This window comes from Nerophis ophidion, linkage group LG10 (assembly GCF_033978795.1).
Source record: "Nerophis ophidion isolate RoL-2023_Sa linkage group LG10, RoL_Noph_v1.0, whole genome shotgun sequence".
Classification (NCBI taxonomy): Eukaryota; Metazoa; Chordata; class Actinopteri; order Syngnathiformes; family Syngnathidae; genus Nerophis; species Nerophis ophidion.
The window spans coordinates 37,583,132-37,721,857 of record NC_084620.1 but is presented as its reverse complement, the minus strand read 5'-3'; the positions used below and the strand labels follow the sequence as shown (position 1 = coordinate 37,721,857).

The 138,726-nt window shown below is 40.8% G+C and overlaps 5 protein-coding genes and 1 long non-coding RNA gene across 9 annotated transcripts in view; 4 read left to right on the top strand and 2 right to left on the bottom strand.

Moving 5' to 3' along the window:
- Positions 1–32,539: 32,539 nt before the first annotated feature.
- Positions 32,540–69,581, bottom strand: tesk1b (testis associated actin remodelling kinase 1b). Of its 3 annotated transcripts, none has more exons than XM_061913647.1 (12): positions 68,950–69,581; positions 68,812–68,844; positions 68,362–68,739; positions 60,562–60,683; positions 60,431–60,479; positions 53,280–53,426; positions 52,688–52,770; positions 47,968–48,058; positions 45,161–45,244; positions 40,371–40,457; positions 40,155–40,239; positions 32,540–34,147 (listed from the first exon to the last, which is right to left on the bottom strand). In XM_061913647.1, exons 3-12 carry the CDS (start codon positions 68,542–68,544, stop codon positions 33,117–33,119), a joined length of 1,962 nt encoding a protein of 653 aa, XP_061769631.1. In that variant the 5' UTR covers positions 68,545–68,739; positions 68,812–68,844; positions 68,950–69,581; the 3' UTR covers positions 32,540–33,116. The 3 variants fall into 3 exon arrangements, with proteins under 3 accessions (XP_061769631.1, XP_061769630.1, XP_061769629.1); XM_061913646.1 differs by having other exon boundaries at positions 69,205–69,581; XM_061913645.1 differs by having other exon boundaries at positions 68,812–69,581.
- LOC133560767 (uncharacterized) lies at positions 40,357–45,769 on the top strand. The gene is made up of 3 exons (XR_009808516.1): positions 40,357–40,481; positions 43,722–43,823; positions 43,926–45,769. It is a non-coding gene; the product is annotated as an uncharacterized LOC133560767 (long non-coding RNA).
- Positions 69,582–89,115: 19,534 nt separating the features above from the next.
- Positions 89,116–97,088, top strand: faah2b (fatty acid amide hydrolase 2b). Its single transcript, XM_061913636.1, has 11 exons — positions 89,116–89,365; positions 90,196–90,278; positions 91,823–91,959; positions 93,586–93,795; positions 93,859–93,978; positions 94,034–94,169; positions 94,228–94,345; positions 95,889–96,008; positions 96,070–96,181; positions 96,250–96,438; positions 96,507–97,088. The coding sequence occupies exons 1-11, from the start codon at positions 89,177–89,179 to the stop codon at positions 96,680–96,682; spliced, it is 1,590 nt and encodes a 529-aa protein (XP_061769620.1). The 5' UTR covers positions 89,116–89,176; the 3' UTR covers positions 96,683–97,088.
- Positions 97,089–97,140: 52 nt separating this feature from the next.
- Positions 97,141–111,228, bottom strand: nelfa (negative elongation factor complex member A). The gene is made up of 11 exons (XM_061913635.1): positions 110,983–111,228; positions 106,894–107,065; positions 103,952–104,113; positions 103,767–103,856; positions 99,045–99,172; positions 98,888–98,957; positions 98,731–98,819; positions 98,553–98,661; positions 98,154–98,485; positions 97,766–97,865; positions 97,141–97,655 (listed from the first exon to the last, which is right to left on the bottom strand). The coding sequence occupies exons 1-11, from the start codon at positions 111,190–111,192 to the stop codon at positions 97,471–97,473; spliced, it is 1,647 nt and encodes a 548-aa protein (XP_061769619.1). The 5' UTR covers positions 111,193–111,228; the 3' UTR covers positions 97,141–97,470.
- A 4,603-nt stretch (positions 111,229–115,831) lies between these two features.
- nicol1 (NELL2 interacting cell ontogeny regulator 1) lies at positions 115,832–126,221 on the top strand. The gene is made up of 4 exons (XM_061913634.1): positions 115,832–115,912; positions 116,082–116,195; positions 116,338–116,426; positions 125,660–126,221. The coding sequence occupies exons 2-4, from the start codon at positions 116,093–116,095 to the stop codon at positions 125,726–125,728; spliced, it is 261 nt and encodes an 86-aa protein (XP_061769618.1). The 5' UTR covers positions 115,832–115,912; positions 116,082–116,092; the 3' UTR covers positions 125,729–126,221.
- Positions 126,222–138,176: 11,955 nt separating this feature from the next.
- Positions 138,177–138,726, top strand: part of nat8l (N-acetyltransferase 8-like) — a 28,274-nt gene continuing 27,724 nt past the window's right edge. The window contains exon 1 of one of the 2 annotated variants that reach the window (XM_061913633.1): positions 138,177–138,726. This exon is cut by the window's right edge and continues 119 nt beyond it. In XM_061913633.1, the coding sequence (XP_061769617.1) occupies positions 138,551–138,726 (176 nt within the window). In that variant the 5' untranslated portion in view covers positions 138,177–138,550. The other variant, XM_061913632.1, reaches the window with a different exon arrangement.

Sequence of the window (138,726 nt, the reverse complement as noted above, 5' to 3'; positions counted from 1 at the left end):
ATAGTGAAATCCCTAAATTCCTTGCTATTGCTCGTTGAGAAATGTTGTTCTTAAACTGTTGGACAATTTGCTCACGCATTTTCTCACAAAGTGGTGACCCTCGCTCCATCCTTTTTTTAAATGACTGAGCATTCCATGGAATCTGTTTTTATACCCAATCATGGCACCCACCTGTTCCCAATTAGTCTGTTCACTTGTGGGATGTGCCAAATAAGTGTTTGATGAGCATTCCTAAACTTTGTCAGCCTTGTTTGCCACTTTTGCAAGCTTTTTTGAAACCTGTTGCAGGCATCAAATACCAAATGAGCTAATATTTGCAAAAAATAGCCAAGTTTACTAGTTCGAACATTAGGTATCTTGTCCATCCATCCATCATCTTCCGCTTATCCGAGGTCGGGTCGCGGGGGCAACAGCCTAAGCAGGGAAACCCAGACTTCCCTCTCCCCAGCCACTCCGTCTAGCTCTTCCCGGGGGATCCCGAGGCGTTCCCAGGCCAGCCGGGAGACATAGTCTTCCCAACGTGTCCTGGGTCTTCCCCGTGGCCTCCTACCGGTCGGACGTGCCCTAAACACCTCCCTAGGGAGGCGTTCGGGTGGCATCCTGACCAGATGCCCGAACCACCTCATCTGGCTCCTCTCGATGTGAAGGAGCAGCGGCTTTACTTTGAGTTCCTCCCGGATGGCAGAGCTTCTCACCCTATCTCTAAGGGAGAGCCCCGCCACACGGCGGAGGAAACTCATTTCGGCCGCTTGTACCCGTGATCTTATCCTTTCGGTCATGACCCAAAGCTCATGACCATAGGTGAGGATGGGAACGTAGATCGACCGGTAAATTGAGAGCTTTGCCTTCCGGCTCAGCTCCTTCTTCACCACAACGGATCGGTACAACGTCCGCATTACTGAAGACGCCGCACCGATCCGCCTGTCGATCTCACGATCCACTCTTCCCTCACTCGTGAACAAGACTTCTAGGTCCTTTAACTCCTCCACTTGGGGCAAGGTCTCCTCCCCAACCCGGAGATGGGATTCCACCCTTTTCCGGGCGAGAACCATGGACTCGGACTTGGAGGTGCTGATTCTCATTCCGGTCACTTCACACTCTGCTGCGAACCGATCCAGCGAGAGCTGAAGATCCCGGTCAGATGAAGCCATCAGGACCACATCATCTGCAAAAAGCAGAGACCTAATCCTGCAGTTACCAAACCGGAACCCCTCAACGCCTTGACTGCGCCTAGAAATTCTGTCCATAAAAGTTATGAACAGAATCGGTGACAAAGGACAGCCTTGGCGGAGTCCAACCCTCACTGGAAATGTGTTCTACTTACTGCCGGCAATGCGGACCAAGCTCTGGCACTGATCGTACAGGGAGCGGACCGCCACAATAAGACAGTCCGATACCCCATACTCTCTGAGCACTCCCCACAGGACTTCCCGAGGGACACGGTCGAATGCCTTCTCCAAGTCCACAAAGCACATGTAGACTGGTTGGGCAAACTCCCATGCACGCTCAAGAACCCTGCCGAGAGTATAGAGCTGGTCCACAGTTCCACGACCAGGACGAAAACCACACTGTTCCTCCTGAATCCGAGGTTCGACTATCCGGCGTAGCCTCCTCTCCAGTACACCTGAATAAACCTTACCGGGAAGGCTGAGGAGTGTGATCCCACGATAGTTGGAACACACCCTCCGGTCCCCCTTCTTAAAGAGAGGAACCACCACCCCGGTCTGCCAATCCAGAGGTACCGCCCCCGATAAATAAATGATAAATGGGTTGTACTTGTATAGCGCTTTTCTACCTTCAAGGTACTCAAAGCGCTTTGACACTACTTCCACATTTACCCATTCACACACACATTCACACACTGATGGAGGGAGCTGCCATGCAAGGCGCCAACCAGCACCCATCAGGAGCAAGGGTGAAGTGTCTTGCTCAGGACACAACGGACGTGACGAGGTTGGTTTTAGGTGGGATTTGAACCAGTGCCCCTCGCGTTGCGCACGGCCACTCTCCCACTGCGCCACGATGTCCACGCAATGCTGCAAAGTCTTGTCAACCAAGACATCCCCACAGCATCCAGAGCCTTAAAGAACTCCGGGCGGGTCTCGTCCACCCCTGGGGCCTTGCCACCGAGGAGCTTTTTAACTACCTCAGTGACCTCAGCCCCAGAAATAGCAGAGTCCACCACAGATTCCCCAGGCACTGCTTCCTCATAGGAAGACGTGTTGGTGGGATTGAGGAGGTCTTCGAAGTACTCCTTCCACCTATCCACAACATCCGCAGTTGAGGTCAGCAGAACACCATCCGCACCATACACGGTGTTGATAGTGCACTGCTTCCCCTTCCTGAGGCGGCGGACGGTGGTCCAGAATCGCTTCGAAGCCATCCGGAAGTCGTTTTCCATGGCTTCCCCGAACTCCTCCCATTTCCGAGTTTTTGCCTCCGCGACCGCTGAAGCTGCACACCGCTTGGCCTGTCGGTACCTGTCCACTGCCTCCGGAGTCCTATGAGCCAAAAGGACCCGATAGGACTCCTTCTTCAGCTTGACAGCATCCCTCACCGCTGGTGTCCACCAAGGGGTTTTAGCAAAGCCGCCCCGACAGGCACCAAATTCCTTGCGGCCACAGCTGCGATCTGCCGCCTCGACAATAGAGGTGCGGAACATGGTCCACTCGGACTCAATGTCCAGCACCTCCTTCGTGACATGTTCAAAGTTCTTCCGGAGGTGGGAATTGAAACTTTGTCTGACAGGAGACTCTGCCAGACGTTCCCAGCAGACCCTCACAATGCGTTTGGGCCTCCCAGGTCTGTCCGGCATCCTCCCCCACCATCGCAGCCAACTCACCACCAGGTGGTGATCGGTAGAAAGCTCCGCCCCTCTCTTCAGCCGAGTGTCCAAAACATAAGGCCGCAAATCCGATGACACAACTACAAAGTCGATCATGGAACTGCGGCCTAGGGTGTCCTGGTGCCAAGTGCACATATGGACACCCTTATGTTTGAACATGGTGTTTGTTATGGACAAACTGTGAAGAGCACAAAAGTCCAATAACAAAACACTACTCGGGTTCAGATCCAGGCGGCAATTCTTCACAATCACGCCTCTCCAGGTTTCACTGTCCTTGCCAACGTGAGCGTTGAAGTCTCCCAGTAGGACAAGGGAATCACCCGGGGGAGCACTTTCTAGTACTCCCTCGAGTGTTCCCAAAAAGGGTGGGTACTCTGAACTGCTGTTTGGTGCGTAAGCACAAACAACAGTCAGGACCCGTCTCCCCACCCGAAGGCGGAGGGAGGCTACCCTTTCGTCCACCGGGTTGAACTCCAACGTACAGGCTTTGAGCCGGGGGGAAACAAAAATTGCCACCCCAGCCCGTCGCCTCTCACTGCCGGCAACGCCAGAGTGGAAGAGGGTCCAATCCCTCTCGAGAGAAGTGGTTCCAGAGCCCTTGCTGTGCGTCGAAGTGAGTCCGACTATATCCAGCCGGAATTTCTCACATTGCACCCGACCTCTATGGCCCCTGCTATGGGTGGTGAGCCCATTGGAGGGGTGACCCACGTTGCCTCTTCGGGCTGTGCCCGGCCGGGCCCCATGGGAACAGGCCCGGCCACCAGGCGCTCGCCATCGTGCCCCACCTCCGGGCCTGGCTCCAGAGGGGGGCCCCGGTGACCCGCGTCCGGGCGAGGGAAATCTGGGTCCATGCTTTTTCTTCTTCATAAAGGTCTTCGAGCTGCTCTTTGTCTGATCCCTCACCTAGAACCTGTTTGCCTTGGGAGACCCTACCAGGGAGTTTTATGCCCCCGGACAACATAGCTCCTAGGATTATTGGGACACGCAAACTCCTCTACCACGATAAGGTTGCAGCTCAGAGAGGAGAAGTATCTTGTCTTTGCGGTTTATTCAATTGAATATAGGTTGAAAAAGATTTGCAAATCATTGTATTCTGTTTTTATTTACCATTTACACAACGTCTCCCCCCCACCCACCCACCCACGACCCTGAAAGGGACAAGCGGTAGAAAATGGATATCGTTCCAACTCCCCCTAGCCAGAATGCAAACCCCGCAATAAGAAGCATCCAAAACTGCATGCCCTCTCGCGCCAAAATGCATGAAAATCATGATTTGATGTCTGGCATTGTTTAACACAAGTATCTAACATAATAACAAAATTCATACGTCAGAAAAGACCAAATTCATCTTAGGTCCAGTTTTTGAAAAGGTACATAACTTAACAACACAATACAACTGAACTATTTCTAATAACTATCACGCCCATACAGTAGACTTCATTTGTCACATCTTTTCTGACCAAGTCTAAGAGCCTGAATTTGAATGATTGCCCTCAGAAAATATCAATAGTTTTTTTTATCGATAATTATCTCAGACTGATTGAAGAGTAGAATAATATTTATCATCTGAAAACTACACACATAAACATGACATGACAAAGTCTTACCTGCACTGTTTTTTAAAACATTCCCTTACATTGCTAAATTCAAATATCATAAAGGTACAATATTGTCATCAAGGATGGAAATGATATTTTTTAGGTTCTTTATCGGTTCTATTATTTATTCTTATTTGGGGAAAAAAGATAAAAAAAAGTTTGAGTATAGTTTGAGTTTATTTCGAACATGCAAGCATACAACATGATACGTCACAATTTCCAGTTTCTCTTTTCAACATGTTCGAAAAGGAGTAGGAAGAAGCAGAGCTTATTCATCCTACCCCTTTTCTTTTAGTTGCAAAAACTTTTGTTCACTTACTGTTCTCAATGTATTCACAATATACTCCTTAAGTAATCACAATAAAAATAAATAAATACATAATTGGTGAAGTATGTTATATTCCATACGATGAGATAAATAAGTTGATCCGCCTCCGCTTGGGATGTTTTCTTGCTGGCTCCGCTGTGAACGGGACTCTCGCTGCTGTGTTGGATCCGCTTTGGACTGGACTCTTGCGACTGTGTTGGATCCATTATGGATTGAACTTTCACAGTATCATGTTAGACCCGCTCGACATCCATTGCTTTCCTCCTCTCCAAGGTTCTCATAGTTATCATTGTCACCGACGTCCCACTGGTTGTGAGTTTTCCTTGCCCTTATGTGGGCCTACCGAGGATGTCGTAGTGGTTTGTGCAGCCCTTTGAGACACTAGTGATTTAGGGCTATATAAGTAAACATTGATTGATTGATTGATTTGAGAATGACAAAATGAATGGATGAATAAATTCAGAATGTTCATCATGGTTCTTCTTCTTTGTTCTTTGTCAACACTTTAAGTTTGAAGAGTTTCTTGAAGTGAATCATATTAGTAAATTGTTTAATTGCTTTGCTCAGTCCATTCCATAATTTAATTCCACATACTGATATACTGAAGGTCCTAAGTGTTGTACGTGCATACAAATCTTTTAAATTACATTTTTCTCTAAGATTATATTTCTCCTCTTTTGTTGAGAAGAATTGTTGTATATTCTTGGGAAGCAGGTTATAGTTTGCTTTGTGTATAATTTTAGCTGCTTGCAATTTCACTATGTCGTGGAATTTCAGTATCTTTGATTCAATAAATAAAGGGTTTGTATGTTCTCTATACCCAACATTATGTATTATTCTAACTGATCTTCTTTGTAACACTGTTAGTGAATGAAGTGTACTTTTGTCATTATTTCCCAATATTTCTACACAGTAACTCAGATATGTAACACTAGTGAGCAGTAGAGAATATAAAGTGATTTTTGATCTAGAACATGTTTTGCTTTATTCATTATTGACGTGTTTCTTGCTATTTTATGTTGTATATTTTTTACATGAGATTTCCAGTTCAATTTATCATCAATCATTATACCTAGAAATGTGGTTTCATTTACTCATTCAATTTCTATTCCGTCTTTGTATTTGTGTTTGACTTTCTCTTCTACTGTTACCAAATAGCATTATTTTAAGTTTACTGAGATTCAACGATCGTCTGTTTTTGTCAAACCGTTTTTTAATTCTTTTTTATTTCTTCTGTTATTATTTGTATTATCCTCTGTGTGCTCTCTCCTGGACAAAACGCTGTTGTATCATCCGCTAATAATACTAACTTTAAATCTCTTGTAACTTTACAAATGTCATTTATATAGAGATTGAATAGTTTAGGTCCTAGTATTGATCCCTGAGGTACACCACAGGATATATTTAGCGTTGTAGAAGTGTGTTCGCCTAGCTTCACGTATTGTTTCCTGTTCGTTAGATAACTTCTTATCCAGTTTAAGACTAACCCTCTGATGCCGTATCGTTGTAGTTTTTTTGATTAAAATATTGTGATTAATTTTGTCAAATGCTTTAGTTAGATCCATAAACACTGCTGCCGCACATTTTTTACCATCTATTGCATTGGTAATTTCTTCTGTAATTTCAATTAAAGCCATTGAAGTTGAAACATTAGTAGGGGTGTGGGAAAAATTGATTCGAATTTGAATCGCGATTCTCACTTTGTGCGATTCAGAATCGATTCTCATTTTTAAAAAATCGTTGTTGTTTTTTCTTTTTATCAATCCAACAAAACAATACACAGCAATACCATAACAATGTAATCCAATTCCAAAACCAAACCTGACCCAGCAACACTCAGAACTGAAATAAACAGAGCAATTGAGAGAAGCCACAAAAACGACACAGAACAAACTAAAAGTAGTGAAACAAAAATGAATATTATCAACATTATCAATATTAGTTATAATTTCAGCATCGTGACAATAGTGTCACAGTGGCATACACTGGCATTGCATCTAATAAGCTTGACAACACACTGTTCAATATTTTCACAAAGATAAAATAAGTCATATTTTTGGTTCGTTTAATAGTAAAACAAATTTACATTATTGCATTCAGTTTATTAAACATTGTCCTTTACAATTATAAAAGCTTTTTACAAAAATCTACTACTCTGCTTGCATGTCAGCAGACTGGGGCTAGATCCTGCTGAAATCCTATGTACTGAATGAATAGATAAATCCTTTTAAATCGGGAAAAAAATCGTTTTTGAATCGAGAATCATGTTGAATTGAACAAAAAAATCGATTTTGAATTGAATCGTGACCTCAAGAAATGATATTGAATCGAATCGTGGGAAACCCAAAGATTCGCAGCCCTAAACATTAGCTCTGTATCCATATTGGTTCTCTTCGAGTATTATATTTTTATCTATAAAACTCTCTAATCTGTTATTGAGCAGTTTTTCAATGATATTAGAAAATTGTGGAAGTAAAGAAACAGGTCTATAATTTGTAAATATATGTTTGTCTCCAGTCTTATAAATTGGTGCAACTTTAGCTATTTTAATTTTGTTTGGAAATGTACCTGTTTGAAATGATAGGTTACTAATATACATTATTGGTCCTGAGAGCTCATCAATAAAATGTTTTATCGTTTCCATATCAATTCCGTTACAATCAGTTGAAGTCTTAGATTTACATTTTTTCACGATTATAACTATTTTTTCATGTGTCACATTTCTGAGGAACAAGGAGTTGGGATTTCGCTCTATGGCAGGGGTAGGGAACCTATGCCTCTAGAGCCAGATGTGGCTCTTCTGATGGATGCATCTGGCTCTCAGATTAATCTTAGCTGACATTGCTTAACACGATAAGAAATTAATATTTTCACTGGTAATCAGAGTTAAAAATAACGTTCAAAATATAAAACATTCTCATGCATTTTAATCCATCCATCCGCTTCTACCGCATCTGTTCAAGAAGTCACATTAATGGTAAGAAGTATTTTATTTATTATTGGTTAGCTTCAGAATAACAATGTTATCAAAAAGAATACAAGACTTATTATACGCAAAACATGTTGGTGTTATTTAAAAATGCACACATTTAGTTGTATTCAGTGTTAAAAAAATATTATATGGCTCTCACGGAAATACATTTTAAAATATTTGGCTTTCATGGCTCTCTCAGCCATAAAGGTTCCCGACCCCTGCTCTATGGTATCATTATAGTCCTCAATTGAAACTGGGTCTGGAATCCTTTCTTCCAATTGTGGTCCAATATTTACAATGTAGTTATTAAAGCTTTCAACTGCTTCATTTATGTTGTCATTATGTTTATTTCAGTCCAAGAAGTATTGGGGTAATCCCTCTTAGTGCCATTTTTAATAATGCTATTGAGAATGCCCCATGTGGCTCATATTATTTTTGTTCCTGTCAAATAATTCACTGTAATAATCTTTTCTATATGACCATAGTATTTTTGTCAACTTGTTTTTATACTTAGTTTCTGCCTCTGTAGTTCTTTGTACTATACATTTTCTATATAGTGTATTCTTCTTACAAGCATTTTTTAATCCTTTTTTCATCCATGGTTGATTATTCTTTCTCTGTTTACTACTGAGTTGTCTCCATGCACAATGTTTGTCATAAAGTATTATGAACTTGTTTAAGAAATGTTCATATGCTTCATCAACCTCTTTTTCATTGTACACATTGTCCCAATCTTGCTTTTGTAGCTCCATTTTGAAAGCAATCATCCTCTTCTCTGTGCACAGTCTTCAAAATGGCCTTTTGTCTTCCATGTTCTTTTTGCAGTTTCCATCACATATTGTAAAAACTGGCAGATGATCACTAACGTCGGTTATAAGTAGACCACTTGTAGTGTTATCAAAATCATTGGTAAAAATATTATCAATAAGCGCGGCACAGTGTCCTGTGATTCTGCTTGGCTTTGTGATTTTAGGATATAAACTGATGATGTACATTGTATCAATGAAGTCATCAATAGATTTTTGCTTGTTAGGGTTCAATAAGTCAATATTAAAGTCACCGCATCAGAAAATAATTTTTTTATCATTGTCCATGTAAGTTGCCTTGATCCAGTCTTCAAATGTTTCTATACTTGTCTTAGGTGATCGGTATATACAACTGATTACTATGTTTTTGCTATTTTTCCTAACATTTCAATGGTAATACATTCTAAGATATTATCTATAGCAAATGACATTTTTTTTACCACTTTGTAGTTCAGGTTCTTCATCACATACGCAGCTACTCCTCCTCCATTTTTGTTGGTTCTGTTGATGTAGTTTAGTTCATACCCTTCCAGATCAAAATCTATTCCTTTTTTTTATCATAAATCCATGTTTCTGTGACGGCGATCACTTTGAAGGGTTCGTTGATGTGTTCCAAAAAGTTCTTCATGTTGTTGTAGTTTGCATACAAGCTTCTGCTGTTAAAATGAATAATTGACAATTTGTTATCACATTTGATGTTGCTATTGTATTGCTCATCAGTGTAATAAAAACAATTATTACTGATGTGGGAGAAACAATTTGTATCTGGATCTATGTCGTTTTCCAAATCCTGGTTTTTGTGATCTTTGTTGCAGAAGTTTTTTAGTTCCATATTTTCTCGTTCAACAATCTCTGATGTTGTTTCAATAATCTCTATAAGTGTAAGTGGATGCAATCCTGAATCTAAGTCTTCTTTTTTATTCGTCCCTTGCAGCGTAATAGTGTTGATGTTGAATTTAGGTGCTTGTTTTCTGTCAGAGTCCATCATCATCGTTGTTGTGGAAGCTGTGTAAAATTTAAAAATTGTCCAGGTCTTTGATGTCATTGACAACAAGTACTCTTGCTTCTGGACCTCCATTCAGCTTGATGTAGATTTTACAGTTGGCGCTCCAAGTTCCCTGGATTTTTCCCTGCTTTCTCAAGTCGCGTGCTTTCTTGGCGATTCCAGCATTACGTTTATTGAGATGCTCATTCATGTACACATTTGTTCCCTTCAGCTTCTTTCCCTGTCTCAGCAATGCCATTTTAGATTTTTTGTTTACGAGTTTCACGAGCACGACTGGAGTGGCGTTGTTGTTTCTTCTGTTCAGTGGGATGCATGTTTCGATAGAATTAATGTCGATTTCAATTTCCTTTGACTGCAGAAAGTTGTCCACCTGCTGTTCTGCTGAGACAAGATCCATTTCATCTGTTTCACCTTCATTATTCACAGCTTTTGCATAGGATCTTGGTTTAATTTGGTGCCCTGTCACGATGATATCATTCATTCGTTTATCCTGCTCCATTTTACCTATGATATTCCACAGCATGTAGTTGTCTTCTTGAAGGGTCTTCATTTGTTGGCGCATATGAGGCCCTCTACAAGAAGGGACAGAGCCGCCTCTACTTCCTCAGGAGGCTAGGATCCTTCAACGTCTGTACAAAGATGCTGAAGATGTTCTACGAGTCGGTGGTGGCGGGCGCCTTCTTGTATGCCGGGGCTTGCTGGGGCTGCGGGCTGAGAGCGAGGGACACAAACAGACTGGACAAGTTGGTAGAGAAGGCCAGTAACATGGTGGGAGTGGAGCTGGACTCTCTGGCGGTGGTGTCAGAGAGGAGAAGTCTAGCAAAACTCCCAGCCATTATGGACAACACCTCCCACCCACTACATTCGGACCTTGCGGAGAGAATGAGCACGTTCAGTGGAAGGTTCAGACTCCCAAAATGCAACACGGAACGACACAGGAGGTCCTTCATACCGACAGCCATCAGACTGTAGAAGCATTTAAGTCTCACCTTAAAACTCATTTGTATACTCTAGCCTTTAAATAGACTCCCTTTTTAGACCAGTTGATCTGCCGTTTCTTTTCTTTTTCTTCTATGTCCCACTCTCCCGTGTGGAGGGGGTCCAGTCCGATCCAGTGGCCATGTACTGCTCGCCTGTGTATCGGCTGGGGACATCTCTGCGCTGCTGGTCCGCCTACGCTTGGGATGGTTTCCTGCTGGCTCCGCTGTGAACGGGACTCTCGCTGCTGTGTCTTGGATCCTCTTTGGACTGGACTCCCGCGACTGTGTTGTATCCATTGTGGATTGAACTTTCACAGCATCATGTTAGACCCGCTCGACATCCATTGCTTTCCTCCTCTCTAAGGTTCTCCTAGTCATCATTGTCACCGACGTCCCACTGGGTCATTATTGTCACCAATGTCCCACTGGGTGTGAGTTTTCCTTGCCCTTATGTGGGCCTACCGAGGATGTCGTGGTGGTTTGTGCAGCCCTTTGAGACACTAGTGATTTAGGGCTATATAAGTAAACATTGATTGATTGATTGATTGACTGTTTAATGCATATGTTCCTTCTTGACTGCACTTAAATGTAGAATATATTTAGAATATATTTACATTATTCATATATTATATATGTTATATATTATTATTTATTATTGTTGTCTATTGTGAGCGAACTGTGTTGCTGAATTACCCCCAGGGATCAATAAAGTACTTTCTATTCTGTTCTATTCTATTTCTTCTTGAAAGGTCTTTATTTGTTGGCACATATCAGACACTTCATTTTTTCTGGTAATGATTTGAGATTGCAGACTTTCTATATTTTGCTGCAGGCTTTTCACATCTTGTTTGTGTTCTGTTGTTGCTTTTCTCAGATCTTTTTTAATTTCTTCTTTCACTTCTTTCATTTCTTCTCTCATTTCTTTAAATTAATGTAATATATTTTGTAGTATCCCTTCTTGATTCCCATCATGTTCTGTGTCCAGCCTCAAATCTTGTTCCCACTTGTTTTCTGTGTCTGCTGACACGGAACATTTCGGAATTTCACTCTTTCCTTTAGCTTTTGGCATCGCGGCAGTCGCTGACGTCAGTGCCTCTTGCGTGTTAAACGGCAGTTGCTCCTTTAGCGACTTGGAACACTTTTAAGTTGTTTTTTGAACAGTTTCGTACCTTTCGCTATCCAAAGATCAATTTTCAGGTGTTAGCAAGTTAAGTTTTTTCACTCTGCAACTTCGGAACTACTTTAAAACAGCTTTAACAAAAAGGTGTATTTGCATAAATTGTGTGTAATTTAGAGCTAAAATGACCTTACGAAGCCTACCGTGGGGCATTAAGAGGTACATAACATGGAAAAATAAATATATATATATACATATATTTTTTTGTAGGATTTAAAATCAAAAGTGGAAATTATGCAGGGATGTGACATTTGTAAAACTTTTAAGAATATTTCATCTGCCTAGAAAATATACAGTGCAAAAGTTTTAGATCTACAAGGTGAAACTACTATAATGACATAAGCTCACAACATGCAACACAAGATATTTCAAGCCTTGTTTTGATATAATGTTGTTTTTAACTTACATCTTATGAAAGCATTAAATATAAAATCTCAAAAACTGTAATCCAATAGATTTATATGAAATAAAGGCTTGACATAAAATATCTCGCATGTAATGTGTTTAATGTGAGTGTGAATGTTGTCTGTCTACCTCTGCTGGCACGGCCATGGGGAGGCCACTTGTCAATCAATCAAAGTTTACTCATATAGCCCGAAATCACAAGTGTCTCAAAGGGCTGCACAAGCCACAATGACATCCTCGGCTGAGATCCCACATCAGGGCAAGAAAAAACTCAACCCAATGGGATGACAATGAGAAACCTTGGAAATGACCGCAGATGTGCAGTTATTCTAAAATTAATTGGTCATATTTGCTAATAACCATTTTTTTAAAAGTGAGATGTGTTAACTATTTTTATTTTATTATCTAATTTATTTATTTTTTATTCTCTCATATTGCAAATTATTATCCAATTTCAATCATTTATGTTTTTAATGATCCAATTAGCAATTAGTAATTCCGTTTGGAATTCATGTGTCTTTCATTGTATACCTTTTTTCTTTTTCTTTTGATTTTTCATTATCCAATTAGAATTGTTTGTCTTTCCCAGACCGAGGAGAGCTAATTGGTCAACGCTCATCAATGTATTATGTATTAATTATTCATGTTCCTATTCCCACCCATCCCAGCCAGGAATTACTGATAGTACACTTACCAACTTCAGCCTCGGCACACAGGAGGAGTTAACCCTCGAGGTTACCCTTAACTTTTGGACTATAGACTATTTGTTATTATTACCCATACTTACCTTTTTAACCATAAGGTAATTAACCAACTACCACTTAGCTTTACTCAGATTGAACCCAGTCCCCTATGAATTGGAATTAGCTGTTTAACCGTTCAGCTATCCTTGGTCTCTTTAGGGACAGATTTCGGGCCCCAATGACATATTTAATTGAGAATCTGTCTCAGTAAACTATGATATAAAACATTAACTACTCCAGCTGGAGCTTTCCTTGTTACCACTTGACCAGACTGGGTTTTGAACCCAGTACCCTATGATTGGGAACTTACTGCTTTAACCTCTCAGCTACCCTCGGTCTTATTGAGGGGTGATTTTGGGCTCCAAAGACATATTTAATCGTGAACTTTGGATCGCGATACAATAAAAGACTAAGTCTTCTGACTGGAGTTTTGTAAGTTACCTATCAGGGCTGACTGATATTCGAACCCAGTAGCGCGTGTTAGTGAAATAATTGTTTTAACCACTCAGCTATTCGACATCTGGCTGAGGAGAGATTTGTGGCCCAAATGACAAATTTATTCGTGAACCTGTCTCAGTAAACTACAAAGGAGGTGAAACAAAACACTGACTCTTTTGGCTGGAGTGTTGTAACCTGATCAGGATTTTAACCCAGTACACCACGTTTAATAGTTAATGGTGTTAACCACTCAGCTATCCTGGGGAGGTCCTTGAGAGCAGATTTTGGGTTCCCATGACATTTTAAACCCAGAACCTAGCGCACAAACACCGAAGCTTTGTTTTTATCACCGACCCGATAGGGATTCAAACTCAGTGCTAATCGTTGGGAGCTAACGGTTTGAAAAACTAAGCTCTCCTTAATCTTCTTTTCTGGACAAATGACGAATGTAATCAACGACCCCTGTCTTAGTTAAACTACAATGGAGGTGAAACAAAACTGAGTACCAATTGATCAAACTGGGATTCAAACCCTGATCCAACAATTGAGCGTGTGTAGTGTTAACCACTGTGCTATCCTCAGTCCTAAGGTCATCTTATTCCAAAAATGCATATATATATTTTTTTAAATAACGATAGCAGTGACACCAAACAGTAAGTTTACATACATATACACACTTAATATATATTTACATACATACACATACTGTACACATACAGGCCTCAGTTTTTTTTAAGTCAAGGCAAGTGTTGCCTTAAATGAAGGCTCATAATTTAGGGTACCAAGGCAAACATTATTTTCTTTCAAGGCAGAGGCTCCAAAGCATGCATATACAGTGAGGTCCACAAGTATTTACACAGGGAGTGGTGTGAAATGTTCATCATAGATGTATTTCCACTGTTAGAGACATCGTCTAAAAAGAAAAATCCGGAAATCACATTTTAATGATTTTTGATGATTTATTTGTATGTTACTGGGTTCATACATATTTGCACACATGAGAATCAGCAAGAATTATGACTCTCAAAGAGCTGTCAGTTTACCTTAAAAAAGTCCACCTTGACCTCACAACTAATCACCCACCCAACACCCCTTAGAGCAGGGGTAGGGAACCTATGGCTCTAGAGCCAGATGTGGCTCTTTTGATGACTGCATCTGGCTCTCAGATAAATCTTAGCTGACGTTGTTTAACACGATAAGTAATTAATAAATCCGCTGGTAATCACAGTTTTAAAAATAAAGTTCAAAATATAAAACATTCTCATGCATTTTAATCCATCCATCAGTTTTCAATGGCACCTGTTCAAGAAGTCGCATTAATGGTCAAAAGTATTTTATTTATTATTGGTTACCTTCAGAATAACAATGTTATTAAAAACAATAAGAGATGCACACATTTAGTTGTTGTAACCAGGGAAAGTCCAAATAAAAGAGGAGGCGTAGAATTCTCTTGTCAGAGCGTGGGACGACACTGTACAAGAGTACAGGTCTACACGTTTCTTCTCATTGAGCTAAATTGAATCCTGTCTCTGTTTAATTCCTTGCTTCTTGTCTGTTTAATAGTGTTATAAATAATTTATAGCTCTCACTGAAATACATTTTAAAATATTTGGCTTTCAAGGCTCTCTCAGCCAAAAAGGTTCCCGACCCCTGCCTTAGAGCTCATTAAAGTCACCTGTGCAGCCCACAGTCTGTCAAGGTCCAACTCCTACCGAGGCAGGCCTGGGCAATTAGGAACACTACTACAAAACCTCACAATAATGTCTGATTGAATTGTAAAAACGTTATGACAGACCGCCTTAAAAACGTATAGGAATTTTATTTTTCTCTATGAAGGATAAAACATCATGTCATGAACCCAAAGGACTTTGAGTTTGGAGTGACAGGGTGTTATCCGGCGGTGTAGCGGACTGCTTTGACCGGAGCGGCTAATGCTAGCGGCTAGCCGACACATGGAGCGATGCTAGTTAGCCGGTGCTGCTAACGTGTCGCCCTGCAGCACACACGAGGGAAGGAGCCACGGAAAGCGTGGGAGTCTCCGGCGTTGGCGCCTGTAAGCTGACGAGGACCCGGCTTTGACGACCACCAGGAGCTACCGGAGAGGCCCGCTGTTCCCGTGCATCCTTTTATCTCCGGGTGACGGCAGTGGGACAGAAGGGGAGAGACCCGGCCACCAGCCAGCAGCAGCGGCACCACCACCTCGCGGCGGTGAGTGACGGCAGCGGCACGGCGAGGGAGAGGCCCGGCTAACGGCTGGCAGCAGCAGGACCAACTAGCGGCGACGAGACCGGCAGGTGACGGAGGCGAGGCCCAAAAGAGGAGAGAGGCTAGCCCGAGGCTTGCCAGGCAGGACGGGACCCCGTCGAAAGATCGGTGTCTTGGGCGTCAGACAACATCCACTTGGACCGGGCAGCAGCCAGGATCAACATGGGACCAAAGAAGGTGCTCTCTCCTGATGAAGGTGAGGAAATAAGGAGATCGCTCGAATTTTTGACAGCAGACGTATCAGCTATCAAGCAGTACCAACAGACAGAGGTGGGACCAAGTCATTGTTTTGCAAGTCACAAGTAAGTCTCAAGTCTTTGCCCTCGAGTCTCGAGTCAAGTCCCAAGTCAAGACAGGCAAGTCCCGAGTCAAGACAGGCAAGTCCCGAGTCAAGTCCAAAGTCAAGACTGGAAAGTCTCAAGTCAAGTCCCAAGTCCTGCATTTTGAGTTTCGAGTCATTTCAAGTCCTTTTAACCACAGACTAATATATTTACACAGATTGTGTATGCTTTTAAAACGCTGTATGTATTTATTATTAAAAAAAAAAAGTGCTGACATTGCAGTGCATAATAGCACTATTAACCAGTTATTTTAAACGTTTAACTCATTCCTTTACAGAATGAACACATTTGAAAAAAACAAGTGCAACTGTACTTATTTGCAAAAAGGTGTTAACATTGTATTTCCATGGCATTTTGCATTGTAACTAGTTCCACAGCAGTTTCTATCCTGTTCTTACCTTATCTCATTGATAAATGATAAATAAATAAATGGGTTGTACTTGTATAGCGCTTTTCTACCTTCAAGGTACTCAAAGCGCTTTGACACTACTTCCACATTCACCCATTCACACACACATTCACACACTGATGGAAGGAGCTGCCATGCAAGGTGCTAACCAGCACGCATCAGGAGCAAGGGTGAAGTGTCTTGCTCAGGACACAACGGACGTGACGAGGTTGGTACTAGGTGGGGATTGAACCAGGAACCCTCCGGTTGCGCACGGCCACTCTACCATTGTGCCACGCCGTCCCTTGATTGATCTCATCTCATACTGTATGTGTGTTGATGTGTGCGTACACATGAAAAACATAAATACATGAAAATAACAAGGAACAGAGTTGTACTTTTTAGATTTCACGGCCCTATGGAATATGTACACATATTCTTAATATAGTATACATTTTAACTGACCTTTATTTGACTATGTTTGTCTTTTTGTAGGTGGCTAAAATATGCGGTGCTGCTGACCACCGTATAACGTTACGTTACCGTGTGTGATACAATGACTAACGTAACATTATGTGTAGGTACCTCATGCAACCCTGCTTAAAAAAAATCACTTGACAAAAAGTATGAATAAGGTAGCGAACTGCAGTGGACGCAACAGATTGCCGTGTTTGCAATGACGTTATAACCATAGACATATTATAAGTAGACGCAGCATTGGCTGCTGTGACGTGAGCAATTTGGCCGCCATCTTGAAGTGGTGATGAGGAGCCAGCAAGCAGCCTAAACTGACAGTTGACAAGTAGCAAACAAAGATGCTGGGCTGATGTTCAGTGTTTTCCTGCTCAAATGAGCGGACTGTTGAAAATAGGAATCGTGGGATTACTTTTCACAAGTAAGATTGAACATTAACATGGTTGTATTTTGTGAAAAGAATATTACCACCAAGTTGAGAAGGAGCAAAGATCTTCCATTTGTATGTGAAAATCAAAAAGAAATCTTCTGGGGGAGGATGACCCCCCTACAGGTATTTGGTTTACAAACTTTCAGCCCCACCTAAAACAAAATTCACCAGCCGCTACTGATTATGATGCATTCTCATTTTAGGCAAAGTATAAGACAATACTTTCTTAACAGTATATTTGTAACCAGGAATAAGTCTTCAAATAACAATATTCAAATACTAACATTGTTGGTTAAGACAGAATCTGCTTTCATTCTGAATCCAGTGAAAAAGATTTGTGGTTTTAGCTGATATAAAAACTTTCAGGACTTTATATATGTTTATGTTTAAGTATTTTGCAGACGCTTTTATCCGAAGCAACATACATGAAAAATACATATAAAACAATCACTGTAAAGATGATCATTTAATGGAAGAATGTAATACAAAATATTAATACAAAGTGTCAAGGCAGAATAAACTCTCTGCTGTTGCAGCAACAGAGATACAGTCTATAAGATATATAGATATCTAATGCATTTATACATTGTTTATGTAGGATATATGCATGTATATATAACCTAATCATATTGTTTCTTCACTTTAAAAATAGCTGACTGTTTTTTTCCCCTTTTTTGGGATTATTATTCCCAGTTTTGATCTTGGACGTCTGTTCACTTATGGCATATAAGAATATTTCACTACTGTCAAGCAAACAATGAACACGCCAAAAAATGTGTCTTTTATCATAGTTACACGAATGGAAAAAAAAGCGCGTGAATAACAGTGGTATTCGGTGAGGTAAAATTAATTAAATGCGCTGACAGTTCATTGCTCCTGCCAAATGTATTGCACTGAGCGGAGGGGATCACCACTCCAAGATTGCGGCCCCGCGTCACGTCAGCGCCAGTAGCGCTCGAAGCTGCGTCTACTTATAAGATGTCTATTTTCATAACGATAGCAGTGAGTTTACAGCCTCACTGATTTAACTAAACAGCAAATAAAAGTTACGTTACTCAGCCAGTAAATGTTAACTGACATTCAAAACTCACCCTTTGTGCATCTTCAAATGTCGAACGAAGTTGGAAGTTGTTGCGTCTCTGTCTGTAATCTTCGAACGAACCGCATGCTTTGCATACTGGAATTCGTTTTTTGTTGACCAAGTCGTAGTTTTAATACCCGAACGAAACAATTTTTGGCATCATTTTTCCTCATTAGCGTGTTGTATGAGAACTCTTCTTCGTTGGTTTTCATGCAATTTGATTGGCTGAATACTGTGTGACGAAAATAACGTGGATGTAATTTGATTGGCTGTTGTTCTGACAGGTAGCGCGCACACTGTCATCGCACACACGCTGACAGACACGGACAGATACGGAGCGCTCCTGAATAACTTTTTAATCGTTGGGTTTTGGGGAAAGTAGCGAGTCATGTCAAGTCAAAAGGCTCAAGTCCAAGTCAAGTCACAAGTCCATCCATCCATCCATCCATCATCTTCCGCTTATCCGAGGTCGGGTCGCGGGGGCAGCAGCCTAAGCAGGGAAGCCCAGACTTCCCTATCTCCAGCCACTTCGTCTAGCTCTTCCCGGGGGATCCCGAGGCGTTCCCAGGCCAGCCGGGAGACATAGTCTTTCCAACGTGTCCTGGGTCTTCCCCGTGGCCTCCTACCAGCTGGACGTGCCCTAAACACATCCCTAGGGAGGCGTTCGGGTGGCATCCTGACCAGATGCCCGAACCACCTCATCTGGCTCCTCTCGATGTGGAGGAGCAGCGGCTTTACGTTGAGCTCCTCCCGGATGGCAGAGCTTCTCACCCTATCTCTAAGGGAGAGCCCCGCCACCCGGCGGAGGAAACTCATTTCGGCCGCTTGTACCCGTGATCTTATCCTTTCGGTCATGACCCAAAGCTCATGACCATAGGTGAGGATGGGAACGTATATCGACCGGTAAATTGAGAGCTTTGCCTTCCGGCTCAGCTCCTTCTTCACCACAACGGATCGATACAACGTCCGCATTACTGAAGACGCCGCACCGATCCGCCTGTCGATCTCACGATCCACTCTTCCCCCACTCGTGAACAAGACTCCTAGGTACTTGAACTCCTCCACTTGGGGCAGGGTCTCCTCCCCAACCCGGAGATGGCACTCCACCCTTTTCCGGGCGAGAACCATGGACTCGGACTTGGAGGTGCTGATTCTCATTCCGGTCGCTTCACACTCGGCTGCGAACCGATCCAGTGAGAGCTGAAGATCCCGGCCAGATGAAGCCATCAGGACCACATCATCTGCAAAAAGCAAAGACTTAATCCTGCGGTCACCAAACCGGAACCCCTCAACGCCTTGACTGCGCCTAGAAATTCTGTCCATAAAAGTTATGAACAGAATCGGTGACAAAGGACAGCCTTGGCGGAGTCCAACCTTCACTGGAAACGTGTCCGACTTACTGCCGGCAATGCGGACCAAGCTCTGACACTGATCATACAGGGAGCGGACTGCCACAATAAGACATTCCGATACCCCATACTCTCTGAGCACTCCCCACAGGACTTCCCGAGGGACACGGTCGAATGCCTTCTCCAAGTCCACAAAGCACATGTAGACTGGTTGGGCAAACTCCCATGCACCCTCAAGAACCCTGCCGAGAGTATAGAGCTGGTCCACAGTTCCACGACCAGGACGAAAACCACACTGTTCCTCCTGAATCCGAGGTTCGACTATCCGGCGAAGCCTCCTCTCCAGTACACCTGAATAAACCTTACCGGGAAGGCTGAGGAGTGTGATCCCACGATAGTTGGAACACACCCTCCGGTCCCCCTTCTTAAAGAGAGGGACCACCACCCCGGTCTGCCAATCCAGAGGTACCGCCCCCGATGTCCACGCGATGCTGCAGAGTCTTGTCAACCAAGACAGCCCCACAGCATCCAGAGCCTTAAGGAACTCCGGGCGGATCTCATCCACCCCCGGGGCCTTGCCGCCGAGGAGCTTTTTAACTACCTCAGCGACCTCAGCCCCAGAAATAGGAGAGTCCGCTACAGATTCCCCAGGCACCGCTTCCTCAAAGAAAGACGTGTTGGTGGGATTGAGGAGGTCTTCGAAGTATTCCCTCCACCTATCCACAACATCCGCAGTCGAAGTCAGCAGAACACCATCCGCACCATACACGGTGTTGATAGTGCACTGCTTCCCCTTCCTGAGGCGCCGTATGGTGGTCCAGAATCGCTTCGAAGCCGTCCGGAAGTCGTTTTCCATGGCTTCCCCGAACTCTTCCCATGTCCGAGTTTTTGCTTGCGCGACCGCTGAAGCTGCACACCGCTTGGCCCGTCGGTACCCGTCCACTGCCTCCGGAGTCCTATGAGCCAAAAGAACCCGATAGGACTCCTTCTTCAGCTTGACGGCATCCCTCACTGCTGGTGTCCACCAACGGGTTCTGGGATTACCGCCACGACAGGCACCAACAACCTTGCGGCCACAGCTCCAATCAGCCGCCTCGACAATAGAGGTTCGGAACATGGTCCACTCGGACTCAATGTCCCGCACCTCCCTCGTGACATGTTCAAAGTTCTCCCGGAGGTGTGAATTGAAACTCTCTCTGACAGGAGACTCTGCCAGACGTTCCCAGCAGACCCTCACAATGCGCTTGGGCCTGCCAGGTCTGTCCGGCATCCTCCCCCACCATCGCAGCCAACTCACCACCAGGTGGTGATCGGTAGAAAGCTCCGCCCCTCTCTTCACCCGAGTGTCCAAAACATAAGGCCGCAAATCCGATGACACAACTACAAAGTCGATCATGGAACTGCGGCCTAGGGTGTCCTGGTGCCAAGTGCACATATGGACACCCTTATGTTTGAACATGGTGTTTGTTATCGACAAACTGTGACGAGCACAAAAGTCCAATAACAAAACACCACTCGGGTTTAGATCCGGGCGACCATTCTTCCCAATCACGCCTCTCCAGGTTTCACTGTCGTTGCCAACATGAGCGTTGAAGTCTCCCAGTAGGACAAGGGAATCACCCGGAGGAGCACTTTCCAGTACTCCCTCGAGTGTACCCAAAAAGGGTGGGTATTCTGAACTGCTGTTTGGTGCGTAAGCACAAACAACAGTCAGGACCCGTCCCCCCACCCGAAGGCGAAGGGAAGCTACCCTCTCGTCCACTGGGTTGAACTCAAACGTGCAGGCTTTGAGCCGGGGGGCAACCAGAATTGCCACCCCAGCCCGTCGCCTCTCACTGCCGGCAACGCCAGAGTGGAAGAGGGTCCAGTCCCTCTCGAGAGAACTGGTTCCAGAGCCCTTGCTGTGCGTCGAGGTGAGTCCGACTATATCCAGCCGGAACTTCTCTACCTCGCGCACTAGCTCAGGCTCCTTCCCCCCCAGTGAGGTGACGTTCCACGTCCCAAGAGCAAGCTTCTGTAGCCGAGGATCGGACCGCCAAGTGCCCTGCCTTCGGCTGCCGCCCAGCTCACAATGCACCCGACCTCTATGGCCCCTCCTATGAGTGGTGAGCCCATTGGAGGGGTGACCCACGTTGCCTCTTCGGGCTGTGCCCGGCCGGGCCCCATGGGAACAGGCCCGACCACCAGGCGCTCGCCATCGTGCCCCAACTCCGGGCCTGGCTCCAGAGCGGGGCCCCGGTGACCCACGTCCGGGCGAGGGAAATCTGGGTTCATTTCGTTGTAATTCCATAGAAGTCTTTGAGCTGCTCTTTGTCTGATCACTCACCTAGGACCTGTTTGTCTTGGGAGACCCTACCAGGGGGCATGAAAACCCCCAGACAACATAGCTCCTAGGATCATTGGGACACGCAAACTCCTCTACCACGGTAAGGTAGCAGCTCAGAGAGGAGAAGTCACAAGTCATTGATGTTAAAGTCTAAGTCGAGTTGCAAGTCTTTTTACGACTTGACAGTCTGTTTACGTATTTTTGTAAGTATATTTGTTGTGTAGTAACAGGAACATTCATAATAACGTGTAATATTTACGTATTTGTGTAAGTATGTATTTCATGTTGTAACAGGCACATTCATAACTTGTAATATTTACGTATTTGTGTAAGTATATACGTTGTGTAGTAACAAGCACACTCATAACGTGTAATATTTACGTATTTTTGTAAGTATATATGTCATGTAGTAACAGACCCACTCATAATAACGTGTAATATTGACGTATTTTTGTAAGTATATATGTCATGTAGTAAAAGGGCACACTCATAATAACGAGTAATATTGACGTATTTTTGTAAGTATATATGTCATGTAGTAACAGGCACACTCATAATAACGTGTAATATTGACGTATTTTTGTAAGTATATATGTTGTGTAGTAACAGGCACACTCATAACGTGTAATAATTATGTATTTTTGTAAGTATATTTGTTGTGTAGTAACAGGCACATTCAAGTCAAGTCGAGTCTAAAGTCATCAAATTCATGACTTGAGTCTGACTCGAGTCCAAGTCATGTGACTCGAGTCCACACCTCTGCCAACAGACAATAATGCAGCTGGTGGAGGAGGTAAAAATTTTACGCGTTGAAAATGACGCCAAACACCTACAAATAGAACAATTAACGGACCGAGTGGACGAGCTAGAACAGTACACAAGAATCATCATCAGCCGTTGTCAGTCCACTGCTGGACGAAAGCCTCAGCATGTTTCTGGCATAGTGAACACTCTCTAGCTGCTCCCGGCCACTGCACTGTTCCCCAATATTTGTCTATTTCATCTCGCCATCTCACTCTCTGTCTTCCTCTATTTCTGCTCCCATCCATGGGTCTCAATGATGTCATTAGGGAAGTCCATCTATTATCTGTTCTCCTACTGATATGTCCAGCCCACTTCCACTTACTTCATTTGATAGTTCTCATAATGTCTTGGACTTGCGTTTGTTTTCTCACGCATTCATTTGTTTTTCTGTCTTTATATGTGATTCCGAGCATATTTCTTTCAATGTTGTGTTGTGCCGCTGCTATTTTCTTTTCCATTTTATTTGACAATGCCCAGGTTTCAGCTCCATATGTCATGGTTGGTAACACGCATTGATTAAAGACCTTTCTTTTTAGGCTTAACGGTATTTCTCCTCTCATGACGTTGCTTAGTTTTCCATATTGGCACCAGCCCAATCTGATTCTCCTCCCTATCTCCTGTTCTTGACTCTTTTCTTTCAGGCTAAATCTCTGCCCCAGATAGATACATTCATTAACTTCATCAATTTAATTTCCATTAACAGTCACAGGTCCATCAGGTACCATGGAATTTGCCATAACTTTTGTTTTCTTCAGATTCATTTTCAATCCACAACATTTGCTGGCATTTGCAAGGTCTTTAAGCATTTCTTCCACTTCACTGAATTGCTCTCCCAAGACAACAATGTCATTTGCAAACCTCAGATGATTAAATTTGTCTCCGTTGATATCAACTCCTTTATCCTCCCACTCCAGAGAGCGAAATATGCCTTCCAAACAAGCTGTAAACAGTTTAGGCGAAATTGTATCGCCTTGTCGGACACCCTTCTTTATGTGGATTTTCTTGCTTGGTTTGTGCATCGTAACAATGGTTGTGCAGTTTGTGTAGATGTCCTTGAGTAAGTTAATGTACTTATGATGAATTCCTTGATCTTGCAGAGCTTTTAGAACCGACTGTGTCTCCACCGAATCAAATGCCTTTTCATAGTCTATGAAGGCCCTACAAAGTGGTTTTGTTTTATTCTTGGCATTTTCCTTTGATCTGATTCAATGTATGAATATGGTCCATGGTAGAAAAAACACTCCTAAACCCTGCTTGTTCTCTGGATTGGTGGCTATTAAGTGTATTTTCCATGCGATTTGTCAGGATTCGTATAAACAACTTGTATGTTTGAAAGAAGGCTAATAAGTCTGTAGTTCTTGAGGTCCCTCTTGTCCCCTTTCTTGAAAAGGATGATCATGTTAGCTTCTTTCCACTTCTCTGGCACTTTCCCCTGATGTAAGCAAGCTGTGTATAGCTTCGCCAGCTCCTTATCAATGATATCCTCCCCCTCTTTAATTGTGTCTATTAAAATATTATCTGGTCCTGGTGCTTTCCCTCCCTCGTTTCATGTTTTTGACACAAGAATAAATGACGTTATTCTGACCGGGCTTAATATAAAGCCCCGTTCATATGCTCGGGCGGTGACCGCCAATGGTGGAGAGGAGCCCGGGATTTCTGACATATCCACAGAGCATGGGCGTAGAATTGGGTAGGGACGCTAGGGACACGTCCCTACCAATATCCAGCCGCTACTGTGTAGTCACTATCAATACAAGCGCTGCCCGTAATGTTTAGTCAATGATTATGGCACAGAAAGGGTTAAATGTCCGTCTCTGCTAGAAGTCCCGCCTCTAACCTAAATATTGCTCCCTGATTGGTTGCCGGTTTCGTGCTAACTTACGTGTGATTGGCTGTCCCCGCTGTCACTCCTTCTGCTTGTAAAAGCTAGTCTACATGCTAGTTGATAGCGAGCGGACAAGAGGCGGTGCAACTGTCAGTATAAGTTGTCAACATGTTCGGCATTTGTTGTTCCTGTCACACGGTAGCTAGATGGATTTTAATATCAGTGCTGTGATTTACATTGTGTTTGTGTCTGTTATGTGCGTGTGTGCTGTAGGTTTTGAAGGATGTCAATGAAAATAAAACTGGATATAAGAGACTTCTTTAGGAGTCAATCTGTAAGTTACTTCGAGGGTGTATAGAGGCTCAACAATATTGAATAATTCAACAATATCTCACTCCAGTCACACCCCTTAGAGTGCTATAATGAGCATATACCATGGACTGGAGTGATATATTGCTTTTATAAAACTGTTACCAATAAAGACAATATGAAATAGGAATACTCAATCAATTTAATGTAGATTTATTCAACCAGAAATACATACTATCAAATAAAATAGCCTCACTGTGGAAAAAATAGTCCCACCTATCCAGATGTTTGCTCCAAATTAGCACTGCATCTCGTCTTTTTCTCCGCTTTTTTTCAGGTGAAAGTCAATGTTCAGTCCCCTTTACCATTGTTAACCCTCCCCGGAGCTGAAAGTTAACCTTGAACATGTGAATTCAACTACTTTAGTCCGTTTTTTAATATCGTAAAAACATCAGCTGTCTTTTACTAGGGACTGCAACAGTCCGTTGTCATGGATACATGACAACAACTTCCATTCATACCAGTCATGCGTGCCTGAGGCGGAGTGATAGCCTGCGCTGTGATAAGGCTTTAGAATATTTAAACCACGGTTAACAGCCAATCAGATCACCGAATTTCACCTTTCCGTTTTATTATTTGAATTATTTTTTAGTTTCATGTATTTGTGTAGAAGTGAGCAACGGTTTGAAAATACCAATTAACAAAACTTTGTGGTGAAATACAATAAAACCTCACTAAATTATCATTTTTAAGGAGACTTAAAACATGGCTTAGAACCACCATGACACAAGTAAGACTGAACAATCTTGCTGTGTGCCATGTCCATCAGGGAAAACTGGACAATACTGACCTGAGAGAAATCTGCCAGCAGTTAATTTCTGTTACAGACCGGCGGAGGCATGTGTTTGGCTCTTTCAAATAGGAACAACCAGTGGACACTAATCTGCTTGTATTTGAGTATTAGTGACAAACATATTTACAGTACAAAAGCAGCAATAGAAAGAAGTAGATGAAGGGAACAATTGTGAGTGATTTAAACACAAGTTGGGGGAAAGATTATTACAGTTCATTTATGTTTATTTACAATGTTGTATTGCATGAATGTATTTCTGATGTTGTTGATGGACAGTAGGCTATGTTCATTGACAGTATGATGCACAGTTGCACTACACTACACTAAAGATTAAAGATGAGAACTCTTCGAAGTTGTCACCTTTGCTTTCATTTTAGTTGCTTTACCCTATAACATCTGCATGACGTGAAATTATGATTGCTAAAGTTAAAAAAAAAAAAGTAAACTTTCAGAGTGCTGCCTTGGAGCTCTTTTGTGTCCCCACCAATCTCAAAATCAAACCTACTCCCTTGCCACAGAGAGACAAGTAGCAACGTTCATGGAGTCCAAGGGTATACTCATGGACATTGCAAATGTAGAAGCTGCCACCCACTCCATAAGAAGAAGGATGGATCGGCACCAGCAATAATAATGAGGTTCGCCAATAGAAAATATAAAACTGCATTACTAAAACAAGGGAGGAAGTTCAAAGGAACAGATGTGTACATAAATGAACATTTAACAAAGAAAAACGCAGACATAGCCAGAAAAATACACGTAGTTTAAGAAAACAAGGCAAAATGATGGCGTCACATTAGTGCCCAAAATCCAAGCGCATAAAAATTTATCGCGCGCTGATACTCCACTTCGTGCGCGCGCGAGACACCCTTTTACGCGCGTGTGGTGACTATGTGCGCGCGCGCCGTCTTCGTTTTGGCACTTTGTGGGTGGTTATTCTTACACGGCCCCTTCTTTCTGATTGGTCAGGCGAAAATAGCTGAGGGCCAATCAGAAGTATAGCAGGGCAGGTCAACGACAATACGTATCAAGAAGATAAAGCTCCTGTCGACAAACACATTCTAAAAAGTCCAAATTTAGAGGAGTTGTGGAAATCGCCAATTGAATTTGATCGAAAAAGTCTTTGAAGAAGGTAATGTCTCATCTGTTGAGAGAACATCACATACTTAATGAAGTTTTAAGATCAATATCTCTCTTTTCATACACATACAACCAGTCCACAGATGTCAGTCAATGATCCATCCATCCATCCATCCATCATCTTCCGCTTATCCGAGGTCGGGTCGCGGGGGCAGCAGCCTAAGCAGGGAAGCCCAGACTTCCCTATCTCCAGCCACTTCGTCTAGCTCTTCCCGGGGGATCCCGAGGCGTTCCCAGGCCAGCCGGGAGACATAGTCTTCCCAACGTGTCCTGGGTCTTCCCCGTGGCCTCCTACCAGCTGGACGTGCCCTAAACACATCCCTAGGGAGGCGTTCGGGTGGCATCCTGACCAGATGCCCGAACCACCTCATCTGGCTCCTCTCGATGTGGAGGAGCAGCGGCTTTACGTTGAGCTCCTCCCGGATGGCAGAGCTTCTCACCCTATCTCTAAGGGAGAACCCCGCCACCCGGCGGAGGAAACTCATTTCGGCCGCTTGTACCCGTGATCTTATCCTTTCGGTCATGACCCAAAGCTCATGACCATAGGTGAGGATGGGAACGTAGATCGACCGGTAAATTGAGAGCTTTGCCTTCCGGCTCAGCTCCTTCTTCACCACAACGGATCGATACAACGTCCGCATTACTGAAGACGCCGCACCAGTCAGTCAATGATGGAAATGATATTTTCAAATATGTTTTCTTTCCTCGCTTGTCTGTTTTAAAAAATATTTTTATTTATTTAATAATTGTGTATGTAAATATTGAATGTATGCCACAAAGTGGGACTTTTATTTTCTTTCCTCCTTTCGATTTGTTATAAATGTCAGAGTATTGTATGTATGTGTATATTTAAATAGTACATGTACCATTGACATCAATAAAATGATGGGGACCAGCTGTCCGAGGTAAGATGGAGAAACATGGAGTGTTTATTCATATCTATGATGAAAGGTTCATGGCTGTTCCCTGGGATTAAAAAGAAAGGAAATCACGTTTTCATAGGGCTATCATGGCTGAACAAGTAAGTCTTACACTATTATCTCTCAGATTTAATTTGCCTAATGTATAGAGCTAGCTTTTTTTGTTGTTTTTTTAAATACATATTTTTAATTCTGCCATCTATACTGATATCTCATTTTTCATAGTTTGAGATGTTTGCATGAACGTAAATACTTTTTATAGTAATATTAAAACCATATTCATTAATTGTAGTGATAACCTGTCATTCATTCTACTTAAATAGTAATTGCAATCATAACATCAATAATTAGGCCCATATGCTAATCATGTGGTCCTGATATGAAGTACGCATAGATAAGTGGGTTCGGGTCAGGGGCGTCACTAGACCTAATACTGTACTGGGGCACACCTGGGGCACAAAAATTTCATGTGAGCGTGCAAAGCGCGCAAGCAAAAACATTTTTAGCACTTATTTATCATAAAAAATACATAAATAGTGCTTTAAACTATGAAATCATATCAGATTATGTTGTATGGATCTTTGATTAACCACCTGAAATTAACTAATGCATTTGACCTACTTGTGCACTTTTTTACTCCAGACTTCTAAACTGCTACTGGTTAAAGCAAAAAGGAAGAGCTATGAATGTTTTTGAAATATATATTGCAGTAATCATCAGCAAATTTAACATCTACAAAAGTAAAACAAAAAATAAAGCACCCCTACATCTCTGGGTTCTTTTATATTATTTAACTTCCATTTATGGCAATGTGGCGAATCCTATTTCAGATACACAAAACTATAAAATATACACAAAACAATAAAGCCACAGTAGTAAAATAAATGAACAACTGTTGTGTGTCTGTTCAGGGTATCATTTTCTGAGAAGTAAACTGTAACGTCTCCTTTTCATTTTTGCAAAGTGGTCAATCACTCTGGACAGACATGGAAATATTACAGTAACTGTTATACAGTTGACCAGGGGTTCCCCAACTGGTGGGTCGTGACATAAAAGTGGATTATGTGTCATTTTCAGTGAGTCGCACTCACATGTGTGCATGAAAAAAAAAAAAGTTTAGGGAGCAAAAAATAAAATTGTGGCAACAAAACCAGATTATTCTAGCCTTTTTTCTAGTGACTATTAGTGAGTATTTTAGCAAAAGGCAAACCGACTAACAAGTTGGAGGAGGACTCAGGACAGACATGGAAATATATTATTTTAAAAATCTAAATGGGGCAACAAAACCCAATATTTTTAGCCATCTTTCTGAAAACAAATACAGAAATGTTACTATTTTTTCTGGAAACAAAACCAGATGCTTTAGCTGTAGCTATTTTTCTGGTGACAAAACAAGATTATTTTAGTCAAATTCACACCGATTAACAAGACAAGTCTACTGTGCTATTTTTCTGTGAAATAAACTTGAATGATTTAAACATTTGGCTCACGACTTGATGATATGGAAAAATGTTTTTCTTCCAGAAGATAAAGCATTTGAGAAGCACTAAACTCACACATGCTTACTCCAAATCATCATTGATGCAGAACCAGCAGACAATAACCAACATTATGTTTCATGTTGATTGGAAATTCCCCCGACAGCTCGTACAGCAAATGAATATGTTTGTTTTCATACAAGGAATAACGTTAGCTAACTTAGCATCAACTTAAGACAATGACTTTGCCTAGCTAGCTAGGACTTCTTACATCTCTCATTCCTGCTGCGGGCGAATAACTTTGATATCCATCTAGGAGTTACAGTTTGAGTCAAATGAAAATCAAAATATTGTAATTAACAAATTGTTGTTGGCTAACGTCACCTACCTCACGCAGTGATTCGCAGCCCCTCTCTCAACCGAAGTCTCGATCCACACGTGAATAAATTACCATATTAATTAGCCATGTGCTCATTGTTAATGGAGTGAATACAGTAGCAATCAATTCCCATACTAAGTAGTATCAGAAGTGGGTAGAGTAGCCAGAAATTGTACTCAAGTAAGAGTACTGTTACTTTAGAGATGTATTACTCAAGTAAAAGTAAGAAGTAGTCACCCAAATATTTACTTAAGTAAAAGTAAAAAGTATGTTGGGAAAAAACTACTCAAGTACTGAGTAACTGATGAGTAACCTGTTTGTTTAATGATTACGGCAACAAATGCACAAAAACATAAAAATAGCAATGAGCAAATTCACAGCCAGGAATATCTCTTAAGCAACTCTAACAATATTATATATTAAATAATAATACATTAAAATAAAATAAAAATTAAGGCAAATTGAGCCACAGTAACTTAACAGCACCATAGGCTCAGTAGGCATTGATTGATTGATTGAAACTTGTATTAGTAGATTGCACAGTACAGTACATATTCCGTACAATTGACCACTAAATGGTAACACCCCAATAAGTTTTTCAACGTTTATCAATTACTTAATAAATGACCAAGTCGAGGTGATCTACCTCATATATACATATACATACACACATATCATATATACACATACCTTTATATATACAGTATATAATTTATATTTATTTATTTTGCCGTTTTTGTTCACATGGTAAAGGTGTTTTAATGAATATACATGCATGTTTAACATATAAATTCCTATCTTTAATGAAGACAAAAATATAAGTTGGTGTATTACCTGACAGTAGTGCTGATAACGTCCCGGTTTTCAAATGGAGGAGAAAAAAAGTTCCTCCTTCCTGTCTAATACCACATGAAAGTCGTTGGTTTTTGGCATCTTATTTGTCCAGCTTCCATATTCGTTTTTATACACTTTACAAAAAATACATTGCCGGCCAACTCCGTAGCTTGCTAGCTTGTTTGCTCTGGCTTTCGGAGACTCTTATTTTGTTGGCGCAGGCGCGATGGAGCGGCGCTTTTATTGTGAAGACAGGAACTGTGCGATCAGTTTTTGGCTTAGAGTTGGAAGTATGGTTGAAATAAAAAGTGTCTTTTTTCGTTTACACTTTTGATTGATTCATTGATAGATTGAAACTTTTATTAGTAGATTGCACAGTACAGTACATATTCCGCCGTACAGTTGACCACTAAATGGTAACACCCCAATAAGTTTTTCAACATGTCGGGTTCTACTTGTGACTGTCACGTGACCACCTGGCTCTGTTTGATTGGTCCAACGTCACCAGTGACTGCATGTGATTGGTGAAACGCAGGCATGCGTAGTTCCTACTTTGAATGCGTGTCTGACAAAATCAAAACAAACAAAGCGTGCATTAACAGATCGATTAAAAAAAGTAGCGTGTAGCGACCTGATTGCAGATAAATGGAGCGGAGTAAAAGTAGCGTTTCTTCTCTATAAATATACTCAAGTAAAAGTAAAAGTATGTTGCATAAAAACTACTCTTAGAAGTACAATTTATACCAAAAGTTACTCAAGTAGATGTAACGGAGTAAATGTAGCGCGTTACTACCCACCTCTGAGTAGTATGTGCGCTGTTGTCTATGTTATGTAGACTAAAACTCTGAAGCGTTTTTTTTTTTTATTGGTGAAATTCTTACTGGGGCACTGCAGATCAACAGTGGGGCACGTGCCCCAGTGAAATATGTCTGGCTACGCCCCTGGTTCGGGTAGACTCTGGTGTAAACTTAAAGTAGATAGAGGAAAGAAAATCAATAGTCCAGGCCGTACTCATAGCCGCAGCAGGTCTCCAAGGCAGTGAGCAGTTTATACCAAAATGGATACATGGATGATACAGCAGAGGATTGGGAGAATGTCATGTGGTCAGATGAAACCAAAAAAGAACTTTTTGGTATAAACTCAACTCGTCGTGTTTGGAGGAAGAAGAATACTGAGTTGCATCCCAAGAACACCATAACTACTATGAAGCATGGGGGTGGAAACATCATGCTTTGGGGTTGTTTTTCTGCTAAGGGGAGAGGACGATTGATCCATGTTAAGGAAAGATTGAAAGGGGTCACGTATCGAGAGATTTTGAGCCAAAACCTCCTTCCATCAGTGAAAGCTTTGAATGGTTGACCAAATACTTATTTTCCACCATAATTTACAAATATATTCTTTAAAATTCCTATAATGTGAATTCCTGGATTTTTTTTCCACATTCTGTCTCTCACAGTTGAAGTGTACCTATGATGAAAATTACAGACCTCTGTCATCATTTTAAGTGGGAGAACTTGCACAATCGGTGGCTGACTAAATACTTTTTTGCCCCACTGTATATGTCATTCAAAAGAACTTGGGAGGGATCAGCTTGTTTTTTATTCCCGGAGAGGAAGGCTGGTCGAGCGCAACGCTAACCGTCTGGAATTTCATCACGAATTATAATTATACCGTTTACCATTACAGCCCTCGTCCATTAACAAGTAAAAAGTCTAGGGCGGTCACAGCATGTTCTTGCCACAGATGTTGGTCAATTTTTTTAGGGCATTATGGCAAGTGTCGTAGTTGCCGTGGTTAAATTCGAGCCCTGTATATACAAATTTTACACACACATATTATTTAACAAATAATATGGCATTTAATATTGTGGTTGGGAGTGAAGCTAAATACAGTAAACAACACATTAGCCTAATTTTCAGTGCTTTGTGTAGTGGCTAAAACAATAATATCCTCCATTCTGTTAAAGAATATAGTAAAAGCTTGATCCAAAACACTCTCCATGATTAAATCGCATTTGCCTTTTGACTCAACCTATGAATAAAAAAATTTTGCATTTCATCATTTATTCAGTTTTAATAATAATGCAAACAACTCTTAATCATATTTTGGACATCCATTGCCAAAACAACAAGTTTCAATAACAGTTGAAGTGCTTTTAAGTGGCACCCAAAGGGGGTCCAACAAAACAAAAAACAGCAACAAAAATGCCAAATGAACAGTAGAGACACACACACACACCCTCAGTGGTGCACTAACAACTCTTGAATATTTTTGAAGACAAAGTTCAACAGCACCATACATTCCAAAGAAAAAACATTTCAACAGTAATAATACTAAGCTTAACATTCCTCATCGGAGCATCAGTCAGCGGTCACGTGGCAGGAAGCCAACATGTTTACATGCGAGATTGGATGCTGCATATTCTCATCCACGCAGGGAAGGCACCCTCAGCCCAGCAGAGGGCGCTGTACAAACCAAAGCCAAGCTATCAGGCGTTGGAGGCCACAACGTGTTTAGGTAATCAAAACACGCATTTATATTACTGCATTAAAATATGTGCAAATTATCACATGACCCACGAGTTGCGGGAATTTTTGGGGCCATTTTACCGACAAGAGCAAATTTAGGTGTGCGCTTTCGGCAAACCGAGTGCCGGCTCCAAGCTGGTGGTGGTCGGCGTGGGAGAGGGCGGTAGACCCTTGGGTCCAGGACTGAGCAGCCCACGGGAGGCTGTGTGGTCCCCGTTCAGGTTCTTGTAGGCGTTCCTCCTCGATGGCGCCCTGAGGCACACGGACGGGAAGCGAAGGCCTGCCAGGCAGCATCCAGGGCAGGAGATGACCTCCTCCTGGTCCAGAGACTGACCGCTGCCGGAGCCAAAACGCGACAAAGCGGCGGTCTCGCCGGACGGGGAGTGGTAGCTGTTGTTGTTGGACAAGGTGCTGCTCCAACTCAGAGGTCCGTTCACCACCACTTTGCTGTTGTCCAAATGAGGCAGGGGGGTCCGGCGGGAGGAGATGGTCGACACCCAGCCGTTTGAGAAAGGGGTGGAGGAGTGGGAAGGAGGGGAGGAGAGCTTGGAGTACGACGAGGAGGAGTCTTGTGTCTCTGGAGAGCTGGTGCAGTCCATAGGCTCGTCCTCATGCTTCTCTTTGTCCAATGAGATGGGGTCAAGAGACGGTGGAATGCCGGAATCATCCAGCAAGCCAGAAGCCCCGCCCCCTTCCAGTGCGTCCTTTCCCCCCCTCAGCAGTCTCTGGTCTTCACAGTTCACAGCGCCACACAGCCACGTCTCCTCGGGGAAGACCCGGCTCCAGGCGGCACTGAAGTGGGAGGGGGGCATGCACGGCAGAGAGTGGCAGCGCCGGTGCCTCCGACACGGGTCGGCCTCCGGGGGGCCGCCACAGGGTTCGGGTGGCGGCGGCAGCGTGAAGGTGAGGGAGATGACCGACTTGCTGGGCGTGTCGTACAACTTGATCTTGCCGCCTTTCAGGTCCTCCCGCTGGGAGAAGGGGTTGATGCGGGCGGGGTGTGAGGGGCTGACAGACGGGGTGGCGTCCAGGCTGTGGAGCATGTCCGATTTGCTGCGGGAGAGGCGGGGGTCTGACGGCAGGCCGAGGGACCGCCTCCTTAGGGGGCCGGCTGCTGGGGAAACTTCTGGAAGGACAGAGCAAAAATATACAGGAAATGCCATCATGATAACATGCACTTTTATTTTGCTAAAGCGCAAATACGACCTCAGTAGGAAGCAGCCGATAATTAGAAAGCTCAAAACAATAATACATTCTAGTAAGGGTTTGGAGGGCACGAGAAAGTGGAGAAGAAAACCCTTTAACTGTACATGGTCATTTATTAACTAGAATGTTGTAGAACCAATATCAAAATAATTACATTACATCACAGAACAGGTATCAAAATAATTACATAGCACCACAGAACAAGTATCATAATAATTACATTGCACCACAGAACAAGTATCAAAATAATTACATTGCACCACAGAACCAGTATCATAATGATTACATTACACCCCAGAACAAGTATCAAAATAATTACATTGCACCACAGAACCAGTATCATAATGATTACCTTGGACCAGAAAAAAAACAGTATCATAATCACATTGATCCGCAGAACCAGTATCGTAATAATTACATTGCACCACAGAACCGTATCATAATGATTACATTGCACTACAGAACCAGTATCGTTAATACATTGCACCACAGAACCAGTATCATAATTATATTGAACCAGAGAACCAGTATCGTATTAAATTGCACCACAGAACTCGTATCGTAATAATTACATTGCACCACAGAACCAGTATCATAATTACATTGAACCACAGAACCAGTATCGTATTAAATTGCACCACAGAACTAGTATCGTTAATACATTGCACCACAGAACCAGTATCCTAATAATTACATTGCACCACAGAACCAGTATCCTAATAATTTCATTGCACCACAGAACCAGTATCCTAATGATTACATTGCACCACAGAACCAGTATCATAATGATTACTTTGCACCACAGAACCAGTATCATAATGATTACTTTGCACCACAGAACTAGTATCATGATTACTTTGCACCACAGAACCCGTATCATAACTACATTGCACCACAGAACCAGTATCCAAATGATTACTTTGCACCACAAAACCAGTATCATAACTACATTGCACCACAGAACCAGTATCATAATGATTACATTGCACCACAAAACCAGTATCATAATAATTACATTGCACCACAGAACCAGTATCATAACTACATTGCACCACAGAACCAGTATTATAACTACATTGCACCACAGAACCAGTATCATAATGATTACATTGCATCACAGAACCAGTATCATATTGATTACATTGCATCACAGAACCAGTATCATAATGATTACATTGCATCACAGAACCAGTATCATAATAATTACATTGCACCACAGAACCAGTATCATAACTAAATTGCACCACAGAACCAGTATCCTAATAATTTCATTGCACCACAGAACCAGTATCCTAATAATTTCATTGCACCACAGAACTAGTATCCTAATGATTACTTTGCACCACAGAACTAGTATCATAATGATTACTTTGCACCACAGAACTAGTATCATAATGATTACATTGCATCACAGAACCAGTATCATAATAATTACATTGCACCACAGAACCAGTATCATAACTAAACTGCACCACAGAACCAGTATCCTAATAATTTCATTGCACCACAGAACCAGTATCATAATGATTACTTTGCACCACAGAACTAGTATCATAATGATTACTTTGCACCACAGAACCAGTATCATAATGATTACTTTGCACCACAGAACTAGTATCATAATGATTACTTTGCACCACAGAACCCGTATCATAACTACATTGCACCACAGAACCAGTATCCTAATGATTACTTTGCACCACAGAACCAGTATCATAACTACATTGCACCACAGAACCAGTATCATAATGATTACATTGCACCACAAAACCAGTATCATAATAATTACATTGCACCACAGAACCAGTATCATAACTACATTGCACCACAGAACCAGTATCATGATTACATTGCATCACAGAACCAGTATCATATTGATTACATTGCATCACAGAACCAGTATCATATTGATTACATTGCATCACAGAACCAGTATCATAATGATTACATTGCATCACAGAACCAGTATCATAATAATTACATTGCACCACAGAACCAGTATCATAATGATTACATTGCATCACAGAACCAGTATCATATTGATTACATTGCATCACAGAACCAGTATCATAATGATTACATTGCATCACAGAACCAGTATCATAACTACATTGCACCACAGAACCAGTATCATAATAATTACATTGCACCACAGAACCAGTATCATAATGATTACATTGCATCACAGAACCAGTATCATATTGATTACATTGCATCACAGAACCAGTATCATAATGATTACATTGCACCACAGAACCAGTATCATAACTACATTGCACCACAGAACCAGTATCATAATGATTACATTGCATCACAGAACCAGTATCATATTGATTACACTGCATCACAGAACCAGTATCATAATGATTACATTGCATCACAGAACCAGTATCATAATAATTACATTGCACCACAGAACCAGTACCATAACTAAATTGCACCACAGAACCAGTATCATAATGATTACATTGCATCACAGAACCAGTATCATATTGATTACATTGCATCACAGAACCAGTATCATAATGATTACATTGCATCACAGAACCAGTATCATAATGATTACATTGCATCACAGAACCAGTATCATAATAATTACATTGCACCACAGAACCAGTATCATAACTAAATTGCACCACAGAACCAGTATCATAACTACGTTGCACCACAGAACCAGTATCATAATGATTACATTGCATCACAGAACCAGTATCATATTGATTACATTGCACCTCAGGACCAGTATCATAATAATTACATTGCACCACAGGACCAGTATCATAATAATTACATTGCACCACAGGACCAGTATCGTAATAATTACATTGCACCACAGGACCAGTATCGTAATAATTACATTGCACCACAGAACCAGTATCATGATTACATTGCACCACAGGACCAGTATCGTAATAATTACATTGCACCACAGGACCAGTATCGTTATAATTACATTGCACCACAGGACCAGTATCGTAATGATTACTTTGCACCACAGAACCAGTATCATAACTACATTGCACCACAGAACCAGTATCATAATGATTACATTGGTCCACAGAACCAGTATCCTAATAATTACTTCGCACCACAGAACCAGTATCATAACTACATTACACCAAATAACCAGTGTCATAATGATTACATTGCACCACTGAACCAGTATCATGATTACATTGCGCCACAAAACCAGTATCATAATTACATTGCACCACAGAACCAGTATCATAATGATTACATTGCACCACAGAACCAGTATCATAATGATTACATTGCATCACAGAACCAGTATCATAATGATTACATTGCATCACAGAACCAGTATCATGATTATATTGCACCACAGAACCAGTATCATGATTGCATTGCACCACAGAACCAGTATCATAATAAATTACATTGCACCACAGGACCAGTATCGAAATAATTACATTGCACCACAGGACCAGTATCGTAATAATTACATTGCACCACAGGACCAATATCGTAATAATTACATTGCACAACAGAACCAGTATCATAATAATTACATTGCACCACAGAACCAGTATCAAAATAATTAGATTGCACCACACAACCAGTATCATAATGATTACATTGCACTACAGATCCAGTATCATATTGATTACATTGCATCACAGAACCAGTATCATATTGATTACATTGCATCACAGAACCAGTATCATAATGATTACATTGCACCACAGAACCAGTATCATAATAATTACATTGCACCACAGAACCAGTATCATAATGATTACATTGCATCACAGAACCAGTATCATATTGATTACATTGCATCACAGAACCAGTATCATAATGATTACATTGCATCACAGATCCAGTATCATAACTACATTGCACCACAGAACCAGTATCATAGTGATTACATTGCATCACAGAACCAGTATCATAATAATTACATTGCACCACAGAACCAGTATCATAATGATTACATTGCATCACAGAACCAGTATCATAATGATTACATTGCACCACAGAACCAGTATCATAACTACATTGCACCACAGAACCAGTATCATAATGATTACATTGCATCACAGAACCAGTATCATATTGATTACATTGCATCACAGAACCAGTATCATGATTACATTGCATCACAGAACCAGTATCATAATAATTACATTGCACCACAGAACCAGTACCATAACTAAATTGCACCACAGAACCAGCATCATAATGATTACATTGCATCACAGAACCAGTATCATATTGATTACATTGCATCACAGAACCAGTATCATAATGATTACATTGCATCACAGAACCAGTATCATAATGATTACATTGCATCACAGAACCAGTATCATAATAATTACATTGCACCACAGAACCAGTATCATAACTAAATTGCACCACAGAACCAGTATCATAACTACGTTGCACCACAGAACCAGTATCATAATGATTACATTGCATCACGGAACCAGTATCATATTAATTACATTGCACCACAGGACCAGTATCATAATAATTACATTGCACCACAGGACCAGTATCATAATAATTACATTGCACCACAGGACCAGTATCGTAATAATTACATTGCACCACAGGACCAGTATCGTAATAATTACATTGCACCACAGAACCAGTATCATGATTACATTGCACCACAGGACCAGTATCGTAATAATTACATTGCACCACAGGACCAGTATCGTTATAATTACATTGCACCACAGGACCAGTATCGTAATGATTACTTTGCACCACAGAACCAGTATCATAACTACATTGCACCACAGAACCAGTATCATAATGATTACATTGGTCCACAGAACCAGTATCCTAATAATTACTTCGCACCACAGAACCAGTATCATAACTACATTACACCAAATAACCAGTGTCATAATGATTACATTGCACCACTGAACCAGTATCATGATTACATTGCGCCACAAAACCAGTATCATAATGATTAAATTGCACCACAGAATCAGTATCATAATTACATTGCACCACAGAACCAGTATCATAATGATTACATTGCACCACAGAACCAGTATCATAATGATTACATTGCATCACAGAACCAGTATCATAATGATTACATTGCATCACAGAACCAGTATCATGATTATATTGCACCAGAGAACCAGTATCGTAATAATTACATTGCACCACAGAACCAGTATCGTAATAATTACATTGAACCACAGAACCAATATCATAATAATTACATTGCACCACAGAACCAGTATCATAATTACTTTGCACCACAGAACCAGTACCATGATTGCATTGCACCACAGAACCAGTATCATAATAAATTACATTGCACCACAGGACCAGTATCGTAATAATTACATTGCACCACAGGACCAGTATCGTAATAATTACATTGCACCACAGAACCAGTATCATAATAATTACATTGCACCACAGAACCAGTATCATAACAATTCCATTGCACCACAGAACCAGTATCAAAATAATTAGATTGCACCACACAACCAGTATCATAATGATTACATTGCACCACAGAACCAGTATCGTAGTTATTGAAAGCCCATTCAGATGTCGATGAAGCCACTTGTGATACCTCAATACTGCTACTACCTTAAAGTCACTACAAACAATCGGGAGGCAAAGTATTTTCGCTAACTAAAGTCCAGCTGTTACTTAAGAGTAGAAACATGTTCCATTGTCCAAACGTTCTCCACTGAGGACCACATACTGAACAATGCTGGATTGATTATGCACATTAAAGACCAGTCCAGTGTGATCAACACTCAACATCAGAACAAACATCTCAGCTTTGTATTAGCGATAACTAAGCAGATTAGTGTGATATCATCCCATTAATAAAGAATTAATTCTAGTTTTACTATGTGCTAACCCCCCCCCCCCAAAAAAAAAACAAAAAAACAAGAGTTAGAGACCCTAAAGAAAGTCACCTGACACTGTGAGCTCCACCCTCTGCCTCCTCTTCTCCAGATCCACCACGATGTGAGAGAAAGATGGACGCCACCTGGCGCTCAGCTGGCAGGAAACACAGCAAACATCAATCAATCAATGTTTATTTATACAGCCCTAAGTCACGAGTGTCTCAAAGGGCTGCACAAGCCACTCATTCATGTCTTGCAACTTGAAGTCCATGAAAGCCTTCTTACGTTACAGCAGAGGACAGCCAGGTCCAGGAAGTCTGTGGGACAGTCTCCCACCATCTGGGTGAAGGTGACCACGTCCAGACCAAAGTCCTGCACACACAAACAGCAAAGGAGGTAAGGGCCAGCTACAGTACCACAAACTGACACAAGGAGACTGCAAACATCGCTTCCATCCATGTGTGACAGAATGGGCCCTTTTAACTCAATTATTCCTTTACCATTGTTCATAGTGTAATTTGCACATCATTTCAAAGCACACCTTAAACATTACTTCAGCACTTACCTAACAGATACTTTATTGGTCTGGTGCATAAAATGTATTTCTTATAGCAGCTACATTAAAAGATGACTCAAAATGACAAAAATCCAAAAAGTAGTCTAAAATAAAACAGAAAAACCCTCAATGTATTACTTGGTATGAATGTTATGCAATCATCAGAGTCAATGTTCAGGGTTTGGTTGGAATAAACATGCAAATATTTACTGTAATTCCAATACAGATATAATAATATGCTCAAATTAAAACAAGCAATATCTTTATACCAATCCAAGATCGTGTAATTAACAGGTCTGCTGTTTCTAAGGCCCTACTGAAAATAATGCGAGTCACAGATTCTGTTTGGAAGACAAGAACACTGGTGTGTTTAAGGACCGGCTGGAATAAATGCAATGTTCTAAATCCGTGATCCAAAAAAGGGGTCACAGGTAGGGATGGATACCTTTCACATTTGAATCGCTACGGTGCCAAATCGCCGGTACATGGGAATCAATACCAGTGCTTAATGGTACTCTAGTATGAACATTAATTGATAATTACTGATGAATTGTGTAACAATACAATGTTGTCATGAGCTGATAACTGTGCTGTTTTCTTGCTCTATCTTCTTTTCTTATTCCATTTCGGAGTCTCATTTGCAGGTAATACAATGCCGACTTTGCATGCAGTTGCAATTGCAAAACATTAGATGGCAGCAGTGTATTGTCTATTGCCAGTCAATGCTTGAAAATTTGTCCCACGGGGGGGGGGGTGGGTTGTGCGGTTTTTTGTTGTTTTTTTTCATAAAGAAATACAATCATGTGTGCTCACGGCCTGTATCCCTGCAGACTGTATTGATCTATATTGATATATAATGTATATATTGTGTTTTTAATGTTGATTTATTAAAAAAAAACACAAAAAAAAATTTTTTTTTTCTTGTGTGGTACCGATCGGTCCGCGGACCGGTACCGGGCTGCAGCACAGTGGTTGGGGACCACTGGTCTGTTGCCATGCAAGGAAGTTGAATGTGCCAGTCTTATCTTTTGTTGAGACTTAGTATTTATACTTTAAGTTTTGTATTTACAGTGGGTATGAAAAGTGTTCAGACCCCTTTAAATGTTTCACACCGTTTCATTGCAGCCATTTGCTAAAATCAAAAAGTTAATTTTTTTTTATTAATGTACACTTCTTAGCACCCCATCTCGACAGAAAAAAAATCAAATGTAGACATTTTTGCTAATGTATTAAATATAACAAACCGTGGCATCAATTACAGCCTCAAGTCCTTTTAAATCCGATGCCACAATCTTGGCACACCTACCTTGGACAGTTTCGCCTATTTCTTTTTGTAACACCTCTCAAGCTACATTAGGTTGGATGGGTAGCACTGGTTCACATTTGAGGTGTCTCTGCATATTGCTGCATTCACTTTTCCCTCTATCCTGACTTGTCTCCCAGTTCCTGCCGCTGATCCGCACAGCATGCTGCTGCCACCACCTCAATTCACTGTAGGGATGGTATTGGCCTGGTGTTTCCTCCAAACATGACGCCTGACATTTACGCCAAATAATTCTATCTTTGTCTCATCAGACTAGAGAATTTACCTTCTCATGGTCAGAGTCTTTCAGGTGCATTTTAATAAACTTATACTAAGCAATGGCTTCCGTCTGGCCACACTATCATACAGGCCTGCTTGGTGGATTGCAGCAGAGATGGTGGTCCTTCTGGAAGGTTCTTCTCACCACAGAGGAATGTTGTAGCTCTGACAGAGTAATCATCGGGTTCTTGTCACCTCTTGTTCTTGTTTTAATAAATTTGCTAAGATGTCTACATTTGTTTTTTTTTTGTCAAGATGGGGTGCTGTGTATTCATTGAGAAATAAAAATAACTTGATTTTAGCAAATTACTAAAATTAAACAAAGTGAAAATTTAACAGACCTGAATATTTTCTGTACTGTACTACACTGATTGTTGAAATCGCCATGTAAAATTGCCAATGCTAATCAGTAGCATGTATACGGAAAAGCCAATGTAATGTTTTGAAAAGTGCTTCAAAGTGAAGAGTACCACTGAAAGTCACACACACACTAGGTGTTTTAAAAATACCCTCTGCATTTGACCCATCCCCTTGTTCCACCCCCTGGGAGGTTAGGGGAGCAGTGAGCATCAGCAGTGGCCGCGCTTGGGCATCATTTTGGTGATTTAACCCCCAATTCCAACCCCTTGATGCTGAGTGCCGAGCAGGGATGTAATGGGCCCCATTTTTATAGTCTTTGTTATGACTCGGCCAGGGTTTGAACTCACGACCTACCGATTTTAGGGCGGACACTAACCACAAGGCCACTGAGCATTACATCAGAGTGCTTTCTTTTAAGTATACTTGCTTTGTATTTATGAAAAATTGTAATATTAACTAGAAGCAGTTTGGCCAAGTCTGTTCTGAGTGCTGCTTCAGTACTTCTTTCCCTGCCGAGTGTTTAGTCTGCAACTGGATGTGACGTCAAGAGCAACAAAGGTATTGAAATATTGCACTGTTTGATTTTACATGAAACAATACCGAATACCAAAATCAATACCGAATTTGAACCATCTCTCGTGCAGCTTGTGCAAGAAAAAAATAAAATCGTACGAAAATCATGTAGCGACCCAATGTCCGTTACAGTGAGTGCACCTGGCGCTTATGTCTGTGCCATTTGCCTACTACCCCACCATGAGGTGGGTGCCATATGTCTGGGCAACTTTGTCAAGCTTGAGCGGGAGGGAAAGGACATGGTGTGCGTATTCAACGGGTCATCTGTGGCTCAGGAAATGGTGGGATGCTGTTAGCAAGAAAAAGGGACATGCCGGCAGGAGAAGGTGCCCTTAAAAGAAACGGCGTCTAATGTCTACAGCTCAGTCTCGTGTGGGGGAATTCACACTCATGTCATGTTCTTCCCTCCAATGCTAGGAAAAACAAAATTAGGACGATCTGAAGCTATAAACTAATGCTAGCGGGTAAGACTAGATGTTTTGGTCGGATATTGCAGGGTTCCCTGAGACTTTTACTGAACCAACTAATGGCGGCTATGCTTGTAACTTAAATTTTTGCCCAACAGATAACACTGAAGATGGGGCACTCTTGAGCAATGAGGTGGTGTGATGGCTGGGAGGCCTTTCATGGCCAATCTAAACTAATGGGCCAGCCAGGCTGGGAGACGGTAATCAGAAAAAACAGCAACCCCTGTTTTTAAACAGAGTTAACCGGAAGAAAAGTTCAATTCAGAGTTATCCATCCATCTTCTACCGCTTGTACCATTCAGGGTCCCGGGGGGTGCTGGAGCCTATCTGAGCTGCATTTGGGCAGATGGAGTTGTACACCCTGGACAAATCGCCACCTCATCACAGGGCCAACACAGATAGACAACATTAAACACTCACATTCACACATTGGGGCCAATTTAGTGTTGCCAATCAACCTATCCCCAGGTGCATGTCTTTGGAAGTGGGAGAAAGACGGAGTACCCGGAGGGAACCCACGCAGTCACAGGGAGAACATGCAAACTCCACACAGAAATATCCCGAGCCCGGGATTGAATCCAGGACTACTCAGGACCTTCGTATTGTGAAGCACACGCACTAACCCCTCTTCCACCATGCTACCCCAAATTTGAGATTGTACCTTTTAAAAAATTTGGCTACATATACCACATTTCATAACCAGTATATGTCAAACCCAATTTCAAATATTTTATAAAACCTGAAAATTTTGGATAAACTGCAGAATTATTAAACTGGTTGGTCACAGAGAGGTGTCTATTCTAGGAGGAAAAGTTCTTAGCAAAATGGAAAGTACTTATTCTATGTTAGCTACATCTCTTTGTTTATAATGTATATTTTCTGCTGGATCTACTCTCTATTTTATGCTGCCTTCTTCTTTATTGCTGCACCTTTTACATATACCGTAAAATTGTACATGGTTATTGAGATGTGTTATGTATTGTATGTAAACTCTAAACAAAAAGATCCAAAAAGATTTGTATTGTGAGGCACACGCACTAACCATTGTTCCACCGTGCTGCCTTTCTTATGAAGTTAGTCTTTTTAAAATGCACTTTGTTCATCTGAAGAGCTGCAATCAAGCAACTACTCGTTTTTTTTTGTGTTTGTTGTTTAAGAAGTTTCCCCTCTCATCAAGGTCCAAGTTATCAGATAAACAAGCATTAAAGACACTTTCTTCAAATATTTTTTAACTTAATGTTCATTACACTACCTTAAAATCTGCACAGTTGTGTCTTGTCATTAAATAATAAAAATGGATTTTATTTGTATTGCACTTAACATTTGAATACAAATATAAAATATAAAAAAGGTATTTCGTTCTATTCGCCACATACCAATAAGTGGTGATGCCACAGTTAATCTAGTTGGGAAGCATTACAGTGCTCTGCTGTTTTTAGGCACCTACTTCAAAAATGTTGATGTCATTCAAAGCCACAACACAAAGGCTGAAAGTAAATGACGCTATGATATTAAGCATTAAACATAATTAGGGTACCTCAGTGCGTGGCAGGACGTCAGGGTCAGCCTGTATCCTTGCGATTATTTCACACAGGATGATGCCGTATGCGAACACATCCACCTGCACACAGTAAGAAAGACATGATAGAAAACTCCAGAATGGCTTACAAAAAAAGTAAACAGCTATGTTCACACTGCAGGTCAATTCAGATTTATTTTGCCCTTATGTGACCTGTATTACATTTTTTATTGTTATATATATATTTTAAATCAAACATAAGCCTCTGAGTTCTTATGTGGCTATAAGTCAGATATGTATCATACCCACGGGACTGCAATGTGAACGATTGATCACCCAACCTATTAAGTCCTCCAAAGGTAACAATCTCCCAAATTATTTGCCAGAACAGACAAATTGAAAATAAATGGTGGACTAAGGAGCAGGAAAGTGTCAGTGGCGAAACGATGAGTTCTTAGACGTGATAAAGAACATAGGAGTTACATCAAGGTGCCATCGCTCTGTCTTTCTGTGCAGAAGCTCCCCGCATATTCTCGCCTCTTGAGAATTGGTGAAAAAACAAATATTAACTGCAGTTGCACAAACTCCTGGAAAATGCCATAAATAGAATATACATATTTATTCCAGGGTAGGGAAAATATGTGGTTGCAGTGAAGATTCAAAAACTCCACAAAAAAGTAACAAAAGTGCCACTGCTCGTTGTGCAAGTGGGTTCAAACTGAAAAGGTAAACCACATGTAAAAGAGGGAAGCATGAAATAACACAAAGGAGGACAAACGAGCACAGAGCTGCTACAAACTGCAGCCACTTCAGCAGCGCCATTTTTCCTTACAGCAACAAAAGTCAAACAATGAAAAACTAGAAATGTGTAATAAATAGTGTACACATATGACCGCACCATGCATAGATAAACGCGCCAGGACTGACACCAACACGAATGGGGGCCATGTTGTGGGCACATGTACCTCAGTTGACGAACACTTTCGACCAGGGGTCTCAAACTCAATTTACTTGGGGGCCACTGGATGAGGCTGGGGCGCAAGGAAAAATTTCTTTAAAAAATCTATCATTCACTTTTTAGTGAATTCACCTTCTTTGAATGGCTTTCTCGCCCTAGCAACATGCTTGCCCACTCTCGCGATCTTTCCGTGAAACACCTGAATATCAGTGCCCCTCCCGACAATCTCCCGGGGCAATCATTCTCCCGGTTTTCACCGGACAACAATATTAAGGGCGTGCCGTGATGACATTGCCTTTAGCGTCCTCTACAACCTGCCGTCTCGTCCGCTTTTCCACCATACAGTGTGGCCCAGTCACATATTGTATGAGGCTTCTGCAGACCCACGGAAGTGACTGCAAGACATAGTTGATCAACAGCCATACAAGTCACACTGAGGGTGGCCGTATAAACAACTTTGTCACTGTTACAAATATGCGCCACAATGTGAACCCACACCAAACAAGATTGACAAACACATTTTGGAAGAACATCCGCACCGTAACACAACATAAACACAACAGAACAAATACCCAGAATCCAATGCAGCCATAACTTTTCCGGGCTACAATAGGGGTCGGGGTTTGGGGGTGTATATTGTAGCCCGGAAAAGTTAGTGCTGCATGGGATTCTGGGTATTTGTTCTGTTGTGTTTATGTTGTGTTACGGTGCGGTTGTTGTCCCAAAATTGGTCCGCGTGTTTGAGACCCCTGCTTTAAACAAAGGGTCGGTAACCTTTTTGGCTGAGAGAGCCATAAAAGCCTAACATTTTAAAATGTATTTCCGTGAGAGCCATGTAATGTTTTTAAACATTGAATACCACTAAATGCCTGCATTTTTAAGTAAGGTCAACATTTTTAGAGTATAATAAGTCTCTTTTTAATAACATTGTTATTCTGAAGCTAACCAATAATAAATAAAATACTTCTTACCATTAAACAACTTCATGAACAGGAATGTTTTATATTTTGAACGTTATTTTTAACACTGACTACCAGCGGAGTTATTCATTACTTATTGTGTTAGGCAATGTCAGCTAAGATTTATCTGAAAGCCAGATGCAGTCATCAAGAGCAGCTTCTGGCTCTAGAGCCATAGGTTATCCACCCCTGCTTTAGACAAACATAAAAGTCGCACATTCATTTAGTATAGTGAACTCCTGCTTTAAAAAAATTTGATTTTACAAGACATTAAAATTTGGCATCATACCCTTTAGCGTGAATGTAGCCAATGAGTGTATTTGTTGCATAACTAAACTACCCATTTGGCTTTAACGTAATGACACATAAAGGGTGTGGGGAAAAAATCAATTCGAATTTGAATCGCGATTCTCACGTTGTGCGATTCAGAATCGATTCCCATTTAAAAAAAAAAAAAAAAAAAAGACTTTTTTTTTTTTTTACATAATTTTTGGTTCTTTTAATAGTTAAAACAAAGTTGTATTATTGCAATCAGTTGATAAAACATTGTGCTTTAAAATGATAAAAGCTTTTTTAAAAAAAATCTACTACTCTGCTTGCATGTCAACAGACTGGGGTAGATCCTGCTGAAATCCTATGTATTGAATGAATACAGAATCGTTTTGAATCGGAAAAATATCGTTTTTGAATACAGAATCACGTTGAATAGAAAAAAAATCAATTTATAATCAAATCGCGACCCCAAGAATAGAAATTGAATCGAATCGTGGGACATCCAAAGATTCGCAGCCCTACAGATAACATGTATATTGTTTCACTTTCTGAATGTGCCTCCATCACACCCACCATGGACCTTGACCGACCCTCCAACAATCACACAGTGAGTCAAACCACAAGTATGTAAGCACCTTCTCATTGTACACTTCGCCGCGCAGCACTTCCGGAGCCATCCAGTAGGGGGACCCCACAACAGCCAGAGGCTCCTGGTTTACATCATCACTGTAGAGAAACAGACAAAAGATGGTGAAAGATGACGAATAAACACTTACATTCCGAAACATTTCCGCACATATTTTAATCTTTTTTTTTGAATAAACCTTGTCTTTCTAATCCTGAGGAAGATTGATTACATTTTATGTATTCAACAGACTTGCTATAAAGAGTGAAATGTGTTATGTGGTGAGAAATTGTGCAACTTAACTGAATAATAAAAAAAAAAAAGGAACTAGAAAGTGTTTGTGAGGACAAGCACATGCACACACACGTGCACGCACACGCACACACACACACACACACACACACACACACACACACACACACACACACACACACACACACACACACACACAGCTGGCAGACACTTCCTCTCTGTGCTATTTCTATCAGTTAATGCAGGCTATGATACTGCAGAAAAGTGATGGCAGCGAAGCCACGGTTTCCAGTGTCAACATCATTTGGAGAAGTGGGGACGGGAAAGGAAGAGGAAGAACACTTGGAGTTTAAAAACCAAGTCAATGATGAGTGACTTACTGGGCTCGGGCGAGAAGCACCAAGCAGTCGAAAGAGGCAGACTGGAATAGTTTGACCTTATTTGGAGGACTTTTTCCCCCAAAGTCCGCCCACCCCGCCCCTGCCGTCCTCCCCCGCCATGCCACAAACACAAACGCTGTGGTTGTGTCACTCCAACACAAACATGCGAGGCAGGTTGTCAACAATCTGCAGATAGCACTCGCCTAGAGGAAACAAGGGTGTTGGACTAGAAAAGAAATGACGAAAGTAAAACGCTTTATTAACATAAATGTACTGTTATGGACTTGGCACAACTATCTTGGGCACAAGCACAAATTATGCCACCCGGGGTCACCAAGGCAGTGACAAAAAGCTTTTTTTTCTTAAAAAAAAATAATCAATTGAATAAAAAATGAAAAAATTCCGCTTTTACGCAAAAGTGACTTTGTATTGACATTCTAACAGTTATGGTGTCCCTAGAGCCTGCTTATGAGCACCAGATGTAAAAAACATCCACCAACTCCCTTAGTTGTTTGCTGCACTTTTGAGAAAAGCGGTTACAAAAGAGTAGGCCTCGCTGCACATCTTAAAATAATTCTTTGCCAGGTATCAGTCCTACACAGATGTTGGAGCTCTAAGTTTGATAATTTTGGATTTGCGAATAGGCTAAAACGAGCATGAAGTAGCCGTTAACATGAACATGTAATGTTAGCATTGCATTTCACATACATTCAGTGCTTCACTTCTTCCACATTTTGTTACATTACAACCTCATTCCAAAATGGGAAAAAATAATAATTTTGTCCTTAAAATTCTACACACGATACCCCACAATGACAAGGTTTTTAAAAAAATTCTGAAACATTGGCAAATTTGTTAAAACTTAATGACAAAAACAAAATATATATGTATCCAGACCCGTTGCTCAATACTTTAATGCAGCTTTGGCAGCAATTACAGCTTCCAAGTGTTTTTGAATCCGATCCCACAAGCTTGGCACACCTATCTTTGGGCAGTTTCACCCATTTCTCTTTGCAGCACCTCTCAAGCTCCATCAGGTTGTATGAGAAGTGTCAGTTTTCATCCAGGATGTCTCTGTACATTGGTGCATTCATTTTGGTCTAGTCAGGGAGGTGACCAGGAACCCGATGGTCACTCTCTGAGCTACAGCATTCCTCTGTGGAGAGATGAGAACCTTCTAGAAGTACAACTATCTCTGCATCAATCCACCAATCAGGCCTGTATGATAGAGTGGCCAGACGAAAGCCAATTCTTAATAAAGCTTGCCAACCTGCACCTGAAATCAATTATCAGGTCTGAAGAGACGAAGATTGAAGTCTTTGGCGTGAATGCCTGGCGTCATATTTTAAGGAAACCAGGCACCGCTCATCACCAGGCCAATACAATCCCTACAGTGAAGCTTGCTGGTGGCAACATCATGCTGTGGGGATGTTTTTCAGCAGCAGGAACTGGGAGACTAGTCAGGATATAGGGAAGAATGAATGCAGCAAAATACAGAGACATCCTGGATGAAAACCAACACTTCTCATCCAACCCGATGGAGCTTGAGAGGTGCTGCAAAGAAGAATAGGCGAAACTGCCCAAAGATAAGTGTGCAAAGCTTATGACATTGTATTCAAAGACTTGAGGCTGTAACTGCTACTAAAGGTGCATGAACACTAAATGCAGCCTTATTCAATGCAGGCTAATAGGGGTGTCAAAAGAAAAATATTTTCAAATTAACTGGGATTCTTAAATGATTCATAAAAAAATATTAAAAACAAAAATAAATACTTCTACCAATACTTATCTTGATGCCATATGTGCATTTCACTATCAAATGTTTGGGCAGAATTTTATTAAAGAAAACCAGTTGTCTTTTAAGTAAAATAGAAATTTATCAGAGCTATTATCTATTTTATGGAGGAATATGTCAGAATCAATGATTGAACTGGCACCCAATGTTATTAAAAAGTATCTATTTTTAATCAAAAATCGTTTGGAATGGAGAATTGATTCCAATTCGAATGGAATCCAATCATGTGGTGCCCAAAGATTCGCTGCCTTCCATGCTAATACATCGTTCTACCAAGGTTTGGCTGGCTAAGATGTATGACGGAACATCGGCATTATGTTATAGCTGTCAACAGTCTCCAGCTAACTTAATTGTGCTAAATTATAAGGCTGCAGCGCCTCCCTGCCACGCCTGACATAGAACGGTCCTGTGAAGTTTCAGGAAGTATGCAGTGGTTTCCTAAAATATGCAAGAGACTTTTCCTTAATTTAACTCTGATGGAGTAGTAATTGAAAGTAGATAATTGATTAGCCTTTGTCTGCTTTTGTGTATTGCTGCAATGTGTTGGGGACACTCAGGAGTGCAATTGTATGTGGTTACATGTCAATATTTGACTGTACTTATTTGGCTGATGCATGTTTGTTTTATCTATCTATTTCGTTGGACAAGTGCAGAGTTACAGTGTTCATGTCAAAAGTGCACGATAGTGCTTTGTAGGAGGGACGCAAACACGGACATTAGCAATAAAGCTAGACACACAAAACTGTGTTCCCCCAGTACGACGTACCAAAAATACTTTTAACAGTTTACATTGCAGGGTCCCGACCAAGTATTTGAGGAACACTGGCTTGGTCTACATTTTCAATTACTTACATATAATTGATGTACATTCATATTTATTGATGTAGTTATTTGATTTTGTATTCAATACATCCATTTATGATTGAAATTTACCTATCCATGAAAACTTTTTAGTAAGCCATCTATCAATTGTTGCACTGAATTTTATTTCTTTCCTGATTAGAAAAAAACAGGAAGTGAAGAAACATCAGTAAATCGCTGACACATGGAGAAAAAGGGGGGAATCAAATCAGCTTTGTTCTTCCTACTCGTTTTCCAAAATGTTGAGTTTATTTGGAACATGCATGCATACAACATGATAAATCACAATTTCCCGTTTCTCTATACAACATGTTTGAAAATGCGTTCACTTACTGTTCTCAATTTATTCACAAAAACTCCTTAAGTAATAACATTAAAAATAAATACATAATAATTAGTGAAGTAAGTTATATTTCATAAGGTGAGATAAGTAGGATTATCTAGAAAATTACTAGATGGATGGAATAAATTCAGAATGTTTATCATAGTTTTGTAAACACTTCAGTTTGAAGAGCCTCTTGAATTGGATCATATTAGTACATTGATTTCTTTGCTTAACCAATTCCATTATTTAATTCCACATACTGATATGTTAAAGGTCTTAAGTGTTGTACGTGCATACAAATGTTTTAAAATTACATATTTCTCTGAGGTTATATTTGTACATGTTGAATTGTGAAAGGTAAACCATGTGATGTAACTTGTTTGACACAAATAAAGCACTAGCAAACACTATTGTTGAACCTTTGATGAAAAGCTGTAATATGGAACCTTTAAAACTTAAAAAGGAGCGGTTTGCAACTTTTTCCAAATCAAAAATTACATTAAGAACCCCACCAGCTATCTTATATTTGAAATAGTGATTTGGGAGAGCAGATTTATTAAATACATGTCTATATTTCTCACAATTGTAAGTCAAGCTTCTGCATGGACCGAATAAAATGTTGCCAATATTTTTCCTCGGGCGTGCCCTGATGTTTGGACGAGGTAGAGGGCGGGCCACAATGATCGAACGCGAGCATCTACCTAAGCGGGACATAGCAGCTTTAACTGCTCTTCCACAGTTTATTCATCTCAGTCAGAAAGTATTTTAACCAAGTTCCTTGTCAGCCTTGCAGCGTGGAACTGTGCTTCTGCAGGACCATTTATAGTCGCAATAAAATATTCCACATAAATGCCGGTGGGCAAGAAAACCTGGCAACGAGTCAAAAATACTCAACAGGGGCAGTTTAAATATTGACACTTCTCAGTTTCAACAAAAGTTTCACAAAAAGGGTGCGACAGGAGCACATCTCACTTGGAAAGGGAGCGGACAATAAAGCAGGTGAGATATGGCAGGAAGTTCCGATAAGAGGGGAGTGACGGAATGTGCTTTCATGACTTATCGCTGCGCATGGACTGACGCTGAAAGGGCCACACCACACACACACACACACACACACCTGTAATCCGGGATTTTCTCTGCCAAGCCAAAGTCTCCCACCACGGCTGAGCAGACTCCGCCTTCCCAGCGCACCAGGCAGTTCTGCACAGAGGGTCAGAGTTCGTCACACATAATCACTTTTACTGCCGCTGTTAAAGATTTGTCACTGCACTCGGCATTTTCATTTTGACATGCTTGACAAGGTTGCTATAGAACCTCTATTTTTGACCCACCTCCTTAAAATGTCTGCCTTACAGCTAACTCTCTTTCCTCTAAAGCTCCCCTCGAAGTGTAAAGTGCAGCTAATGCCATCAAACAAAAATAATGAACCCTTTCAACATGAAATAAACATTGTGTAACTATTTTAGAACTAGAAGCACAAGAGGAGCACCATGGGAAATTCCTCAGTGGCTAAGCAGCATTACCAACAAGAGGGATTCAGGACAAGCTGGATTTATTACAAGCAGGTTTCTGTTAGCATATGACTGACACCATTTACAGTAAATCCTATATCACACAGTGGTCTCCGCTTAGCGTGCACTTATGTGCGCCTAACACGCATGTATCGACACCGCCAGTAGCCCCTGTACACAAATGCGTGCGCTGCTCACCTTGGATGTGAGGTCCCTGTGGAAGATGCCCTTAGAGTGCAGGTAGCGCAGGCCACGGGCGATGTCCAGCGCCAGGCCAATGCGCACATTCCATGACAGGAAAATGTCGCTGTGCAACAGCTGCTCCAAGTTACCACCGTTGATGTACTAAACCATCAAAACACATTCCATTAAAAAATAAAAATACTCATATCCTTCAAATAAAATAATCTTGAAAGTAAATTAATATCTTAAGAGTAGTCCGTATAGATTTACAATTCAGTGAGAATGAAGTCAACACAGCCAATATTGACTCAAAAACTGACTACCCAAGACCAGCAAGATGTGTGTCTTGCCTGTCAAGCATGGTGGTTTTAGTGTCGAGGTCAAGGGTTGCACCATTGAGAGAAAACGTGAATTCTAACATGTATTGTGACAGAGTAAAGCAGAAACTGCATCACTTGCCAGTTTTCCAACATAAGTAAACCAAGTACACTTCCAAGAGCTCCAGTTACTAAAACACATGCAAACGTGATTGCACATATTTAGTCGATCAGCTTTGCTCGTGCTAAGTGGATTGCGTCTCTGAAGTAAACAGAATAAGGCTACCAATCCATTATGCGTATGTGTCTTAGTATGCAAAATATATGCTGATCATCAAAACGGTCAGAACAATATTTAGCACACGTAATGTGATTTATCAACACTCATCACGTTTTTTGTGAACACTATTGTTGCGTTTTATTTAGCTCACAGTTCCACACACAGCTACAGGATCAGTGCTGAGGCAATAGATAAGAACCCTCTATCCTAAGTGCGTGTTTGTGTCAACATATTGGACAGTCAGAAATAATTACCGTATTTTTCGGACTATAAGTCGCAGTTTTTTTTCATAGTTTGGCCAGAGGTGCGACTTATACTCAGGAGCGACTTATGTGTGAAATTATTAACACATTACTGTAAAATATCAAATAATATTATTTAGCTCATTCACGTAACAGACTAGACGTATAAGATTTCATGGGATTTAGCGATCAGGAATGACAGATTGTTTGGTAAAAGTATAGCGTGTTGTATATGTTGTAGTTATTTGAATGACTTACCATAATATGTTACGTTAACATACCAGGCACGTTCTCAGTTGGTTATTTATGCGCCATATAACGTACACTTATTCAGCCTGTTGTTCACTATTCTTTATTTTAAATTGCCTTTCAAATGTCTATTCTTGGTGTTGGGTTTTACCAAATAAATTTCCCCAAAAAATGCAACTTATACTCCAGTACGACTTATACGTTTTTTTCCTTCTTTATTATGCCTTTTTGGCAGGTGCGACTTATCCATCCATCCATCTTCTTCCGCTTATCCAAGGTCGGGTCGCAGGGGCAACAACCTAAGCAGGGAAACCCAGACTTCCCTTTCCCCAGCCACTTCGTCTAGCTCTTCCCGGGGGATCCCGAGGCGTTCCCAGGCCAGCCGGTAGACATAGTCTTCCCAACGTGTCCTGGGTCTTCCCCGTGGCCTCCTACCGGTTGGACATGCCCTAAACACCTCCCGAGGGAGGCGTTCGAGTGGCATCCTGACCAGATGCCCGAACCACCTCATCTGGCTCCTCTCGATGTGAAGGAGCAGCGGCTTTACTTTGAGTTCCTCCCGGATGGCAGAGCTTCTCACCCAATCTCTAAGGGAGAGCCCCGCCACCCGGCGGAGGAAACTCATTTCGGCCGCTTGTACCCGTGATCTTATCCTTTCGGTCATGACCCAAAGCTCATGACCATAGGTGAGGATGGGAACGTAGATCGACCGGTAAATTGAGAGCTTTGCCTTCCGGCTCAGCTCCTTCTTCACCACAACGGATCGGTACAACGTCCGCATTACTGAAGACGCCGCACCGATCCGCCTGTCGATCTCACGGTCCACTCTTCCCTCACTCGTGAACAAGACTCCTAGGTACTTGAACTCCTCCACTTGGGGCAGTGTCTCCTCCAAACCGGAACCCCTCAACGCCTTGACTGCGCCTAGAAATTCTGTCCATAAAAGTTGTGAACAGAATCGGTGACAAAGGACAGCCTTGGCGGAGTCCAACTCTCACTGGAAATGTGTTCGACTTACTGCCGGCAATGTGGACCAAGCTCTGGCACTGATTGTACAGGGAGCGGACCGCCACAATAAGACAGTCCGATACCCCATACTCTCTGAGCACTCCCCACAGGACTTCCCGAGGGACAAGGTCGAATGCCTTCTCCAAGTCCACAAAGCACATGTAGACTAGTTGGGCAAACTCCCATGCACCCTCAAGAACCATGCCGAGAGTATAGAGCTGGTCCACAGTTCCACGACCAGGACGAAAACCACACTGTTCCTCCTGAATCCGAGGTTCGACTATCCGGCGTAGCCTCCTCTCCAGTACACCTGAATAAACCTTACCGGGAAGGCTGAGGAGTGTGATCCCACGATAGTTGGAACACACCCTCCGGTCCCCCTTCTTAAAGAGAGGAACCACCACCCCGGTCTGCCAATCCAGAGGTACTGCCCCCGATGTCCACGCGATGCTGCAGAGTCTTGTCAACCAAGACAGCCCCACAGCATCCAGAGCCTTAAGGAACTCCAGGCGGGTCTCGTCCACCCCCGGGGCCTTGCCGCCGAGGAGCTTTTTAACTACCTCAGCGACCTCAGCCCCAGAAATAGGAGAGTCCACCACAGATCCCCCCGGCACTGCTTCCTCATAGGAAGACGTGTTGGTGGGATTGAGGAGGTCTTCGAAGTATTCCTTCCACCTATCCACAACATCCGCAGTTGAGGTCAGCAGAACACCATCCGCACCATACACGGTGTTGATAGTGCACTGCTTCCCCTTCCTGAGGCGGCGGACGGTGGTCCAGAATCGCTTCGAAGCCGTCCGGAAGTCGTTTTCCATGGCTTCCCCGAACTCCTCCCATGTCCGAGTTTTTGCCTCAGCGACCGCTGAAGCCGCACACCGCTTGGCCTGTCGGTACCTGTCCACTGCCTCCGGAGTCCTATGAGCCAAAAGGACCCGATAGGACTCCTTCTTCAGCTTGACGGCATCCCTCACCGCTGGTGTCCACCAAGGGGTTTTAGGATTTCCGCCTCGACAGGCACCAACTACCTTGCGGCCACAGCTCCGATCAGCCGCCTCGACAATAGAGATGCGGAACATGCTCCACTCGGACTCAATGTCCAGCACCTCTCTCGTGACATGTTCGAAGTTCTTCCGGAGGTGGGAATTGAAACTTTCTCTGACAGGAGACTCTGCCAGACGTTCCCAGCAGACCCTCACAATGCGTTTGGGCCTGCCAGGTCTGTCCGGCATCCTCCCCCACCATGGCAGCCAACTCACCACCAGGTGATGATCGGTAGAAAGCTCCGCCCCTCTCTTCACCTGAGTGTCCAAAACATAAGGCCGCAAATCCGATGACACAACTACAAAGTCGATCATGGAACTACGGCCTAGGGTGTCCTGGTGCCAAGTGCACATATGGACACCCTTATGTTTGAACATGGTGTTTGTAATGGACAAACTGTGACGAGCACAAAAGTCCAATAACAAAACACCACTCGGGTTCAGATCCGGGCGGCCATTCTTCCCAATCATGTCTCTCCAGGTTTCACTGTCGTTGCCAACATGAGCGTTGAAGTCCCCCAGTAGGACAAGGGAATCACCCGGGGGAGCACTTTCCAGTACTCCCTCGAGTGTACCCAAAAAGGGTGGGTACTCTGAACTGCTGTTTGGTGCGTAAGCACAAACAACAGTCATGACCCATCCCCCCACCCGAAGGCGGAGGGAGGCTACCCTTTCGTCCACTGGGTTGAACTCCAACGTGCAGGCTTTAAGCCGGGGGGAAACCAGAATTGCCCCCCCAGCCCGTCGCCTCTCACTGTCGGCAACGCCAGAGTGGAAGAGGGTCCAGTCCCTCTCGAGAGAAGTGGTTCCAGAGCCCTTGCTGTGCGTCGAAGTGAGTCCGACTATATCCAGCCGGAACTTCTCCACTTCGCGCACTAGCTCAGGCTCTTTCCCCCCCAGTGAGGTGACGTTCCACGTCCAAGAGCTAGCTTCTGTAGCCGAGGATCGGACCGCCAAGTGCCCTGCCTTCGGCTGCCGCCCAGCTCACATTGCACCCGACCTCTATGGCCCCTGCTATGGGTGGTGAGCCCATTGGAGGGGTGACCCACGTTGCCTCTTCGGGCTGTGCCCGGCCGGACCCCATGGGAACAGGCCCGGCCACCAGGCGCTCGCCATCGTGCCCCACCTCCGGGCCTGGCTCCAGAAGGGGGCCCCGGTGACCCGCGTCCGGGCGAGGGAAATCTGGGTCCATGTTTTGTCTTCTTCATGGAGGTCTTCGAGCGACTTAATACTCCGAAAAATACGGTATACATAGTCTATTCAGCAATATCATTTTATAGAATGGCTGATTAAAAGAAATTCAATTGCTGTGTTTTCATTCCGGTGTTTTATTTTTGTTTTTTTCAATGAAGTTTGTTTTTTTCCACAGAATATATATTATCAAAATATTTTTAATATAATTTGCGTCTCTAGAATGAGCGAACCTTCAGCTGTTAAGAAAATTTATATATATATATATTTTTTTTCTTGTTTTAAAGTTGATTGTAGATGCACTTCAGGACTACTTTTAAATGGCCATAAAACATTGGTAAATGTCTGCTGCATGTTTTAAAATACATATTAAAATGCCATATGTAGGAACATGGTAACATGAATGTGCTTAAATGAGTGTCTATGTAATGATGCCCCATATAGTACATGCAAAATCCTCATTTAATAAACAAGGCGGTCTGCACCACTTTTCAAAAAATGCACACACATTCATATTAAATCGCATGCAACACGCCCACTATAGTAGTATACAATAGTGTGTACTGTTGTACACACTATTTTATGGATTGCACACACAGTTTAGCACAAGGTATTTAGATATTAGTGAATCGGGCTACAAGTGTCTTGTAGAAAAACAGGAAGATGATAAAGTGGACAAGTAAGTCTCCTCCAGAACTAAACCTATTCAGCACCTTTATGACATCCTCATGCAGAGGGAATGCAAGGTCTCTAACATCCACCAATGACAAGGAAAAACGGTAGGCAGGAAGTCTATCTAGTGTCACTTTTCTATATTGATCATTCTTGTCATGTTGCCAAAAACATGGCAACACACCCTTTCTCCAACCAATCACAAAATTGCGGCTTCACAATAATAGTGCAAGGCGTCACATCACATCTGATAACTGAAGTAAAAAACAGAAAAATTGTCTTACATTACAATCGTGCTTTTTCAAAGATGTTTTGTAATGTTATCTGTGATATTTCTACCTAAATAAATGATAGTACATCAACTGAAGAATACAGAGAGGGACATTGTTTGGCAAAATGAAATAAAGTGTATACTCTTTTCTAACACGTTCTGGTGGATGGTCCTCAATGACAATATGTTGAGCAAGCTGAATATGACAACAAATGAAGAAAGTTAAATGCCAAAAAAAGCATTTTATTGAAAGCAAATTAATTGTCTAGTCAGGGTATTTAAAAATTGAAAATGATCCGTCTAGGGCAGTGGTTCTTAACCTTTTTTTTAGCAATGTACCCCCTGTGAACATTGTTTTAATTCAAGTACCCCCTAATGAGAGAAAAGCATTTTTGGTTGAAAAACAGAGATAAAGAAGTAAAATACAGCACTATGTCATCAGTTTCTGATTTATTAAATTGTATAAGAGTGCAAAATATTGCTCATTTGTAGTGGCCTTTCTTGAACTATTTGGAAAAAAAGATATAAAAATAACTAAAAACTTGTTGAAAAATAAACAAGTGATTCAATTATAAATAAAGATTTCTACACATAGAAGTAATCATCAACTTAAAGTGCCCTCTTTGGGGATTGTAATGGCGATCCATCTGGATTCATAAACTTAATTATATACATTTCTTCACAAAAAAAGAAATCTTTAGCATTAATATTTAGCTGTCAACACTGAATATTGCATTGTTGTATTTTTTTTAACAGTTTATGAACTTACATCCATATTTTGTTGAAGTATTATTCAATAAATATATTTATAAAGGATTTTTTAATTGTTGCTATTTTTAGAATATTTCTAAAAAAATCTCACATACCCCTTGGCATACCTTCAAGTACCCCCAGGGGTACGCGTACCCCCATTAAGAACCACTGGTCTAGGGTACACTTATTAATGATAAAAAATTATATCTGCGATTATCATGATTATTTTGAGTTAACTGTACACAAAATGCAATTAATCAGCCAAAATCGTAATACAACAATGTATTGTACGATTAAATTCTCTATTTTTTATATGGTCATTTGATGTAACTGCACCAATGATGCTACTTTGCGGTAGCATTTTAGTATCACTTGAAAGCACCTTACTGCGAGAGTGATTAAGGCCTATACAAAAACTGAGAGCCCGCAGGGCAGAGATGTCAACACCGCATTGACGGAGACCACAATGGATGCTGAACCAACAAAACTCAGAGCAATTTGTGGTAAAAAAAGAAAAAAAGAACATCTTTGTTTGGATTAAAAAGTCAGACACCAACCAATTGTAGGCTAATCTGCAAAACATGCCGCCAAGAAGTCATTTCTAGTGCTTTGGACATGTCTATTCTGACCTATCACTTCAAGACACGGCGTGAGGAACAGTATATACACCGTTTTATAACGCAACAGAATACTAATGTTACCTCAAAAACCAAGAAGTGATGAAAAAAAAAAGTAAAAGAAAAAAAAGGAGCCTGTCAGTCCCACAGACACTGACAAATGAGATACCATCTCTAAACTGATGTGTACACATGATTTTATAATACCCACTGTCGAAAGGCAGGACTGGTACTAAAAATAATTGTTTCATACATAACTTGTCCTTTCACGCGCACACAATTTTAAGAAAAAAATACTATACCGTGACATAACAATTACCTAAATCGGGAAAAAAATTTTAGGGGTCACATTAAACAAAGACACAGTTGGGACATGTTCACTGTGAGGAGGTGTTGCCAGCTATTAACACTATAACGTCTGTGTTTTAACTCATTTTCAGTAGATAGTAAATCTGACTGTGCTAAAGTATTTACATGATATACCTTGTATAGTAGTACCATAGCAAAGGCTGCATAAGTATCCTACCTCCGTAAGCGCATGAAGCTGCCCTTCATGGACGCACACACCTATGAACCTGGAGGCAGAACACACAGACCCTCAACACAACGAATACACAAAGAAGGGAAATGAAGTAAATTGAGAACTGCTTTGTTTACCTGAGGATGTTGGGATGTGACAGTCTGTTCATTAGTTGGACCTCCCTGAGCATGTTGGCCCGGTTACTGGCCAGGATGTTCATCTTCAGCGCCATCACCTGGCCCGACACGCGATGCTGCACCTGATTCATACATGCAGAATAATGTGAGTGCTCAGGCAATAACCATGGCGACGGGACAGCAGGATTTGAAAGGGTAATCCGGCCTGATCAAAAAGGTGTTTTGAGTGGCCATGTCTTCTAAAAAAAAAAAAAAAGGGGCCTCCATTAATGGGTCAAGAACACAACATTCACTGCAGCAGAGATACTGAAGGTGACGGAAGGGACCCAATTTCAACACTCGATTTAAAAAAAAAAGAAAAAAAAGAAATTAATTTGTTTTTAAAAAGACAAATTCAATGAATCCGAGTTTACATGACTAGTATGTATCTGCTAAAGAAAAGTAGTTCGATTTCACCACTAATAGATGTCTATTACCTGACCGCTTCTATGTTAGCTATCTCTCTTTGTTTATCTTGTATATTTTCTGCTGGATCTATTCTCTATTCCAGGGGTCGGGAACCTTTCTGGCTGAGGGAGCCATACAAGCCAAATATTTTTAAAAGTATTTCCGTGAGAGCCATTTTATTTATTTTTTTAAACACTGAATACAACTATATGTGTGCATTTTTACAAAAGACCAACATTTTTAGAGTATAATAAGTTTCTTATTCTTTTTAATAACATTGTTATTCTGAGGCTAACCAAAAATTTTAAAAATACTTCTTACCATTAATGCAACTTCTTGAACAGGTGCGGTAGAAACGGGATGGATGGATGGAAATGCATGAGAATGTTTTATATTTTGAACGATATTTTTGACACTGTGATTACCTGCGGAATTATTCATTACTTATCGTGTTAAGCAATGTCAGCTAAGATTTATCTGAGAGCCAGGTGCAGTCATCAAAAGAGCCACATCTGGCTCTAGAGCCATAGGTTCCCTACCTTTGCTCTATTCTATGCTGCAACTGTTACATACACTGTAATATTGTACATGGTAATTGGGATTTGTTAAATATAAACTATAATATCAGTATATATTATATGTAAATATTACATATGTTGGTTAACTGGACATCTTTATGTGCTCGACGCCTCAATCATTGGTATGTTTTCATTTACAAAACCACTTTGTATCACTCCATCTTATCTATCTTGTCTTTTAACAAAAAAACAGTGAAGTCACAATCTGCGTTCAATGAATGTTCTTCAATTTGTCGTCCCCAAAGTAAGTACTGAACTGGGCAAGAAAGCGTTTAGGATTTCAGCAACGAAGGTTTGGAATAACCTACAATCCAATATTCAACTTCAAACCCTTGTTACATTGAATGAGTTTAAAGCTTCTGTGAAAGGATTGCAGTCTACCTTGTCTGTATGCACATGTGTCATATGAGCAAGTTTTAATGTTGTAAATGTGATGTTTTATGTTTTGTTTACTATGTTTATTGTAACCTTGCTGCTGCCCTCTTGGCCAGGTCTCCCTTGGAAAAGAGATCTTTGATCTCAATGGGATTATTACCTGGTTAAATAAAGGCTAAATAAAAATATGTTATAATGCAACTATGGTACATTTTTAGTCTACAAACCCCAAACCAGTGAAGTTGGCACATTGTTTAAATCATACATAAAAAACAAAAAAATGATTTTCAAATCCTTCTCAACCTATATTCAATTGAATAGACTGCAAAGACAAGATACTTAACATTTGCACTGGTAAACTGTTATTTTTTTCCAAATATTAGCTCATTTGGAATTTGATGCCTGCAACGTGTTTCAAAAAAGCTGGCACAAGTGACCAAAAAGACTGAGAAAGTTGAGGAATGCACATCAAGCACTTATTTGGAAAAGCCCAGAGGTGAACAGGCTAATTGGGAACAGGTGGGTGGCATATTTGGGTATAAAAGCAGATTCCATGAAATACTCAGTCATTAAAAACAAGGATAGGGTGAGGGTCACCACTTTGTGAACAAATTATTGAGCAAATTGTCCAACAGGTTAACAACAACATTTCTCAACAAGCTATTGCAAAGAATTTAGGAATTTCACCATCTACGGTCTGTAATATCATCAAAAGGTTCAGAGAATCTGGAGAAATCACTGCACGTAAGCGATGATTTTACGGACCTTCAATCCCTCAGGTAGTACTGCATCAAAACGTGACAGTGAGTAAAGTATATCACCACATGGGCTCAGGAACACTTCAGAAAACCACTGTCAGTAACTACTGTTTGTTGCTACATCTCTAAGTGCAAGTTAAAACTCTACTATGCAAGGCAAAGGCAAGTTATCAACAACACCCAGAAACGCTGCCGGCTTTGCTGGGCTCGAGCTCATCTAAAATGGACTGATGGAAATTGAAAAGTGTTCTTTGGTCTGACGAGTCCACGTTTTCAAAGTGTTTTTGGAAACTGTGGACGTTGTGTCCTCCGGACCAAAGAGGAAAAGAACCATCCTGATTATTATAAGCGCAAAGTTCAAAAGCCAGATTCTGTGATGGTATGGGGGTGTATTAGTGCCCAAGGCATGGGTTACACATCTGTGAAGGCACCATTAATACTGAAAGGTACATACAGGTTTTGGAGCAACATATATTCCCATCCAAACAACGTTATCATGGACGCCCTTGCTTATTTCAGCAAGATAATGCAAAGCCATATGTTACAACAGAGTGGCTTCATAGTAAAAGAGTGCGGCTACCAGACTGGCCTGCCTGTAGTCCACACCTGTCTCCCGTTGAAAACATGTGGAGCATTATAAAGCCTAAAATACCCTAACGGAGACCCCAGACTGTTGAACAACTTAAGCTGTACATCAAGCAAGAATGGGAAAGAATTCCACCTGAAAAGCTCCAAAAATTGGTCTCCTCAGTTCCCAAACCTTTACAAAAAGTGTTGTTAAAAGGAAAGGCCATGTAACACTGGTAAAAATGCCTCTGTGTCAACTTTTTTGCAATGTGTTGCTGCCATTAAATTCTAAGTTAATGATTATTTGCAAAAAAAATGTTGCTTCTCAGTTCAAACATTAAATATTTTGTTTTGCAGTCTATTCAAATGAATACAAGTTGAAAATAATTTGCAAATCATTGTATTCTGTTTTTATTTATGAACTACACAACATACCAACTTCACTGGTTTTGGCTTTTGTACTTTATACCTTTTGTTTTCGCCCTCTTTTTTTGCCCTTGTGTGTGCGCATTATCCTTTGCATCCTTATCCTTTGTACCTGAGCTACAATGTGAAACAATTTCCCTTGTGGATCATTAAAGTTTGTCTAAGTCTAAATCGTGCCTTCTATTCTAGAAAGCAAGCAAACAAGCTTCTATTCTAAAAAGGTGAGTAGCTAACACCCAGCAGTGTCAACACATACCCTTCTAGCTTAATGTCGGATCCAGTCGAGATGTTCGGAGTAATAAACATTACAAGTGAAGGCACGTTCTGCATTTTTTTCTACTGGTTGAAGTTGTGTCCTTCAAACAATGCATTTTCCAGCACTGAGATGATTCTTAGCAAAGAAAAGTTCAGATCTCAACATGCCCTCACAGGAAAACTCACACATTTTCTTTTCTGCAAGGCACTGCAAACGCATCATTGTCATTTTTGTCATTAAATCTTACTCTAAGAGCAGCATTTGGAAAGCCATTAGTGACATCCCCTGCAAATGACATGCGCATGGGATCACTTGTGTATGTGATGAATAATAACCATTAAAAAGTACAGTGTGACAAGCACTTGTAACAGTTTAGTGAGACGTGTTGAAATACATTTGTTTAATTGCCTGGAGGCCCTCAGGTATTGTCAGACTAGTTTTAGGAAAGGGAGGGGAAACAAACAAGTGCGTTACTTTGAACCAAATTAAAAAAGCAATCCCAAAAAATGTCTTTACCCACCTATTTTCGCCCCCTCCTTCCTCTGCACAATGCCATACCATAAATATGGATTACTTTCATTGATCTCCCCTTAAAGAGAGTGTTTTACCCTAAATCATGTCAGCGTGTCTTTGACACCATCAAAAGGCTACGGCCATCTTCAAGTGGCAACTTGACAAGGCAGCAGTAAACGTGCTGACATTTGCCTGCTCGTTTGCTATTCAAAAGGCCAACTTGGCTGAAGGGGGGGGGGGGGGGGGGGGGGGGGCAGCCAATTAAAGAAAAAAATAAAAAAGGGGTGCACGTGTGCCCTATACGTTATAATAACCGTGTAAATAAGAATAGATTAATGTAGTGCAGCGTGACAAAGTACATTTTGGTTAACTTTTGTTACATTCTGTGGTGCTGATTGGATAAGCTTGCATACTAAAACAAACACACGGCCTCATCAAGTGAAGATTTGTGAGAGACGTTTCCTGCTCATGATGGGGTTAAAAAAAAAATTAAAATACAGCTCAACCAATTCACTAAATGTAGGGTGTTTAGCCGCATCTCTGTACAAGTTAGTGGCACATTTATGTGTGTAACATGTAAGCAAGATTGGTTAGGAAGCATGGCTGCCATCAAGTAAAACATCTAATTGACCTTTTGATGTACTATCATTTTAGGATGTATGTGTGGAAGCATGGCTTTCAAAGCATATTTTGTAATCAATTCACTCATCCATCCTTTTTTTACTACATGTCCCTCAGACAATTTTGTCACAGGACTCCTAGTGGTCAGTGTTTGGGTGGTAACAATAGCCACCCCTTTCTCCTCAGCAGTGTTTCTCAAACGTTTTCACAAAGTACCCAGAAAACACTCCGCTCTCCAAGTACCACCATGACCAACATTAAAATACAGTAGCATAGTAGGCCAAAGTATTAAAATGGGTTATGCTTGTATAGCGCTTTTCAACCTTTAAGGTACTCAAAGCGCTTCGACACTATTTCCACATTCACCCATTCACACATTGAAGGCGGGAGCTGGCATGCAAGGCCCTAACCACGACCCTTTAGGAGCAAGGGTGAAGTGTCTTGCTTAACGACACAACGGACGTGACGAGATTGGTAGAAGGTGGGGATTGAACCAGGAACCCTCAGGTTGCTAGCACGGCCACTCTTTCAATTGCGCCGCGCCATCCCCAATGCAGAGGTTTTTATTTAACAAGTATATTTATATTTTTGGCCACTGTAACATTACACAGTTTGGACAGTAACATTGTTTAAAATATAGGAAAATAAAACATTACTTTAATCAAGTTATTTTCCGTCGGTCACGTTCCCAGCCATGAGGAACTATCTTGTGCTCCAGACATCATTTTACACGACAGAACAGATGAAAACTCGGAAAAAAGCATGGCGGACTACAACTTGTGTGTGGCTGCAAGCAAATCGGTATCTAGACTCTTCCGGATAAATCATGCATCATTTTCGCTCAAGTAAGGTTGCATTTCATGAGTTAACCTCGCGTCTACAGCCATGTTTGATGCTCTATTACGAGTGCGGGTTTTCACCATCATTCTCAAAATACAACTATACAGATGTCAACATTATGTATGTGCAGAAAGATTCATTTATGATTGTTGCCTTTGTGAAAACTTAACTCTTAAGTTTCGCTCATTTCTTTATTCTTTTTAAGACTCGCCGAGTTTGTGCTTGCAAAACACTCGTAGCAAAAATGCCTTTTGAGAACTTCAAAATAAGATAATTAAACAACACAAGACAATTTTCCACCTCGGCAAAAAATAAAGAATTACTATTTTCAATTGAAAAAAATCAAGATAATACTTAAATTGAAAATATTAAATTTTAAAAGTATAATTAAAAAAAACTTAGACTCTGCTTGCTCCCTTGGACTGGAGTGCGAGCAATTTTTGTCATTGTTTTTCGTAAAGTCGTGACATTTTTCGCCCTTCTTGATTACCTCTTGGGTAACTCTTATCCTTTTGAAAGGTTCCAACAGCCTAAACCAGGGGTGCCCACACTTTCTGCAGGCAAGATACTTTAATTGACCAAGTTGAAGAGATCTACCTCATTCATATATATACATTTGTATTTATTTATGAAGAGACATTTTTGTCAACAAGTTAATGGTGTTAAGCACATATAGATTCATTTCTTTCATGAAGACAAGAATATAGGTTGGTGTATTACCTGGTTCTGATTACTTGCATTGATTGGAATCAGACAGTAGTGCTGATAAAGTCCGCATTTTCAAATGGAGGAGAAAAAAAGTCCTCCTTTCTGCTCAATACTACATGAAAGTGGTTGGTTTTGGCATCTTGTTTGTCCATCTTCCATAGTCATTTTATACACTTTAAAAGAAATATATTAGCGGCAAACTCCGTAGCTTGCTAGCTTGTGCACGCCAGCTTTCTGAGACTCTTATTTTGTTAGCGCTGGCAGGATAGAGCAGAGATTTTATTGTGAAGACAAGAACTGTGCAGTCGGGCTTTAGAGTTTTGACAGTGGTACGAAGTGAGAGTCAAATAAAAAAAGTGTTTCTCACGCTCCTCTCTGTCATGCTTTTTTAATAATGAGCTCGCGGCAGCCAGCGTCATCTCACAAGACCCTCGGGTGCCGTGAATGTAAATTAAGTGACATCTTAGTGAAGATTGATGATCGCTATATTTAGGTCTATTTTTTTTAATGCCTGGCTGGCGATCGACTGACACACCCTCCACGATCGACCAGTAGCTCACGATCGACGTAATGGGCACCCCCGGCCTAAAACAATGCAAACATGGGGCATTTTTCGTTGAGAAAGGCACAATGCCGCCCAGAACAGACACTCCCTGGCCCACCACTTGGAGCCGGGCGTGAATACAACTTATATAGAGTATGGTCAACTCCATTTTAGAGCAGGTCTCAAACATGGCGCCCTGTATTCAGGTGAGGGGCTTTTGACCAATCATTCAGGAGATTGTCTGGCCAAACTCTGCTGGGTCAAAACTAGAGATGTGCGATAATGGCTTTTTTGCCAATATCCGATATTCCGATATTGTCCAACTCTTAATTACCGATTCCGATATCAACTGATACCGATATATACAGTCGTGGATTTAACACATTATTATGCATATTTTTGTTGTGATGCTTGATGCATTAAACAATGTAACAAGGTTTTCCAAAATAAATCGACTCAAGTTATGGAAAAAAATGCCAACATGGTACTGCCATATTTATTATTGAAGTTAAAAAGTGAATTACTTTTTTTAACATGCCTCAAAACAGCAGCTTGGAATTTGGGCCATGCGCTCCCTGATAGAGCATGAGGAGGTTGAGGTGGGCGGGGTGTATATTGTAGCATCCCGGAAGAGTTAGTGCTGCGAGGGGTTCTGGGTATTTGTTCTGTTGTGTTTATGTTGTGTTACGGTGCAGATGTTCTCCTGAAATGTGTTTGTCATTGTTGTTTGGTGTGGGTTCACAGTGTGGCACATATTTGTAACAGTGTTAAAGTTGTTTATACGGCCACCCTCAGTGTGACCTGTAAGGCAGTTGACCAAGTAAGCCTTGCTTTCACGTGTATGTGTGTGTGAAAAGCTGTAGATATTATGTGACTGGGCCAGCACGCAAAGGCAGTGCCTTTAAGGTTTGTTGGCGCTCTGTACTTCTCCCTACGTCCGTGTACAGAGCGGCGTTTTAAAAAGTAATGAATTTTAATTTTTGAAACCAATACAGATAATTTCCAATATTACATTTTAAAGCATTATCGGCCTGCCAATATTATCGCACATCCCTAGTCAAAACACCTCTCACGTGACTTTAGAGCGCAATGTTCTGGACCAAGTCCGAGAGCAAGTTTGCCATGACGAGTGGTACCGCAGTTTGGACGCGCTTCCCGACCGCTCACCTTAAACACCTCAGAGAAGAACCCGGCTCCTATCTTTTCGCAGCTGAAGTCGTCCAAGCGGGCCAGGCTGGACACGGCGCTGCGCAGGGCCCGGTAGGACGACGGCCGAGTCCGGTTGGCTCCGTGTACGCTGTGCATGGGCGCCTCGGCCTCCCTCTCCTGCTCCGGTTCCAGCCTCTCCATCTCGGGAGGTTGGAGCTTCTTTAAAATCCAGCTTGGGCCACGTCAGAGTGTCCCATGTTGGCTCCGGAGGCCGCGGGTTGACTTTTTTTGACAGATGTGGTGGGGGTCACGGCGCAGCCCGCTCTTTCAAGGTGAGCTGCGGCGTAGCATCCTGCAGGGGGAGGGGGAATGCAGGCCAGCACCTTCCTCTTGGCTCTGAATGGAGAAGAAGTATATCACATCATCTGTGGGTATGAAAGTCAATGGATGACTCAGCAAACTTCTTACTTGAAGTTTGCCCTCCTCTTGGTTTTGCAGGACCTACAAAATGCAGAAGACATGCGAAAGTCACTGTGCCGCCTGCACGCAGGAACTGTTATCTGCTCTCAGCTGATAGCGCCTCTCATTGTTAGCCAATTTACACACGCTGTAAAATTGATCCAATCAGTCGGCGTTGAAGCTCCATGCACTCCCGCTCGCGGGGGGAGGGGGGGTTGCTGTTTCGAAGCCCCGCTGCAAGCTAGCTAGCTGCGTGCTCGCCTCGGCTCGTCAATTATGGATGCCAGAACCGAGCTGTCGATCACGCACGTACGCGATGATGCGCACGGAAATGGCTGAAGTCATCAAGGCGACGCACGCATGTCGCTCGAGCAGGGGGACGTCACGCGCCCACGCACTTACCTGCCAAACCACGTCCCGCTATATGTCCTCTGCCTGCTGCCGCGGCGTCCGTCTAACAATCAATCATCCCCGGAGCGAGCGTCCCTCCTCCTCCTTTTCCTTCTCCTCCTCCTCCTCCTCCTCCTCCTCCTCCGCGGTGTCGCGTTACTTCACCACTCAGCCCCGCTTGTGGCGTCTTATAGCGAGCTTTATTGGGGGGGTGAGGCTTATTCTATCACCCTCGCCGCAAATAAAAAAGGAGGCACATGTGCAGGCGTCAAGTTTACGTCGAAATAAATTATAGGCGAAGGTTGTGAGAAGGCAGCGTTACAGTTACTAGCTCCGCCATAACGCTCTCGGCTCCTTCGGCGTCGTCGGTTTGTTTATGTGGACTTCCGGGGGCGGAGCCAACGGGCACGCGAGCCGCTTAAACACGTGATTTGGCTGTCACGTTTAAGCTAACGAACGCATCAAAATGATTTTTTTATATAACATTTTATGTTGTGCTCCGTTGTCATTTTGCCAAGTTTTCTTTGGGGCGGTATAGCTCGGTTGGTAGAGCGGCCGCTTCCACCATCCTATAGTCACTGCCGTTGTGTCCTTGGGCAAGACAATTTACCCACCTGCTCCCAGTGCCACCCACACTGGTTTAAAGGCCTACTGAAACCCACTACTACCAGGGGCGTCACTAGACCTAATACTGTACTGGGGCACACCTGGGGCACAAATAATTCATGTAAGCATGCAAAGCGCGCAAGCAAAAACATTTTTAGCACTTATTTATCATAAAAAATACATAAATAGTGCTTTAAACTATGAAATCATATCAGATTATGTTGTACGGATCTTTGATTAACCACCTGAAATTAACTAATGCATTTGACCTACTAGTGCACTTTTTTTACTCCAGACTTCTAAACTGCTACTGGTTAAAGCAAAAAGGAAGAGCAATTAATCTTTTTCAAATATATATTGCAGTAATCATCTGCAAATTTAACATCTACAAAAGTAAAACAAAAAATAAAGCACCCTTACATCTCTGAGTTCTTTTATATTATTTAATTTCCATTTATGGCAATGTGGCTAATCCTATTTCAGATACACAAAACTATAAAATATACACAAAACAATAAAGCCACAGTAGTAGAATAAATGAACAACTGTTGTGTGTCTGTTCAGGGAATCATTTTCTGAGAAGTAAACTGTAACGTCTCCTTTTCATTTTTGCAAAGTGGTCAATCACTCTGGACAGACATGGAAATATTACAGTAACTGTTATACAGTTGACCAGGGGTTCCCAACTGCTGGGTCGTGACATAAAAGTGGATTGTGTGTCATTTTCAGTGAGTCGCAGTCAGATATGTGCATGAAAAAAAAAAGTTTAGGGAGAAAAAAATCAAATTGTGGCAACAAAACCAGATATTTTTAGCCATTTTTGTAGTGGCTATTAGTGAGTATTTTAGCAAAAGGCAAACCGACTAACAAGTTGGAGGAGGACTCAGGACAGACATGGAAATATATATTTTTTTAATCTAAATGGGGCAACAAAACCCGATATTTTCAGCCATCTTTCTGAAAACAAATACAGAAATGTTACTATTTTTTCTGGAAACAAAACCAGATGCTTTAGCTGTAGCCATTTTTCTGGTGACAAAACAAGATTATTTTAGTCAAAGTCACACCGATTAACAAGACAAGTCTACTGTGCTATTTTTCTGTGAAATAAACTTGAATGATTTAAAAATTTGGCTCACGACTTGATGATATGGAAAAATGTTTTTCTTCCTGAAGATAAACCATTTGAGAAGCACTTAACTCACACATGCTTACTCCAAATCATCATTGATGCAGAACCAGCAGACAATAACCAACATTGTTTCGTGTTCATTGGAAATTCCCCCGACAGCTCATACAGCAAATGAATATGTTTGTCTTGATACAAGGAATAACGTTAGCTAACTTAGCATCAACTTAAGACAATGATGTTGCCTAGCTAGCTAGGATTTCACTTACATCTCTCATTCTTCGCTGATTCTTCCCTGCTGCGGGCGAATAAATTTCTTAAATCCATCTGGGAGTTACAGTTTGAGTCAAATCAAAATCAAAATAATGTAATGAACAAATTGTTGTTGGCTAACGTTACCTACCTCAGCAGTGATTCGCATCCTCTCTCTCTCTCTCTCTCTCTCTCTCTCTCTCTATCTCTCTCTCTCAACTGAAGTCTCAATCCACACGTGAATAAATTACCATATTAATTAGCCATGTGCTCATTGTTACGTGGAGTGAATACAGTAGCAATCAATTACCATACTAAGTAGTACGTGCGCTGTTGTCTATGTTATGTAGACTTAAAACTCTGAAGCGTTTTTTTTTATTGGTGAAATTTGTACTGGGGCACTGCGGATCAACAGTGGGGCACGTGCCCCAGTGAAATCTGTCTGGCTACGCCCCTGACTACTACCCACCACGCAGTCTGATAGTTAATATATCAATGATGAAATATTAACGTTGTAACACATGCCAATACGGCCTTTTTAGTTTACTAAATTACAATTTTAAATTTGAAAACGTTGTGTAATGATGACGTGTAAGCAAGACGTCACGGGTTTTACGGAAATATGAGCGCTGCACACACACACAGCTAAAAGTCGTCTGCTTTAACGACATAATTACACATTATTTGGAGATCTGTGTTGCTGAATCTTTTGCAATTTGTTCAATTAATAATGGAGAAGTCACTGTAGAAAGATGGTGTTGGGAAGCTTTAGCCTTTAGCCACACAAACACACAGTGATTCCTTGTTTAAAATTCCTGGAGGTGAAACTTTCCTATGGATCAGAGCGCGGTCTAGCCAACCTGGATCCTACCGAATGTCAACCAGCAGTTTTCGGTGAGAAAATTATAGTTAAAAAGTCGCTTCTTACCGGAGAAAAGCAAAGCTTGTGCCGTCCATAGCTGCCGTCGACTCCCCTGAGACACAGCGCATCAAGACACCCGTGGAGACACCCTTCCGACTATCAGGTAATATTTAACTCACTAAAACACTATCAACACAATAGAAAGACAAGGAATTTCCCAGAATTATCCTAGTAAATGTTTCTAAAAACATCGGAATCTGTCCCAATGCAATCGTGTTTTTTTTTTTACTTATTTTTTTTAATGAATTTTTTTTTTCTAGTCCGTCGCTATCAATATCCTCAAACACAAATCTTTCATCCTCGCTCAAATTAATGGGGAAATTGTTGTTTTCTTGGTCCGAATAGTACTTTTTGTTGGAGGCTCCCATTAAAAACAATGTGAATATGTGAGGAGCCATCACACATGTGACGTCATCGTCTGCGACTTCCGGTAGAGGTTCTCTTAACACCGAAAGTTGCGAACTTTATCGTGGATGTTCTCTACTAAATCCTTTCAGCAAAAATATGGCAATATCGCAAAATGATCAATTATGACACATAGAATGGACCTGCTATCCCCGTTTAAATAAGAGAATCTCATTTCAGTAGGCCTTTAAATGCGAAAATTAGATATTGGGTTTCACTATGTAAAGCGCTTTGAGTCACTGGAGAAAAAGTGCAATATAAATATAATTCACTTTTTAATTTTTTTATTGAACAACAAACATACATTAATAATGCACACAAAGGTCAAGGCACTTTCAACATCAGCGAAACATGTCAAGGAAAAATTATTTGCCAAGGTTTTTGCGCTTTGGTTAGTTCTTTCGGGGAGGGCGGGGCTACGGGTTACGTTTTTTACGTCACGGCCCGATTTACTGAGCTACCCATCCATCCATTCATCCATTTCTACCGCTTGTCCATTTTGGGGTCGCGGGAGGTGCTGGAGCCTATCTCAGCTGGATTCCGATCAAACAAAGGTCTTAACTCATTCTCTTTCTATGCCACATCAATGTGGAATGCACTCCCAACAGGTGTAAAAGTGAGTGCATCTCTGTATTCCTTGAAAACAGCTCTAAAACAACACCTCGAGGCAACTTAAACCCTTTACTAATAACCTCCACCATTCACATCCCATCTCCCCGGATTATAAATAACCTAATGTAAATAATGAAATGTACTTCTAATGTATTTACTTGTTCTTATGCTATCTGAACTCACTTTGTTCTCTGCTGGCTGTACATATCTTACTAAGTCAGACCTACACTGTTTCAATGTCCATTTCTCTGTTGATGCAATTGTTGATGACTGAAGTGTTGATATCAACCAAACCCTCCTCATCCCACCCCCCGGATTATAAATAATGTAAATAATTCAATGTATATACTATGATGATAAACCTGTGATGAATGTATTATGCTGATAGTATATATTTATACCATGAATTGATTAACGTGGACACCGACTTAAACAAGTTGAAAAATTTATTCGGGTGTTACCATTTAGTGGTCAATTGTACGGAATATGTACTGAACTGTGCAATCTACTAATAAAAGCATCAATCAATCAATCATTCGGGCGGAAGGCGGCGTACACCCTGGACAAGTCGCCACCTCATCACAGGGCCAACACAGATAGACAGACAACATTCACACTCACATTCACACACTAGGGCCAATTTAGTGTGGCCAATCAACCTATCCCCAGGTGCATGTCTTTGGAGGTGGGCCGATTCACCCAATTACTAAACTGTACATTCATCCATTTTCTACCGCTTATTCCCTTTGGGGGCCTAGGGGGCGCTGGTGCCTATCTCAGTTACAATCGGGCGGAAGGCGGTGTACACCCTGGACAAGTCGCCACCCCATCGCAGGGCCAACACAGATAGACAGACAACATTCACACTCACATTCACACACTAGGGCCAATTTAGTGTTACCAATCAACCTATCCGGGCTTCACGGTGGCAGAGGGGTTAGTGCGTCTGCCTCACAATACAAAGTTCCTGTAGTCCTGGGTTCAAATCCAGGCTCGGGATCTTTCTGTGTGGAGTTTGCATGTTCTCCCCGTGAATGCGTGGGTTCCCTCCGGGTACTCCGGCTTTCTCCCACTTCCAAAGACATGCACCTGGGGATAGGTTGATTGGCAACACTAAATTGGCCCTAGTGTGTGAATGTGAGTGTGAATGTTGTCTGTCTATCTGTGTCGGCCCTGCGATGAGGTAGCGACTTGTCCAGGGTGTACCCCGCCTTCCGCCCGATTGAAGCTGAGATAGGCGCCAGCGCCCCCCGCGACCCCGTAAGGGACAAGCGGTAGGAAATGGATGGATGGAATCAACCTATCCCCAGGTGCATGTCTTTGGAAGTGGGAGGAAGCCGGAGTACTACACCGTATGACATTTTTTTTTTTTAAATGAACCTATCCACAGGTGCATGTCTTTGGAGGTGGGTCGATTTACCCAAGTACTACACTTTATGAAAAAAAAATTAAAATGAATATTACCTTTGCAACCTCATTATACTGTTGGTAAAGTTTTAGAATAGAATAGAATAGAATAGAATGGACTTTATTGTCATTATATTTGCATATAACGAGATTAAAGACTCCAACTTAAGGTGCGGTAGTGGGAACAAATATGGGGTTAAATAAATAACACAAGAGGTAATAAAGGAAAAAACTAACAATTGAAATAAACAGACTACCATCCAATAAGAATAATAAGCAATCCTGTACAATATACAAAACACTATAGAAATACACTATAGAAATTATATTCATCAATGGAAGTTTCTCAATATCCAACCTGTTTTTTGTGCCCTTAAAAAAGAATTAGAACTTTACTTTAAAACGCTTTCTAACTTTAACAACCAAAAAGCTGTGAAAACTATGATGCTGTGCTCCAAATTTGGATTATTTATGGAACTTGTGTGAGCCTATGGCTTTACATTTTTTTTTACATATATATATATATATATATATATATATTGCTGGTTAAACTAACACATGTATAATAAAACATGTTTTACGTGTTATAAATGCATTTACTGTGTGTTTATGTTTTGCTAACATGGTAGAATTAAATGATATGGCAGTTTGTATAATGCTTTATTGTCACCTTGAGCAAATGCCATGAAGATGACAATATAATGTAAGTTGGACAATTTTATATATATATACATATATATATATATATATATATATATATATATATATATATATATATATATATATATATATATATATATTGCATTCTATTTTAGTTACTTTATTGAGTTTACATCACCCTGGCGCTGTTTTGTTCTGTTTTTGTACTGTTTCTGTACTTTTTTTAATTTTACTTACAATCAAAGAATTAATAAATATTGCATATTATAAATAAAGGTTCATATAAAAAAAAAGGAAAAAAAAGTTTCACCCAAATCCTTAAAATTGTTAAAAATTTCTACAAAAACTAAATTGTAACAAATTTGAGATTGTACCTTTTAAACATATACCGCATTTTGAATCCAGTTTCAAATATTTTATAGAACCTGAATATTTGGGATAAACTGCAGAGAAATTGGTCTATTCTTGGAAGAAAAGTTCTTAGCAAAATGGAAAGTACTTCTTCTATTTTGTTCTATGTTATGTATATTTTATGCTGTCCTTTTTTTTTTTATTGCTGCACCTTTTACATATACTGTAATATTGTACATGGTAATTGAGATGTGTTAGATATTGTATACATCATATAAAAATATAAAATAATATACTAATATAATAAATCAGTGTATATATTATGTACATAATATGTAAATATTACATATAAGTTATATTGCTACTATGGTACATTTTTAGTCTACTTTATACCTTTTGTTTTCACTCTTATTGTGCTTTATCCTTTCCATCCTTACCCTTTCCATTCTTTGTAACTGAGCTACTGTGTGGACCAATTTCCCTTGTGGATCAATCAAGTTTGTCTATGTCCAAGGCTTTTAATTTTCCTGAAGGAACTCTCCTGAGGGAATCAATAACGTACTATCTATCTATCTATCTATCTATTTGCGGATTACACCACTTTATATAATTTTATTCAGGAGAAAATATAAATTACCCTCTACAAACTGTAGAAAATGTATTACAGAAAAAAATTATGTGGTTTTATGGCAAAAAAATTGTTGTTATATATTAGAAAATTATATTTATGTTTTTTTTGTAACAAAAAGGAAAAACGTTGACACGTCATTAGTTATTAATGGATTAGAAATTGAAAGGGCACATGAGATTAAGTTTGTAGGTATTATGATTGACGAACACTTGACATGGAAATCACATATTGATCATGTCAAAGTAATGGTATCCCAGATCATAGCTGTTCTGTATAAAGTTAACAATTCTCTAAATAAGAGTGCATTGTATTTGTTGTATAACTCATTGATTGTTCCATATGAGACCTACTGCATTGGAGGATGGGGAAGTGCCTGCAAAACATGCATCAATCCATTTTTTCTTTGACAGAAAAGAGTGATTAGTCGTCAGTGGAAGTAGACACGAAGAGCTAACCAATCCTCTATTTATACAATTACAAACACTGACATTTAGTGAATTAGTAGAGTATAACCTTCTAAAAAACATATATATGAACTAAAGGTTTTTACAAAACCAGTTTCAGTCATCTGTAGAGGAAATATGTGTCTCAAAGGAGTCGGTCTGTGGAATAGTCTTGATTGTACAATCAAAACTTCTGAGGCCATGTTTTTGTTTAAGAAGAATGTCAAATGATTAATACAACAAAAATATATACCGCGGAGTCGTAGATCAATTTTATTAAGGTATTTTGATGTTCTGTATCAAGCTCAAATGAACTGAAACTGTATATGCCTTTGTGTTGATATAGGGCAAATATTATACGTTGTACTTCTTTCAGCTCCTCTTTGTTCACGCTAAATGCTGTTGTTGCATTAGTTTTTAAATGAATAAATAAAATAAAAATGCAATGAAGCTTATAGAAGACCTGGCAACAATTATTGATTAGATTAGATAGTACTTTATTTATTCCGTCAGGAGAGTTCCTTCAGGAAAATTTAAATTTTCCGCACAATCCCATTCAAGATCAGACAAACATTACAGGGAGACAGAACAGGATCGCTGACAGGTCTGCCGGCTTCCAGCGCCCCTTACAAAAAAAATGAGATACAGGTAAACAGGGGGGGGGGGGAAATGGGAGAAAAAAATCGAAGATTAAAATAAAATTTAAAAAAATCGGTTTTAGCCTAGGCCCTGGAGAGGGGGTGCAGACTGAGGCCAAGGGAAAAAAACAACTCATTGCCATAGTACACATCCCTCTTCCATGTGTGTAAGAGGGAAACATCAAACATCAAAGAACGCAGAGGACATTAAAGACATTAAAGCAGCAGATACAACCAGACACTTCTACATACAGCTATTAATAAAAAGTAAAAGAAAAATATCCACTGTGGTGGCCTCTCGGTGTTCCACGCAGTCGTGGAGGGAGCATGGCCAGAGACAGGAGCAGACCCAACAAAGCAACCAAGACAGCCGACTCCACTCTCGGATGAGCAAGGATACGTCCAAGGTGACTAAGGTGTCCGACACCTGCTCACCCAGCCAAGACACCGCGAAGCCTCTCCGTCCCAGCGCTCAGTGCTAGCTCCGCAGCCCTGTCCCCTCATCCGCACCTCCTCCAGTCCCTCCAAACCGACTCTGGTGTGGCAGAGACCCAGCAGCTGGTCTCCATGACCAAAAGGCTCCCGGGAGGCAGATCCAGAAGTCCACAAAAAAGCACCAGAGAGGTCACGAAAGTGCCACCCCTTGTCACACAGTCCCAAAGGGTCCTGGACCAAAAGGCATAAAAATATAATAACACATGAAAACAAGAGGGAAACACAAAAGGGTGACACAAGAGCACAGAGCTCCTGCCAACAGCAACCACTACAGCAGCGCCATCTTGGAAAAAAAAAAATATGAATGAATGAATCACCAGACTTGGAAGATGTTCAATGACTTATTTCATTTTGTAGTTATAAGGCAGATAACAAACATGACACAAAACCATGGTCATTTAAAATGTCCTTAAGAAACACTTCAATAATTGATGAATATAAAATGAGGAAGTCAGTAAGAGATCTAACAGAGTTAAAACTTTGGAATCACTCAATTTGAGAAAAATGAGTATGGAGTTTTGAAAAAAACAACAAACAAAACAACACTTGAACACACCCCCTCCAGCTTTTATAACAGCCTGCATGGACTTAACCACTGACAAACATCAACCTCGCTCCAGCTTTCTCTGATTGCCCTTGTCAGATCAGCTGTGCAAGTTGGAGTCTCGTCGTGGAACATTTTTTCCAATTTCCAGCACACATTTTGGATTGGATTGAGATCCGGACCTCATTACCACCAGGTGTGTGTGTGTGTGTGTGTGTGTGTGTGTGTGTGTGTGTGTGTGTGTGTGTGTGTGCGTGCGTGTGTGTGTGTGTGTGGGACCTCATTACCACCAGGTGTGTGTGTGTGTGGGACCTCATAACCACCAGGTGTGTGTGTGTGTGTGTGTGTCACCTCATTACCACCAGGTGGCCTTTCATCAATCAATCAATCAATGTTTATTTATATAGCCCTAAATCACAAATGTCTCAAAGGACTGTACAAACCACTACGACTACGACATCCTCGGAAGAACCCACATAAGGGCAAGGAAAACTCACTAGTGGGCAAGGAGAACTCACACCCTCCTGACTTTAGGCTACCACTTGGGGTCACTGTATAATTAATTGGGAGGGTTCCTTCCATATTTCTGGCATTGTGTCACACCCACTTCTTTATGATGTCAAATCCTCTCCCTTGCACCAAAGGCATGTAGTAGTGGCACCATGGTGGTCAGGTGAATCCTTGTGAGGCCATCCATCCATCCATCCATTTTCTACCGCTTATTCCCTTTCGAGGTCGTGGGGGGCGCTGGCGCCTATCTCGTGAGGCCTTCATTGCCAATTGGTCAGAGAGTTTCGGCACAAGACACCACCTGCTGGTCAAATGAATAATGACAATGAGCTATATTTTAACCACAGAATGTGTGATGCATTGAATTGTTGCGTCTGTGCTGGCTCTTGGAAATGACAGTGACTAACAATAATTGTTTGACCGAATGGTCTTGCTGGTTAAACTAACACAAGTATAATAAAACATGTTTTACGTGTTATAAATGCATTTACTGTGTGTTTATATTTTGCCAACATGGTAGAATTAAATAATATGGCACTACTCAGTGGCCTAGTGGTTAGAGTATCCGCCCTGAGATCGGTAGGTTGTGAGTTCAAACCCCGGCCGAGTCATACCAAAGACTATAAAAATGGGATCCATTGCCTCCCTGCTTGGCACTCAGCATCAAGGGTTGGAATTGGGGGTTAAATCACCAAAAATGATTCCCGGGCGCGGCACCGCTGCTGCCCACTGCTCCCCTCACCTCCAAGGGGGTGATCAAGGGGATGGATCAAATGCAGAGGACAAATTTCACCACACCTAGTGTGTGTGTGACAATCATTGGTACTTTGACTTTATAATGCTTCATTGTCACCTTGAGCAAATGCCATGAAGATGACAATATAATGTAAGTTGGACAATTTTTTGTATATATATATATATATATATATATATATATATACATTTTCTACCGCTTATTCCCTTTGGGTCGCGGGGGTTGCTGGTGCCTATCTCAGCTACAATCGGGCGGGAGGCGGCGTACACCCTGGACAAGTCGCCACCACATCGCATTCATATATATATATATATATATATATATATATATATATATATATATATATATATATATATATATAAACTGTCGTAATGGAGAATGATGTCGGCCCAAATGAAACTGGAGAGCAGCCGACCATTGAAGAGGCCCTGCAGATTATTCACAATGAAAATATATATATATAGATATATATATATATATATGATACATATTCTATATATATCATATATTATATATAAATATATATACAAATATATATATATAGAATATGCATATATACAGTATATTATATATATATATATATATATATATATATATATATATATGCATATTCTATATTATTACATATATATTCTATAATATTACTACAGTAGTATAAGCCACTGGATGAGACCAAACTAATGATTGCTCGCTGTTCAGTATCATGGCCAGTTGGCCACTGATTGGCTAAGCTTCAGGCAGCATTACTATATTAGATTAAAAGAGTGTAAATGAGAATAAAGTGTGTTATTTCATATCTATGGGGCTCTCATAAGGTTGGACAACTTATTTAGTTTTTTTTATATATATATAGTTTGTCTACAAAAAAATAGAATTTATAACTGATTTATACTTGGTGGAAATTAATTTATTGCAGGCATGTCTGGAACCAATTAATAGCAATAAAAGAGGGATGACTGTATTGGAATTAAAAACACAAATTTTTTCGGGATTATGAAACAGAGGATACGATGTAGATTTCCTTTGTGCATGCACTTGTCTTGCCGGTAAAATGGGGAAGTGGATATATTGCCTGTTCTGACAATACCACACATTGGAATTGTACTTGGCAATGACGCCACATTTGATGTACTGCATATAAATGGTAAATGGTAAGTGGTTTGTACTTGTATAGCGCTTTTTTACCCCGTTTTAAGGAGCCCAAAGCGCTTTTTTACCCCGTTTTAAGGAGCCCAAAGCGCTTTGACAGTATTTCCACATTCGCCCATTCACACACACACACACACACACACACACACACACACACACACACACACACACACACACACACACACACACACATATATATATACAGTACATACATACATACATACATACATACATACATACATATATATATATATATATATATATATACATATATATACACATATATATGTATATATCCATCCATCCATTTTCTACCGCTTATTCCCTTTTTGGGTCGCTGGCGCCTATCTCAGCTACAACCGGGCGTAAGGCGGGGTACACCCTGGACAAGTCGCCACCTCATCGCAGGGCCAACACAGATAAACAGACAACATTCACACTCACATTCACACACTAGGGCCATATATATATATATATATATATATATATATATATATATATAAACATATATATATATATATATATATATATATATAATATATGTGTATATATATACATACATATATATATACGTATATATATATATATATATATATATATATATATATTCACATATACATACGTACACACGCACACACACACACGCACACACGCACGCACACACACTTCTGTTTAAATTTAATCATAAATATATTTTACATTTTATCATGAAAACAAATCTAAAAAAAATGTTAAGCAGTATTTTTAGAAAATTGAAATTTAGGAGTCATTGGGGACAAGTACTTCTCAGTAGAATGTACCCTATAAAATAGGATTTTGTGTTTATTTATCATATCACTATCTCAATTGATGCCCTGAGTTTAAACAAGTCCTAATATAAATCAAAATGCATTTTTGAATACTTAATTGTTTTACTAAACCCTTTTTTTGGTTAAGGGACAACACTTTGCTTTAATTCAGTAGAGTACCCCACATAAATATGTTTATGTGTGTGTGTGTGTGTGTTTACATATTATAATAATATAATGGATATACAATTGATAGTTATTATAATTGAATATTAAGAATTTGTGGAAGTTTCTCTCCTACCTCGTTTACTTCCATGACAACCTCTTTAAAGCTTTGTAATCAATCAGAAATATCAAGCAGTTAAAGTCAAACATGGATCAGTGAGGAGAGAGTGCTTTGCATTTTTCCCATCATGCCTTGCAATGGATTAAAATGGGTGTAATGGGTGTCCCTCCATCTGTGGTCCCCTCCAAGGTTTCTCATTGTAGCCCATTGGGTTGAGTTTTTCCTTGCCCTGATGTGGGATCTGAGCTGAGGATGTCGTTGTGGCTTGTGCAGCCCTTTGAGACACTCGTTAATTAGGGCTATATAAGAAAACTTTGATTGATTTTCTTGATTGATTGATACTTAGTTTTGCACGCCAGCCAGGCAAAGTCCAGTGGTACGGCCTTTGGTGTGCACTACCGATTTCTAGGAGGCATAAGCGAGAGATTTGTGTGGTTCTGAGAGACCAGCGCTCTTGTCCACAACCATCTCGATGGGGAGGTGCGGCTGACAAGTTTAGAAAAAGGTACTACTCTTCAGCAACCACATTTCATGGCCTACAATCTAACAGAACACAATTGTGCACCATTGGTGTGTGACCTCCCTCGCTCGCCTCACAGCCAACACATTCTGCCGCAAGAGTGTGAGCTGCTACATTATTCAGCAGTCCATTTATCACTTCTCTATCGGAAAAGGTCAAAACACTTGCGTCACAGCATTGTTGCAGAAAATAATATCCGCACTTGCATTATTTAGGAGTTGCTGACCACCTATTCATCAATGTTGCTTTGCTACTTCCTACTTCTTTTCAGATGTGCTGAATGCTGCCAACGTGACAACATGATGACCTTAATGTAACTTGAAAAAACTGTCAGAAATAAAAATATAATTAAGTGATTATTGTGTTGCAAGATTGTGTGTTTTTGGTATGGGGAGCTGTGGTTTCCTGCTGAACTTCTAGGCCTGTATGATGGTGCAGTTCTATACAAACTGCACACAGCATTATTGTTTTAACAAAAGCAAAAATCTATAGTATTGGATCCCAGAATGAGCAGGTGCCTCAAATCAATATCTTACAAAAATATTTGAATAAGGATCTTTTTCTTTAGAAATGTGACTGTCCCATCTGGAAGGCAATCAATAACACAAGCCTGCTGCCTCCGCAGGACGGATCAATCCTGTCGGCATTCGAATGCTTGATGCTCTTTGGTGAAAACCAGCGAGAAGCTTTACATCTCAAATGATTCCTGCACCTCTCCATGCACTCAATATATGCAAATAAGATGTCCTGGGGTTTTGATATTAGGTTTCGGGGAACACACCAGCTGCCACATGCCTCTCCATCCCCAAACATTGAGGCCAATTGAATTAAACGCGATTTTAATAATAGTGGAAGGAGGTCATTTTATCTGTTTATGTCTAGAGGCTCCCATGTTGACAATGGGGGAGATAATGAAAGTGGTCTTACAAACAACCCAAGGGACACACATATCAGCCCCAATGGGTCTCCAGGGTGGATGGAGGTGCTGGAGAGTGGATCAGCGCATCATGCTGCTTCATCCATTTTGTAAATTACAGTCCACTTCAATGTCAACAACCGGATGGGTTTTACCTCAAAAAATGGTGCAATGGTCAATGTTTTTATTTCAGCACATTGTGCTGTGGGGATACTGGGGTGGATGATGGCATGGTGGCAGCAGCAAAGGCAGGAAATGAGACAGAAATCAGTACAAAAGTTTAATCTCCCTGTTGTTGAGCGTGAGAGAGTATCATTTTATCCACAAGGCCTCGATGTTCACAAAAGGGTTTTAAAAAAACATGCATTATTTATACATTGGCTCTGCTGAAATACTAAATGGGCAAATTAAAGTGGCCATGTTTGTTTGCTTCTCGCAGCAGAATACAACTGTACACAAACATTGTGTATTTCTTGTCCTCTTTTGTCCCGGCTGGTCTCTACTTGCCTTGTGTGGGTTCAGGTTTCATCTTACAGGTAAGGAGCTGTTCTTTGTATCCATCCCCACTCAACTGGGATAGGTTTGTGTTGTGCATCGCCGCAAGGGAGAAGCTATCTTTTAACTTCAAGATGCTTTGTTCGCAGGTATTAGCCGCAAAAAAATGTTGATATTTGACTTCAAAGTGATCTGATCCTCCATGGTTTTGGGTCCTATCTATCGGTTGGATCAATAGCTCAAAATTGCATAATTCTGGGGATTTCACAAGTATGACAAACATAATCAATGCATGCATGAAGCTCAAATGTGGATGTACAAAACAGCATTGAGAATGCAGCCTAAATGTGGTTGAGTTGAGGCAATACCAACAAGCCATGAATTCTAAGGTCAGAATAAGTTCAATAAACAGCGCAACAAGGAGCCGTTCTGGGATTTTCTTGAACCAATATGGTAAATTAAATCAATGCATTGTGCTCAAATGTGGTTGTAGACCAAGTGTTGCACTTTTAGAACACAAGCTAATTGTGTAAAAGCAGACAGAACACAAGAGTCACACAATGTCAAGTAGCCCACTGACCTGTTTCAATGGAGTTACTGTCTTCTGGGGTCAATGGCGTCCTCTAGTGCTTACTTGGGTCACTGCAACCGGGAGTCCACTTCAGAAGTCAAGTCTTTTCTGGAGAATAATTACAATTTCACGAGTAAATTTAATGATATAATGGAAAAAAAACAAAAAACAAAAAAAAACGAAGTCAGATCAAATCAATCTTCAATAGTAAAAACGTGAACCCCGACTTAAATAAGTTGAAAAACTTATTCGGGTGTTACAGAATATGTACTGAACTGTGCAATCTACTAATTAAAGTCTCAATCAATCAGTCAATCAAAAATGATGTGACAGGTGTGTGTGTGCGTGTGTGCGTGTGTGCGTGTGTGCGTGTGTGTAAGTGTTGCTCAAAAGCCTTGTTCTTTATTAAGTCGATTTAAAATTTATGAAAAAAAACATTTACTTTGGAATCGGGGAATATTTTGTTGCTGTCAAGGTTAAACTAGTTTTTGTTCAAACAAAAAACTTATTTGTAATTGTGAGTTTAAAGGTAGTTTTAAAGCTATATTTAATTGTACATACAGGAAGAGGTTGAATTGTACACCCGATCAATCAAGTGAATTTGTTATTGTTGTTGTTGTCTTATTAGAGCAGGCCTGGGCAATTATTTTATCGGGGGGCCAGATTTAAGTGTGTCTGGGGCCGGTATATCTATTTTTAGGAACACTAATACAAAACCTCACAATGATAATTGAAAGTTAAAAACGTTATGACAGACCGTCTTAAAAAACAGAATGGAATTTGAATTTTTTTTTTACTGAATGAGACACCCAGAATGTACATGGAAATAAAGAATGTGGGATTTACAATGTTAACTATAAATGATAAAACACTGAATATTGACAACATATTTTACAATCAACCGAAACACAACCAAAATGCAACAAACAGTATAAAAAACCACACCTACAATCTGAGATATCTCATAGTGACCATTGTAAGTAATTAAATGAGCAGAGTAACTAATTAGATGAGCAGAGGAAATAGTACATCCTACAGATTCCAAACATTGAAAGACTTAGTATAGTTGAATACTTCCGGTCATTAGAAAACATGACTGCACATCATAATGGCAGCTACACTTTCCATCTTAAACGTCTACAACAAGTATTTGGGAATGTCCGACGGGCCAGATTGAAAAGCTCAACGGGCCGCATGTGGCCCCCGGGCCTTAATTTGCCCAGGCCTGTCTTAGAGTGTTTTATATAGGTTGTTTTAAAAGCACTGATCTGGATTGCTGTTCAATTTCATTGTTTGCAATGACAATAAAGGTATTTTGATCCTGATAGTGCACACTATTTAATTTTACATTGATAAAAAACACTGCTAAACTTATATCGACATTGAACAGTTATCCATCCATCCATCCCTTTTCTACCGCTTATTCCCTTTAGGGTCGCAGGGGGCGCTGGTGCCTATCCCAGCTATACACCATGGACAAGTCGCCACCTCATCGCAGCCATATATATATATATATATATATATATATATATATATATATATATATATATATATATATACATATATATATACATACATATGTATATATATATATATACATACATATGTATATATATATATATATATATATATATATATATATATATATACATAGGTATGTAGGGATATATATATACATATATATATACATATGTATATATATATATATATATATATACATACATATGTATGTATATATATATACATATATATATATATATATATATATATTTATATATATATATATATATATATATTTATATATATATATATATATATATATATATATATATATATATATATATATATATATATATATATATATATATATATATATATATATATATATACGAACCCCGTTTCCATATGAGTTGGGAAATTGTGTTAGATGTAAATATAAACGGAATACAATGATTTGCAAATCCTTTCCAACCCATATTCAGTTGAATATGCTACAAAGACAACATATTTGATATTCAAACTGATAAACATTTTTTTTTTGCAGATAATTATTAACTTTAGAATTTGATGCCAGCAACACGTGACAAAGAAGTTGGGAAAGGTGGCAATAAATACTGATAAAGTTGAGGAATGCTCATCGAACACTTATATGGAACATCCCACAGGTGTGCAGGCTAATTGGGAACAGGTGGGTGCCATGATTGGGTATAAAAGCAGCTTCCATGAAATGCTAAGTAATTCACAAACAAGGATGGTGTGAGGGTCACCAATTTGTAAGCAAATTGTCGAACAGTTCTAGAACAACATTTCTCAATGAGCTATTGCAAGAAATTTAGTGATTTTACCATTTACGGTCCGTAAAATCATCAAAAAGTTCAAAGAATCTGGAGAAATCACTGCACGTAAGCAATGATATCGTGGACTTTTGACCCCTCAGGCGGTACTGCATCAAAAACCGACATCAATGTGTAAAGGATATCGCCACATGGGCTCAGGAACACTTCATAAAACCACTGCCAGTAACTACAGTTGGTCGCTACATCTGTAAGTGCAAGTTAAAACTCTACTATGCAAAGCCAAACCCATTTATCAACAATATCCTGAAACGCCGCCGGCTTGGCTGGGCCCGAGCTCACCTAAGATGGTGTGATGCAAAGTGGAAAGGTGTTCTGTGGTCTGACGAGTACACATTTCAAATTATATTTGGAAACAGAGGACGTGGTGTCCTCCAGAACAAAGAAGAAAATAACCATTCGGATTGTTATAGGCGCAAAGTTCAAAAGCCAGCATCTGTGATGGTATGGGGGTGTATTAGTGCCCAAGGCATGGGTAACTTACACATCTGTGAAGGCACCATTAATGCTGAATGGTCCATACAGGTTTTGGAGCAACAAATGTTGTCATCCAAGCAACGTTATCATGGACCCCCCTGCTTATTTCAGCAAGACAAGTGTTACAACAGTGTGGCTTCGTAAAAAAAAAAGAGTGCGGGTACTTTCCTGGCCCGCCTGCAGTCCAGACCAGTCTCCCATCGAAAATGTGTGGCGCATTATGAAGCGTAAAATAGGACAACGGAGACCCCGGACTGTTGAACGACTAAAGCTCTACATAAAGCAAGAATGGGAAACAATTCCACTTTCAAAGCTTCAACAATTATTTTCCTTAGTTCCCAAACGTTTATTGAGTGTTGTTAAAAGAAAAGGTGATGTAACACAGTGGTGAACATGTCCTTTCCCAACTACTTTGGCACGTGCTGCAGCCATGAAATTCTAAGTTAATTATTATTTGCAAAAAAAAAAACAAGTTTATGAATTTGAACATCAAATATCTTGTCTTTGTAGTGCATTTAATTGAATATGGGTTGAAAAGGATTTGCAAAACATTGTATTCCGTTTACATTTACATCCAACACAATTTCCCAACTCATATGGAAACGGGGTTTGTACATATGTATATATATACCATCGCATGGCCAACACAAATAGACAGACAACATTCACACTCACATTCACACACTAGGGCCAATTTAGTGTTGCCAATCAACCTATCCCCAGGTGCAGGTCTTTGGAAGTGGTAGGAAGCCGGAGTACCCGGAGGAAACCCACGCAGTCATGGGGAGGACATGCAAACTCCACACAGAAAGATCCTGAGCCTGGGATTGAACCCAGGTCTCCTAGGACCTACGTATTGTGAGGCAGATGCACTAACCCCTCCTCTACCACGCTGCCCCCATTGAACAGTTATCTCTAACCCAATGCAGTGGTTCTCAAATGGGGGTACTTGAAGGTATGCCAAGGGGTACGTGAGATTTTTAAAAAAATATTCTAAAAATAGCAACAATTCAAAAATCCTTTATAAATATATTTAATGGATAATACTTCAACAAAATATGAATGTAAGTTTATAAACTGTGAAAAGAAATGCAACAATGCAATATTCAGTGTTGACAGCTACATTTTTTTGTGGACATGTTCCATAAATATTGATGTTAAAGATTTATTTTTTTGTGAAGAAATGTTTAGAATTAAGTTGATGAATCCAGATGGATCTCTATTACAATCCCCAAAGAGGGCACTTTAAGTTGATGATTACTTCTATGTGTAGAAATCTGTATTTATAATTGAATCACTTGTTTATTTTTCAACAAGTTTTTAGTTATTTTTATGTCCATCCATTTTATGCCGCTTATTACCTTTGGGGTCGCGGGGCGCGCTTGTGCCTCTATCTCAGCTACAATCGGGCGGAAGGCGGAGTACACCGTGGACAAGTCTCCACCTCATCGCAGTAATTTTTATATCTTTTTTCCAAATAGTTCAAGAAAGACCACTACAAATGAGCAATATTTTGTACTGTTATACAAATTAATAAATCAGAAACTGATGACATAGTGCTGTATTTTGGGGCGGTATAGCTCGGTTGGTAAAGTGGCCGTGACAGCAACTTGAGGCTTCCAGGTTCAATCCCCGCTTCCGCCATCCTAGTCACTGCCGTTGTGTCCTTGGGCAAGACACTTTACCCACCTGCTCCCAGTGCAACCCACACTGGTTTAAATGTAACTTAGATATTGTGTTTCATTATGTAAAGTAATTTGAGTCCCTAGAGAAAAGGCGCTATATAAATATAATTCACTTTACTTATTTATCTCTCTTTTTCAACCAAAAATGCGTTGTTCTAACTAGGGGGTACTTGAATTGAAAAAATGTTCTCAGGGGGTACATCACTGAAAAAAAGGTTGAGAACCACTGCCCTAATGGAGCGTTTTCCCCTCACATTTTTTGCCTTAATTCTGAAACTAACAACGCATTTCCGGTTACGTTAGCGTTAGCTTGACTTAAGAGGAAATATAAGCTCTAATTAACCCGGTGTCCTTCTATCAGTAGCGTGGCGAACTCGAGCAAACATGGCCCCGAGCGTCATGGAAAGCCTCCTGAAATGGCTCTTCGACGCAGTGACTGGGTTGTCATTCTTGCTCTTTAGGCTTCTGTCGCGCCGGACAACCTTCGGCGGTGGCAAGAAGCTGCCGCCCACCAAGCACCCGCTCCTTAAAGTGTCTGCGACGCAACTCGCTCGAAAGATCCGACGAAGAGAGGTGAAAGCCAGCTGTTAGCTTCAAATGTTTTCCTATGGCTCCTTTTAATGGTCAGTCCCGGAGGCCATCATTTAGACAGAAAACATGGTGGCAACTTCTCATTTCTATGCATTCGTGGATTAATTTTTGTACCCAGCATCATGAGCAAGATAAGTTTTACAAGATAATTCTAATATATATATATACACCATATTTCCTTGAATTGCCGCCAGGGCGCTAATTAATTTAAAACCTCTTCTCACTCCTGCGCTTACCAAAGGCACGCGGTAAAAGTAAGCATGCGCTAATTATTTTAAAACCTCTATTCACTCCGGCATTTACCAAAGGCATGCAGTAAAAATTTGAGTGTGATGTAAGCTTGGACCTTAAATCCTACTGAATAGCTCTTAATCTTCTTCCCTTTAAGCGATTTCAAATTACCGGTATTGAAATCAGCCTCCTCCATTTCGAAAATGATGACAGGGGATGTGTCACTCATGACGTCACGAGTTTGACCAGGCGGCAATACTAAGCATGCGCTAATTATTTTGCGAAGCCAGTTTGACCCGGCAGTAATTCAAGGCAGGCGCATACTACATGCCCAGCGGCAATTCAAGGAAATACGGTATATATATATACATATATCTATATATATGTGTGTGTGTGTATATATATATATATGTATATGTATATATATGTATATATATGTATATATATATATATATATTATATATATATATATATATATATATATATTATATGTATATATATTATATATATATTATATGTATATATATATATGTATATATGTATATATATATATGTGTATGTATGTGTGTGTGTGTGTTTAGGTGTCCAGTGTGGAGGTGGTCCAGGCTTACATTGACAGGATCCAGGAAGTCAACCCTCTAATAAATGCTGTGGTCAAAGACAGGCAAGATTCACCAGCAATATCCATCCATCTAGGGCTGGGCGATATGGCCTTTTTTTAATATCTCGATATTTTTAGGTCATATCGCGATACACGATATATATCAGGATATTTTGCCTTATCCTTGAGTGAACACTTGATGCATATAATCACAGCAGTATGATGATTATGTGTCTACATTAAAACATTCTTGTTTATTAATATATGCTCATTTAAACTTTCATCCAGAGAAGGAAATCACAACTAAGTCAATTGACCAAAACTGTATTTATTAAACAGTTAATAAGCAGTGGCACACATTCATGTCATTTTCAAAACAGAAAGTACAAGATTGTCAGAGAAATTTTAAAACAAGCTATTAGTAAATTTTTGTGCGTGATGTCACTAAGATGACATATCAGAACAACACTAAATTGAAGTGCACTTTTTGTACAGAACACCACTACAATAGTTTAAAACAAATAATGTGCACTTTTGTGCATGATGTCACACAAGATATTTCAATAAGTGTCAAAAAAAAATGAGCAGCATAAGAGGAAATCAAATGTATGTCCTTCACTATGTGGTAGGTTACTGCGGACATTATCTCCTTTTGTTGTTGATTTTTATTTTTTTCATATGGTGTTTATTTGGAAATTGTTGCTTCGGCATTTTGTTGGTGTGGCACCGAATGGAAATGTTGACATGCAGAGTAATCACTCTTCATTCTCTATCAGGTGATTTTTCAAATGGTGCTACACATTAGCAGTAATGCTACTTTTGGTAGAAACGCTTGTGCCCCACACTTGACAAATTAAAGATGTCTGTTCGACATATTCCCACTTGAAGCCAAACCACCGCCAGACAATGGACCCCCTGTCTTTTTCTTGGGAATTAATTCTTCCTTCGTTTACCAGTTTCGCACCTTCTTTCTCTTGTATTGGGGACGGCGCGGCGCAGTGGGAGAGTGGCCGTGCGTAACCCAAGGGTCCCTGGTTCAAATCCCACCTAGTACCAACCTCGTCACGTCCGTTGTGTCCTGAGCAAGACACTTCACCCTTGCTCCTGATGGGTGCTGGTTGGCGCCTTGCATGGCAGCTCCCTCCATCAGTGTGTGAATGTGTGTGTGAATGGGTAAATGTGGAAGTAGTGTCAAAGCGCTTTGAGTACTTTGAAGGTAGAAAAGCGCTATACAAGTACAACCTATTTATTCATTACCACTCGCACGAATTTGCTAGCATCCCAGCTAACTTTAACCATGCTGCTACCTCTCTGCTCCGCGAGGACGTATACGTATGTGACTTATGTAAAAATGTGCGCTTGCTGTCTGTGAGAAGGAGACACAAGAAGGAGTGGGAAGAGCCTGTAGTGTAATGCCAGCAGCTAAAAGCAACTGCGTGAGAACGTATACTCGAATATCACGATAGTCATTTTCTATATCACACAGAGACAAACCCGCGATATATCAAAATATCGCCCAGCCCTTTATCCATCCATTTCCTACCGCTTGTCCCTTTCGGGGTCATTATACCCCGTCAAGTCAGTCCTCCCTTCTCCTCACCGTACAGGTTTTCCGCAGCGCTCCAGGAAGCGGCGCAGGTTGACAAGCTGATCGACGAGGAAGCGGGAGGAGAGGATGTGCTGGAGCACCGACTGCCCTTCCTCGGTGTGCCTTTCTCAGTCAAAGAGTCTTTCGGCCTTCAGGGTAAAGGAAAAGAGTCTACTCTTTTTTTTTTTTTACTGTATTTGTGACCGGCTTCTTGTTTTTTGAAACACTTTTATACAGACTAAATGTAATGCAGCCCACATAAAAACAGTACACACTAAACCAGGGGTCGGAAACCTTTATAGGCTGAGAGCCATTTAAGGCAAATATTTAAAAAAAATTTTTTCGTGAGAGCCATATAATATTTATTTACACTGAATACAACTAAATGTCTGAATTTTTAAGTAAGACCAACATTTATAGAGTATAATATGTCACAAACTCGCATGGCAACAGTAGTGGCGACCCCAAGAAGCAGGAACCAGGAGAGCGAGAGAAGGTAAGATGCTTTTTAATATCATCAACAGAATGACACAGTCTTGCATGTGCAGTTCTAAACAATAGTCAATCTTTGAGCCCTGAGGAGCACGTGAGACAAGCATAAATAGAAACACGCTGATTGGCAGCAGATGTGGACCAGCTGCCCATCAACAGCAGGTGAGGGGAAAAAACAGCCCAGTGGGACAAGCAGGAAATGGAAACAAAATAAGAGCACTGATGGTAAGTAAATACAAAACAAAGAAGCACAAACAGAAATTAAGTGACAGATCTTCACATAAGTCTGTTATTCTTTTTGATAACATTGTTATTCGGAAGCTCACCGATAAATAAAATACTTCTTACCATTAATGCGACTTCTTGAACAGGTGCAGTGGAAAACAGATGAATGGATTAAAATGTATGAGAATGTTTTTTATATTTTGAACGTTATTTTTAACTGTGATTACCAGCGGAATTATTCATTACTTATCGTGTTAAGCAATGTCAGCTAAGATTTATCTGAGAGCCAGATGCAGTCATCTAAAGAGCCGCATCTGGCTCGAGAGCCATAGGTTCCCTACACCTATACTAAACAAAGAAAACATTTGTTTGGTCCAAATCCCCCAAGGAGGCACTTGCGACTCAAAATGGCTGACGACCTGTGCGTCTTACAATGCATGACTTGATGCATGATCTGTTATAAAGCCCCGTTTTGTGTGTTTGTATTTTTCAGTGGTGTGCCGTCAGGGCCAAGGAAATCATGATCATAATTAAAGATACAAGTTTTTTTTTTTTTTGTATTTACTTTCCCTAAATATCCAAAAGTATTCATATTCTCTTTATGTCATATTATCCTCCTTCCGGTGCTGTTGTTTTTAGGTTATAGAGTTTTTATTCAATCATAATTCAGCTAGCTTATGTTGCCGGGCTGTACCAAATCTGCTGAGGCCTGCTGTGTTGGCCCTGCGATGGGGTGGCGACTTGTCCAGGGTGTAGACAACCTTCCGCCCAGATGCAGCTGAGATAGGCTCCAGCACCACCCGCGACTCCAAAAAAAGGGACAAACGGTAGAAAATGGAGAAGATACCTCTATCTTTGGCAGTCTAAGCCAGTCAGAACCTCCATTTTATTATCGAGGACACAAAATCACTCAAAAAAGGTTTTTTAGTTGCCCCAATAAAAATAAGAATAAATTAACATTTTGCCTGTTTTTTCTTTAGAAAATTACTGATTTTTCTTAAGGTGGCACTTTTGTGTAGGCTAACTCCTTGACTGCTGACCTGGTAGTTGTCGCCCCTTCATCAGGCATGCCTTTCACGACGGGCATCATCTCCAGGCGAGGAACTGTGGCTGTCGCCGACGCACCCCCCGTGGCCCTGATGAAGCGGGCGGGCGCCATCCCGCTGGGCGTCACCAACACCAGCGAGGGCTGCATGTGGTCTGAGTCGAACAACCACCTTTATGGGATCACAAGCAACCCGTACGACCTGGAGAGGATACCGGGAGGCAGCTCAGGTTGGCAGGGTTCACATAATCACTTTGAGTACAGCTGTATTAAAATGTCTTACCCTCCGTCAGGTGGAGAGGGCAGTTTGCTGGCCGCGGCGGGCGCAGTCATGGGGATGGGCTCGGACATTGGCGGCAGCATCCGTATGCCCTGCTTCTTCAATGGAATATTTGGCCACAAGACCACCCCTGGTAAGACGGACAAACACATCACTTAAACGCACCGTGACCTTTACTACTCCCTCAGGTGTTGTGTCTAATGACAATCAGTACCCTCCCTACACGGGCCGACACGCCGAGTACGTCAGCAGTGGGCCCATGTGCCGATACGCCGAAGACTTGCTGCCCATGCTGAGAATCATGGCGGGACCGAACGCTCACATGTGAGAGAGTCCATGTTTGTGTCACTTCCTGTGTGCGTCCTCATGCTTTTGTGCGCAGGCTGTCCTTGAGTAAGAGGGTGGAAATTAAGAAGCTGCGGTTCTTCACCATCCCTGATGACGGCGGCTCTATTCTGACCAGTCCCGTCAGTGAAGAGCTCAAACGGATCCAGAGGAAGGTGAGGGGTGTCACGTAACACAGTGGTTCTCAAATGGGGGTACGCGTACCCCCAGGTATGCCAAGGGGTGCGTCATATTTTTTTAAAAATATTCTAAAAATAGCAACAATTCAAAAATCCCCTATAAATATATTTATTGACTAATACTTCAGGTAAATTTGAATATAAGTTCATAAACTGTGAAGTGAAATGCAACAATGCAAAATTCAGTGTTGGCAGCTAGATTTTTTGAGGACATGTTCCATAAATATTGTTAGATTTCTTTTTTGTGAAGAAATGTTTAGAATTAAGTTCATGAATCCAGATGGATCTCTATTACATTCCCCAAAGAGGGCACTTTAAGTTGATTACTTCTGTGTAGAAATCTTTATAATTTGAATCACTTGTTTATTTTTCAACACGTTTTTAGTTATTTTTATATCTTTTTTTTCCCAAATAGTTCAACAAAGACCACTACAAATGAGCAATATTTTGCACTGTTATACAATTTAATAAATCAGAAACTGATGACATAGTGCTGTATTTTACTTATTTATCTCTTCTTTTCAACCAAAAATGCTTTGCTCTGATTAGGGGGTACTTTAATTAAAAAAATGTTCACAGAGGGTACAACACTGAAAAAAGGTTGAGAACCACTGACGTCTTCTTCCTCCAAACACGACAAGTTGAGTTTATACCAAAAAGTTCTATTTTGGTTTCATCTGACCACATGACATTCTCCCAATCCTCTGCTGTATCATCCATGTATCCATTTTGGTATAAACTCAACTCGTCGTGTTTGGAGGAAGAAGAATACTGAGTTGCATCCCAAGAACACCACACCGACTGTGAAGCATGGGGGTGGAAACATCATGCTTTGGGGCTGTTTTTCTGCTAAGGGGACAGGACGATTGATCCGTGTTAAGGAAAGAATGAAAGGGGCCATGTATCGTGAGATTTTGAGCCAAAACCTTCCCTCAGTGAGAGCTTTGAATGGTTGACCAAATACTTATTTTCCACCATAATTTACAAAGAAATTATTTAAAATTCCTACAACGTGAATTCCTGGATTTCTTTTTCACATTGTCTCTCACAGTTGAAGTGTACCTATGAGGAAAATTACACACCTGTCATCATTTTAAGTGGGAGAACTTGCACAATCGGTGGCTGACTAAATAATTTTTTGCCCCACTGTATGTACAACACAGGAGTAAGACTGGAGGATACAAACGTTGGCAAAACTAGCATATGGTGTGAGCTAGACTACATTTTAACATCGACGCCATGCTATGTTGGCCTCATTGGGGAAAAAATCGAAATGATTAAAGTGGCAGCTCCCACGTTTGTAGCTGACAGTTGTCAAGGTTTATTTTAAGCTGTATTATTATATAGCCTGTTTTTTCCCCCATTTACAAAGTGGTGGCTGTAAACACGGGACAGGCTCATCTATATTGGTATGTTCATATGGGAATGGGTTTTTCCTTTATGACATTATTAAAAGCTGCAACCTTAGGTCACTTTTGCATTATAGGACAGAACTCCTTCTTGGTATGGTTTTCCTCAGGTGGTGGAGCGTCTGGAAACAGATCTGGGGGTGACTGTCCAAGAGGTGCACTTCCCAGGGCTTCGATATAGCTTCCAGATCTGGAATGCCTTTATGACTCTTCCTGACAAAGATGGCAAGGTGTGAAAAGAGGACACCAATATTGAAGGGGAACATGTGCACTAAATGTATTCTCCTGCAGCCTCCTGATTCCTTTGCTAAGGTGTTGGGAGAGGCAGACCGGCCTGTGTGGCCTCTATGGGAGATCCTGAAACGCATAATGGGCAAATCAGAACACACCGTTCCTGCTATTGGTGAGTGTCAACTTTTTAATTAAATGATCGACCACTTCGATTAATTAATGGGCATGTGAGGCGTGCAGGTTTGACTTTCGTGGAGAAGATTCAAGCATCCAAACCATCCACCTTCATTATCCAGACGAAGGAGAAGCTTCAGAAAGAATTGGAAGAGTTGCTGGGGACTGATGGAGTGATTCTTTACCCATCACACACCAGAGTGGCCCCCAAACATCACCACCCCCTTTTTCGACCCTTGGACTTTGCCTACACTGGTACGCTCTAATCTATTTCATCATTTATTGTATTCAATCTTGTGAACATGTCCTCCCCCCATTCTTAGGGATCTTAAATATTCTGGGCCTGCCTATCACCCAGTGTCCTTTGGGGCTGAATGAGGAGGGTCTCCCGCTGGGTGTGCAGGTGGTGACGGGAAAGCTGCAGGATCGTCAGTCCCTGGCCGTGGCGCTCTACCTGGAGAAGGCCTTTGGGGGTTGGAGGGAACCCGGGGCCAACTAGAACACCTTCCGTCAGCTTAATGACGTACTAGGGTTTAATTTGCTGCTAAATTCCCTGTAATAAAGTCACACTTATTGGTCCTTTTCCAACTGCTTCCAAAGTTTGGATTTGGAAATGACCATAACAGGGTGTGATGGGCTTAAGATGAGGTAATAGTTGGTGCTGCAGCTTTATATTTAACACAGAAAGAACATTTTCATCTAATTATTTATGGAATCAAGTCTGCAAGGACAAAAAAAACTTGAACACTGATTATTGCAAAGGGCACTGAAGGCAAGAATTTTTTTATACCGGCCATGTGTCGTATAAATGTTGATGCGGTTGACTGTACTGAAGGCAGATGTTTGTGTCTGTGTTGATGTCATGTTGCAACTGTCCATTGTCACAAAATAAAAATTATATCTCATTTTTTTTCTGGTGTACAGTGACCACCACCTCATAGACACCTCAAAGACAAATTGGAATTATTTTACATTTATTCACACAAATGACCATAGTATTAACAGTCAGTTGTCACTTTGTCTTCCTTTAGCCTGGGAGGAAAAGAAGGCCAAAAATATTGTTTCCAAACAGACAGCACTCTGAGTGACACATTCATACAAAAGATGTTTTTTACATAACGTTAAAACTGCCTGCTGGGCGACAAAACTGAAAAATAACGAAATCAAGCCAAACATTCTTCTGCACGTGTGCACCAGCTGCTTGATTCGGCCCGTGGATTCAAATTCATTAATGGGCGTAAACGAATCAGCCAATGTAAGCAAAGTAAAGTCCACCTGTTGCACCCCTCATGAGGTGTTGGTGATAGGTTTATACTTCTTGAGGCGGGTCCATTGGCCTGTGGAGTAGTTCATTTCAAACACCGTGTCCACCAGCATGGTGGTGCTACCTGTGCCGTCCGCTTTGGGCAAAACCTCTGTGTGCTCGCTCAGCTTGATCTGAATGATGTCACCCTGCTCTGGGCATGGGTTTTCTGGGAGACAGAAGCATGCTGCTTTAAGTATGACTGAACATCTGATGGAATTTAAGTGTCTTTTTCACTGTTCTAAGTCCATTAGTGGAGCGAAAAAGGACATTGCATACCTCTGGATCCTGCCATGAAGCCAAGGATGAGGGCCTTCTCTGGTCTGGTGACTTTGTTGGCCGTTTTGAACATCTCCTGAGCCGCGTACATCTGGTCTCTCTGAGAGTCATAAAGCAAAATAACAGTCCTTCACAGCTTCATTTTTCTATGATTTTGGATCACATGTTTAGTGTCATCTTTTGTAAAGCCAATGATCAAAGTTCAAATGAATTTCCTTATTTTAGCATTTATGTGGGATAAATCCACACAGAGAATATTGATCATTGTTGCTGACATGAAATGACTATTTCGGAGGCCTGACAACTAACGTTAAAGCACCCCCTGTTCTGGCATGCAATAAACCATTTTTTCCATGTGGAGTAGAACAACACAAAAGTGACATAGTACCGTGAGTGACAGATTCTTTTTGGGCTGAGGCTGTGTTGGTGTGGGGGCTGGTGTTGGTGTGGGTGTCTGAGGTGTGTTAGGTGGCTGGGTGGGCGTCTCGGGCTGGCCGGCAGTGGCGGCAGCCGGTGGTCCGTTGCTGGCAGGGGTGGAAGCCGGCGTGCTGGGGGATGTCGGGGTGGCTGGGTTGGTGGCGGTGTTAGCATTGTACATGGGTGTCCTCTGCTTGTATTGGCCCGGGAGGGTGGCAGCAGCGGTGCCCGCGCCTGCTGTCGCCGACTCTTCTGGCTGGCGAGCCGACTGAAGAGTCTCCCGCACTGACCCGCCTGCATTGGCTTTGGGGGAGACAAGAAGCCACAATTAAGTAAAGGGAGGTAGGGCTGCTGTGTGATTTTCTCTCACCTGGCTGTGCCTCGGAGCTGGGAATGTAGGAGGAAGATGGAACCATGCTGGGCGTGGCTGGTAGGTAGCTGGTTGAAGGCAGAGGATTCTCGTTCAGTGCCCCCAGTTTCTGAAATAGAGAAGAACTGTGAGAACTCATCCACAGCTATTTTGACACTAAGCGTGCATATTAAAGCACCTGTGCAGAGACGAGGCCAGCAGCATAATCCGGTGTGGTGTTTTCCACCACTGCTTCTTCTTTGGCTGCTTTTTCATCGGCTTCAGTGTCTACAAAAACAGACAGATACATCAAAATTCTGTCTTATGATAATCACAATAAAGCTACATGTAGTTACCGATGGTCTTTCTTCTCCTTTTCGCTTCTCTTCCAGGTCCGACAATATTCAGCTCAGAGATATCTAAGAGCTGCAGAGAAGAAGAAGAAAACAAACACAAAAAGGTCAAAGTCTCAGTTCATGGTCAATGATCATCATAGTAGCTTTGCCATCATACCTTGACCCCACGCTCCTTGCGCAGCGGCGTGCGTGCAGGGGCAATGGGTGTGCGGTTGCTGGGGGGGCTAAACATACTCGGTGCTGTGGGGCTGCGGAATGGAGCCTTGGGAATCCCCTTGAGAGGCGCTGGGAGATAAAACAGTTGCTTGTGTTCTAAATGTGTAATTGTGCTGCTTTTATACTCCAGTCCATGTATAGTTTGTATAGCAGTCTTGCTGTGAGGCAGGTGATGTCACATCCATAAAAATATTGTTTCTAGAAATTGTTCATATTGTATAATAACTAAATAAATCTCTCGTAGGTTGCATATTCTTTAGCGCGGACATATCTTAATATTGCTAAATATTGTCCAAAATAAACCGGGCTGAACAACAAGAAAAAACTTAAAAATCTAAACATTAAATCAAAAACATCGATCACGCATTTATTAACATCAGTTAAATAACGTTTTGTGTATTTGGTATCCCCATAAGTGCCAAAAAATGTTCATTCAAACCATGGAGATATTTATAAAAATGTTTTGCCTTAATCCAAATAAGCAGTTTGAGATTTGCCCCGAGTCGTGACGTTGATCAAGAGGCAGAGGTTTCCCGCCATTTTTATTTTCACTTGCGCCAGTTCTAGTTCCAACAAAAATTAACCAAGATGCGATCTGATGACCGAAAATCATCTGTTGTTGGTTGTATTAACAAGCATGGGTCACTACACACACACTTCGAAACCTCATCTGAAGAAGTCAGAAGTCTCTCGTTAACTTTTGTGTTTCATGACAATGTACCTACTTGGAGTATCAGGCTGATACTGCCAGCTAGAACTGCAGCCGGATAAGGAAGTACAGAAAATGGCTAAGACACCCGCCTTGGTCCGAGGACAATATACTAAATGATTAACCCAAAACCACATTTAATTGCGTAGACAGTTCCTACAATATAGTGGTAAGTCCTGTAACAGTAGATTGACAAATGTAATGATATGTTAGCATCGTAGCATTGTAGTTTAACTTTATGTTTAAGATAAACAGGCAATGTATGATAAAATCTTAATGTATAGATGTGCATAGTCATTTCAAAACGAGAGACAGACATAATTCCCTTTCTCCTTGCTGCGGGTCGGACTCTGACTGTACATGTATGGTTGGATTTCAATAAAAAGTAGCGTAAAGTTCAAACTTATTTTTGTTGGTACGGAAGGGCACCACTAAAACAACATTACTGACGCATAGAGACACCGTCGCAGCCAGCTGGAGCGGGCGAGGCGCGGAGGGGTTCATTTGCATCTTATAAGACCCAGCTTTCACAACGACTCTTTTTTACACATATATTAACAGAAAGTTAATATGTGCTATAAAACTACATGATTTTCTCACCGGATTATGTGTCGATTATAAAAAATGTCTATGTACCACACTCAATTCAAAATGACACTCACTTAAATTCATTAAAAGGCGTATTGGTAATATGCAAACAGTCTCACTTCGACATGCATTTTAGCTGCCTGATATTTCTCATTGATTACAAAACTAAACAAGTGGTCAGGGAAGTAAACAAGGTAGAAGGGTCTCACATACTCCTAATAGCCAATGTTTTAACGTTCATACTTCAAATTGTAGTGGTGGAGGGCGTTTTTTTTTGCTGACTCTACAGCCAGAAAAAGGACAAAAACCCCACAAAAAATATTAATTCTCACGGTTACGTCAGATCCACTGTGGTCTGGCCTTTCACAATATCATGTTATATCTGCTCGACATCCATTGCTTTCTGTCCACTCTCCAAGGTTTCTCATAGTCATCATTGTCGACGTCCCACTGGGCTGAGTTTTTCCTTGCCTTTATGTGGGCCCTACCAAGGATGTCGTGGTTTGTGCAGCCCTTTGAGGCACTTGTGATTTAGGGCTGTATAAATAAACATTGATTGATTGATATAATCAGTGTTGTGCTGTGGGTCAGAGTCGTTGCGTCTGCTGCACGCGTGTGTGTGCGTGTGCGCGCGTTGACACGCACAGATCCATTATGACAGCCTATTGGCGGGTTCCTCTGAAAGTTCATTGTTCCTCTTTGTAGGACTAAACAATATAAGAACACTTTTATACCTGCTGCCATCACATGGTGATTCTATTTATTTATTATGCCGTAGCACTTTAATCACAATGATTTTATTGGTTTATTAGGTATTATATTTTTATTTTTCTACAGTGTGCCTGTATACTGGGGATCATTTGGGTTTCGTTTTTTTGTTTTTATGTTTTATATGATTTGTTTGCTTGTTTCATCCTGTCTTGATGCTGAATTATGTCTGCAAAACTATTTTACCTCCGGGTACCATTAAAGAAACCTTGACGTTGACCTAGAAAGTGGGCTTATAGGTTGTATTTTTACATGTTTGGCAAACTTCCCTCTTCAATTTGGTATTATGTTTATATGCAGACTTAAATCATTGTGATCGGGGTTCCATTTTGAAAGCATCCGTTCAAACGTAATCAGCGCAAACACGCACTCTCATATCCATCCATCCATCCATTTTCTACCCCTTATTCCCTTTCGGGGTCGCGGGGGGCGCTGGCGCCTATCTCAGCTACAATCGGGCGGAAGGCGGGGTACACACTGGACAAGTCGCCACCTCATCGCAGGGCCAACACAGACAGACAGACAACACTCACACTCACATTCACACACTAGGGCCAATTTAGTGTTGCCAATCAACTTATCCCCAGGTGCATGTCTTTGGAAGTGGGAGGAAGCCGGAGTACCCGGAGAGAACCCACGCATTCACGGGGAGAACATGCAAACTCCACACAGAAAGATCCCGAGCCTGGATTTGAACCCAGGACTGCAGGACCTTCGTATTGTGAGGCAGACGCACTAACCCCTCTGCCACCGTGAAGCCCCACTCTCATATCACAATATGGAAAATAATTAAAAAAAAAACAGTTTTCCTCAAAATTGTAACTACAATAGACTACAACTTTTCTTTAGATCAGGGGTGTCAAACTCATTTTAGCTCAGTGGCCGCATGGAAGAAAATCTATTCCCAAGTGGGCCAGACGTAAAATCATGGCATAATAACTTAAAATTACAACTACGACAACTTTAGATTGTTTTGTTTGTTTTACTTCGGCCCAAAATAAAACAAGCACATTTGGAAAAAATCCTCGACAAAACTCTGCAAGTTAGTTGAAAATTCTGAGGAAAAAATGGTGCAGTCTCAAAAACACTATGGAAAACACAATAAATTTAGACTTAATCTTAGTGTATCTACAAACATCCATCCATCCATCCATTTTCTTCTGTTCATCCGAGGTCGGGTCACGGTGGAAGCAGCATAAGCAGGGAAGCCCAGACTTCCCTCTCCCCAGCCACTTTGTCCAGCTCCTTCCAGGGCATCCCGAGGCGTTCCCAGGCCAGCCGGGAGACAGTCTTCCCAACGTGTCCTGGGTCTTCCTCGTGGCCTCCCACCGGTCGGACATGCCCGAAACACCTCCCTAGTGAGGCGTTTGGGTGGCATCCTAACCAGATGCCTGAACCACCTCATCTGGCTTCTCTTGATGTGGAGGAGCAGCGGCTTTACTTTGAGCTCCTCCCGGATAAAGGAACTTCTCACCCTATCTCTAAGGGAGAGCCCCGCCACCCGGCGGAGGAAACTCATTTTGGCCGCTTGTACATGTGATCTTGTCCTTTCGGTCATAACCCAAAGGTCATGACCTTAGGTGAGGATAGGGACGTAGATCGACCGGTAAATTGAGAGCTTTGCCTTCCGACTCAGCTCGTTCTTCACAACAGCATCCGCATTACTGAGAACGCCGCACCAATCCGCCTGTCTATCTCACGATCCACTCTTCCCTCACTCGTGAACAAGACTTCAAGGTGCTTGAACTCCTTCACATGGGGGAAACTCTCCTCCCCAACTCGGAGATGGCACTCCACAGTAAAATAAATGCTGTGCAATGTGCAAATAAAAACTTCAAAGACTGACTTCTTTAAATTTGTACAGAATACTATAATGTTCACAGAACTATATCAATGTGTGATGTCTCCTGCAGCATTTTAAGTGGGGTTACCAATTGTTTGTTTTATGTTGGGTTGAGGGGGTGGAGTCGCAGCCCCACTTTATCATGTACCTCTTGTTTGGTATACTTGCTCTCCCCGGTATAAACTATTTGCTTGCCTAACAGAATTGCTATTGTGACATCCAGTGGACACATTGAACAGCAGTTTCTTTCATTTAAAAATGCAGCTCAATTTTACACTTAGAAAACTCATCATAAGGGCCAAATTGAACCTGTTTGGCATGTTTTGGCCGGCTCTAAAGTTAGTGTGGTGACTGACTGTATTTAGATGCTTGTGTGTGTGTGCGGATACATCTCCGGCCCCTAGCCATATTCCTTTAACTCAGTGCTTCTTAAATATTTTCTGACTATAAATAGTATAATTTGTCTATACAATTGTACATTGTAACCTTATTAACATTAAAGGAAACAACACACCAGTCTTTTGTCGTCTACCACCATGCTCGCTTTTAGGAAATATGTAAACATTGTTCTACTCATTTGTGTTGACGTACATTTAAAAAATGGCTGTGCTGAAAAATTTTTAGTGGGTAGGAAATATTTATTGCTATAAAAACTTGAGTATATCCAATTTTCACAAATCACATCATTCTACATACTGTAGGCCTGCTGAAAGGTTTCTGTGATATATTATAGACTTTGTAGGTCCAACACTCACTTGTCGTGTCAATTTTTTTGACTAGTCCTCTCCCTTTGGCATGAAAAGGTACTCCGGCAGTCTTCTTCAGCTGCTGTGCTGTCTCTGTGGCTACAAAAAAAAAAAAAAAAAAAGAAAAGTTATATAAATACACCATAAAAGGTTATAACTAGGTAGTAAGAAAGAGGGAGGAAAAAACACATTACATTTCTGCAATAGCTCAGCTCTGAGAGTCGCACTCTTGGGCTTCCTCTTCAGTTGGAAATGTTTAACGGGTGGTGTAAGGGGTCCCACCAACGTGGTCAATGCACTCTTGTTTAGGTACTGGCACTCAAGAGGAAGCATGGCTGATGCCTCACACTCTCCCACTGGAAACAAAAATATCAATATCAAGTAAGGCTGCAAGATTTTGGGAAAAAATAAAATGACATTTTTTTTTCTGTGAAAAAGTGATTTTCGGTTACAATTTCACACATGGCCTCTAGGGCATTCTTTGAACACCACTGGTTTACTATTTCACCAAGAAGGAAAAGTGTTGTCATACAACGGAAGAGTGTCTCTTAGCTCTGTTTTCTTAGTACTTAGGAAGTAATAAAGGTAAGGATGCTTCTGGAGGTTTTCTGCACACTTTTCAAGGCAGTTGTATGTACACTAACTGGGCTTGTGGAGGCAGATCTGCCCACACATGACGAATACTTTGCCTTTTCTGACCGCTTGTATTTGATTACCGAATAAATGCATGACGCGAGATACACTCTTTTTTTACTTTAATGGGTACCTCTATTTGCTAAATATAAGTTTTTAACACCCGCACATATACAGTACAGCAACAAAGTTGCTAAATTGTGACCAGACCACATATCCCTCATTTGTCATCTTATCAACAGGCAAAGCAGGTGTGTGTATAGGTGTGTTGTGAGTAGAGTTATGGTCCTCACCGTCACATTTCCATTATAAATTGTTGGGGTATAACAATCCATCAGCTACATCGATCTATCGATTTATATTCCTAAGATTTAACTACATCGATCTATGCTCGGCAAGTTGGCCTTCCGGTAGATAAAGTTTTAAAAAGCAATCATTCTATTTATTTCATACCAGAAAAGAAAACTATTGATTTGGAAGCGGCAGACTTTAAATAAAGTTGTTTTTAACACTTTAAATAAGGACGCTACAACACATTACCCGAGACTGTCACCCATCTGTGACTTCATCGCCACGCGCCATCAGTAGGGGTGTAACGGTACGTGTATTTGTATTGAACCGTTTCAGTACGGGGGTTTCGGTTCGGTACGGGGGTGTACCGAACGAGTTTCTAAGCTAAAGTCTTAACAAGCTGCTTTACTTCTTCTGCCTCTGTCTCAGCACCCAGCATTGGCCCACCCACACAACCATCTGATTGGTTACATATATAGCGGTAACAGCCAATCAGCAGTGCGCATTCAGAGCAGTAACATCCAATCAGCAGTGCCTACTCAGAGCGCATGTAGTAAATGCTTCAGCGTTGAGCAGATAGGTGTTTAGCAGGTGAGCATAAGGCAGCGTACTCTCCCCAAATGATAATAAACACCTCCCAGTCAACTACTACTAACATCACTATGAGCCCGTTGACTTTCTAGAAACTTAAACTGCAGGTCAGCTTGCTCGCAGTTCTGGCTTGAGGTGAAGGCTAATTAGCTTTTAGCGTAACGTTAGCTCATTTTGCGGTGTGTGTGTGTGTGTTTTACGGACAGAAAAGCTTTGAATGGCAGGGTCCCTGCTTTCACATGTTGATATAAATATAACATTTACATAATAAAAACTACGGGCTTCCCAAATGCTGTGATGAGTTGACTTGAAACTGTCTAATGTTGCACTTTTTATATGTAGAAGAAAAGTTTTGTCATTTTATTTAATCAGAGCAACAATTTGAGGCAGTTTAATGTTGATTAACGTGGTCAGAATTACTATAGTATTCCCAATGTTAAAAGGATAAAGCCATTGTTTACAAATTTGGTAAATAAACAACCCAAAAATTTATATTTTGTTGTTTTCTTACTCTACCGAAAATGAACCAAACCGTGACTTCCAAACCGAGGTACGTACCGAACCAAAATTTTTGTGTACCGTTACACCCAAAGATTCAGTCATCAAAACAAGTATGGCGGATACCAGAAGACAACCAGACGAACCAGAAATTATCCAGCCACTATTCTGGTGCAGTGTGTGGAAACATTTAGGCTTCTGCAAAGACGAAGACGTTCTTAGTAAGTTGCTCGCTGTGTAGGATATGTTAAGGTCAAGTAAAATACAATGGCAACACGACAAATCTCTTGAACCAAGGCGCCTTGGGATTTGACACACGCCGAACGCCCAGGCACCTGCAACGTCCCTGCTGCAGCAGCCGCAGCGCAAACAAGTACTGCTTTTCTAGGACTATAAAGCACACCTAAAGTCCTTTTATTTTCTCAAAAATCAACAGTGCGCCTTATAACCCCGTGCGCCAAAGCTACATTTTGATTTTTGTTGTGCTCATTGACATTGAAGCAATTTTATTTGGAAAATGTGTAATCACAAGTGTGACCAGTAAATGGCAGTGCTGCATGGGAGATACTGTATGTGTGGACTGCAAGTTGACTGACGCCTGTCATTTCGAGCAAGCAAGCTCAGAACTGAGGATTCATTGAGAATGTAGAACATTACACACGGCTCTCAAAAATCTGTCAAAATATTTTAGTCTCTCAAGCAACCCCTACGACCCCGAAAGGGACAAGCGGGAGAAAATGGATGGATGGATGGACTTGGGTAAGCTACAAAACTACGAATACTGTCGGTGCATTACGGCTACTGTAGTCAGGTGTACAGTGCTTCAACATACGGGTATTTTCATAGTCTGTGTATGAGGACCCCAAAATGGCACCTATTAGGAGACAATATCTTTTTTTGTTTCAAACGATTATGGAAAAACTAGCTTTTCTTACCTATTGGTACCTGCTGATTTGTATTTGGATCTGAATAAGTCCCGAAAATGTGCGTGAGTCCGCCATGGTAATCCAGGCTGCAGTCTAATAAGCTCTTTTTTGAATTAATTAATTAATCGGACCTGATTTAAGATCAATAATTGTATCGCTTTAACGGCAGAAAACAAAACAAAAACAAATTGCATTACCTTTCTCCCTGAGCTCTCCGAGAATGTCCTGCACATTTGGATTCTGCTCCTCCAAGTCCAAATTGAGAGAGCCCGTCTCTGGGAAGGACTTGAGTATGTCGGCAACCATCAGCACCCAGGGCTCAGAGTCCACTGTGGCCAGCTGGATTATTTCTGAGAGGGCCTCTTTCATCTGGACACAAAAATTAGGCTACCATTAGAGCATACAAAAACTACAGGGTTAGACAACGCAATTGTATTGGATGCATCTACAGATTTATGCTCTTGCGGTCACAACCCTGTTAATGTGAATGTCTCAGAATCATATTTTATGGGGAGAATGCACAGCAAAGTAACTCCAACCACAAAATTGAATAATAAGTGTAAACGGTGGTCTTTTCCTCTGCGTTGTGTAGAATTGATTATGACCAACACCATGTGTTGCTGCTCAGCTGCACTTTACCGACTGACATAATTGACCCTGTTACATAAGTACACAAAAGCAGGGGGTTATGCAAAAAAAATGTAATCATGCTGTTATCACAAAAAACGCTGCAGGATTAAAAACAGATGCAAAAAAAGAGAAATACGGAAATTGCGTGAGAGAATCTCTGCAAGTTCGAGGAACAAAACATGAGTTTTCACGGCGACCAGGGAAGCCAGACCTAATGAATAAAGGTTTTTATAGACATGACCGGGGTGCCCAAAAAGGCAGAACTAATAAGTATATTGTTCTTATGTTTTTGTCAAACACTTAAGATATAACAGTGTTATTGAGCAACTATAGCCTGCTCAGTGGCCTTGTGGTTAGAGTGTCCGCCCTGAGATTGGTAGGTCGCGAATTCAAACCCCGGTCGAGTCATACCAAAGACTATAAAAATGGGACCCATTACCACCCTGCTTGGCACCCAGCCTCAAGGGTTGAAATTGGGGGTTAAATCACCAAAATGATTCCCGAGCACCGCTGCTGCTCACTTCTCCCTTCACATCCCAGGGGGTGGAACAAGGGATGGGTCAAATGCAGAGGGTAATTTCACCACATTTAGTGTGCGTGTGACTATCAGTGGTAGTTTAACTTTAACAAATTTACATAATTTTATATAGGGATTTCCAGGACATAACATGCGAAAGAAGTCCAATTACCCTCAAGTCCCAAGCAGCCACCAAAACAGTCAATTTAATGCTTAACAAAAATCGCTTAAGGATAACATTTTAACCTTCTGGGTGAATCCAAACGCAACAACCTAAATGTTCTAAACTAGTAAAGTAACATGAAAAAAAAAAACATAAATACACCTCACTGTACCTGACCAAATAAACAGGAGAACGAAACAAATAAAACAAAAGTGCAAAACCTTAAAGGCCTACTGAAACCCACTACTACCGACCACGCAGTCTGATAGTTTATATATCAATGATGAAATATTATCATTGTAACACATGCCAATACGGCCTTTTTAGTTTACTAAATTGCAATTTTAAATTTCCCGCGAGCTTCTTGTTGAATGATGACGCGTACGCGTGACGTCACTGACTGTCAGGAAATATTATCTCAGCACCAGTTACGGTTAAAAGTCGTCTGCTTTGATGGCATAATTACACAGTAATTTGGACATCTGTGTTGCTGAATCTTATGCAATTTGTTCATTTAATAATGGAGACTATAAAAAACAATAATGTTGGTGGAAAGCTATGGATTGCAGCTGTCATTAGCACCGAGACACAGCCGGTGTTTCTTTGTTTGTTGTTAAGCTCCTTTTATTTTTTTTTCTTTGTCATGAAAAGGGAGGTTTTTGTGGTTGGTGCACTAATTGTTAGTGTATATTGTGTTTTTTATGTTGATTTAATAAATAAAAAAATATATATATATATTTATTTTTTTTTATAAAAAATTATTCCGCGGCCCGGTACCAATCGGGCCACAGCCCGGTGGTTGGGGACCACTGAAGTATGACACATAAAATGGATCTGCTATTCCCGTTTAAATAACAAAATCTCATTTCAGTAGGCCTTTAACCTTCCAGGTAACAAACAGGGGATATAATGGAGTTCAAACCACAGCCGAGTCATACCAAAGACTAGAAAAATGGGACCCGTTACTTCCCTGCTTGGTTCCCAGCATCAAGGGTTGGAATTGGGGGTTATATCACCAAAATGATTCCCGAGCACCGCTGCTGCTCACTGCTCCCCTCACCTCCCAGGGGGTGGAACAAGGGAATGGGTCAAATACAGAGAGTAATTTCACCACAGCTGGTGTGCGCGTGACTATCAGTGCACTTTAACTTTTACAAATTTACATACTTTTATATAGGGATTTCCAGGACATAACACGCGAAAGAAGTCCAATTACCCTCAAGTCCCAAGCAGCCACCAAAACAGTTGATCTAGTACTTACCAAAAATCGCTTAAAGGATAAAATTTTAACCATCTGGGTGAATCCAAACGCAACAACCTAAATGTTCTAAACTGGTAAAGTAACATGAAAAAAAAAACATAAATACACCTTATTGTACCTGACCAAATAAAGAGGAGAACGAAACAAATAAAACCAAAGTGCAAAACCTTAAACTTTCAGGTAACAAACAGGAGACATACAGTGGGGCAAAAAAGTATTTAGTCAGCTACAGATTGTGCAAGTTCTCCCACTTAAAATGATGACAGAGGTCTTTAATTTTCCTCATAGGTACACTTCAACTGTGAGGGACAGAATGTGAAAAAAAATCCAGGAATGCACATTGTAGGAATTTTAAAGAATTTATTTGTAAATTATGGTGGAAAATAAGTATTTGGTCAACCATTCAAAGCTCTCACTGATAGAAGGAGGTTTTGGCTCAAAATCTCACAATACATGGTCCCACTCATTATTTCCCTAACACGGATCAATATTCCTGTCCCCTTAGTATAAAAACAGCCCCAAAGCATGATGTTTCCACCCCCATGCTTCACAGTAGGTTTGGTGTTCTTGGGATGCAACTCAGTATTCTTCTTCCTCCAAACACGACGAGTTGAGTTTATACCAAAATGGATACATGGATGATACAGCAGAGGATTGGGAGAATGCCATGTGGTCAGATGAAACCAAAATTAAACATTTTGGTATAAAATCAATTTGTCGTGTTTGGAGGAGGAAGAATACTGAGTTGCATCCCAAGAACACCAAACCTACTGTGAAGCACCGGGGTGGAATTCTGTCTCTCACAGTTGAAGTGTACCTATGATGAAAATTTCAGACCTCTGTCATCATTTTAAGTGGGAGAATTTGCACAATCGGTGGCTGACTAAATACTTTTTTACCCCACTGTAATGGAGTTCAAACCCCGGCCGAGTCATACCAGAGACTAGAAAAATGGGACCTGTTACTTTCCTGCTTGGCACTCAGCATCAAGGGTAGGAAATGGGGGTTAAATCACCAAAATGATTCCCGAGCACCGCTGTTGCTCACTACTGCCCTCACCTACCAGGAGTGGAGCAAGGGGATGGCTCAAATGCAGAGAGTCATTTTGTGTGTGTGTGACTATCAGTAGTACTTTAACTTTTTAATTAAATGCACTAAGAGTTTTTCCCATAGGATTTTGACAAATAATTCGCGACAGCATAACGCGAATTTTCCCATATTTTCACCTTTGACTTATAACATCGATCTCAGTATTATGTCAGTATACCGATTATAGGGCTCAACACAAGTGATGCGTGGAGCTGGTCGATGTCATGGCACCGCCCCCCCGGTGCACTCTGTGCCTCGTTTCAATCACACCGCCACAATGTGTGAACAAGAGCCGTTGAGCTGGGAAACAAGCAGCGGTTTGCTAACAAAGCTAGTTTCGTTGTTTAAGTCTGAAAGTGTTATCCGTTAAGTTTAGGTGTGAGATCCAAAGGGGGAAACAACGTCAGATTATTGCTTCATTTCGTTGCTCCTTAACGTCTCGTCACCTTCCGCGGTGCTGCGAGCTAGCAGGCTAATGCTAACGCAAGTAGTTAAAACACAGTGCAGTTTGCAATAACTAATAGGTAAGTAACAATTAACAGAATAAATAAAGATGTGTTGGTTAGTCACCACCTGCTCTGAAGCCCACCTGGCGGGTGAGCGGGACGCTAATGCGCGGCACCCACCTCGTCCACGGTCCGCCGGGGAAGATGGAGCATCCCGAGTAGTAGTTTGAGTTTGACCGGCGGCGACAAGCTGGAGAAGCAGAGGCGAATGTTGTCGATGACGGAGACGGTGAGAAGCGACGCGATGCTCGGCGGCGTCCACAGCTCGTCTGTGGAGCCCAGTTTGTTGTGAAGCCACAGACCAGTGTCGCTGTCCTTCATCGACGCCATCTTGGAAAAAGAAGTGTTTTGAGTTCGGGCATTTTAATGGACTACTAAGAAAACAGCAGTCAGGACCCCGCCCCCACATCTGCATGGAGGCCCATAATTGATGCACTTTTTTTTTTTTTTTTTTTACAAGAATATACAATATAATATTATTTCTTATATAATTTAATTATGAAAATTGTTTAGTGAACAACTTTTTTGGGTGAAACTTTGGAGCCAAAACAAAAGCTCACTATTCAGAATGTAATAAAACATGTTTTTTTATTGAGATTCCACTGTATATTAATTCCATTTTTTTTATTAATGATTGATTAGGTTTATGTTTATTTACAATGTAATAAAAAATATTTTTATTGAGATTTCCCAGGCTGTCCACTGTATATCAATTATATATATTTTTTATTAATGATTGATTAAGTTTGTTTATTTTATTTTTGTGTGTGTGATTATCTGCCCCTGCAAAGATAAAACAACTCACAATTTAGACTAGTATGAAAACATTTTCATTTTTCAGCACTGTCGTATTAATTGTCATCTATGGGGCTATGGGACGCAGTTTATGTTCTTTATAATCCTCAGTAGAAGCATTTAAGTCCCATCTTAAAACTCATTTGTATACTCTAGCCTTTGAATAGACCCCCTTTTTAGACCAGTTGATCTGCCGTTTCTTTTCTTTTCTCCTCTGGGGGGCCGGGGACACACAGGTCCGGTGGCCATGGATGAAGTGCTGGCTCTCCAGAGTCAGGACACGGGGTGGACCGCCTGTGCATCGGTTGGAGACATCTCTGCGCTGCTGACCCGTCTCCGCTTGGGATGGTCTCCTGCTGGCTCCACTATGGACGGGACTCTCGCTATTATATTGGATCTATTATGGACTGGACTTTTAAATTATGTTAGACTTGCTCGACATCCCGTGCTTTCGGTCTCCCCTAGAGGGGGTAGGGGTTGCCTACATGTGCAGTCCTCTCCAAGGTTTCTCATAGTCAATTGTTATCGAGGTCCCACTGGGGTGAGTTTTTCCTTGCCCTTATGTGGGCTCTGTTCTGCGGATGTCGTTGTGGCTTGTGCAGCCCTTTGAGACACTTGTGATTTAGGGCTATATAAATAAACATTGATTGATGATTGATTGAATAGGGGACAATGTGGCACGGTTGGGAGAGTGGTTGTGCCAGCAACCTGAGGGTTCCTGGTTCAATCCCCACCTTCTGCCATCTTAGTCATGTCCGTTGTGCCCGTGAGCAAGACACTTCAACCCCTTCACCCTTGCTCCTGATGGGTCGTGGTTAGCGCCTTGCATGGCAGCTCCCGCTAATAGTGTCAAAGTGCTTTGAGTTCCTTAAAAAAGGTAGAAAAGCGCTATACAAGTACAACCCATTTACCATTTATCATAATGCAGATGAATGTCTCCAAGGACTCTTTATTGCCATACCGCCACACATGATACATATGAGATGGCACCAAATTTAGAACCGGAAGTCCCAGAATGAGCACCACAAAAATGATGGTATGCAATATAAACACAATAGGGCAGGGGTTTCAAACTAATTTTAGATGGAGGGCCACATGGAGTCAAATCTACTCCCAAGTGGGCCGTACTGGTAAAATCACGGCACGATAACTTAAAAATACAGACAACTTCAGATTGTTTTCTTTGTTTGGAAATAGAACAAGCACATTCTGAAAATGTACATATCATAATGTTGTTGTTTTTTTTACACTTACATGTTGCGGTTAATAGTTTCCTATCTTTATTTGTTGTTATTTATACTTCATGAATAAATAATGTTATAATGTTCATCAGTCAACTCATTGGATTTAATTTTCAATATATTAAGATACAAAAATAAGAAAAAAATCAAATTACAGTATGTCATTTATGTAGTTTGCTTTTTTTCCTCGACTGGTGAACTAACATGTGTTTTTTTTTTTTACATATATAGCATCATCTACAAAGATACAAACTGCTATTGCGACATGTCGTGGACACATTTAAAACATCAGTTTCTTTCATTCCAAAATGTTGGCTTGTTTTTATACTTAGCAGACTCATCCAGCAGGCCGGATAAAACCTGTTCGCGGGCCCAATCCTGCCCACGGGCTTTTCGTTCAACACCCCTGAAATAGGATGTAAACAGTAGCATAGGTTGATTAATCCCAATAGGCCTGAAACTGGGCAGCACGGTGAAAGAGGGGTTAGTGCGTCTGCCGCACAATAAGAAAGTCCTGAGTAGTCCTGGGTTCAATCCCAGACTCGGGGTCTTTCTCTGTGGAGTTTGCATGTTCTCCTCGTGAATGCGTGGGTTCCCTCTGGGTACTCCGGCTTCCTCCCACTTCCAAAGACATGCACCTGGGGATAGGTTGATTGGCAACACTAAATGGGCCCTAGTGTGTGAATGTGAGTGTGAATGTTGTCTGTCTATCTGTGTTGGTCCTGCGATGAGGTGGCGACTTGTCTAGACCAGTGGTTCTCAAACTTTTTTTAGTGATGTTACCCCTGTGAACATTTTTTTAATTCAAGTACCCCCTAATATGAGCAACGCATTTTTGGTTGAAAAAAAGAGATAAAGAAGTAAAATACAGCACTATGTCATCAGTTTCTGATTTATTAAATTGTATAACAGTGCAAAATATTGCTCATTTGTAGTGGTCTTTCTTGAACTATTGGAAAAAAATATATAAAAACAAGTGATTCAATTATAAATAAAGATTTCTACACATAGAAGTAATCATCAACTTAAAGTGCCCTCTTTGGGGATTGTAATAGAGATCCATCTGCATTCATGAAACATTTATTTACAAAAAAATAAATCTTTAACATCAATATTTATGGAATATGTCCACAAAAAATCTAGCTGTCAACACCGAATATTGCATTGTTGTATTTTTTTTCACAGTTTATGAACTTACATTCGTATTTTGTTGAAGTATTATTCAATAAATATATATTTTAAGTATTTTTGCTACTTTTAGAATATTTTTAAGAAATTTCACGTACCCCTTGGCATACCTTCAAGTACCCCCAGGGGTATGCGTACCCCCATTTGAGAACCACTGCCCAAGACCAGTGGTTTTCAAAGGTGAAGTGAAGTGAGTTATATTTATATAGCGCTTTGCTCAAGTGACTCAAAGCGCTTTACATAGTGAAACCCAATATCTAAGTTACATTTAAACCAGTGTGGGTGGCACTGAGAGCAGGTGGGTAAAGTGTCTTGCCCAAGGACACAACGGCAGTAACTAGGATGGCACACGCGGGAATCGAACCTGCAACCCTCAAGTTGCTGACACGGCCACTCTACCAACCGAGCTAAGCCGCCGTACACGTACCCCCATTTGAGAATATTCAGTGTTGACAGCTAGATTTTTTGTGGACATGTTCCATAAACATTGTTTATGTTTAAAATATTCTTTTTTTGTGAAGAAATGTTTAGAATTAAGTTCATGAATCCAGATGGATCTCTTTTACAATCCCCAAAGAGGGCACTTTAAGTTGATGATTACTTCTATGTGTCGAAATCTTTATTTATAATTAAATCACTTGTTTATTTTTCAACAAGTTTTTAGTTATTTTTATATCTATTTTCCAAATAGTATAAGAAAGACGACTACAAATTTTTAATATTTTGCACTGTTATACAATTTAATACATCAGAAACTGATGACATAGAAACTGATGACATAGTGCTGTATTTTACTTCTTCATCTCTTTTTTTCAACTGAAAATGCTTTGCTCTGATTAGGGCAGGGGTAGGGAACCTATGGCTCTAGAGCCAGATGTGGCTCTTTTGATGACTGCATCTGGCTGTCAGATAAATCTTAGCACGATAGGTAATAAATAATACTGCTGGTAATCACAGTGTTAAAATTAACCTTCAAAATATAAAACATTCTCATGCATTTTAATCCTTCCATCCTGTTCAAGAAGTTGCATTAATGGAAAGACGTTTTTTTATTTATTATTGGTTAGCTTCAGAATAACAATGGTATTATAAAGAATAAGAGACTTATTATACTCTAAGAAATGTCGGTCTTACTTAAAAATGTACTTATTTAGTTGGATTCGGTGTTTAAAAAATATTTTACGGCTCTCACGGAAATACATTTTTAAATATTTAGCTTTCATGGCTCTCTCTGCCAAAAAGGTTCCCGACGCCCTTGATTAGGGGGTACTTGAATTAAAAAAATGTTCACAGGGGGTACATCACTGAAAAAAGGTTGAGAACCACTACTGGTCAAGGGTGTACCCTGCCTTCCGCCCGAGTGTAACTGAGATAGGCACCAGCGCCCACCGCAACCCCAAAGGGAATAAGCGGTAGAAAATGGATGGATGGATGGTGTTGAGAAAAATTAAATACCATCCATCCATCCATTTTCTATCGCTTATTCATTGAATACCAATAATTAAATATGAGTTTAAAAAAAAACAACTATGTACAGTGTAAGGGAAAATAATGACGATATTGAAAATAACTATAAAAAAATATTCTAATATTGAAATCAGAACAGTACTTGATAATGATTAGCAAATAAATAAATAAAAAAGCTGTCTATTATTTTAAATGCAATGTCCAGCTGCCGGTCGGTTCTTTTATTTTGAAATGTGTTTTTGACCTCAAAGAATACGGCAATCTCCGCGCATGCGCAATCGTTCGCGTCTACATTAAAACAATTCTCCTCGGCCAAGCTGACCTGCTATTCTCAGACAGATATCGTCGACATATTGAGGGTAAGTGAGCACACGTCGTCCATTTCAGCAAGGTACGTTCGTGCGTCTATAATGCAATTAAACACCGAAAACATTTATATGAATGTAATTAATTTTGACGGTCGCGTTAATGAGCAATTTGTACACAAGCACGCAGCTTGTTATTGACAAGATGATGACGGAACTACAGGTATTGGAACCATGGCATCCAGAGGACTGATGATCCTCCTGACGGCGCAGCTTCTTCTGTGTCTCAGCGGTGCTGATGCTGAGCAGGAGACGGGGACGGTCATCCCCGCGGAAAGTAGGTGTTTTGAACCCTTTTTTTTTGTACTGCCTGTTTAAACGATGCAAGAGTCCAGGCAAAATTGACGAATGCATGTAACCACATGAATGATGAAATGATATTACAAAGCAGCACCATGTTCAATACTCTTTTCTTGCAGGTCGCCCGTGTGTTGACTGCCATGCATTTGAGTTCATGCAGAGGGCCCTGTTGGACCTCAAAAAGACTGCATTCAATCTGGATGCCAGGGTATGTTGCAATGTCATATGTAGCTCCATATTTATATGCTTCGTTTTGCTTTTTCTTGCTAAGGTATTTCAATTTATGGAGCGAAACTATGGAATGGTTTGAATGTGTCGTTAAAGCAATGTCCAAGCATAAAGCAGTTTAAAAAGAAGTGTAGGTACATGGTATTCCAGAGGTACAGAGATGAAAAATGGGTTTGATATTGGTTTTTTTTTTGTGTTACACAAGAGTTTGGGGCTGCCCATTGAGGCAGTTGTGCTGCTGTTGTAACATGATACCATTTCCATGACCACTTGTGGTAATGGTGTGGCTATGTATGTGTGTGGTGTGCATAGGTATTTATGTATTTAGCATTTATGTATACAGTGCCCTCCATAATTATTGGCACCCCTGGTTGAGATGTGTTAAAAGCCTTAAAATAAATTCAGTGTTTATTGCAGAAGAATACTGTCACACTGAAAATTGTAGGAAAATGTAGCCTTCAACTCAAATGAATTGTAAGAAAATAAAAAAATCCCTGACTAAAAAATAATTATTTTTCATTAAATCACCTGTTCCACAATTATTGGCACCCTTAACAATTCCCAGGAAATAAATATAATTGAAGCATTTCTGTCATTTCTACAGTAGTTTACAAAGTTTACCAGAGTACGTAGGAACATTTAATTAGTAATTCATCACTTCCTGTTTCCCTGGGGTATAAATATGACGTGACACCGAGGCCATTTCTCTTATCCACTCTTAAACATGGGAAAGACAAAGGAACACAGCATACAAGTGAGGCAGATGTGCGTCGACCTTCACAGGTCAGGCAGAGGCTACAAGAAGATTGCCACTCAACTGCAGCTGCCCATATCCACTGTGAGAGGAATAATTAAGAAGTTCAAAACAACTGGAACAGTGGTAAATAAGCCTGGACGAGGACCCAAGTTTATTTTGCCACCACGCACAGTGAGGAGGATGGTAAGAGAAATCAAAAGATCTCCAAAGCTCACTGTTACAGAATTACAACAAATGGTAGCATCCTGGGGTCACAAAGTCTCCAAATCAACCATCAGGCGCTGTCTACACGCCAACAAGCTGTTTGGGAGGCATGCACGGAGAAAACCTTTCCTCACTCACAATCATAAACGCAAGCGTCTGGAGTTCGCCAAACGGTATTGGGGCTTCAACTGGGACCGTGTGCTTTGGTCAGATGAGACCAAGATTGAGCTTTTTGGCAACAAACACTCTAAGTGGGTCTGGCGTACCACGAAAGATGCGCATGCTGAAAAGCACCTCATACCCACTGTGAAGTATGGGGGTGGGTCAGTGATGCTGTGGGGCTGTTTCACTTCCAAAGGCCCTGGGAACCTTGTTAGGGTGCATGGCATCATGAATGCTTTGAAATACCAGGACATTTTAAATCAAAATCTGTTGCCCTCTGCCCGAAAGCTGAAGCTGGGTCGTCACTGGGTCTTTCAGCAAGACAATGACCCTAAACATATGGCCAAATCTACACAGAAATGGTTCACCAGACACAAAATCAAGCTCCTCCCATGGCCATCTCAGTCCCCTGACCTCAACCCCATTGAGAACCTGTGGGGTGAGCTGAAAAGGAGAGTACAGAGGAGAGGACCCAGGTCTCTGGATGATTTAGAGAGATTCTGCAAAGAGGAATGGCTGAAAATCCCTCTTTCTGTCTTTGCCCATCTTGTGAAACATTATAGGAGAAGATTAGGTGCTGTTTTGTTGGCAAAAGGGGGTTGTACAAAATATTAACACCAGGGGTGCTAATAATTGTGACACACATTATTTGATGTCAAATAATTATTTCTTTATGTGGGATTTTTTCCCCACTGAATAAATGCACTTGTATTGAAGGTTGGATTTTTCTCTTTTTTTCCATTAAGGTCCCATATTATTTAGAAAAAAAATAAAATAATTGGAAGCTAAAAAACACATCTCAACCAGGGGTGCCAATAATTATGGAGGGCACTGTATATAAGTTCATTAAGTTTGTACATAGAGTGAAAAGGTAGTTCTAGCTCAGAGTAATATATGATTAAAATAAAAGGGGTGGGATTAAAATAAGTGTAAACTTCTTCTCACTCCTTTTCAAATAAGTAAAAAAAAAAAAAAAGAAAGTCCATTGCTGTATTGGATCAGGCTTGCTCTTGTTTTTCTGCATAATTAAAAAAAACCCCAAAGAAATTGTATATATATATATATATATATATATATATATATATATATATATGTATGTATAAATAAAAGGTTGTAAAATGTTAAAAGTTTGTAATGCCGTTGACAAACAAAAGGGCAGCATTCAGGTCAATTGTTGAGGTTGCCACATGACGACAAAAATACATTTTAAGGAGTATTTCTTCACTAGTATTATATAGGCACTCAAAGGATCGATTACCTACGATTAGCTTTTTACTCACACTCAAGGACCCATTGGGTAGTTCTTTCTTGCCCTGATATGGGGATGTCGTTGTGGCTTGTGCAGCCCTTTGAGACACTTGTGATTTAGGGCTGTATAAATAAACTTTGATTGATTGAAGGATGGAATCATTGGGTCTGCAAATGACGGTAAACAACCCCCCCCCCCCCCGCCCCCCTCCCGTAAAATAAAATGTCATTCACAATGAAAAAAAGTATGTATTTTAAAAGTACTTCTGCCTGAAATAAAAATAAGCATTTTTAATGACTTTTTTGTCATTTCAATCCTTGAACGGCCAGCAGTATGTTTTTACATGACTCCGCTGTTTTTTTTATTATCAGGAAAATAAACAACAGAAAAACAACATCCATCCATCCATCCATTTTCTACCGCTTATTCCCTTTCGGGGTCGCGGGGGGTGCTGGCGCCTATCTCAGCTACAATCGGGCGGAAGGCAGGGTACACCCTGGACAAGTCGCCACCTCATCGCAGGGCCAAGAAAAACAACATATTATTTTTAAAATATTTGTCTGCTCTTGAATCGGATTGTGCTGAAAATTTTAATTTCCCCTCGGGGATTTATAAAGTATTTCTGATTCTGATATTTATGTATACACACCATTCCAAACATTAAGAAATAGAGTGAGAAATACACACCTATTTCATTGTTAAAGATCCCTTGTAGAAAACAGAATTTTTTCTGCATACTTTAACCAGGTTAAAAGGAGCGCCATCTAGTGGATACGTTTAAACATAAAATATATTTTATAAAATATTAACAAAGGCTTGCATTAGTTCATGGTCAGATAAATGTTGGGTCAAATGGCATTTTTAAACTGCCATTTTTTTGTATTGTATTTATTGTATTGGTCTACTCTCTGTTTTATGCTGCCCTTTTTTTTGCTACAGCTGTTACACATACTGTAATATTGTACATGGTAATTGTTATATATAGGGACAAGCGAGAGAAACTGGATGGATGGATAATAATATAATATATCAGTATATATTATATACTGTATATATAAGATGTAAATATTACTTAAATGTTATATTTTTTATTGCTACTATGGTCTACTTTTTTACCTGCATTATCCTTACTGTGTGGAACAATTTCACTTGTGGATCAATAAAGTGTGTCTAAGTCTATTGCAACTGAGTTTGAGTTTGAGTTTGAGTTTATTTTGAACATGCAAGCATACAACATGATACATCACAATTTCCAGTTTCTCTTTTCAACATGTTCGAAAAGGAGCAGGAAGAAGCAGAGCTTATTTAATCCTACCCCTTTTCTTTACATAACAGTTGCTAAAACTTTTGTTCACTTCCTGTTCTCAATGTATTCAATATGTATACTCCATAAGTAATAAGTAATCACAATACAAATAAATAAATAAATGCTTAAGTAAGTTTTATTCCATACAATGAGATAAATCAGATTATTTTGAGAATGAATGGGTGAGTAAAATAAGAATGTTTATCATGGTTCTTCAAATTGTACTTTGTAAACACTTCCAGTTTGAAGAGTTTCTTGAAGTGGATCATATTAGTACATTGTTTGATTGCTTTGCTTAATCCATTCCATAATTTAATTCCACATACTGATATACTGAAGGTCTTAAGTGTTGTATGTGCATACAAATGTTTTAAATTACATTTTTCTCTAAGATTATATTTCTCTTCTTTTGTCGAGAAGAATTGTTGTATATTCTTGGGAAGCAGGTTATAGTTTGCTTTGTGTATAATTTTAGCTGTTTGCAATTCCACTATGTCGTGGAATTTCAGTATATTTGATTCAATAAATGAAGGTTTGTATGTTCTCTATACCCAACATTATGTATTATTCTAACTGATCTTTTTTGTAACACTGTTAGTGAATGAAGTGTTCTTTTGTAATTATTTCCCCATATTTCTACACAGTAACTCAGATATGGTAACACTAGTGAGCAGTAGAGAATATAAAGTGATTTTTGGTCTAGAACATTTTTGGCTTTATTCATTATTGATGTATTGCTTGCAACTTTATGTTGTATATTTTTTACATGAGATTTCCAGTTCAATTTATCATCAATCATTATACCTAGAAATTTGGTTTCATTTACTCTTTCAATTTCTATTCCGTCTTTGTATTTGTGTTTGACTTTCTTTTCTACTGTTACCAAATAGCATTATTTTAGTTTTACTGAGATTCAATGATAGTCTGTTTTTGTCAAACCATTTTTTTAATTTGTCCATTTCTTCTGTTATTATTTGTATTATCCACTGTGTGTTCTCTCCTGAACAAAAGGCTGTTGTATCATCCGCAAATAATACTAACTTTAAATCTCTTGTAACTTTACAAATGTCATTTATATAGAGATTGAATAATTTAGGTCCTAGTATTGATCCCTGAGGTACACCACAGGATATATTTAGCATTGTAGAAGTGTGTTCGCCTAACTTCACGTATTGTTTCCTGTTCGTCAGATAACTTCTTATCCAATTTAAGACTAACCCTCTGATGCCATATCGTTCCAGTTTTTTGATTAAAATATTGTGATTAATTGTGTCAAATGCTTTAGTTAGATCCATAAACACTGCTGCCGCACATTTTTTACTATCTATTGCATTGGTAATTTCTTCTGTGATTTCAATTAAAGCCATTGAAGTTGAAACATTAGCTTTGTATCCATATTGGTTGTCTTCGAGTGTTCTATATTTATCAATGAAACTCTCTAATCTGTTATTGAACAGTTTTTCAATGATTTTAGAACATTGTGGAAGTAAAGAAACAGGTCTATAATTTGTAAATAGATGTTTATCTCCAGTCTTATAAATTGGTGCAACTTTAGCTATTTTCATCTTGTTTGGAAATGTACCTGTTTGAAATGATAGGTTACTAATATACATTAATGGTCCTGAGATCTCATCAATCACCTTTTTTATCATATCCATATCAATTCCATTACAATCAGTTGAAGTCTTTGATTTAAATTTTTTCACAATTTTAACTATTTCCTCCTGTCTCACATTACTGAGGAACATGGAGTTGGGATTTCGCTCTATGGTATCATAATAGTCCTCAATTGAAACTGGGTCTGGAATCCTTTCTTCCAATTTTGGTTCAATATTTACAAAGTAGTTATTAAAGCTCTCAACTACTTATTTTATGTTGTCATTATGTTTATTTCTGTCTAAGAAGTATTGGGGGTAATCCCTCTTAGTGCCATTTTTAATAATGCTATTGAGAATGCCCCATGTTGCTCTCATATTATTTTTGTTCCTGTCCAATAATTCACTGTAATATTATTTTCTACATGATCGTAGTATGTTTGTAAACTTGTTTTTATACTTTTTGTACTTAACTTCTGCCTCTGTAGTTCTTTGTACTATAAATCTTCTATATAGCGTATTTTTCTTCTTACAGGCATTTTTAATCCTTTTGTCATCCATGGTTGATTATTCTTTCTCTGTTTACTACTGAGTTGTCTCCATGGACAATGTTTGTCATAAAGTATTATGAACTTGTTTAAGAAATGTTCCTATGCTTCATCAACCTCTTCTTCATTGTACACATTGTCCCAATCTTGCTTTTGTAGCTCCATTTTGAAAGCAATCATCCTCTTCTCTGTGCACAGTCTTTGAAATGACCTTTTGTCTTCCGTGTTCTTTTTGCAGTTTCCATCATATATTGTAAAAACTGGCAGATGATCACTAACGTCGGTTATGAGTAGACCACTTGTAGTTATTATTAAAATCATTAGTAAAAATATTATCAATAAGCGTGGCACATTGTCCTGTGATTCTGCTTGGCTTTGTGATTTTAGGATATAAACTGATGCTGTACATTGTATCAAGTAAGTCATCAATAGACTTTTGCTTGTTAGGGTTCAATAAGTCAATATTAAAGTCACCGCATAAGAAAATTATTTTTTTACCATTGTCCATGTAAGTTGCCTTGATCCATTCTTCAAATGTTTCTATACTTGACTTAGGTGATCGGTATATACAACTAATTACTATGTTTTTACTATTTTCCTGACATATTTCAATGGTAATATATTTTAAGATATTATCTATAGCAAATGACATGTTTTTTACCACTTTGTAGTTCAGGTTCTTCATCACATACGCAGCTACACCTCCTCCAATTTTGTTGGTTCTGTTAATATAGTTTAGTTCATATCCTTCCAGATCAAAATATATTCCTTTTTTATCATCAATCCATGTTTCTGTGATGGCGATCACTTTGAAGGGTTCGTTGATGTGTTCCAAAAAGTTCTTAATGTTGTTGTAGTTTGCATACAAGCTTCTGCTATTAAAATGAATAATTGACAATTTGTTGTCACTTTTAATGTTGCTATTGTATTGCTCATCAGTGTAATAAAAACAATTATTACTAATGTGGGAAAAAATTTGTATCTGGATCTATATCGTTTTCCAAATCCTGGTTTTTGTGCTCTTTGTTGCAGAAGATTTGTAGTTCCATATTTCCTTGCTCAACAATCTTTGATGTCGTTTCAATAATCTCTATAAGTGTAGATGGATGCAGTCCTGAATCTAAGTCTTCTTTTTTAGTCGTCCCTTGCAGTGTAGTAGTGTTGATGTTGAATTTAGGTGCTTGTTTTCTGTCAGAGTCCATTATCATCGTTGTTGTGGAAGCTGTGTAAACTTAAAATTTGTCCAGGTCTTTGATGTCATTGACAACAATTACTCTTGCTTCTGGACCTCCATTCAGCTTGATGTAGATTTTACAGTTGGCGCTCCAAGTTCCCTGGATTTTCCCCTGCTTTCTCAAGTCGCGTGCTTTCTTGGCGATTCCAGCATTACGTTTAGTGAGATGCTCATTCATGTACACATTTGTTCCCTTCAGCTTCTTTCCCTGTCTCAGCAATGCCATTTAAGATTTTCTGTTTACTAGTTTCACGAGCACGACTGGAATGGCGTTGTTGTCTCTTCTGTTCAGTGGGATGCATGTTTCGATGGTATTAATGTCGATTTCAATTTCCTTTGATTGCAGGAAGTTAACCCCTTGCTGTTCTGCCGAGACAAGATCCATTTCATGTGGTTCACCTTCATTATTCACAGCTTTCGCATAAGATCTTGGTTTAATTCGGTGCCCTGTCACGATGATATCATTCATTCGTTTATCCTGCCCCATTTCATCTATGATATTCCACAGCATGTAGTTTTCTTCTTGAAGGGTCTTCATTTGTTGGCGCATATCTTCTTGAAAGGTCTTCAAATGTTGGGACATATCAGAGACTTCATTTTTTCTGGTGATGATTTGAGTTTGCAGACTTTCAATATTTTGCTGCAGACTTTTCACATCTTGTTTGTGTTCTTACATTGCTTTTTTCTGATCTTTTTTTATTTCTTTAATTTCTTCTTTCATTTCAAGGAGTATTTTTAGTAGTACTCCTTGTTCCCCATCATGTCCTGTGTCCAGTCTCAAATCTTGGTCCCAGTTGTGTCCTGTGTCGGCTGACACCGAAGGTTTCGGGCTTTCAGTCTTCCCTTTAGCTTTTGGCATAGCGGCAGATCGATGACGTCAGTGCCTCTTGTGTCTTAAACGACAGTTACTTTAGCAACTTGCAGCAGGTTTAACTTGGTTGTTCCAACAATGCGTACCTTGTGTTGTTCACAGATCAATTTGAGGTGTTAGTCTGTCAACTTATAACACTCTGCGACGTTGGAAGCACTTTAAAACAGCTGTAAACTCGCCGTAGTTTTTGGTTGCTAGGCAACCGCTTTGAGCTGCGGTAAGGCGCCGATGGCTTGAGGCAAACAACTCATCCAACTTGCCTTATTTCAGCGTATTAGTGCCTCACAACTGACCAAAAGGAGGTTAAGGATGCCAGGTTACTCTCCTGAGGCTGTGATCGCAAATAAGTGGTCAAAATCTTCAGAATAAACAAAAACTCCGGTAGCAAAAGCGGAGCCTTTTTCTTTTGCGTCATTTCTCATGAACAGGAAGTGACGCCAAGTAACTGAAAACAAGTAAATCCTCTCTGGCTAATTTCACATTTTTCTGTATGGAGTTGGCTTGTCCTCCCCGTGACTGCGTGGATTCCCTCCGGGTACTCCGGCTTCCTCCCACCTCCAAAGACATGCACCTGGGGATAGGTTGATCGGCAACACTAAATTGGCCCTAGTGTGTGAATGTGAGTGTGAATGTTGTCTATCTGTGTGGGCCCTGTGATGAGGTAGCGACTTGTCCAGGGTGTACCCCGCCTTTCGCCCGAATGCAGCTGAGATAGGCTCCAGCACCCCCCGCGACCGCAAAATGGACAAGCGGTAGAAAATAACTGAATGGCACATGGCTGTCTCCAGGATCTCTTATAGCCGGGGTACCAAACTCGTTTTCATTGAAAGCAACATCGTAGTTATGGCTGCCCTCAGAGCCGCTTGTAACATAGTGAATAAATATGACTGTTGTGTATATTTACCTCATTACACAACTGCCTTGGTATTTATTATACATTTACAGACAAATTAATGGTTTGCTTGCTTTAAAATCCTAAGTCAGGGTGACAAGCATATATTTAAGCTTTAATTTTTATTTAAACAACACAAATAATTGGAATCTATATTTGTTTCATGATGAGATAATATGAATGTTTAAAAGACATGCACATTTTCTGTTGAAGTGCAAAAAAACGACTACATTTAGTCAGAGTAAGTGATTTATTGGGGCACATTATTGGCTGCCAGACCTGGCCCTGGGGCCTTGAGTTGGACACCAAAGTCTTAAGGGTAATACGCCCCCTGGTGGCGGTGTGTGGGCTTATGAGCATCTTTTAATTGTAAATGTGTGGTATTTGTGTTGCAGACAGAAACTCTGGTGCTGAGAGCCGAGAGGAGGGCTCTTTGTGACTGCATGCCCAGCTCACTGCACTGAACAGAACCTATTCCAGAACTACTCATGTACAGCAATTTTTATTTCAACACACAACAGACACTTTATTGTCTCTCATTTTCGTGAGTGAATGTTGTCATGAAGCACTTATTTTTTTTTTTTTACGACCACAGATGTCTTACATTGCGGTTCCTAAAGGAATAACATCCAGAGGGAAGTCTCATCATTTTTGTTAAGCTTTACTTTTACTTAGCACAACACTGTAGCATGAATTGACAGCACCTTTTGTGAACATAGATTGTATTTATAGATTTGTATGTAAGAGGTGACAGTATTACCGATCAGATTACTGCAATATTGAAAGATAGTCATAACAGTGTTGTCGTTGTTTGAATTGTACCGTCTAGATAAAAGCTGTGATTATTTGTTGTAGCTCATGTTGTGTAACATTAATAATCTTATGTTGCAGAAAAAAGTTGTGAACATTGGGTGCAAAGGAGGAGTGGGGTGCAAATAAAATGTACCATCAACTTGGTTCAAGTGTGGAAAATCAACATTTTACACCTACCCCTTGCAATATCTTTCTTATACCACAAGAGAGCGCTCCAAGTCAATGAAGGTGGACCGCTGTGTCGCAGCAATGCAGCATTCACCCCTCCCTTCTTCATTACTGCAAGCTGAGGTGAAAGGCTGCTAATATTGTAGATCAGTGGTTCTCAAACTCTGAAAACACTCTTCAAGTACCATCAGAATGACCAACATTAAAATACAGTAGCACAGTAGGCCAAAGTATTCATTAAGGAACAGGCAGAGGTTTAACTTTACAAGTATATTGCCACTGTAGCATTTCACACACTGTGTTTGAATATGGGAAAATAAAACACTAATTGATTAAGTGATTATTTGGCCTACCACTAGATGGAGACCATGTACCACTAGTGGTACACATACCACAGTTTGAGAATCACTACTACAAATGCATGAAGACTAAAAGCCAAAGCCCACCTTGACTTTTGTGACAAGATCATAGTAGCCTGACACGGATTAATAACATCAATCTTGGGTCAAGCACTTTACAGGCAATCCTGCAATGCAATGGGAGGGTCCTGCATATGAGGAGGAAAAGGATTAAACACAAAATGCCGACATGTTCATAACAGGAATTGGCTTTCCTTATCCTTAATGTATTAAAAGTACAGGGGCCATGATTGTTGCCCATTGTCTAAAACAAAGACATGATATTTACATTTTTTGTGTAATTTATACCTGCATTATGCTTTCCATCCTTACCCTTTCCATCCCTTGTAACTGTGCTACTGTGTGGAGCAATTTCCCTTGTGGATCAGAAAAGTTTGTCTAAGTCCAAGACATCAAATGAGGCTCTGCTTCACAAGAAAGGCATTTTAAAAACGCGGTGTATTTTCACACTATGTCCTCAGGAGGGCGCCATGCATAAAAAAACCTGCTGCATTTTAAAGGGGGTTATATGATTTTTTTTCAACATTTACACCACGTTCTTGTGGTCTACATAACATGTAATGGTGGTTCTTTGGTCAAAATGTTGCATGGATGATATTTTACGGACCATCTTCAAGCCACTTTCTGACCGTCCTTTCAGGATGCGCCGTTTTGTGGGCGGTCTTATCTAGGTGCCTCCACTGCGACTGCGAATTCTCCCCGTCAGGCATTTTTAGCGCTTCCAAAAGGAGTCTACTGACAGGTAAACTTTAGAACCATACACTACTTTGTAGTAAAAAGGGCAGCAGTGGAGGATGAAAGTGCATGTGCGTGGGGTGGTTGGGAGAGTGGCCGTGGCCGTGCCCGCAACCTGAGGGTTCTTGGTTCGATCCCCACCTTCGACCAACTTAGTCACGTCCGTTGTGTCCTCGAGCAAGGCACTTCACCCTTGCTCCTGATAGGTTGTGGTAAGTGCCTTGCAGGGATGCTCCCGCCATCAGTGTGTGAATGTGTGTGTGAATGGGTGAATGTGGAAATAGTGTCAAAGCGATTTGAGTACCTTGAAGGTAGAAAAGTGCTACACAAGTATAACACATTTACCATTTACCATGTGCGAGCCAGTCTGCCCCACAACAAGAGGATAGAGAAAAAGAAAGAATTGACTAGAACGTCGACTTCACTGGCAGACAAGCAGGATGCTCTCTGCCTCCTCTCCGAACTTGATCAAGTAACCATCTTTAGACTAAGGACTGGACACACTAGGTTCAGAGACCACATGTTCATGGGGCGGTATAGCTCGGTTGGTAGAGTGGTCGTGCCAGCAACTTGAGGATTCCATGTTTGATCCCCGCTTGTGCCATCCTAGTCACTGCCGTTGTGTCCTTGGGCAAGACACTTTACCCACCTGCTCCCAGTTCCACCCACACTGGTTTAAATGTAATTTAGATATTGGGTTTCACTATGTAAAGCGCTTTGAGTCACTAGAAAAAAAGCTGTATAAATGAATATAATTCACTTCACATGTTTACATTGGGCAGCACGGTGGAGGAGGGGTTAGTGCATCTGCCTCACAATACGAAGGTCCTGAGCAGTCCTGAGTTCAATCCCGGGCTCGGGATCTTTCTTTGTGAAGTTTGCATGTTCTCCCCGTGAGTGCGTGGGTTCCCTCCGGGTACTCCGGCTTCCTCCCACTTCCAAAGACATGCACCTGGGGATAGGTTGATTGGCAACACTAAATGGGCCCTAGTGTGTGAATGTGAGTGTGAATGTCGTCCGTCTATCTGTGTTGGCCCTGCGATGAGGTGGCGACTTGTCCAGGGTGTACCCCGCCTACCGCCCGAATGCAGCTGAGATAGGCTCCGAAAGGGACAAGCGGTAGAAAACCAATGGATGGGATGTGTACTTTGTCTCAATGACGGTGGAACATGTCCTTCATAATTGTACAACAAAATCTCTTGGCCTGCCGAGACACTGATGAGGGACAAACTCTTTGGACCCCTGGAATGCCAGGAATTGTCAGGGCCTCCGGAGTTCCTGTTTTGTGAACGACAAAGAACAAATAGTTCCAATGTCATCCGCCATATCTATGGTAAATGGACAAGTGGTAAAAAATGGATGGATGGATGGATGGTAAATGTGCTATACTTCTACAGCGCTTTTGTAACTTCAAGGTACTCAAAGCGCTCTGACGATATTTCCACATTCACCCATTCACACACACATTCACACATGATTGCGGAAGCTGCCATGCAACAGCCTAAACACGACCAATCAGGAGTAAGGGTGAAGTGTCTTGCTCAAGGACACCAGTAGGACGGCGGAAGCTGGGTATCGAACCAGGAACCCTCAAGTTGCTGGCATGCCCATTCCAGCAACCGAGCCAATTTGTAGTACTTTTACCAGAAATATGTCATAATGATTTATGATCCCTATGTAAAAAACGCCAGTAGGTCTATACCAGTGTTTTTCAACCTTTTTTGAGCCAAGGCACTTTTTTTGCGTTTTCTGCACACCACCAGCAGAAATCATTAAAAAACGACACTCAGTTGACAGTAAAAAGTTGTCGCAATTGTTGGATATGAATTCAAACCTACCATGCATCAATATAGCTCTTGTCTCAAAGTAGGTGTACTGTCACCACCTGTCACATCATGCCGTGACTTATTTTGAGTTTTTTGCTGTTTTACTGTTTGTATTTGGTGTTTTAGTTCTTGTCTTGCGCTCCTATTTTGGTGGCTTTTTCTCTTTTTTTGGTATTTTCCTGTAGCAATTTCATGTCTTCCTTTGAGGGATATTTCCCACATCTACTTTGTTTTAGCATTCAAGAATATGTCATTTGTTTTTATCTTTCTTTGTGGGGACATTGTCGATTTTCATGTCATGTTCGGATGTACTTTGTGGACGCCATCTTTGCTCCACAGTAAGTCTTTGCTGTTTTCCAGCATTCTGTTTTTTATTTACTTTGTAGTCAGTTCAGTTTTAGTTTCGTTCTGCATAGCCTTCCCTATCCTTGAATGCCTTTTCTTAGGGGCACTCACCTTTTGTTTATTTTTTTTAGTTAAGCATTAGACACCCTTTTACCTGCACGCTGTTTCCGGCATCTACAAAGCAATTAGCTACCTGCAGCCACCTACTGATTTGGAAGAGTATTATTACACGATTACTCTGCCGAGCTCTAGACAGCACAACTACAACACATTTGCAGACTACGATTACTAGTTTGCAAAAAATATGTTCTACCCCAAATAGGTAAAAATAGATTATCTCCCACAGCACACCAGACTGTATCTTGCGGCACAAGTGGTTTAAAAACACTGGTCCATATCATATCTGGTTGTCGCCATATTTGTAGTTGCAATGTCATCAGTCATTTATTGTATTTTTCTGACATAATGATTTATGAGTCTCTATTTTTGCCAAAGTTATTTGTTGACGAACTCCAAGATGCAGAGATGGAGGCAGGCATGGAGTGATAAAACATGATTTAATAAAGACACTAAGACAAAATCAAACAAAAGGGTACTAACACAAAGCGCGCACGAGGCGGATAACAAACTAAGGATCTTTAGCATAGAAGCTAGCAAGAAACAAAAAAGGGCCTAGCGTGGAAGCTAGCGGGTAGCAAACAGGAAAACAGAAGTCGTTACTAGTAGAGTGAAAACAAAACAGAAGCAGGGAACAAAAGACAGTAAGTTACAAACAAACGAATGTAGCTTACCGCTACGCTGCAATAAAACGACACGATAGCAACGACAGGAGCGACATGTGGCAACGACAATGATCCAGCACTGACTGGAAGACAAAGTGGGTACAAATAGGAGCGGGCTGATTGACTACAGGTGTGGTGGCCAGGTGCCAATCAGCCGCAGATGAGGGGACAACAGCACACAGGGAGACAAACTGGAAGCTGAACCAAAATAAGAGCACTTGACAGGAACTAAAGACAGGAGATACTAAACACAGAGGAAACAAAGACAAATGCAGTGGAAAAAACTAAAACATAGACAAACTGTCAGGGGAAAGCCTGACAATTTTAAAGGTATTATTTGATTTAAATTAGCTAGTTCCTTCAGGATGATTTATTCTGAAATTTTGAATGCCATTAACAGAAGTCAAACTAGATTCCCTGCATGACAACAATATGAACTTATTTTATGGACTTAAAGTTAGCTTTCGCGTGTTTACATCACCGATGCTGTTTTGTAACAGTCATTTATGTCACAATATATTGGGGCCCTCTTATTTCAAAGCATGATTTAGTGTACTATAAGCCTAATGACATGCAGTTCATATCTGTAAGTGCAAAAATATGAATACAAGTTGGCTGATAATATAAGTCTGGTGTACTTGCTTTCTTTAGGAGTTGGTCAAAGTTAAAATCTCCTATACCTTTCTTCCCTCCTACTCTGCTGTCATGGGCACGCACAAGACTAGCCCATCCCCACTCGCACATCCACACCTGTACATGCAGGACTTTCTGATTCACGCGGTTGATAGTAGTCCTTTGTTCCATTAAAAGCCAAGAAGTCCCTTCAAAATATTGTCATGTTTACAGCGTACAATTTGATGGATAACTTGCTTTGAAATCATAAGGCTAAGTAGATATTTACGTATGTTTTTAACCCCAAAATGTTTCCAATGTATAATAATAGAATATCTGTTGCATTATTAGAATAGAATAGATCTTTATTGTCATTGCACAAGTACAACGAGATTGATTTTTTGGTAAAAGTCCCGCTAAGAGCAGACATACGTCACAGGGAGACAAGACGGGACAGCTAACGGATCAGCCGTTTTTACGGCGCTCCTTAAAAAGGTGAGAAAAGGGTAACATTAGGTGAGAGGAGGGGGAGTAAAAAAATATCAGTCTAAGGCTAGACCCTCAGAAGGGGTCCGGACTAAGTCCAAGGAAAAAAACCTCACATAGCATGGCACACATATTAGACATAGAACGTATATCACACCACTTGCAACAGAGGGAGGGGGTGGGTTTGAAGAGACTTGCTGCCGCTGTATAGTGCTGCTCAGCCATCCACAGCCCCAGAGGAATTAAGCAGTGGTGAAGGTGTTGATTTGAAGGGTCGGGGTCATGTGTGTGCGTATACACCCAAATAAATTTGGGAGAGATGATGAATGTTTTTGTATGCCTGAGGCCGATGAAGTTCAGCTACAGGTGTTGTTAACAAAAAGGAAGGTCAAAAGCGTCCATCTTTGAGCAGACTTCGGGAGATTATCTTCAGAACAGCCCGATCCCATGCCAAGGCCATTCAAGGGAGTCCAAATCGTAGATTAAGAAGTTGTCTTCCTTCGAGGAGACAAAAATATTGACTTATCTCTCTGTTGTCCATGCTGAATTTTCTTTTCCAATTAATTATTCCTTCTCTGCAAACTTTTCCAAGATCAGATCCATTGTGCGATTCAACTCAGAAATCCCCCCAGTCTGTGTTCCCACAGCCCGACCCAATCCTTCCATTGCGTTGAACAGCCGTTGGGCCCCGTGAGTGGCTGTCATTGGCTTCCGAATTTGTCGATACACCAGAGCAATGGCCAGCCCAATCAGCAAGTGCCCCGCGATCACAGCTCCAAATAGGTAGATGTCTTCGACGTCTTCGATGGAAAGGGCTGAGAGGCACATGATCCTCCATGTGTTCCAGGCGTCCCTCACGTAACCCGCAGCGATGGTTCCATCAGGGCAGCCAGGCTCCCCCGAACCTCTTTTTCTTGTCGAAAAGACTGTGTCAATTGCATCAAGAGACCAGCTGATCATATTCATATTGAAATTTGGATTAGAGGACTGCGCAAAGAAAGAGGCTTTAAAAAAGTTCAGACAAAGACAAAGATAAAGAGAGCAAACAGGGAAGGAGGGAACGGAGAGTGCGACCGCCCTCACCAGAGGCTAGAGTGAACACATTAGATGGATAAAGTTTAAAATATATATAGTTGCATGCAGTACATGTCTTTTTCCCCCTGTCAAAATAAAAAAAAGAGAGAAAGATAAACTACTTTTTTAATGCATATTATTTCCAGGCTTTCATGGGCCATTGAAAATGATGTGGCGGGCCAGATCTGGCCCCTGGGCCTTGAGTTTGACATCAGTGCCTTGTAGGCAATTGCCTACCCGGTTGCGACGGGCCTGAAAAAGAGATTCCACAAAACGGCGCATTTTGAAGACACATTCAGAAAGTGGCCTAAAGATGGTCTAAAACAAAAATCTATGTAAATTTTTGACGAGGGCAAAACCATTACATTACAAGAAAGTACTTTTGATGCAACACTAAATGGGCCCTAGTGTGTGAATGTTGTCTGTCTATCTGAGTTGGCCCTGTAGCTGAGATAGGCTCCAGCGCCCCCCGCAACCCCGAAAGGGACAAGCGGTAGAAAATGGAAAAAATCCTAATGTGAACATTTGATGGTTGCATCATGAAACAACATGCTCGGATCATGGTATTTACGGATGCACAGTCGAGGTACTGTTTTGTTTTTCTTTGTGTAATTTCATAACAAGAAAGGTAAAGATGTACAATTTTTAAAGAATACTTTATGCTCGTGGCAGAGGGGTTAAATCAAATCAAATCAACTTTATTCATAAAGCACATTTAAAATTTACCACAGGGGTAGCCAAAGTGCTGTACAATGGACAGGTTAAAAGATAATACGACAACCGAGCAAACAACACAACACAAACAGAATATGATAAAAAATAAATAAATAAAACATAAAGACAGGTTCACAGCAGGTGTATAATGGGGCACCATTGCAGGAGGGATATCACTCAGTGTTAAAAGCCAAGGAATAAAAGTATGTTTTTAAGAGAGATTTAAAAACAGGAAGAGAGGAGGCTTGTCTAACACTCAGAGGTAGGTCGTTCCAGAGCTTGGGAGCAGCAGCGGCGAAAGCTCTGTCACCTCTAAGCTTCAGCCTTGTGTCAGGGACCGTCAGTAGCAGCTGATCGGCTGATCTTAGGGATCGGGTGGGGCAGTAAGGCTGAAGGAGGTCGGAGAGATATTTTGGCGCGAGGTTGTTTAGACATTTAAAAACAAATACAAGGAGTTTAAAATTGATTCGGTAACGCACAGGGAGCCAGGGAGTTAGTGCGTCTGCCTCACAATACGAAGGTCCTGTGTAGTCAGGGTTCAATCCTGGGCTTGGGATCTTTCTGTGTGGAGTTTGCATTTCTCCCCCGTGAATGCGTGGGTTCCCTCCGGCTTCCTCCCACTTCCACAGACATGCACCTGGGGATAGGTTGATTGGCAATATTAAATTAGCCCTAGTGTGTGTGAATGTGATTGTGAATGTTGTCTATCTATCTGTGTTCGCCCTGCGAAGAGGTGGCCACTTGTCCAGGGTGTACCCCGCCTTCCGCCCAATTGTAGCGGAGATAGGCACCAGCGCCCCCCGCAACCCCAAAGGAAATAAGCGGTAGCAAAAAAGGACGGATGGATGGAATTTATGCTCGTCACAAGTTAATCTAAGCGCTACATCCGCTAGAGCAGTGGTTCTCAAATGGGGGTACACGTAACCCTGGGGGTACTTGAAGGTATGCCAAGGAGTACGTGAGATTTTTTTTTTATATTTTAAAAAATAGCAACAATTCAAAAATCCTTTATAAATATATTTATTGAGTGATACTTCAACAAAATATGAATTTATGTTCATAAACTGTGAAAAGAAATGCAACAATCAATCAATCAATCAATCAATGTTTACTTATATAGCCCTAAATCGCTAGTGTCTCAAAGGGCTGCACAAACCACAACACAAACCACTACGACATCCTCGGTAGGCCCACATAAGGGCAAGGAAAACTCACACCCAGTGGGACGTCGGTGACAATGAGAACCTTGGAGAGGAGGAAAGCAATGGATGTCGAGCGGGTCTAACATGATACTGTGAAAGTTCAATCCATAATGGATCCAACACAGTCGCGAGAGTCCAGTCCAAAGCGGATCCAACACAGCAGCGAGAGTCCCGTTCACAGCGGAGCCAGCAGGAAACCATCCCAAGCGGAGGCGGATCAGCAGCACAGAGATGTCCCCAGGCGATACACAGGCAAGCAGTACATGGCCACCGGATCGGACCGGACCCACTCCACAAGGGAGAGTGGGACATAGGAGAAAAAGAAAAGAAATGGCAGATCAACTGGTCTAAAAAGGGAGTCTATTTAAAGGCTAGAGTATACAAATGAGTTTTAAGGTGAGACTTAAATGCTTCTACTGAGGTGGCATCTCGAACTTTTACCGGGAGGGCATTCCAGTGTACTGGAGCCCGAAATGAAAACGCTCTATAGCACGCAGACTTTTTTTGGGCTTTGGGAATCACTAATAAGCCGGAGTCCTTTGAACGCAGATTTCTTGCCGGGACATATGGTACAATACAATCGGCAAGATAGGATGGAGCTAGACCGTGTAGTATTTTATACGTAAGTAGTAAAACCTTAAAGTCACATCTTAAGTGCACAGGAAGCCAGTGCAGGTGAGCCAGTACAGGCGTAATGTGATCAAACTTTCTTGTTCTTGTCAAAAGTCTAGCAGTCGCATTTTGTACCAACTCCAATCTTTTAATGCTAGACATAGCGAGACCGGAAAATAATACGTTACAGTAATCGAGGCGAGACGTAACAAACGCATGGATGATGATCTCAGCGTCTTTAGTGGACAGAATGGAGCGAATTTTAGCGATATTACGGAGATGAAAGAAGGCCGTTTTAGTAATGCTTTTAATGTGTGCCTCAAAGGAGAGAGTAGGGTCAAAGATAATACCCTGATTCTTTACCGAGTCGCCTTGTTTAATTATTTGGTTGTCAAATGTTAGAGTTGTATTATTAAATAGAGGTCGGTGTCTAGCAGGACCGATAATCAGGATTTCCGTTTTTTTGGCGTTGAGTTGCAAAAAGTTAGCGGACATCCATTGTTTAATTTCATTAAGACACGCCTCCAGCTGACTACAATCGGGCGTGTTGGTCAGCTTTAGGGGCATGTAGAGTTGGGTGTCATCAGCATAACAGTGAAAGCTAACACCGTATTTGCGTATGATGTCACCTAGCGGCAGCATGTAGATGCTGAAGAGTGCAGGGCCAAGGACCGAACCCTGGGGAACTCCACACGTTACCTTAACGTAGTCCGAGGTCACATTGTTATGGGAGACGCACTGCATCCTATCAGTAAGATAAGAGTTAAACCAAGACAGGGCTAAGTCTGACATACCAATTCGTGTTTTGATACGTTCTAATAAAATATTATGATCGACGGTATCGAAGGCAGCGCTAAGATTGAGGAGCAGCAACATAGATGACACATCAGAATCCATCGTTAGCAATAGATCATTAGTCATTTTTGCGAGGGCTGTCTCCGTGGAGTGATTTGCCCTGAAATTGGATTGAAAGGTTTCACATAGATTGTTAGACGCTAAGTGTTTAACTGCTCCGCAACAATTTTTTCGAGGATTTTTGAAATAAAGGGAAGGTGAGACAGCGGTCGGTAGTTTACCATGAGGTCAGGATCGAGGTTAAGTCTTTTAAGAAGAGGATGAATAACCGCTTTTTTGAATGCTAGTGGAACAGTGCCCGAGGAAAGTGATAAGTTTATAATATTTAGCACTGATGGACCTAATAATACAAAGAGCTCCTTGATCAGTTTCTCAGGAAGAGGGTCAAGTAAACATGTTGTTTGTTTCATTCCATTTACACGTTGTAACAATTCCAATGCAATATTCAGTGTTGACAGCTAGATTTGTTGTGACCATGTTCCATGAATATTGATGTTAAAGGCCTACTGAAATGAGATTTTCTTATTTAAACGGGGATAGCAGGTCCATTCTACTGTATGTGTCATACTTGATCATTTTGTGATATTGCCATATTTTTGCTGAAAGGATTTAGTAAAGAACATCGACGATAAAGTTTGCAACTGTCGGTGTTAACAGAAAAGCCCTGCCTCTACCGGAAGTCGCAGACGATGATGTCACACGTGTGATGGCTCCTCACATCCTCACATTGTTTTTAATGGGAGCCTCCAATAAAAAGTGCTATTCGGACAGAGAAAACGACAATTTCCCCATTAATTTGAGCGAGGATGAAAGATTCGTGTTTGAGGATATTGATAGCGACGGACTAGGAAAAAAAACAAAACAAAAAAAAAACGCAAATCCATTGGGACGGATTCCGATGTTTTTAGAGACATTTACTAGGATAATTCTGGGAAATCCCTTATCTTTCTATTTTGTTGTTAATGTTTTAGTGAGTTTAATATTACCTGATAGTCGGAAGGGTGTCTCCACGGGTGTCTTGACGCCAGTGTCTCAGGGAAGTCGACGGCAGCTTCATGGACGGCCCAAGCTCAGCTTTTCTCCGGTAAGAAGCGACTTTTTAACCACAATTTTTCTCACCGAAACCTGCTGGTTGACATTTGGTCTTGATTCATGCTCGCTTGACCGCTCTGATCCATAGTAAATTTTCACCTCTAAGGAATTTTAAACAATGAATCACCGTGTGTTTGTGTGGCTAAAGGCTAAAGTTTCCCAAATCCATCTTTCTACTGTGACTTCTCCAATATTAATTGAACAAATTGCAAAAGATTCAGCAACACAGATGTCCATATAACTGTATAATTATGCCGTTAAAGCAGACGACATTTAGCTGGGTGTGTGCGCAGCGCTCATACTTCCTAAAAATCTGTGACGTCTTGAGTACACGTCATCATTACATGACGTTTTCAAGACGAAACTCCTGGGAAATTTAAAATTGTAATTTAGTAAACTAAAAAGGCCGTATTGGCATGTGTTACAATGTTAATATTTCATCATTGATATATAAACTATCAGACTGCGTGGTGGGTAGTAGTGGGTTTCAGTAGGCCTTTAAAGATTAATTTTTTCGTGAACAAATGTTTAGAATTAAGTTCATGAATCCAGATGGATCTCTATTACAATCCCCAAAGAGGGCACTTTAAGTTGATAATTACTTATATGTATAGAAATCTTTATTTATAATTCAATCATAAATTTTTAGTAATTTTAAAATCTTTTTTTTCCAAATAGTTCAAGAAAGACCACTACAAATGAGCAATATTTTGCACTGTTGTACAATGTAATAAATCAAAAACTGATGACATAGTGCTGTATTTTACTTCTTTATCTCTTTTTTCAACCAAAAATGCTTTGCTCTGATTAGGGGGTACTTGAATTAAAAAAAAATTCACAGGGGGTACATCACTGGAAAAAGGTTGAGAACCACTGCGCTAGAGGGCAGCAGTTGTGACACCATGCATTCTTTTGGATGACAAATGTCCAAAATAGGAGCTTAAAAAAAAAAAATCATGTTGTTTGCTGAAAAGGACGAGTCCTATACGAGTGGCTGGTGTTGTGATGGAGTGATGTGCAACAATTGACCTATTTATATGAAGAACAGCAACAATGGCGGTTTCAGGCGGCGTGCATCACGACCTCCGCAGTAACAAAGCATTATGCAGCGCACTGCGGTGCAGGATCGACGAACCTCAAGGCAGCGCATCAATGTTGACATGGGGACGTCCATAAGTAGCATCGTCTACGTTTGGCGCATCGGCATGGAGCACCCCCGCCCCATCGACCCAAATACGCTGGTTCAGATGGAATAAAAAGCGCGTTTCCCCTCTCCTCTCCTCCTCCTCTTCGATCCATCAGCATCTCCCGGCCACCAATCACAGAAACCCCCCCGCAGAACCTCCATCCACACGCCCTTCCCCGCCTATAAATACAGCCGCTGGAGTGCCGACCAGCCTTGGTCGCCAGAATCGCTCAGGGTTGCAGCACAGCCACCCCCATCCATCCCTTCCTCCTCCGTCTTCTTCCCCCCATCCATTTTTATTTTTGGAGCAGTGTGGCCATCCGCACATTCACTGTGTTCAAAACGTACCTGCTTGGTTTTTTTGCATGCATTGTTCGTCTCCCAAAATGGTTTGCGAGACTAAAATAGTAGCGGATGAACACGATGCTATACCTGGGAGCAAAAAGGAGCCGCCCATTATGTGGAGCGCCACCGCGTCCGGCCCGAGTGAGGCCAAAGACGCGCGGCGGGACGCGGTCTTCATCCGCGAGTTCGAGCGCGG

Bases quoted from the DNA above. Each gene is read 5' to 3' on its own strand.
- nicol1 (XM_061913634.1), top strand. From the start codon at position 116,093: ATGGCATCCAGAGGACTGATGATCCTCCTGACGGCGCAGCTTCTTCTG. The intron at 116,196-116,337 runs GTAGGTGTTTTG...CTTTTCTTGCAG, and splicing joins GACGGTCATCCCCGCGGAAA to GTCGCCCGTGTGTTGACTGC. The intron at 116,427-125,659 runs GTATGTTGCAAT...TTTGTGTTGCAG, and splicing joins CATTCAATCTGGATGCCAGG to ACAGAAACTCTGGTGCTGAG.
- faah2b (XM_061913636.1), top strand. From the start codon at position 89,177: ATGGCCCCGAGCGTCATGGAAAGCCTCCTGAAATGGCTCTTCGACGCA. The intron at 89,366-90,195 runs GTGAAAGCCAGC...GTGTGTGTTTAG, and splicing joins GAAAGATCCGACGAAGAGAG to GTGTCCAGTGTGGAGGTGGT. The intron at 96,439-96,506 runs GTACGCTCTAAT...CCCCATTCTTAG, and splicing joins CTTGGACTTTGCCTACACTG to GGATCTTAAATATTCTGGGC.
- tesk1b (XM_061913645.1), bottom strand. From the start codon at position 68,544: ATGGAGAGGCTGGAACCGGAGCAGGAGAGGGAGGCCGAGGCGCCCATG. The intron at 53,427-60,430 runs GTAGGATACTTA...TTGATGGTTTAG, and splicing joins AGCTTCATGCGCTTACGGAG to TACATCAACGGTGGTAACTT. The intron at 45,245-47,967 runs GTGCTTACATAC...TACTGTGTGCAG, and splicing joins GCGAAGTGTACAATGAGAAG to GTGGATGTGTTCGCATACGG.
- nelfa (XM_061913635.1), bottom strand. From the start codon at position 111,192: ATGGCGTCGATGAAGGACAGCGACACTGGTCTGTGGCTTCACAACAAA. The intron at 98,486-98,552 runs GTGAGAGAAAAT...TCTCCCCCAAAG, and splicing joins CAGCTCCGAGGCACAGCCAG to CCAATGCAGGCGGGTCAGTG. The intron at 97,866-98,153 runs GTACTATGTCAC...TATGACTCTCAG, and splicing joins AAAAGAATCTGTCACTCACG to AGAGACCAGATGTACGCGGC.